This window comes from Artibeus jamaicensis, unplaced genomic scaffold, assembly GCF_021234435.1.
Source record: "Artibeus jamaicensis isolate MK-2021 breed Jamaican fruit bat unplaced genomic scaffold, CSHL_Jam_final scaffold_461, whole genome shotgun sequence".
NCBI classification, from domain to species: domain Eukaryota; kingdom Metazoa; phylum Chordata; class Mammalia; order Chiroptera; family Phyllostomidae; genus Artibeus; species Artibeus jamaicensis.
This window is the reverse complement of record NW_026522045.1, coordinates 7,974,304-8,118,482: the sequence shown is the minus strand read 5'-3', so window position 1 is coordinate 8,118,482 and position 144,179 is coordinate 7,974,304. Positions and strand designations below refer to the sequence as shown.

The window sequence follows — 144,179 nt, the reverse complement described above, 5'->3', positions numbered from 1 at the left end:
TAATTAAAAAGTATACATTCAACACAATTCCTATTAAAATACCAATGGTATACTTCACAGAACTAGAATAAATATTCCAAAAATTTACATGGAACCAATAAAGACCAAGTAGCCTCTGAAATCTTGCAAAAGAAGAACAAACCTGGAGGTATCACAACTCCTGATATCAAACTATACTATAATGCCACTGTAATAAAAACAGCCTGGTATTGGTACAAGAACAGACACATGGATCAGTGGAACAGAGCAGAGAGCCCAGAAATAAAGCCATGCCTGTATAAGCCATTAATATTTAACAAAGGTGGCAAGAGCATACAATGGAACAAAGACAGTCTCTTTAATAAATGGTGTTGGGAAAACTGGACTGGTACAGCAAAAAAAATGAAACTAGACCACCAACTTACACCATACACAAAAATAAACTCAATATGGATAAAAGACTTAAATGTAAGTCACAAAACTATAAAAATCCTAGAAGAAAACATAGGTAGTAAAATCTCAGATATTCAGCATAGGAATATTTTTTGCCAATATATGTCTTAAAGCACTGGAAATGAAGCATAAAATAAATGACTGGTACTACATCGAATTAAAAAGCTTTTGTACAGCGTAAAGAAAGTATCAGCAAGACAAATATGGAACCCACTGTATGGGAGAACATTTTCACCATTGATAATCTTACAAGTGTTTAATCTCCAAAATAAAAAGAACTAATACAACTCAATGCTAGAAAGAAAAACACCCTAATTAAGAAATGGGCAAAAGACCTGAATAGACACATCTCCAAAGAGGACATACAGAGGTCTCAGAGACATACAAAAAGATACTCAAAATCACTAACCATCAGAAACATGCAAATTAAAACCTTGATGAGATATCATTTTACACCTGTCAGAATGGCCATCATTAACACATTAAAAAACAAGTGCTGGACAGATTGTGGAGAAAAGGGAACCCTAGTGCACTGTTGGTGGGAATGCAGTCTGGTGCAGCCACTGTGGGAAACAGTATGGAGTACCTTTCAAAAATTAAAAATGTAACTCCCTTTGACCCAGAGATTCCACTTCTGGGAATGTACTCCAAGGATCCCAAAACATGAACACAAAAAATATATACATCTCCTATTTTTATAGCAGTGCTATTTATAATAGCCAAGATCTGGAAACAGCCTAAGTTCCCATCAATCAGTGGATGAAAAAGATGTGGTGTATTTACATAATGGATTACACAGCAGTAAAAGTAAAGAAAGTCTTACATTTTGCAACAGAGTGAGTGGACCTGGAGAAAATTATGCTAAGTAAATTAAGGCAATCATTGAAAGAAAAATACCACATGATCTCACTTATAAGTGCAACCTAATGAACACAATAAACTAATGAACAAAATAGTAACAGAAACTTTAATACATTAAACAGACTGACAGATGCTGGGAAGGAGGTGGTGGGGGATGTGGTGAAAAATTGTGAAGGGATTAACCAAAGAACATTATGCACCATCCATGGGCACGAACAACAATATGGGGATTGGTGTGGGGAGGGGTAGGTGGAGCTGGAAGGAGGTGGGGAAAGCAAGAAAAAGCATGAACAATTGTAACAGAATAAACAATAAAAAATTAAAAGCAGTATATGAAATTATATGCCCACAATGAGCTCAGCTATGTAAAAGATACACAGAAACAAACTTGGAAAGAAATAATGCTACAAATGCTATAAGGTTGACAGTAGTTGTTGTCTCTGAGTAGTAGAGATATGAGTGATTCTTTTGTTTCTTTTATGCTTTTTTGTCTTTTTAAAATTTCCTATAGTGAACATGTAATTACTTGTAAAATCAGAAAAAAATCTAAATAAAAAGAACAAGCAAGTCTCAAAGGCCCTGTGCCTAGAAGCAGACCTCAATGTGTTTTGAATGTTTCCAAGGCAGTGAGTGAATCAGGCAAAAGTAAAAAGGATGATTTCAGAGTCTCCAGGGGAGATTTGTATAGTTAGTTCCTAAGGAAACCAGAAGTTTTAGCCACTCAAAACACATGTAAATGTTTTTGGTGTGAATCAAAACCTTCCATTAGACATAATTGCAATGGCAGCTGTTACTCAACCTGTATAAACTATTTTTGGTGTGAATCAAAAATTTTGAAAACGTAGAAACTCTATTAACTATTTCATGGTCATGTAGGTATAAACCACACCCACCACTGGCCAGGTTTAGCTACTCTAATGGGAAATTTCTGATGCTGTGCTGGAGCTTGCAAGGAAAGCTTAGCCAAGAATTACGACAACTCTTCTGAATGCTTCTTTTTCTTCTTCATCTTATTCCTTTAACAGAAGAATAAGGCAATTTGAAAATGGCTTTAAAATTTGCCAGATTTCTTAAAATGTCAAAAGTGATTCATGCCCATTGTAATAAGAATAACAGAAGTATATAAAGAAATACATAATTTCTTCATTTCTTCTGGCTCTATCCACTTGGAAAAACCATATTAATTTTGTGTATCCTTACATACTTTTCTCTATGACTATATACTATATATAGGCATGCGCACACACATAGAAGCTTTCTCATTCCCTTACTTTTTTTTTACAAAAATGGGGTGATATTTTACACCCAGAAGAATATGATCATAGAATCATCTTGAGTGTTTGTTTTTAAAATACATATTCCTTGCCCCATACTAAGCTTATTGAATCTGAATTTTCAAAGAACTTTAGTGAGTCCTAAGTCAGAAAAGTTCATTAAATGCTGCTTCATATATTATTCTGCAACTTGCTTTTATCTCTTAAAAATATACGATGGTTATCTTTTCAAGCTTATACCTATACACCAGGGATATCAAACTCATTTTCACCAGGGGCCACATCAGCCTCGAGGTTGCTTCAAAGGGCCAAATGGAATTTCAACTCCTTAACAGTTAAGAAGTAGTTACATTTATACAGTACTAAAATTATTGCAGCCCTCTGGCTGGTGTAGCTCAGTGGATTGAGTGTGGGCCTGTGAACCAACAGATCGCAGTTTGATTCCCAGTCAGGGCACATGCCTGGGTTGCAGGCCAGTTCCCAGCAGGGGACACACGAGAGGCAACCATACATTGATATTTCTCTCCTTCTCTCCTTCCCTTCCCCTCTTCTAAAGATAAATAAATATTGCTTTTAAAAAAATTATTGCAGCAACTTGTTGTACACACCTTTTGGTATATAGTATACACCAAAGTGGTTATCTTTTGGTTAGATGTAAGGAAGGATAAACAGATTCAATTACAAAAAACCAAATTATTTGTTGTGCAAATGAAACTATAAGCAAAGCTAAGGTAAAAGAGAGACTAGGACAAAATATCTGCATCATATATAACAGAAGGTTAATATTCCTAATATACAAAGATGTCTTGCAAAAGAAGAAATGAGAAAAGAAAAATGGTGAAGAAATTAAAAAGTGGGCACTTTTGTGGTAAGATGCAGACTCTTCAGACGGTGTTAGTAAGCATCACACTAATTAATTAACCTTTGGATCACCACCTAGGGAAGGAAGAGGAAGAAAGCAGGAGTGGGCAGAGGGAGAAGTAGAGCTGTCATGCAGGCCCAAAGATACCCTTAACTAGAATGGCCCTTCAGAGTTATCCCTCATCGCTTTCTTTCAAGGCAATCATAAATGAGACTGTAGTGCAGCTATCATTCATTTTCATCTTACACCCATGCACCATGGCAATCCACCCATGTGACAAGCTCAGGCTATTTCCTTCTTTGTCAGCTGGTCATAAAGTCAGCTCTCTTGTACCATAAATGTAAGCAAAGAATAAATGCTGGTGAAATAGTGGTGGATGACATGGGAGTCTGGGAAAACCTGCTCATATAGCTACTTGTGTCCTCTGGTCTTATTTGCGTTGTATTTATCAGTTCCTTATGAGAGCTTATTGTTATGCCCATTTGACCTTAAGATTTGGTGGGTCTGACAGAACCCAGATCATGATGAGCAGTTTTGGCCTCCTGTTCACCTGGAGTCCCACAAGCAGCTTGCTCCATTTCTACTAAGAGGAAGAGGAAGTAGCATGATGGGAGTTATTTTTCAAAGATATATAATTCCCCTCTGAAGATGGCATGGCCTGGCTCCAAAGTACCAGGTATCTGCATTTTGATTATCCTATGGGATTTGCCAAACACTCCAGAGCATGTTTTTTCATCATTACTACTTTTAATACCATAGGGTATTACGTCTATATGGCCCAAGTATCAGGGTTGCACTGTACTATACACCTGCTGCAGTGCACTCCCTGCTTTGATTCTCACTCAAAGCATCAGTTTTTACATCATCCAGTATATAAGTCAGAGCAGTATCCCCAAGTGGAGAATATACTGCCTCTAGAACCAGAACAGGCCTACCAGAAGTTGCACTTTCCTTCTTTGTGGTGAGAGGTGCCAGGTGAAATAGTTTGTCCTTTACCTTGGATGAAATTAGTGTGCCCCTAAGCAATAGATACTTGAGATATGAATTGATGTAAAAAGCCCCTGGATCATTATAGGGTTTATCTCACATGCTGTGGGTGATCATATATCACCAAGGTCATCAATGTGCAAGTCACTTTTTGTTCATCCAGTCTTATTAGCATGATTTCTTTCATATAATGGATTAACATGATTTTCTGTGGGATATTAAGATCTCTCCAGACTATATTATGACAAGGATTAAGAGAGATATAATAGCCCTGAAACAAAACTAAAAATGAATATGTTTGTGTGTCCCATATAGATCTGAAAATTTTCTGATGCTCTTTTCTGAATAGTATGGAAAAGAACACATTCACCAAATTAATGGAAGTATACCATATACCTGAGCCTGTGTCAACTTGCTCTAGCAAATATACCACCTCTAGCATAATGACAGAAGTTAGGACCACTACTTGGTTGAGTTTACAATACTCTGTCATTTACCAAGATCTATCTGCTTTTTTCCCAGGGGTCAGACTAATGAATTAAATATAGATACAGAAGGATCTAACACCCCTGCATGCTTAGATCATTAAGAATGACACTAATTTCCACACTTTCTTGCCAAATACAATATTATTTTTCCCACTATTCCATTATGGAAAAGTTTTCTAATTTACAAAAAAATTGAAAGTATAATACAGCTAAACCTCATATAGACACTGACTATATTCTAAATTTTATAGTTTACTATGTTTGCTTTATCACACATTTATCCATCCTTCTACCTGTGTGCCACACCACCTAATTTTTTATGCATTTCAAAGTAAGTTGTTGACCTCATTGAAATAATTCAGTATGCATATTGTTAGAGATAAGTACTTGTTTACAGTTATTATTTTAGGCAAATTTCTCAAATAACAAAATGAAAAATCTTAAGAGTACCATTTGGTGATTTTGACAAATGCATGTAACCCGTGTATCATGCCATTCAAGTAGCTCTACCCCAAAACAAATATACACATCTGGACTACCCCACCTGGGTAAGCTAACAAGCTACTCATTAGTTCTTTGTGACTAGGTGTTTTCATCCCTCTGAACTCCCTGTACCCAGGAAACACACCTTCTTGACTCACAGCTGAAGAATGACCCTGTGGCCAGTTAGTACCAAGAGCAATCTCTGGGAGAGTCAGCTTTTGGTAAGCTAACAGCACACTCCTGCCTGGTCTGGAGCTCACCTGCCATAGGTTCTCCACTTTCTGCCTCCCTAGGTATCTGTAGCTTCCTCCTCTTCCCCATGAGATGCTCTGGAATTCTTGTCAAGTAGTAACCAGGAGAAAGTCAGCTGCTCAGAGTCACAGTGGAAAAATGGAAATCACGGATCACACATACTCTGTGCTGACCAACATACCAATCCTGGGCAGGTTCACTCAGACCCCTAGTAATACCCTAAGAACAGAAAGAAGGAGGAAGTTCATTTAAAAGCCAGCAAAGCCCAGAGGGGAGAGTTGCTTTCTGTAGGGAGTCCTCATGTCTGGCATTGAGCTGGAGGCAAGTTGGGTAAAGAAAGCGAGCTGCATGCAGGCCTGGTTGGGGTACTGGGAATAAGATTAGGAGGTTCATTTAACACTTTGTTCCTGCCATCTATCTCACACAGGGTGAGGGCCATCTCCTCTGCCTACAAACTTTTCATGGAACCATCACTCTGGCTAGGAAGTCCTTTAGTTGTACATGTGACCATGGACCTTAGGCCTTAGCCCTGGCTATGCTGTCTGGGCTTCTCCCACAGAACTCCCCTGCATCCCTGGTCTCCTATCCAGACCCTCAGCCAGAATGCTGGTCCCCAGTCCCCTCTTGTCCTGGCGAGGGCTCCACAGATTAATTATGCTTCTGGCATTCCCCTATTCCCCTTGCTGTGAAACTGCCTGGCTAGTTTAGATCTCTAAATCTGTTTAGAAATCTAATTGGCCTGCAGTTGGAGAGTATATCTCCCCAACCTCTGCTCTTTATTTTATTTATTTATTTTCTGAAATCTGTTTGCATTCCCCAAGTCTTTACAACTGTAATTAAAATCAGAGCTGTAAAACATAGCATGTCAATGACTGTAATGAAACTAAATCTCTGTTCAAGGTGCTTATTAATATTGTATTCCAAATGTTCTGTGTGTGTGTGTGTTGAAGCTTTTCCCAGTAGCAACAAGCCATTGGAAAAATAAGTAACAAATGCAAATCAAGTTAGATCAACCATGGATCCTATTCAAAATGGCTAGAAAGAACAGATAATCCAGAGTAAAGTGGAAAGGAGTTCCTTCAAATTAGGAAACAGTTTTATATGTCCTCTCTATCAATATGTTTTTGTCTTCCTTTTTATCTTCTCTGTTAGAGGAAGAAATAACCAGAGAATGAGGAGGTTCAAAAAACAAATTAAGTTAAAGTAGTTTGTAAAGTATAAGTCAGTTGTTTTCAAACTTGAACCACAGTCAAAATCACCTATCAGTGATTGGGGCCTGAGAATTTTTATTTCTAACATGATGAGCTGATGCTATTGTTCTGGGGGCCATACTTTGAAAACCACTGCTTTAGGGGCTGTGCCAAGCATGCTTGAAGGTCAGGAGCCTCTGGTCCTGGGAGAACTTGCCCAGAGGCAAGGAGTGTACCTTGTCACCTAAGTGAAACTGAGCCTTGGGAATAAATCAACAACACAATCCTGGGGTTCTTACTGTGGCTGAAGAGATAAGTTACACCCTGGATCTTCTGTCAAAGGCTCCAATGGAGTAGTCAAACTCCTGATGTCATACCTCCCACTTCCTGGGTGATAGAGGGAACTGAGGTACCAATAAACCTTGGGGCACTAGGCACATGGCCCAAATGCTATAGTCCCATTCTGTAGAGCAGGAGTAGTTCTCAAACTAAGCTTTCATCAGAGCCACCCGGGGCAGGGGTGCTTGGTAAAACCCATACTGCTGAGCCCACCCCCACAGCTTCTGTTCAGTAGATCTGGGATGATGGCGGCTAAGAATGTGCATCCCCGATAAGTTCCCTGGTAATACTGACTGATACCCCTTGGTCAAGGAAATAAAAAAACTTCTGTGTTCTTAAGTTCTTATGACTGAGTCAGAGAGGCCTTGGATGCCAAGAAAGACACAGACCAGGAAGCAGCCTGAATGGAGACTGGAAATTTATGTGACAACAGGCTAAAAATTCTGTCACTAGATTTCTGTTGACTTCAGGGTTGGTGAGAAAACTACCAAATTATATACAGCATTTATTCATTTTAAATATATGTGAAACTAATCATTGGATGCTATTATTTAGTTTCAGCTATTTCAACAAAGGAAAGAGGGAAGAGAACCAACATTTACTGAGGACTGAACTCTGTTAAACTTCACACTAGGCCCTTTATATATGTTATCTTATTTGCTTCTCACAACAGCCATATGAAAAATACATCAATGAAAAAGAACATCCCCGTTTTTTAAAATAAGGTAAATGAGCCTCAGAGAGTTTAACTGATCTGGTTAAAGTAACAAACAAAGCCGCACCTGGGATATATATCATTTCAGGTGATAGATATCACCTCTGAAGCCCTTCCCACTATACCCTGCTCATGAATGCCTAAAGGATATACATCCTATTGAAAGAGCAGATGAAATGAGCGACAGTATTTTCAGGGAAACGAATAGTAACCAAATTTTCACCATGGAGAGTGAAGTAATGAGGAAGGAGGCTGAAGGGTTACATCACAGCTCCATTGCGCAGGGCCTTGAAAGTCACCTAAGGAATTTGTACTTTATGATAGTCAGTGAGGAGTTGCTACAAAATGTTAAGAAGGGGCAGGGAGATACATAAGGTGTAGCCTAAGAAAAAATGAGGTGGTTGTAAGAGGAGAGAGATAGGCTGGTGAAATCATAGAGCCTCTGAGCTGGAAGGGATCATATGGCTCATAGTTTTCTCTCTTCTAATAGATGAGAAAGCTGGGGACAGGAGAGGGCAAGAAGAATGCTAAAAGGATGCTGTGGGGCACTGCCCAGCTCCACCCCTCCTCTTTAGTGCTAAAGCCCTCATTTTCCCTCCTGTAGGGTGTGTTGATGATGGAAAGTGTACAGCTCAGCCCCTCTGCAGGAATGGCCTTATGTTGAAGAGAACCACCAAACCCAAGGTTGTGTACCCACCTCAGGGGACTGGTCGGTGCAGGGGCATAAAGCCCTGGCCCCTTCACAACAGTTTAGGACAACTCTGAGGGGTCACACTGGCCCCAGAACTCCCTGTGGGAGCCTTTGTTGTGGCTGTATCACAGTTCAATTTCTTCCTCTGCCCAGGCGTGCTTTCTTCACTTTGCACAGGTGTTGACTCTAAGAATGCTCCCCCCAAATCATCTGGCTCACAAAGCTCTGTCTCACACTGTTTTCCTGGAAAGATGGCTTTTGACACTTCCCCAAGGTCACAGGCAAATTTAATGAAGTCAGGACAGGAACTCATTTATTCTAACTCTTGACCTTTCTGCCATACTTGGCTGACCTCTCATACTGATTGATTCCTTTTAGGCTCTCTCTCTCTGCCACGTCTATCTGGAAACTTGGAACCAGTGACCTTAGAGACTGCTAGAAGAAATATCCCTCCTACGCTGGGGAGTGCCTTGCATGTTAATGAGTGTTTAAGTGTGTTGAAAAATGGAGCTTCCTGTTACAAGAGGAAATGTCAGGTGCCTCTGTGGCTCCGCCCAGCTTCTCCATTTGCATGGAACAGAGCCTAGAGGAACTCAACCTGGACCTCAGGCTGAAATGAAAAAGATTATATAGATGGCCCAGGCTAGGGACCCGAAGACATGGATCAGAATGAAGCTGGCCTGCCCAAAAGACAGAGGGCATTCCTAGGGATTCTAAAAGACACCTTTTCTTTGGCACACACATGTGTGCACACATACACAAATCTCCACCACCACAACCACCACTACCCCACACCCTGCTGAAATACTTTCCTGCTCCTCATTTTAAAATAAGACCCAGGGTGTCACAATTGGCACCTGTATTATGCCCACTGACAGGCTCTGTTCACTGGAGTCCTCCTTCACAACATTCCAGCTGCTGCTGCTGCCCTATTTGGTGGTGAAGTATGTAATCTTCATCATATTGACTTTTTATGGCCCTATGTATCCACAGAGATGGAGTGTGTATGCAATCATTTCCCACCTTTTTTATGGGTGCACAGTGGCTGCAAGGAGTGGAGAAGGCAAAACCCTAGCTTTTCAGCCACTCCCTTGGCCCCTCAGGATAGCTTTTCTGTCTTGGGGAGCTGGAGAGGGGCTGAAATGAGGCCTCTGATCCTAGATTCCAATCAGGAGGCCAAATACTTGGAAGGAAACAAAGCTTTTGTTTATACTCCAAAATCCCTTAGTGGTAAACATGCCAATACTTAGTGTAGCATTCACAGTGCCCCAGTGTGTGTGAGACAGATGGACCACACACCTTACAAGAAGAGAGTAAAAGGGTAATTTTAGAAGTTCTACGTCTTGAGTCAAATAAGAGCAAAAGCCAGGCAAGGCTCTCAAAATGTGCTATGCTGAGGAGAATTTGCTTTGGTTCACTCTGCTGGGAAGATTATGCATGCTTGATCCAGACATAAGGCTTCTGTTTAAAACATCATTGAATGGACATTTATTTTCCTTGCACATCTATTTGTCCCCTAGGAATGCCATGTTCTATTTTCCATTTCCGCAATTGCATCTATGCCACTCCTTACAATAATTACAATAATTAATGAATATGAATGGAACTGGAAAGCATTATGCTGAGTGAAATAGGCCAGGTGTTGAAAGGCAAATACCATATGATCTCATCTTTAACAGGAAGCTAAACAACAAAACAAACAAGCAAGCAAAAAAAAAACAAACAAAGACACTGAAATAGAGAACAACGGGACAGCGACCAGAGGGGAGAGGGAAGGGAAGTTAAGGGGAAAAAGGGGGAGGGATTTGGAGGAACAAATAGGAAGGACACAGGGATGAAAACTAAGGGGGGTGGAAATGGGAGGGAGGTGGGGAGCAAGGGGCGGGGCAGACTGGGATTGGAGAAATAAACAAAAAAGTGTACTTGAAAAATAAAATAAAATAAAATTAAAAAAATTAAAATTAAAAAAAATTACATCTACCTGAGTTTTGATGGTTATACTTAGCCATACAAGCTCTATCTTTTCAGAACCCTAAAATTTCTACTGCTATCATGAGCCTAGTTCTGTAATGGCCTTTCCCACTGTTTGGCCTAATCTACAGAGGAAAGCCACTGCTGAATTTTTAGTTGTGCTGGTGTCTCTCTTACCACCTTGTTTCTCATTCTTGGTGAATGGAGTATTCTGTGATTTCCTGCTTGAGTTTTCCAGTTTTGTTCAGTATATCCACTCTAATATGTTCACAACTGAATATTTTTACTCCTTTCACTGCTGGCATTTTATCCTCATTTGGAATGGATCATCACTTTTTCTATACTAATAGGAGCCATCCTAGTAATGAGTTTGCACTATTTTTTGTGGTCCTTGCAAGGGTGTTAAAACTTATATTCTGGCGAAGTGTTCACACAGTGACAAACTCCCCTTTATCCAAATTTATAATCCAGCTCCCTTGATCAAGTACTTTCAGAACCCAATTTCATGTGAACTCTTGAAGTTCCTGCCAATCCATGCTGGCTCAGTCTTGCAATTTCTTGGGGTAGAATAATTTTTCCCTCTTCTCAGGCCTAGCATGTTCATGCTGTGCCTTAACCCTTGTTATAGGCCTAATGGCCAGGAGGGGTAGTGAGCACACATATTATCTTGTGGGGGAGAAGCCCTGCATCATCTCCAAGTAAGAGGTGTGGAGATGACTAGCCTTTTTTTTTGGCTAGTCACTGTTTACTGCCCCAGAAAACTTGGTGACTTTGAGTGAGGCAACTCTCTGTACCCGAGGCAATCCCTGAAGGAAGCTTGCCAATAGTCTCTCAGTAGCTCAGCCAAAAAGTTCTTCATTGAAATGGAAGATGGGGGACTTCCGCCAAGATGGAGGCATAGGTGGAGTGCCCGGCTTCCTCACACAACCAAGTTTAGAGACGACTAAATATTAGCAACAGAAAACACAGCCAAAACACAGAAAATTGAACTTTTCGGAAGTCTGATAACAACAAATTCTTCAGCCTGACCGGTAAGAGGGGCAAAACCAGCAGCTGGAGGAGCGGGGTTGCACAGGAAAACTCGGTCAGACGGACGCAGGCACGCAGAATCCAGGCGCAGGGTTGTACCTGGTGGGCAACTCAGGGAGCGACCTCCGGGAAACAGCAAGGGAGCAGGGCTGCGGGTTGACTGTGGTCTCGCATCCGTGTGTGGATAGAAAAGCGAGGGAGTAGGCGATTGGATGGGACCCAGCAGGCCCCAGTGGCAAGCGGCAACAGAGGGCGCTGCCATTTCCCCGCTCTGACCCCGCCTCCATATACAGCATCATAACCCAGTGACCTAAGTGGCCCTGCCCTGGTGAACCACCTGAGGCTCTGCTCCTCACCCAGCAGCAAGAAACAGCAGAGGGGGTCGCCATTTCCCTGCTTTGACCACGCCCCCACATGCAGCATCACAACCCAGCAACCTGGGAGTCCAAGGCTCGCCTCCTCGTACTTAATGGGCATGAACAGAATAAAAATGGCTCAAGAAGATATCAAAGCCCCAGAGCCTATAAATCTAAGCGATGAAGAAATAGCAAAACTCTCAGATGCACAGTTTAAAACATTGGTGATCAGGATCCTCACAGAACTGGTTGATTATAGCCACAAATTAGATATACATATGAAGGCAAAATTAATTGAAATGAATGGAATTACACAGGAAATCGATAGCGATGAAAAGGAAACTGGGTCTCAAATCAATGGAGTGCACCAGAAGAAAGCAAATAATGGCCAAACAGAAAAGAGTGAAGAAGCAAGAATTCAAAAAAATGAGGAGAGTCTTAGGACCCTCAGGATATCTTTAAACGTTCCAACATCCAAATTATAGGGGTACCAGAAGGGGGAAAGGAACAGCCACCAGTGGAAAACTTATTTGAACAAATAATAAAGGAGAATTTCCCCAATCTGACAAAGGAAATAGACTTCCAGGAAATCCAGGAAGCTCAGAGAGTCCCAAAGAAGTTGGACCCAAGAAGAAACACACCAAGGCACATCATCATTATATTAGCCAAGATTAAAATGAAGGAGAGAATCCTAGAAGCAGCAAGAGATAAGGGGACAGTCACCTACAAAGGAGTTCCCATCAGACTGTCAGCTGATTTCTCAAAAGAGACCTTACAGGCAAGAAGGGGCTGGAAAGAGGTATTCCAAGTCATGAAATCCAAAGACCTACATCCAAGATTGCTCTATCCAGCAAAACTTTCATTTAGAATGGAAGGACAGATAAAGTACTTCTCAGATAAGATTAAATTCAAGGAGTTCATCATCACCAAGCCCTTATTATATGAAATGTTAAAGGGACTTATCTAAGAAAAAGAAGTTAAAAAAACACGAACAGTGAAAGGACAGCAAACTCACAGTTATTAACAACCACACCTAAAACAAAAGCAAATTAAGAGGACAGCTATATCAGGAGTGGAAACATAGAAATGAAGATCTCAAGGAGGGTTAGCAACAGGGGAGTGAGAGGAGGAGAAGGGGGAAGAAGGTACAGAAAATAAGTAGCATAGACAGTAGATAGAAAATAGATGGGGGGGCAAGAATAGTATGGGAAATATAGAATCTGAAGAACTTGAGACACATGGTCATAAACTGAAGGGGGTAATGGTGGGGATGGGGGAGTAAGGTGGAGGGGAATGAAGGGGGGAATAGAACAACTGTAATGGCATAATCAATAAAATATATATATTTAAAAAATAAATTACATTTCATCCTCTAAAGGCAACCACAAGGCTGATGTGGTCCCCAATGAAAATGAGTTTGACACTCCTGAACTGTAGACAAAACAGCCTTAGGTTGAAAGAAGATACCATCTATGACTTTTGTAACTAGAGAGTAGTCAATGCCTGGCTTCAAAGCTTCAAAGGACAGGCTGACTCTGTTGTTAGGGACTAGTGCAGCTGGTAATTGTAAGTTGAAGCTAATGCTCATTTCCCATTCCAAAAACCCAGGGCCCTTAAGAATGATCCTAAATCTACTATGCCTATGCTCTATAAATGGAACAACAAAGCCTGGGTGACAACACATTGCATATAACATGGTTTACTGAATATTTTAAGCTCATTTTTTCAGAAACAAATGCCTTCCAAAATATTACTGCTCATTGATAATGCAGCTGGTCGCCCAAGAGCTCCAATGTTGATGCACGATGAGAATAATGTTTTCATGTCTACTAACACTACATCCATTCTGCATCCTGTGGATCAAGAGTAAATTTGACTTTCAAGTCTTATTGCTTAAGAAATATTTTATAAGGCTATAGCTTCCATAGATGGTAATTCCTCTGGTTGATGTGATCAAAGTAAAATGGAAACCTTCTGTAGAGGGTTCACCATTCTACATGCCATCAAGAACAACTGTGATTCGTGGAGAAGAGGTCCAAATATCAACATTCACTGGAGTTCATAAGAAGTTGCTTGCAGTCCTCATGGATGACTTTGAGGGGTTCAAACTTTACTGGAGGAGTTAACTGCATATGTGGTGGAAATGGCAGGAGAACTAGAATTAGAAGTGGAGCCTGAAAATGTGACTGAATTGCTGCAACCTTAAGATAAACTTTAACAGATGAGTTGCTTCTCATGGGTGAGTAAAGACAATGGTTTCTTGAGATGGAATCTAGTCCTGGACAAGATTGTTGAAATGATAGTACAGAATTTAGAATATTACATAAAATTAGTTGATAAAGCAGCTCCAGGGTTGAGAGGCTAAACCCCAAATTCGAGAAATGTTTTACTGTGGGTAGAATGCTGTCAAAGAGTATCTAATGCCAATGAGAAATCATTCTAGAAAGGAAGAGTTAATTGACGCAACAAACTTAGTGTTGTTTTAAGAAATTGCCATGGCCACCCCAGCCTTCGGCAACTACCACCCTGATCAGTCAGTAGCTATTAACATCAAGGCAAGATCCTTTACCAGCAAAAGATTATGACTTAGATGATTAAGTCACAGATGATGGTTAACATATTTTAGCAGTAAACTACTTAAAAATATTTTATTTATTTATTTTTAGAAATGGGGAAGGGAAAAAGAAAGAGAGGGAGAGAAACATCAATGTGTGGTTCCCTCTTGTGCACCCCCTACTGGGGACCTGGCCTGCAACACAGGCATGTGCCCTGATAGGTGACTCTTTGGTTCACAGCCTATGCTCAGTCCACTGAGCTACATGAGCCAGGGCAGGAAACTACTTTTAAATGAAAGAAGGTACATTGTTTTTAAAATACATAAGTGTGTTATGGCATACTTAACAGACTATGGTATAGTGTAAACATAACTTGTGCATGCATGCACTGGGAAACCAATAAATTCATGTAACTCAATTTATTGCAATATTCACTTTATTGGGGTTGCTGGAACTAAACTCACAATATCTCTGAGGTATCCCTGTAGTAGAACATTCAGGCTACCTCAACCAGAACCAATTGATCAATCTGAACATCACTAAGTGTTGAACAGTATGCAACTCCTGACGTGATGCAATAGGAAATATACAGCACCATCTACAAGCACTCCTGCTTTTAAAAAATGCACTGGGAATTAATGAAGTCTTTATAATTTATAGTTAAGTTACATTTATTCCACTAACAAGAAGTACAAGCTAAGTGACAACACAAAGGCTCAGACAAATAAGAATGCAGGCATTCAACAGTACAAGTGACTAGGTTTCTTCAATAACTCAATAGTTTGAAAAAAAGTGACTGTTTAGATTAAAGTAAATTGAAGACACATAACCAAGTGCAATGGGTGCATCATGGTTGGATCTAGATTTAAATAAACAAATGTAAAAATATATTTTTGAGATAATTGTGGAAATCAAAATATGGACTGGGTATTAGAGGACATCAAATCATTTTTATGAATTTTGTTTACTGTGAAAGTGGCAATGTGGTTACATTTTAAGATAATTTTCATATTTTCACAAGATACTGAAGTGTATAGGGTAATGACATGACACATGAGATTTGGTTTAAAATTTGCTTACAGAAATAAAAAAGAACATATAAAGCAGGTATGGTAAAGTCTTGACGGTTTTTGAATCTAAGTAATAAGTATTTGAAGATTTGCTATATCATTATCTGTGCATTAAAAAAATTTAAAGATATCCCCCAAAATGATAAATGGAAAGGACCCATGAGGGGGGGTTATACTCAAAGGATATAAACAGGTGCTTACAGAAGAAGTACAAATATACAGAAGGATGGGAAGATGGTGGCAAGATAGGTGGGAGTGGAGCCCAGTTCTCCTTGTGCCCAGCTGGAACACCTAGCTGATCTTCCGGGGAGCGGAGTGAACAGCCAGTGGAATCCTGGCTTATATGAAGTTTTGGGGCAAAAAAATTGCAGAGGACATTGAAAAACAAGGGTCTAACTTCCAGTCGGCAGTGGCATGAGCCAGGGCCACGGCTGCATGGAGACCCAGATCCTCACTTCCTGTGTTGCCTGCCATTCCACCCTTGTGCTCTCCAACCTGAGCATGACTGTCTGTGTGCAAGAGCAATTTTATGGCAGCCAGTGCTTTCTAGCTCTCTAAATAAAAATAATCAAGTTCAGGTGATAAGGAGGGAAGATGGCGATAGAGTAGGACAGAGCGAATTCTACTTTCCCTTACACATGGGAGAAAATTCTGGCTAATCTATGGAGGAGCAGAGCCCCAGCATATATGAAAATAAGAGACTCGAAATTGTAGTGGACACAGAAAGACCATACAGTAAGTAGACGGCTGCAGGACAATAAGGTCCAAGGGAGCAGCACAGGGACAAGCCAAAGCCTTGCCCACTGCCCACCGCCACCCCCCCCCCCGCACTGGGTACACCACAGACTCTTTGGGAGCCAAGGGCTGGCTTCAGGGTCCTTGGGAGAGAGCGGGGTAATCAACTCCCTCCTTCCCCAGCCAAGCATGGTTTGCACAACACCGGGAGAGACCTGTTTGCTTGAAGTTTCAGATAGAGGAATAAGAAAGGCAAACACAAGGTCCATAATCACCCCGGAGCCTGTGGTCGCCGGCTTGGGAAAGTTGAGAGTCCAAGTGTGAGGCTCTGAACCCGATGGTCACCAGTCTGGCTGGAGAATTGGGACTAATTTCTCAAAAAGTAAACTGTTTGGGGGATCCTCCTCCTGTGACAGCCGCTTGGCCTACTTCCCAACCAGCCTGGCAGATATCACGAGTATGGGTGGAAGGCATTGCGTTCCCCCATAGCGCTGGGAAGGGTTTGCACCCAAACTTGTGGGACCCAGGCAGCTGGCTCCCCCAGCTCAGCCCACTGTGATGACTCCAGGGAAAGGAGTGCTGTGAAGAAGACCTGATCCCCTGAGTGAGGCGCTGGGTAGACGCGACAGACTAGCTCTTGGGAGAGTGCTCCCCATACTGGCTGAGTACACATTGGGAAGGGGGAAGGACCACACCAATCACCCCTAAACCTGCTGCAGCAAGCAAGACCAGAAAAACAGCTTTGGCCAGCTAGAAAGCAACAAGAGGTATTTTTTAAAGTAATCTTTCAGTTTTTTAATTTTATTATTGTTTTATCTTTCAATACCTTTTTCTTCTATTTCCTTCCTTCTTGTTTTATTCCTTCTTCCTTTCTTTCCAAAGTTATCACTTCTTCCTCTCTTCTCCTGCCCTTTTTTTCCTCCCACAAGTGAGACAAAAAACTTGGAACTGTGAAAAGGTTGGAGTTGGACCCAAAGAGGGGGCATCCCAACAGTAGAAACAGAGAGACAAATTTTATTTTGCTATAGCAGAGAAGCTACAAATTACTGCATATTTCTACTATTATTTTTCATTATTCTTATATCTTTTATTTTAATAGAATCTTTGTATTCCTCCTCTTTCTGTATAGTCTTCTTTGCCTTGGCTGGTTATATTGTATTATTTGACAGGTTTCCCCTCTTCTCCCCTCCATAGCGTATTGCTAATTTTCTACTTCATGCCCCGTGTTTTGCTTTAGCACACTAACCAAAGTTCTATACCCCCTATTCAGAGAGATCACATAGAGTCTGTCATATGATTGTTGTTCTAATATTATTGTAAATAATAGATGTTCTATAAAACTGTAAATACTTCACAACACACTTCCCAGATCTTAGTCCAATTCAGTTTCCTGAACTCTATTACTGTGGTGGTTAACTTTATTTGCTCACACAGTACACCTATTTACTATCCTTTACTCTCACCATACCTCAGAATCTGACCTCCCTCAACCTCTCAGCTTTCTAGATCCAACTCACAATCCTTCCTTCATCAACAAGAGTCTTATCTTCTTTCCATCCTTTCTAAAAAGTGGCTACTTGGGTTGAAGATTACAGTTAAAACTACACATAGCCTAAAGATCACCTATCTCTTCTCTCCTGGATGCTACTGTAAATATCATAAAATACTTTCCTGCTGTCATAAACCATTTTCCCTTCCGCTTCAACTGATCACAAAAAAAGAGTAGGTGGAAGTGGTGAACACCAGGATACACACTGGAAGTGGGAACCCCAAACAAAGGAAGCACTAATAGATAACAACAGAAGAAGATGAAAGAGGGAGTGGAAACCACATAAACCTCAATCCAACACCTATCTGGAAATACAACTAAACAGTGAAGAAACTACCCAGTGTGAACAATCGAACAAGAGCAAAGAGAATCCTCAAATTTGTACACATGAAAGAACTAGCTTGAAAACAACCTGCCATCACCAGCACAACAAATTACAAGAGGTGGTGGAAAGAAGGACAGTCAGTTAACCACCTGGTGGGAAGGACCCACAAAAGAAAGACCCCAAACATCCAAAACCCAAAGACAAAAACAGAGCCAACTTAAAGAACAGCCCAAGACCAGTGACCTGGGGAGGGAGATAAAGGGGACTACATCCCTGAATCTCACAGGTATTTTACCAAAGAAGTTCACACCATAAGGCCAGGAAGCCAGGACAAATCAATTTAAGAAGATGAAGATAAAAAGAAGAGCCTCACAAACAATGGGAAAACAAAGACACAATCCCCAAACAAAACGAAAGGAGGAAGCCTCAGAAAGAATGCTAGATGAAAGAGAGGCAAGTCAGCTGTCAGATATTGAACTCAAAGCACTGGTTATCAGGAAGTTCAAAGAGCTCACAATGAGCTACCAGAAACTACAGGGGAGCTACAGTGAAGTCACTGCAAAGTATATAAACATGAAAAAGGAAATAGAAACTATCAGCAAAGGCCAAGAGAAAATGAAGAATACAATTTCTGAACTGAAGAACACAGTAGAAGGAATCAAAAGCAGGATCCGTGAAGGTGAAGATTGGATCAATGACTTAGAGGACAAAGTAGAAAAACTCCCAGAAACAGCATGAAAAGAAAAGAGGCTCAGAAAAATAAAGAGGGATTAAGAAAAATGCAAGAAAATATGAAATGTAGTAATATCCAAATAATAAGGATACCAGAAGGAGAAGGAGAGAAAGAAGAACAAGGAATAGAAAACAACTTGAAAAAATAATGATGGAAAACTTCCCTAATTTGATGAAAGAAAAAGTCACAAAAATCCAGGAAACAGAGAGTCCCAATCAAGAGGAACCAAAGAAGTCTCATATTTAATACAACATAGGAGCACACAAATATATAAGACACATCATAATTAAAATGGCAAAATTCCAAAACAAACAGAGAATCTTAAGGGCAGCAAGGGAGAAAAAGGAAGTAACATACCAGGGAGCCCCAACGAGGTTAGCTGCTGACTTATCAAAGGAAAAGTTCCAAGCAAGAAGGGAATGGCAAGAAATATTCCAAGTACTGAGAACCATAGGCCTGCAACCAAGGCTACTTTGCCCAGCAAGGCTATCAGTCAAGATAGAAGGCCAAGTAAAGAGCTTCCAAGACAAAAGGAGTCTAAAAGCATACACCTCCACCAAACCAGCTCTGAAAGACATTCTAAAGGGACTGCTTTAAGGAATGAAAGGAAAACAGAGAGACAGAAATAAACACAGGTACAAAAATGGCAATGAATAAGTACCTATCAATAATAACCTTAAATGTAAATGGATTAAATTCTCCAATCAAAAGACACAGAATAGCTGAATGAATAAGAAAGCATGACCCACACATATGCTGCCTGCAAGAGACCCACCTCAGAACAAAAGACCATCACAGATTAAAAGTGAAGGGCTGTAAAGAAATTTTCCAAGCAAATGGACAGAAAAAAAAAGAGGCAGGGTAACAATTCTCACAGCACACAAAACAGAGTTAAAAAAAAAAAGGACCATAAAGAGAGACCCAGAAAGTAACTTCATAATACTCAAGGGAAGAATCCACCAAGATTATATTAATATTGTAAATATATATGAACCCAACATAGGAACATGCAAATATATAAAGAAAACTATAGAGGACTTCAAGAAAGATATTGACAGCAACACAATTATAGTAGGGGATTTTAACACCCCACTGTCAAAAATGGACAAATCTTCAAAACAAAATATCAACAAAGATATTGTGGCATTGAACAATGCCCTAAATGAAATGCACTTAACTGATATATATATATAGAGCTCTTCATCCCAAAGAAGCTAAATACACATTATTTTCAATTGCACATGGAATATTTTCATAGATAGACCACATGATAGAACACACAATAAACCTCAACATATTTAAGCAAATTGAAATCATCCCAAGCATTTTCTCCAACCACAAAGGACTAAAACTGCAAACCAACCCCAAGGAAAAGACCTAAAACACTCAAAATCATGGAGATTGAATAGCATGCTATTGAACAATGAATGTGTCAAGAATGAAATTAGAGAAGGAATCAAAAAGTTTCTGGAAACAAATGAAAATGAACTCAGGAAACCCAAAACTTATGGGACACAGCCAAGGCAGCCCTGAGAGGGAAGTTCATAGCAAAACAAGCCTACCTAAAAAGGATAGAAACATTTCAAACAAAAAACTTAACCCTACACATACAAGAACAACAAAGAAAACAGCCCACAGCAAGTAGAAAGAAGGAAATAGTCAAGATCAGAGCAGAATTAAATGACATAGACTAAAAACACTATTCTAAGGGTCAGTGAATCCAAGGAGCTGGTTCTTTGAAAACATACAAAAAAATCATCAAGCCTTTAAGCAGGCTCTTCAAGAAAAGAAGAGAGAGGACACAAATAAACACAATAAGAAACGAAAGAGGACAGATTACAACTGATACCACAGAAATACAAAGGATTATAAGAAATTACTATAAATAACTGTATGCCAAGAAATTTGAAAATCTAGGTAAAATGGACAAATTTCTGGAAAAATATAATCTTCGAAAACTCAATGAAGAAGAAACAGAAACAAAAAACTGTACTTGAAAAATAACTAAATAAAATTAATTATATTAAAAAAAAGAAACAAAAAAGAAACAGAAAGCCTGAACAGACCAATAACAGCAGAAGACATTGAAGCAGTAATCAAAAAAACTCCCGACCCACAAAAGCCCTGGACCAGATGGTTTCATAAGAGAATTCTAAAAAGCATTTAAGAAAGAGCTAACCACTATTCTTCACAAACTATTCAAAAAAAATTAAAATGATGAAAGACTCCCAAACTCTTTTTATGAATCCAGCATCATCCTAATTTCAAAACCAGATGAAGGCACGACAAAGAAAGAAACCTTCAGGCCAATATCACTGATGAACATAGATGCTAAAATCCTCAACAAAATATTGGCACACCACATCCAACAATACATTAAAAGGATCATTCACCATGACCAAGTGGGATTCATCCCAGGGATGCAAGAATGGTACAACATTCAGCAAATCAGTAAATGTAATACATACATAAACAAAAGCAGAGACAAAAATCACATGATCATATCAATAGATGCAGAAGAAGCTTTTGATAAGGTACAACACCCATTTTTGATTTAAAAAAATCAGCATAGTGGGAATAGAAGGAGCATTCCTCAATATAATAAAGGCCATATATTAGAGACCTGAAGCCAACATCATATTCAGTGGGCAAAAATGAAAATCTTTTCTAATAAGATCAGGAACAAGACAAGGTTGCCCACTTTCACCACTTCTATTCAATATAATATTGGAAGTTTTACCCACAGTGATCAGACAAGAAAAGGAAATAAAAGGCATCCAAATCAGAAAGGAGGAAACAAAACTGTCACTGTTTGCAGATGACATGATAGTGTACATGGAAAACCCTATAGAATCTACCAAAAAACTGCTCGAACTAACTAATGAATTTGGCAAGACAGCGGGTTACAAAGTCAATATCCAGAAATCAAAGGCATTTTTGTATGCTAACAATGAAACAGCAGAAACAAAAATCAAGGAAAAAATCCCATTCGATATAGCAAAAATAAAATATCTGGGAATAAACCTAACTAAGGAGGTAAAAGACCTGTATGCAGAAACCTACACAACACTGAAGAAAGAAATCAAGGAAGACACAAACAAATGGAAACATATACCTTGTTCATTGATTGGAACAATTAACATCATCAAAATGTCCATAATACCCAAAGCAATTTACAGATTCAATGCACTACCTATTAAAGTACCAATGAAATATTTCACAGACATAGAACAAACACTTCAAAACTTTATATAAAATCATATATAACCCCAAATAGCAGCTGCAATTTTAAGAAAGAAGAACAAAGTAGGAGGGATCACAATACCTCATATCAAAATGTATTACAAGGCCACGGTAATCAAAACAGCCTGGTACTGGCATTAAAACAGGCACATAGACCAATGGAACAGAACAGAGAGCCCAGAAATAAACCCAAGTCTCTGCGATCAATTGTCATTTGACAAAGGGGGCAGCAACATAAAATGGAGTAATGATAGTCTCCTCAACAAATGGTGTTGGGAGAACTGGACAGCTTTATGCAAAAAAGTGAAACTCCAGAACTAGCTTACGCCATATACAAACATAAATTCAAGGTGGATAAAAGATGTAAACATAAGCTGTGACATCATTAACGTCCTAGAGGAGAACACTGGCAGGAAAATCTCAGATTTTCACGCAGCAACATTTTAACTGATATGTCCCCTAGAGCAAGGAATATAAAGGAAAGAATAAACAAATGGGATTTCGTCAAAATAAAAAGCTTCTGTACGGCTAAAGAAAACAGTATTACAACAAAAAGAAAAACAACTGTATCGGAAAACATATTTGCCAATAATACTTCAGACAAGGGTTTAATCTCCAAAACATGCAAGGAACTTATACTACTCCACTCTAATAAGACAAGCAAGTCAATTAAATAGTGGCTGAACGACTTGAACAGACATTTCTCCAAGGAGGACATGCAGAGGTTCCAGAGACACATGAAAAAATGCTCAATATCACTAGCTATCAGAGAGATGCAGATGAAAACCACAATGAGATACCACTTCACACCAGTCAGAATGGCCATCATAAACAAAGCAACAAACAAGTGTTGACGAGGTTGTGGAGAAAAGGGGACCCTAGTTCACTGTTGGTGGGTTTGCAGACTGGTACAACCACTATGGGAAACAGTATGGAATTTTCTCCGAAAACTAAAAATGAATCTGCCTTTTGACCTGGCAATTCCACTGCTAGGATTGTATCCTAAGAACCCTGAAACACCAATCCAAAAGAACCTATGCACTCCAATGTTCATAGCAGCACAATTTACAATAGCCAAGAGTTGGAAGCATCCTAGGTGCCCATTCGTAAATGAATGGATCCAAAATCTACAGAACATTTACACAATGGAATTCTATGCAGCAGAAAGAAAGAAGGAGCTCCTACCCATTGCAACAGCATGGATGGAACTAGAAAGCATTATGCTGAGTGAAATAAGCCAAGCGGTGAAAGACAAATACCATATGCTCTCACCTTTAACAGGAAGCTAAACAACAAAACAAACAAGCAAGCAAAATATAACCACAGACACTAAAATAGAGAATAGGCTGACAGTGACCAGAGGGGAGAGGGGAGGGAGTTTCAGGGGGAAAGTGGAAGGACTTACAGAAACTATTATAAAGGACATATGGACAACAACTAAGGGGGGTGGAAATGGGATGATATGGGGAGCACTGGGGGGGGGCTGGGATGCGAGTAAAAGACACAAAACTGTACTTGAACAACAACTGGGGGGGGGCTGGGATGGGAGTAAAAGAATACTGTACTTGAACAATAATTAAATTAAAAAATTGAAATAAATTAAGTAAATTAAAAATAAACAGAGAGTGAGAAGAGTGTGCTGGGATGGTAAGGTACCTGGGATCTGCACCATAATCAAGGCTGCTGTGTCTCCCTTCCCAGAGCCTGCTGCAGGATATGGGGAGGAAAGTTAGAGTACCAGCTACCTCCCCTACCAGAGCAGGGAGGGCAGCCCAGCACTAGGAGGGACCTGGGTGCTTTAAGTCACTGGGCGAAGTAGAGATGAAGTGGGAGACACACAGAGGCGGTACACATATGCTGGGACTGTGGACACTGGCACCAGAGAAATTGGGGTGCCGGGAAACACCTAGAGAAGGGAGGAGTTGGGCCATGTTGGACCCTGACTTGGATAGTCTCCAGAATAGTTGAAAAGCGGGGCTATGTGACAAGCTATGAGCTTGTTAAGAACAGAGGGCAGCTGCTTTGTAAGGAACTCTCCAGCAGCGGCTGGAGGGCCCTGAGGGAGATTTCAGAGTGGCAGAGGGGAACCATGCTCCTTACCTGTCTGGCACTGAGCTCCCAGAGACAGTAGCTGAGCTGAACCATGTACCCTGCCTGTCTCATACTGCACGCACCCAGAGTGAATGGCAGAAGGTAACTGTGCATCCCACAGTCATTCACTGCATACCCAGAGACAGTAGTATAGGGGAACCATGTGCTGCACTTGTCTTGGGCTCCACGCTGGAGATTGACTCACACCATAAGCAGCTGAGTGGCTGATTTGAGCCTGGCAGATCACAGAAGACCTGGGCCAGAGGAGGCTGGGAAACTGTGAATAGTGCCACCCAAACCTGGTCCTCATCCTCTCAGAACCAAAGGAAGGGAGAAAAGCAAAGCCCAGCCCCATCTTCCTGTAGCATCTAGGAAGACCAGCAGAACTCGCTGAACAGGTTTCAGGTTAGCAGGAGGCTTATTATTATGTTTTTTCCCCTTTTCTGTTTGGATCTTCTCTTTTCCCACCCTCCACCCTTTTTTTTCTTCTTCCAAGTGAGGTGATAAGACACGGAGTTATAAAGGTCCAGAGACAGATTGAAAAGGGGGGCAAAAGGCTAACCCCCAAAACTGAGAAACTGAGACAAATGTCACTTTGCTATCCTACAGAGCTGGCATTTTATTGTGTATGTGTATTATTATTATCTTTTAATTATTTTTACCACTTTTATTTTATTAGTATTTTTTATTTCTCTTCCATATGTTTAGTTTTTTTGTTTGTTTGTTTTATTTCCCTGTTTAGTTACATGACTTGACTGGTTTTCTTTATTCTCTCTGTATTGTATTTTAGTTTTCCTTCTTCACTCATGTTCCAATAACACACAACTCTTGTTTAGCTACTTTCTATTCTGGTTATCCAAATCATATATTTCTTGTCTTATTATTGTTGTTCCAATACTATTGTAAATAATTGTTCTATACAGTTGTACATACTACACAGCAACTCTCCATGATCTTAGCCCACTTCACTTTAATCCTGAGCCTTAGGATTGTTGTGGTTAACTCTATTCTCTCTCACACTACATCTACTTTCCACACATTCATCTTACCATATCTCATCATCTAACCTTGCGCAAGCACTCTGTTTTCTGGATTCAGCTCACAATCATCTTCCCCTCTAACAAGAAGCTTATCTCTCTTTCACCTTTTATAAAAAGTCTCTAATTGGGTGAAATATCATAGTTAACGCTACACTTATCCAAAGAATCTCCTATCTTATCTCTACTTGTTGGTATTTTAAATCCCATAAAATACTCTCTTGCTGTCTTAATCCATTTTGCCTACCCCCTGCCACTGATCACATACCAGAATAGGTGGGAGCTATGAACATCAGAATACTAGATGGAGGATAAAAAACCACCAATAAAGGAACCACCAAAAGGTATAAACCCAAGTACAACAAGAGAGCCCACACAAATAGAAGAAAGGACAAACCTAAAGTGTCCAGTCAAGGAGATCAGAGACCACACCACTGAACCTCAGAGAATTCCTACCATAGAAGTTCACCCTACAAAGACAGCTAACAAAGCAAAACATCAGAAAGCTCAGAAACAAAGAGTCAACTAAAATGGTTAGACAAAAAAAGAACATGCAGTCAAAAGGAATGGAAGACTCCCCACTAAAAGAGCTAAACAAAATGGAGGTAACCAAACTATAAGATATAGAATTCAAATTAATGGTTATAAAGATGCTCCAGGAGCTCACAGACAACTACAAGGAACTGAGTAAGACCTACATCAGCATGAAAAAGGAAATAAAAATGGCAAAATTCAAAGAGAAAGAGATAATTTTAAAGGCAGCAAGGGAAGAAAAAGGAGGTAGCATACAAAAGAGCCCCAATAAGGCTAGCAGCTGATTTCTCAATGGAAATGCTCCAAACCACAAGAGAATGGTAAGAAATATTCCAAGTAATGAAAGCCAGAGGTCTGCAAACAAGATTACTCTACCCAGACAGAGAGGGAGAGAGAGAGAGAGAGAGAGAGAGAGAGAGAGAGAGAGAGAGAGAGAGAGCTAGAGGACCCCAGTCCCTGCCTCGACAGGCTTTTATCGCTTTTCTGGGTACATTACATGGAGGGTAGTCCTCATTTACTATGCACAGGTTCACTTCAGGGGACTACCTTTTACAAACAACAAAGGAAAAAATGCTCCTAATTATTTCAAAGAGAAAGGTGTTGCAGATCAGAGGGAAAAGTGGTTGAACTGGTCACAATTCACAACTGGTCACAGTCCATACTTCGGAGTTTACACAGACTTTAGGAAGTTACAGTAAGCACTCTGCTGCCATTTAGGGTGAGGGAGTTTTAGCAAAAGCAAGTCTCATAGCAGTCTAGGTACAATGCAGGCCTGATTCCCCACGGGAAAACCTCTCCATGGGCATGGTCCTGCATGCCACTCACTCTCCACTGGTTTTACATGTGAGTGCTGAATTACATTTCCACATCACACAAAGCAGTTTTCTACACTCAAGGGAAGAATCAATCAGGAAGACATAAACATTGTCAATATATATGCACCCAACATAGGAGCACCCAAATACATAAAGAAAATGTTGGTGGACTTCAAGAAAGATATTGGCAGCAACACAATTATAGTAGGGGATTTTAACACCCCATTGTCAAAAAAGGACAGATCTTCCAAACATAACATCAACAAAGATATTGTGACATTGAACAATTTCCTAGATCAAATGAATTTAACTGATATGGAGCCTTTCATCCCAAATAAGCAAAATATACATTCTTTTAACATGCACAAGGAACATTTTCAAAGATAGACCACATAATAGGTCAGAAAACAAGCCTCAACAAATTCAAGAAATTTGAAGTCATATCAAGCATTTTCTCTGAGCACAAGGGACTGAAACTAGAAACCAACCTCAAGGAAAAAACTCAAAAACACTTAAAATCATGAATATTGAATACCATGCTATGAAACAATGAATGGGTAAAGAAAGAGATTGAGGAGGAAATCAAAAAGTACCCAGAAACAGGTGCCTCTCAGTAAATGAATATATCAAAAAATTATGGTACATATACACAATGGAATTCTATGCAGCAGAAAGAAGGAGCTCTTACCCTTTGCAACAGCATGGATGAAACTGGAAAGCATTATGCTGAGTGAAATAAGCCAGGCAGTGGAAGACAAATACCATATGATCTCACCTTTAACAGGAAGCTAGACAACAAAACAAACAAGTGAGCAAAATAAAAACAATGACACTGAAATTGAGAACAGGGGGAGAGTGACAAGAGGGGAGAGGAGAGGGAATTTCAAGAGAAAAAGAAGAAGAGTTTACAGGAACTAGTATAAAGAACACATGGATAACAACTAAGGGGGGTGGAAATGGGAGGGAGGTGGGGAGCATGGAAGAGGGGGTGGGCTGGGATGGGAGTAAAAGACAGAAAACTGTACTTGAAAAATAATTAAATTTAAAAATTTAAAAAAAAGTTTCCGGAAACAAATGAAAATGAACTCACAACTATCCAAAACATATGGAACACAGAAAAGGCAGACCTGAGAGGGAAGTTCATAGCAATACAGGCCTATCTAAAACATACAAAAACATTTCAAATAAACAACTTAACCCTACAGCTACAAGAACTCAAAGAACAACAATGAAAACAGCCCAGAGCAAGTAGAAGGAAAGAAATGACCAAGATCATGACAGAATTAAATGACATAGAGACTAAAAGCAAAATTCTAAGTGTCAATGAATCCAGGAGCTGGTTCTTTGAAAAGACAAACAAAATTGACAAGCCTTTAAGCAGGCCCATCAAGAAAAAAGAGAGAGGACCCAAATAAACACAATCAGAAATGAAAGCGGAGAGATTACAACTGACACCACAGAAATACAAAGGATTGTGAGAAATTACTATGAAGAAAGTATATGCTAAGAAATTTGAAAACCTAGGTGAAATGGACAAACTTCTAGAAACAATTTTCCAAAACTGAATGAAGAAGAAGCAGAAAGCCTGAGTACATGAGTAACAACTGACAAAATTGAAGCTATAAAACAAACAAACAAAAAAAACTCCTGACACACAAAATATTCCTGGACGGGAGTATTTTACAAAACATTTAAGGAAGAGAGCTAACCCATGTCCTTCACAGACTATTCTAAAAAATCCAAGAATATGGAAGACTCCCAAATTCTTTTTATGAGGCCAGTATCATCCTAATCCCCAAAACAGCTAAAGACACAACAAAGAAAGAAACCTTTAGGCCAATATCCCTGATGAACATAGATGCTAACAACTTCAACAAAATATTGGCAAACCACATTTAACAATACATTAAAAAGATCATACACCATGATCAAGTGGGATTTATCTCAGGGATGCAAGGATGGTACAACATTCAGCAAATCAATAAATGTAATACATCACATAAACAAAAGCAAAACTAAAAATCACATGATCATAGCAATAGATGCAGAAAAAGCATTTGATAAGGTACAGCACCCATTTATGATAAAAACATTCACCAAAGTGGGAATAGAGGGAGCATTCCTCAACATAACATAGGCCATATATGAGAGACCTACAGCCAACATCATACTCAATGGGCAAAAAGAGATTTTCCACTATTATCACGAAAAAGACAAGGTTGTCCACTTTCAGCACTTCTATTCAACACAGTATTGGAAGTCCTAGCAACAGCAATCAGAGAAAAAAAAAGGAAATAAAAGGAATCCAAATTGGAAAAGAGGAAATGAAACTGTCATTGTTTGCAGATGGCATGATAGTTTATACAGAAAACCATATAGACTCCACCAAAAAATTGCTGGACCTAATACATGAATTTGGCAAAGCGGCAGGACACAAAGTGAATATCCAGAAATCAAAGGCATTTTCGTATATCAACAATGAAATATCAGAAACAGAAATCAGGAAAAAAATTCTATTTAATGTAGCAACAAGAAAAATAATATACCTAGGAATATACCTAACCAAGGAGGCAAAAGACCTATACTCAGAAAACTATACAACACTGAAGAAAAAAATCAAGGAAGACACAAACAAATGGAAACATATACCATGTTCATGATTACAAGAATTGACATCATCAAAATGTTCATACTACTCAAAGCAATTTATAGATTCAATGCAATCCCTATTAAAGTAACAATGGCATACTTCACAAATATAGAACAAACACTTGAAAATTTTATATGGAACCATAAATGACCCCCAATAGGTGCAGCAATTTTGAGAAAGAAGAGCAAAGTAGGAGGAATCATAATACCTGATATCAAAATGTATTACAAGGCAACTGTAATCAAAACAGCCTGGTACTGGCATAAGAAGAGACACATGGACCAATTGAATAGAACAGAGAGCCCGAAAATAAACCCAAGCCTCTATAGTCAATTAATATTAAAAAAGTGGGCAGCAGCATAAAATGGAGCAATGATAGCCTCTTCAACAAATGGTGTTGAGAGAGCTGGACAGCTAGCTGCAAAAAGTGAAACTGGAGCACCAACTTACCCCCATATACAAAAATAAATTCAAGGTGGATAAAAGATTTAAATATAAGATTTAAATATAAGTGACACCATTAAATTCCTAGAGAATAACATAGGCAGGAAAATTTCAGATATTCCACACACCAATATTTTCACTGATATTATTTATGTCACTAGAGCAAGGGACATAAAGGAAAGAATAAACAAATGAGGTTTCATCAAAATAAAAATCTTCTACATTGCTAAAGAAAACAGTATTAAAATTAAAAAGAGAACCAACCATATGGGAAAACATATTTGCCAATGATACCTGAGACAAGGGTTTGATCTCCATAATATATAAAGAACTCATACGACTCCACTCTAAGAGGACAAGCAACCCAATTAAAAAATTGTCAAAGCAGTAGAATAGACATTTCTCCAAGGAAGACATCCAGAAACATATGAAAGTATGCTTAGTAACACTGGCAATCTGAGAGATGCAAATTAAAACCACAATGAGATACCACTTTACACTGCTCTGAATGGCCACCATAAACAAAACAACAAAAAAGTGTTGGAGAGGTTGTGGGGAAAAGGGAACCCTAGTGCACTGTTGGTGGGTTTGCAGACTGGTATAACCACTATGGAAAACAGTATGGGATTTCCTCAGAAAACTAAAAATGGAACTGTCTTTTGACCCAGCAATCCTGCTACTGGGATTATACTCCAAGAACCTTGAAACACCAATCCAAAAGAAGCTGTGCACCCCGATGTTCATAGCAGCACAATTTACAATAGCCAAGTGCTGGAAGCAACTCAAGTGCCCATCAGTAAATGAATGGATCAAAAAACTATGGTACATTTACACAATGGAATACCACACAGCGGAAAGAAAGAAGGAGCTCCTACCCTTTGCAACAGCATGAATGAAACTGGAGAACATAATGCTAAGTGACATCAGCCGTGGGAGGAAAAACAAACACCATATGATCTCACTATTAACAGGAACCTAATCAACAAAACAAACAAGCAGACAAAGTATAGCCAAAGACTTTGAAATTGAGAACAGGCTGACCCTGGCTAGAGGAGAGAGGGGAGAGAATTTCAGGGGAAAAGGGTGAAGGGTTTTCAGAAGCAAGTATAAAGGACACATGGGCAATAACAAGGGGAGATGGAAATGGGGGAGGGAGGCAGCGAGTGCTGGGGTGATGGGGAGGGTGGTGGGAAAAGGCAGAAAACTGTACTTGAACAACAATAAAAAAATTTTAAAAAGAAGAGATACAAATATACAATCAAAGTTTGAGAAATATTCAGCTTTACTGGTAGTTGGAGAAATGCAAATTAAATAATAAGGAAACACTCTTTTCATTCAAAACACTGGCAAAATGAGATTGGTTGGATTAGATCAATACCATCTAATTCTGACCATTTCTGGGGAGAAGGGCGAATCTTCTCCTAGAATTTATTAAGTTTAGAATTAAGCATTTTTTAAAGAGAAAACATGATATTAGACACAGTAATACTCTGTAGAAATAATAGTACCAGTAATTAATGATCTGTACATGAGGATGTCTGAAGGAATGCTTTTTGTATTATCAAATGAAAGTTGAAAACAACCAGAATTATCATAAAGAAATGGTCAAATTATGGTTCATCCATATCAGGGGACATTATATTTTTTAAAAATTAAGAAAAACTTTTTTTGTAAAATCAAACAGTGTGTGTTTAATAGTATAAAATTTAGAAAGTACAAATAAAAATAAGGGGGAAAAATCAGAATTCCAGATCTGGAGAGGTTATCTTGGAGTACATCATTTGGAGTGTTTCTCAGTGTGCGTGACTCTGTGTGTGTGTATGTGTGTGTGTACGTAGGCATATGTATGTATTCCTGCTTTTCCAATACTTTAGTTACAAATAAAAAGGTATCACGTTACACACTATGTTGTAACCTCTTGTTTTCTTCATTCTCTTATGAAAATTTTCCACATCAATATTCACTCTCTAACTTAAACAATTGCTATGTTGGGGTATTTAAGTGCACTGCATCTTCTTATCTTATGAACAGCCTATCCCCAGGCTTGCAAACTTTTAAGATGATTTGCCAATTGCTTTCTACAAAGTTCTGGGTGTTTCCAGAAGCATTTGAGCCAGACTAGTCAGAATGCTTTCCCATAGCGTAAGCCTGCTATCTACCTAGATCGCTCAGGGGTCTGTGGTCTTTAGAACTTGTAAAACCTGTTTTATCCTGCAGCCCAACTGAGACTCGGTTCCAGAAATCCCTACACGGTTTCCCTACCCTCGCCTCATTTTCCACCCCCCCTTCCCGCCCCGCCCCACGCACTCGCCCTCCTCCCCCAACGCTTTCCCGCTGGGCGTTCTGGCCTATGGCAAACGCCAAGAATTAATTAGGGGCGGGGATCAAGGAGCTGCTGTCAGGAGGTCGCCATATTTCTGTACAGCCCAGAGGACTTTGGGCTAACCCTGGGTCTGGAAAGGTGCTAACTGGGCGGGGCCGGGGCTTAGCTTTGCCCGCCTCACCCCTTCCGGCCTGGGACAGGTGGCTGGAGCACGCCCAGGTGGGAGTTGTGGGGGGGGGGGGGTCCTGGACTGTGGCCACCAGCTGCGAGTGCGAGAGAGTGAGCTCCAGCCCCGGATCACCCAGCGAGTAGTCCCGAGGCAGCAACCGAGTATCGTGGCGGCCAAAAAAATGCTCCTGTACCGAAGGGCTCCCGCGGGCCCTGGCGCGCCAGGCAGCGGGCTGGCTCGTCCAGGCAGCGGCCCTCAGGCGTTTGGGATCCGTCTGAGCACGGTATGTCGGGGTCCCTAGGGGCCCGATACACGCACGAGCCCCGGGGATGCGGGGGTTGCGCGGCGAGGGCCCAGTGGTCCGAGGCCTCACGCGGGACGGGACCTTCTCTCGCCCCCAGATGAGCCCCCGCTACCTGCAGAGCAACTCCAGCAGCCACACGAGACCCTTCAGTGCCATCGCGGAGTTGCTAGGTGAGTGGCGAGGGCGGGCCTGGCCGCGATCGCCCAAGGCAGTGGTGCCAACGTGGGACGTAGTGCCGCAGATGCGAGAGGAATGTGCGGAGCGGCGCTGGGTGGGCCAGGGCTGGAGTGGGGGCGTCAGAACTGGCCCCTGTTCCGAAGGCAGTAGAGGGGGATGGCTCTCTATCCTGGGACAAAGTTCCTGTAGTAAAGTTGAAATAACAAGGTGTGTCCAAAGAGTTAGGACTCCTGGGAAGTTTTTCTCTGTCTCATGATGTCCAAGTCATTTTAGGATAGCTTAGTTAATAATCGAAAGGACATGGTGCCCCTAGGCAGCTGGTCTCCACAGAGACTGGCTACTGACAAAAGACGCCAAGCTACCAAAGAGTAATTGTAGTAAACACAGTAGGGTCATGAGGAAAGGTCTGAAAAACGGAGTTCTTTAACTTTGGGGACCAGAGAATCTGGGAATGATGGGACATCTCTTAAGAGATGACGCGAGTGCACTGGGCTCCCTGTGACAGCGGAGGACTGGGTACGTGGTCCATGAGCGCCCTCACACCACTGGAATGAATACTGAGCACTTAACCTCTCCTCTCGTTCCGCGGATGTTTGCTTTTAAAACATTTCCAGTTGATTCCTTGAAAGCAAATACACCAGATTTTATAGTAATGAGCTTAAATACTGTGTGGAAAGCAAAGCATTCCTGGATAAAATGCAGCAGCATACAGAGCACACTATAAATCTTACAAAATATTTAAAGGAGGGAGATATATTTGTGGGGCAAGGTTTGGTTTCAGAGCTCCCCAAATGAGCCTCAGTTCCTAGTTAAACAATCGCTGTGGCCATGCAGTGTGAGTTGTCTTGGGCAAGAGGTCAGTGGACAGCAGGAGGAGATAGGTGGTCATGAGAGTAATTTGGAAGGGTGACAGGGAACTTTGATGATGACAATAAAACAGAATGCCTACAGCAGAATGCTTACAAGTAAAGAGGAAAAAATGACAGTAACACATTCTGAATCCTAGAGAACAAAAACTGTATCTTTAAAGTTGTGCACCATGTGTTGAGTAAACTGCACAGTGGAAAGAGATCTATGTGCATGTAACTAAAAAAAAAAGAAAAAGGACAGGAGAAAGTAACAGTTTGCTTAGTGGAGAATGGGAGACAAATGTGTTTTTCACTCAGCTCACAGTGAAGCTGTGCAGAGCCATTTGTATCTACTATGTACTAAACTTTATGGGTGATTTGTAATTTTGTATGTATATGATTTTTTAAAAATCATTAACCTAAGCCTGGCCTAAGATGTCTCATGTGAATACAAATTTTTATTAGTATTATATATATATATATATATATATATATATATATGTATATACATATATATATATATATATATATACACACATACACATACCTACACACATATATAAAAACAGAGATATTAAAACAAAATCACAACTATTTGTGGTCATACTAATAACAGGGAAAAGGAAGACCAAAGTGTTAACTGGTAATCCAAAATTTCATTGTAGGTTTTCTTTCAACAGTTTTTTCCACCTGTGCATTAATTTTCTAGTGTATCACCCATTAGATACTTATTGAGTACTCACTGTAGGCAAGGCCACCATGGTAGGTAGAAAAACGTATTCCTCTAGTAAGGGAGATAAAATATGTACAAAAGGTTTATGATTTGTGTAACAACAAAATAAAAAGTGACGTATCAGTAAAGATATATACATTGATTGCTCTGGGAGTTCAGTTCAGAGAGGGATGACTTTCAGCTTACCATGAAGAGGAGGGTTAGGAAGAGCTTTGTAAGCATGACATTTGAGCTGATAATTTGAAGGATTAGGACATGTGGATATGGATGTGGGGAGGGGAGGGCATCCCAGGCAAAAGTAACAACTGTATGAACAAAGGCATGAAGAACACTGAGTAGTTGAGTTTAACAATAGCGTGAAGTTAAAAAATAGTCTAAACTCTAGATTCTTTGAAAGTTTACAAAGAACTTTCACAAATACATTTTTAACTTTACTCTTTGAGGTAAATAGTATTATTGTTGTTGTTGTTGTTGTTCTCATCCTGCAGATGAGGATACAGAGGTTCAGAGCATTTAATTGACTTTTCCAAGGTTACATGAGTTACATGTGTAGTAGGTGGCAGATCCAGGTCTTTTTTACTCCAAGTACCAAGTAGAAGATGAGGTTAGAATGGCCCGGTGGGACCAGGAGGTGACTGGGAGGCTTGGATATTTGGCCTTTTAGTCTGAAGTTTTTGGAGCAGGAGAATGTCATGATGTGAGTTGTGCTTCAGGAGTTAATATTGCAGCAGTGTATAAGATAGATTGGTGAGGAAAGAGACATGACTTTAAAACATGGCCTACCTGGCTGGTGTAGCTCAGTGGATTGAGCGCAGGCCTGTGGAGCAAAGGATTGAGGTTTGATTCCCAGTCAGGGCACATGCCTGGGTTGCAGGCCAGTTCCCAATGGGGAATACATGAGAGGCAACCACACATTGATATTTCTCTCCCTCTCTCCTTCCCTTCCCCTCTCTCTGAAAATAAATAAATAAAATATTTTTTAAAACCATGGTTGAGTAGTTCATCACAATAATCCAGATAAGAAGGGATAAACTCTGTAAACTAAGAAAATGACAATGGAAATAGAAGTAGCAAGATCTGAGAGAGCTTAGGGATATATAGGATAAGAGAGAGGGGGGATAAAAAATGACTTCTGAATTTCAAACTTTTGGTCATTTGAATTCTGATACTCTGTGTGTCTTTGTGTGTGTGTGTGTGTGTGTGTGTGTGTGTGTGTGTATGGTTGGAAGAGGAAGAATAGTTTATGTCAGAAGATGATGACCTTAATTTTAGATGAGAGAATACTTTTAGGTACTTGCAGGATTTCTGTAGGGCAGCAGCTTAGCCCTGATAATTTTAGAAATCCATGTAGGCTATCCTTCTGGGACAGGAGAAGATGGAAGACTTGTGAAGCACTACCTCAAAGCCGTCTCCCCAGGGGGGATAAGTGGAGGTAGAAGGAGACTTGACTTGGGCTAGTCAACACACAGTATAGTGTACAGATGATGTGTTACAGAATCATATATCTAAAACCAATATAATTTTATTAACCAATGTCACCCCAATCAAGTCAGTTCTTTTTAAGGATTTTATTTATTTAATTTTAGAGAAAGGGAGGGAGAAAAATATCAATGTGTGGTTGCCTCTTGTTTTCTCTCTACTGGGGACCCAGCCCACAGCCCAGGCATGTGCCCGGACTGGGAATCGAACCAGTGACCCCGTGGTTTGCAGGCTGGTGCTCAATCCACTGAGCCACACCAGCCAGGGCCAATTCAATTTTTTTTAAAGCTATCTCCCCACTCACCAGCCTGTCTCATGAGGGAGGCTGTCATGGGACAATTTCTCATTGTCTTCCAGATTCTGATGAGGAATGAGGCTTTAGTTACAATGCTTTTTTTAGAATATCAGGGAACACATGGACCAGGTTAGGGAATAAGGTAGATGGTCTACAATCTGTTTTTTCATGCTCTTGCCTACCTGGTAGGTAAGGAGAGGTAAAGATACCATCCCCCCACTAAGGGTAGAATGGGCCAGGTTAGAAGAGATGAGACTCCTTGGGATCTGGTAGCACATGAGATTGTGTGGGCCAGATTAAAGGATAAAGACATCTCAGGATCTGCTAGTGCAGCTCTTGCCCAAGCAGTGGGAGAGGAGTAGGAATTCTCTCGTCCTACCTGTTCATAAGCCTGGGTGGGTTGGGCCATGGGAGAAAATAGATTTCCTGGTATCTGGCAGCCTAAATTTTGGAAGGTTAAGCAGCAAGATATAGGATTGATATCAGCCATAAGATCGGTGCTTTATTATTATTATTTCATTTGTTGAGACCAGGTGAAAGGCCACTTAAAACTGAAAGTAAGTGCAAAGCTGAATTTAACCGCTGTGACTGCCTCACTGATCTCTTCCCTGATGCTCCAAATTGACTCTAGTCTCTTGCATGCTCCTTCCTCTTCTACTCCATCAGCTTCTAGCCAAGGAGATAAAATATGTAGCTGCTCTTGGTAGCTACCTTGTAACTCTTAAAGTGCCTCTATTGAAAACTCTTTGGTGTGTTCCTGTAAAGAAGCACCTAGTAAAGTTTGGGCAAATTTTTCAGTAAAGAGGGGAAAAGTAAAAGTGATTTTAGAAAGGGCTGCAAGCTGATTTATTGAATGCACTGCTGTGTGAATACCGAATTGGAATTGATATGTTACATGTTTGAATCATGAATATTCAGGTGTTAGAAAAACAATTCTCTACAGGCAAAGTTTTAAAATAGACATAATGTCCTGTTGGTTGACAAGTTAAAGGTATCATTTTCAATGGCTCTGGCTTTCTGCCAGCAGGAGTGAATGATAGGTCCTAAAGCAATTCAAGGCCTGCTTGCCAAGAAGTTTCTTGAAACAATGTAGGCAACTTCAAAATGCTTAATACTTCTGTCAGTGAAAAAAAAACCCTGCTGCCTCTTATACAGAGTAAAACATGTATTTCTAATAAAGCCACTTTTGCACATCAAATTTATAATTCCTGCCAAAGTTGGCCGACTTGATCTGCCACATAACACAGGGTTTTGGAGCCATTGAGTCCTTAAAGATTGACTCCATCAGACCCTTTAACCCCCTTCTGAGACTATCAGTGATGCTGTACTGCTGTTATGACTCTTTCAGGGTACAGTCAGTGACAGTTTTATCACTGATTCTGGCAACATCATTGTGGCTCTCGATATTAATCCATGTCTTGTTTTATTTGATGGACATTTTACACATCCAAGTGGTTATAACCTATACTGTTAATTGTATTGTAAAAATTGATATTTTGAATATGTGTAATACTTTTCTTGCTTGTTAGGGATGTTCCCAGTGGAGAAATCCCACAATTTGAATAGTGGTAATGGGACCAGTATACAGCCAGCCCCACACTGGATTGCTCAGTCCAGCCAGCATGGTATCAGTAAAGCAGTATAGGCTGCTAAGGAAAGGGAAATGGGTAGAAGGGAAGATCTCACTCAGTCTTGATTAAAGAACTAGTAGAGACAGGAGTGCTTAAGGAACCTATCCAACAGATTGCACGAATTGCCTTCCCACTCAGGCCACTAAGTCATAATGAGACAGTTGCACCACATGTATCAGCGACTGACAATTGTGTGAACTGGCACCTGTGGCAAAAATATGTGGCCAGTAGACAAAGGCTCCCCCTAGGGTTATGAACATGGTACATATGTTAGAATATGGTTATATATGCCATATTTAGGGTCTTAAATAATTAACCTATTATGAAAAACTAACTCAGGAGGAACTGTGAAACATTCTCTTTATATTTTTTCTACTTTAGTTCTATGTTCTCCATTTAATGAGGGTTGGACAGCCTCAACTTTAAGACTATTGCAGAATACCTAGGCAGAATCACTCTTTCTAAGCAAGCTTGTTACCATCACTGGGGTCTAAACAGGCAATTAAGTGTTCTGATTTTAACTTCTAACTCTTTTAATGCCTTCTAGGCTATAAACAGGGATGGCGATAGTACCTGTGTTCTTTAAAAAAAATTTTTTTAGAGGGTAAGGGAGGGAGAGAGAGAGACAAACATCCATGTGTGAGAAAAACATCAGTTGGTTGCCTTTCATGCACCCCCAAATGGGGACCTGGCCCGCCATCCATGCATATACCCCAATTGGGAATCAAACCAGCAATCCTTTGGTTTGTAGGCCAGTGCCCAATCCACTGAACCTCACCAGCCAAGGTACTGTGTTCTTTAACAGAGGAGGATGTAAAAAAAAGTAGAAAATAGCCCTGGCTGGTGTAACTCAGTGGATTGAGTGCGAACCAAACAACCACAGTTTGATTTCCAGTCAGGGCACGTGCCTGGGTTGCAGGTCAGTTCCCAGCAGGGGACACATAAGAGGCAACCACACATTGATGTTTCTCTCCCACTCTCTGTTCCTTCCCCTCTAAAGATAAAAAATAAATAAAATCTTTAAAAAAAAAGTAGAAGATAAATTTTTCACAAGCAAACTAATGTGTGTAATATGCATCTATTTGTACCAAAATTGTGATTTAGCTCTTCTCTAGAGCCACCATTTACTTGTGTGTATTCATGAGCATTAAAATGGCTAAAAGACAGGGAGTAGTAAGATGAAAACAGAGCAAAATGCTTTCATACAGGAAGAGTTATTTTTCTCACACAGCTTGAAGATTGAAGGGAGAAAAGCAGTTTGCAGATCAGGCATTAAAATCAGCTTGTAACTGCATCTGCCATTATGTTTATTGTGCCCTATATCCTAGTATGTGCACTACCATTAAGGCTTCCTGATCACCTTGTGGGACATCTGTGTGAAGGGAATAAGGGACATTTTCTATGTCTTAGGGGCACTGAACTAGAGATTTTGATAGAATATTAGAAAAAGAGATGTAATACCACAGATTTCTACATTTTGCAGATAATGCTGTAGATCCAGATGTGTCTGCCAGGACGGTCTTTATAGATGTGGAGGAGGTCAAGGATAAATTTTGTTTGACCTTTACTGATGATGGATGTGGAATGACACCTCATAAATTACACCGAATGCTCAGGTAAAAATGTCTTCATTTTTTGTCTCTTCTCTTGAGTTTATGAACAGTAGTTAAGGCTTAATGATTTTCTTTAATATTTTGCTTTCCCTTTATTCATTCAACAAATATTTATCAAGCATCTATTATGTGCCAGGGTACTGGTTACAAAATAGACACTTTTTGCTTTCACAGAATGTACAGCCTAGCTGGCAATTCAGACAGTTAGGTAGTAATCATAATAAAATGGTAAATATAATGATAGGAAAGTATAGAATGCAATGGGCCAAGTTAGCAGGGGAACCCAATCTAATCCAGGAGGTCAGGAAAAGCATCATAGATAAAGTGATATTTAAACTGAGATCTAAGGGTAAGTAGTAGAATTTAGGTAAAGGACAGGGGGGGCATGGGATGAGGGTTCAGGCAAAGAGAAGGGCAAGTGTAAAGATGTGAAGGCCATCACTGGTCTGAGACCTTCTATAATTTATATTCACCTAAATTTACTCTTAGATTAGAAGTATTGGAATTGGGATGATCTTTGGATTAAAACTATGAATGTGCCTTGGTATAATCAAGGCCCATGAAAGATAAATAGAAGGCATTTATACAAGCAGTCTTTGGAGGCTTTGCAGTAGAATTTCAAAGTCAGGAAATTATCTTTTCCAGCAGCTGAGGCTGGTGATATAGTAGTTCATCTAATTACTTGAAAAGGTTTGCAATTGAGAATGTAAATTTGTACTTTACTGTATTCACGTGTCACTCAGTGAAAGATGAGTATTCTCTTAACTCTTTCCTTCTCTCTTCCTTTTTTAGCAGATGAGATTGATTGCTTTCCATGTGGCTTCCTGAGCTAGTGTGTGAAGGATGAGTAACAATGGAGGGTTTCAATGGAGGAGGGAAAGGGCTTCAAACTATCGAAATAGAAAACATTCATTTTGTTGTATTTCTCTTTGTAGGTTCTCTAATTCTGTAACCCTGTTTGTAGAAAAATCCCTTTGATCCATCAAAGAAATGAAATGAAATTTGGGTGCGACCAATTATAAATTTGGTTGTTTTATCACTCAGTGGTCTATGTACCTTGTGTATCTTCATAATTGTTTAGAAGTGATAGAATGTGTCTAGAAGTGACAGAATGTGGCCAGTATGTCAGTGAAGTTATGGAGCTGACCCTACCTTTTAACTTTTATCTCCTAAAATTAATATCTTATATTAATGTAAATACAACTTTGGATGGGATGGAACCTAAATATGTGTATGTCTAATTCTGTATGTACTAGTTTTTTTCTAAATCACTTACCTTCTTACTGACTCCTTCTAGTCACACCTTATACCAATGATGTGGGTGTCAAATAGTGGGCTCAGCAGATGTTACCACTTTCCATTTTGCCTGTGGAAGTACATCTGTGAAAATTGGTCCTTATAGTTAGTTACAAGGCAGGAGAAAGAAGGATGGTTTCAAAATAATTGCAACAATTTTTGTTACAGATTCATTCAACATATTTTTACTGAACACCTATGTGAAAGTCACTGGAGATAAAGTGGTGAACCAAACAGACACGGTTCTTGCTCTCAAGTGGCTGATAGTTTAGAGAAAAATATAGAAAAGTATTGACTAGTACTAATACAGCTAAATAGGCTATCCCGCCCAGTGGTAACTGCCATGAAGGAAAAGTACAGTTTCTATGAGAGAATATAACAGTGTGATCTGCTCTAATTTATGGACTCCAAGAAGGCTTCCCTGAAGAAATGATATTTGGGTTGAAATATGGAGGATATGCATCATTCATGTAAAATTTCATTTCTTCCCTAAGGAACAAAACAGAGCTAAATAGGCAGAAGCCTCTTTAGACATAGCAGGTCTTTTTTTGGTATTATCATGTCAAATATGTCTCCCACTAATCTGGGTTGGGAAATTGTTCCTCATATTTAAAAGCCCTTATTATATGAAATGTTAAAGGGACTTATCTAAGAAAAAGAAGTTAAAGAAACATGAACAGTGAAAGAACAACAAGCTCACAGTTATTAACAACCACACCTAAAACGAAAGCAAACTAAAAGAACAGCTAGATCAGGAGTGGAAACATAGAAATGAAGATCTCAAGGAGGGTTAGCAACAGGGGAGTGGGAGGAGGAGATGGGGGGAGAAGGTACAGAAAATAAGTAGCATAGACAGTAGATAGAAAATAGATGGGGGGGCAAGAATAGCATGGGAAATATAGAACCTAAAGGACTTGAGACACATGGACATAAACTAAAGGGGGGGTAATGGTGGGGATGGGGGGCAGGGTGGAGGGGAATGAAGGGGGGAATAGAACAACTGTAACAGCATAATCAATTAAAAATAAATTTAAAAAAAAATAAAAAAATAAAAGTTAAATTTAGAGAATTTTTAATGACCCCTGGTTTATGTATATGTGCTGGATTTTGTTTCTGATTTTATCTTAAAACAAACTTGAATCTGTTAGAGGGTCCCATTTATTTAGAAGAGATAATTTAATCCCATCATAACGTCTACCCAAGGATTCCACTTACCACATTTTCTTTTTTTATTTATTTAAAAAAATTTATTTATTTTTAGAGGGGGAAGAGAGGGAGAAAAAGAGGGAGAGAAACATCAATGTGTGGTTGCCTCTGGTGTGCCCCATACTGGGGACCTGGCCCGCAACCCAGGCATGTGACCTGAGAATTGAACTGGCAACCCTTTGGTTCACAGGCCCATACTCAGTCCACAGAGATGCACTAGCCAAGGTTCTTTTTTAAATAATTGAATTTTAGAGGTACCTTTGCAAATTATTGTTAAGTATGTTAGTTTTTCTTTTATTGGTTTGGGGGCATACTACTTTTATATTTGGAAAAATAATAGAGGTGGTTATGCAAAATTATTAAGCCTACAGAAGTTCAATTTGATTTGTAACATTTTTATTCTTTTTTAAATTGTATTTTTCATTGATATTATTTTGTGTTAGTTTTGGGGATACATAGTGGTTAGACAATCATATACTTTACAAAGTGTTCCCACCAAATTGCAGCACCCAGCATACACAGTTGTTTGAATGTTATAGACTATATTTTCTATGCTGAAGTTTATAACCCTGTGACTACCAATTTGTATTTCTTAATCCCTTCACCCTTTTCACTTCCCCCATCCTCCCTGTGTTCTCTGTTTCTATGAGTGTTTCAATTTTCTTTGTTTATTTTGTTCTTTAGATTCCAGATATAAGTGAAATCATATGGTATTTGTCTTGCTCTGATTGGCTTATGTCGCTAGCATAACAAAAAGGAGCATTTCTATACCTGGAAAAGGATTTTGGGGAGCAAATCCAAGAAAATCTCACATCCATCTCAGTACCATCTTTATTCAGGTACCATTCAATTTCCTTAATGTCACTGCTCCTACCAGCTCTCTCACTATGCCCTGCCCCATTACTAACCTCTGTTCTGGGCACACCCTTTGCAGCTTTTTTTTTCCTTTTAAATATATTTTATTGATTATGCTATTACAGTTGTCCCATTTCCCCCCTTTATTCCCCTCCACCCTGTAATGCCCATTCCCACCTGCCTTACCCCCCTTAGTTCATGTCCGTGGGTTGTACATATATGTTCTTCGGTTTCGACATTTCTTTTACTATTCTTAACCTCCCGCTGTCTACTGTATACTGTCGTTATGCTTCTTATTCCCTGTACCTTTTACCCATTATCCCCACTCCATCCCACTGATAACCCTCCATGTGATCTCCATTTCTCTGGCTCTATTCCTGTTCTAGTTCTTTGCTTAGTTTTTTTTTTTTTAGGTTGTATTATTGATAGTTGTGAGTTTGTTGTCGTTTTACTGTTCATATTTTGATCTTCTTTTTCTTAGATAATTCCCTTTAACATTTCATAAAATATGGGCTTGGTGATGATGAACTCCTTTAACTTGACCTTGTCTGGGAAGCACTTTATCTGCCCTTCCATTCTAAATGATAGCTTTGCTGGACAGAGCAATCTTGGATGCAGGTCCTTGCTTTTCATGACTTGGAATACTTCTTTGCAGCCCCTTCTTGCCTGTAAGGTTTCTTTTAATAAATCAGCTGCTGGTTTTATGGGAACTCCTTTGTAGGTAACTGTCTCCTTTCCTCTTGCTGCTTTTAAGATTCTCTCCTTAACTTTAATCTTGGCTAATGTAATTATGATGTGCCTTGGTGTGTGCTTCCTTGGGTCCAAGTTCTTTGGGATTCTATGAGCTTCCTGGATTTCTTGGAAGTCTATTTCCTTCACCAGATTGGGTAAGTTTTCCTTCATATTTGTTCAAATAAGTTTTCAACTTTTTGCTCTTGTTCCTCTCCTTCTGACACCTCTATGATTCAGATGTTGAAACTTTTACAGTTGTCTTGGAGGTTCCTAAGCCTCTCCTCATTTTTTTGAATTCTTGTTTCTTCATTCTTCATGGTTGAGTGTTGACTTCTTCCTTCTGGTCCAAAGGTTTCCTTCCCTTCACTGTCGGTTCCCTATACATTTTCTTTACTTCATTTTTCATAAGCTTCACTTTTTTCCTCTATTTTGTGACCATACTCAACCAATTCTGTGAGCATCCTGATTACCATGTTTTGAACTGTGTATCTGGTAGGTTGGCTATCTTTTCATTGCTTAGTTGTATTTTTTCTGGAGTTTTGATCTCTTCTTTCATTTGGGCCATATATTTTTATGTTGGTACACCTGTTACAATGTAAGGGGCAGAGCCTTACATGTTTACCAGGGCAGGGCAACCTACTTTGCTGTGTATTGGCACTGTATGTAGGGGAGGGGTCCAAGAGGGAACAATGCAGCTTGCTCAGTTCTTGCCAGTTTTCAGTCACTTCCCTGGCTACCCACAATCAAATTGGGCCCTTCTGGTAATTCTCAGGTGGGTGAGTTTGCATACATTCTAGGACCCTATGGGTCTAACAGACTCTCCTGTGAGGCGGGAGTTTCTCCCACTTCTGCTATACCCAAAGGTTTTTTTCAGTCAGAGGTTTTGAGGCATTATTTCCCCATGCTGGAACCCTGGGTTGTGCACTGTGTCTTGCTTCCCAGTTGTTCATCCTGGCTTATCCACACACAAATATTTGACCTCCCATCTGCCAGCTGTAGCTTTGCCAGGAGTCCTTTCCATCCCACCTCCCTGTCTCCGCCCCTTCTACCAGCCTGGATGAATGTTTCTTCTTTAACTCCCTGGTTATTGGACTTTCATAAAGTTCAATTTTCTGGCAGTTATGGTTGTTTTATGTTTGTAAATTTGTTGTCCTTTTGGTTGTATGAGGAGGCACAATGTGTCTGCCTATGCCTCCGTCTTGGCTAGAAGTTCACTGATTTGTAATATTTCTTATAATCCTTTCCACATTTCTACCTCTTTATGCTAATCTTCCTATTTTCTGGCTAATAAAACTGTTATGTAATTGCAGCAACAGTCTTTCCCATAAATGAAGAATCTCATGAAAATTGAATTAAAAAGGATAAGCTAATCATCGACTTTCTTTATGGTTCACAATTGATTCTCTTTAGCTTCTACAGGTTAGTGTGTGAACCAACTAGTCTATATATTCAGCTGCCTTTTTTCAGCAAGGTGGAAAAGGGTTAGCCACAGATCCATATTTGCAAACTCTACTTAGAAGTGTGTATCTTAGTAGGTCTTTTCTAAAAGAAAAACCAGAGAAGAGCAGTATGTGTAGCAGTCTTTCATTTTTTCATATTGTATATTACATCACCAATATATATAGGAAACAGCGCCCACCCTTGTATGTCCATGGATTTGCTAAGCTTTGTTTCATTGGTCGGAGTCCCAATTTAAATTCACCTCTCTATAGTCTAGAATCTTGATATTTTATTAGTCAGGAGAAAGTTGCTGTCTTCCTGGATTCCACCAAAATAACTGGTATCCAAACAAACCCCTTTGATGTGTAAACACTGTTGTCTCTTACATGAGAGGATATAATAGGGCTTACTGAAGAGAAACCACCTATCTAAGCCCAGCTATCTCTATGGGAAATGAGTGAACTATACTGAACTATATAAAATTAATCCTACAATTGTATTATTTATTGTGAGGGCTTTTATCTTAAATAGTTATTTGATTTGTATCTAGCATCCATTCTGCAATTTTCAGTTAAGTAGAATACCTAACATGGAACTATTAAGTGCAGATTGGTTCAGCCACTATGGAAAACAGTGTGAAATTTCCTCAGAAAACTAAAAATGGAACTGCCTTTTGACCCATCAATTCCACTGCTGGGATTATACCCTAAGAGCCTGGAAACACCAATCCAAAAGAACCTATGCACCCCAATGCTCATCGCAGCACAATTTACGATAGCCAAGTGCTGGAAGCAGCCTAAGTGCCCATCAGTAAATGAGTAGCTGAAAAAACTGTGGTACATTTACACAATGGAATACTACACAGCAGAAGGAAAGAAGAGCTCCTACCTTTTGTGACAGTATGAATGGATCTGGAGAGCATTATGCTAAGTGAAATAAGCCAGATAGTGAAAGACAAATACCATATGATCTCACCTATGTCGATTAGTGGAACCTAATCAACAAAACAAACAAACAAGCAAAATATAACCAGAGACATTGAAATAAAGAGCAAATTGACAGTAACCAGAGGGGTGGGGGGAAAGGGGTAATGGGGTATAATAGGTGAAGGTCCATCAAGGAACATGTATAAAGGACATATGGACAAAGTCAATGGGGGTAAGATCAAGGGTGGGATGTGGAGATGGGTGGGGTGGAGGGGCATGGTGGGGTGAAAATGGAGACAACTGTATTTGAACAACAATAAAGAAAATTTTTAGAAAAGAACAAACACATAGAAAAAATTAAGTTGAACATAACAGCGATATCCAGAAGCTTCCAGATTCTGTCTTCTCATTATTCTTATCCTTTTCTATTTCTGGTTCTGTCCCTCCCCTACTACTTACTTTCTCAACCTTATATAGTCATTTGGTCTTCTAAAACTAAGTAACACAATCAGGGTTTATACTCACAAAGGGGGAAAAAGATGATAGGTGGCAGAAAAGGCAGGAATGTCTAGGAAATTAAGAGAGTACTCTATAGTCTTTCTACTTTCACCACTTGCCCTTGACCTCTTAATTAAAGCTTTTTGTAGCATAAGGGAAGGTTTAAGTTCCAATAACCATACAGATTCACTTAACACAGTACGTTACTATTTATAAAGAGCCCTGAGTTTTAGATGTGATATTAAATCTGAGGTAGAGCTAGGGGATAGCACCTGACGATTCTCAGTTACTTCTAGAGTTAGTTTAAAATTCAAGTTTGAATACTATTTTATAATATATTGTACATACAATATATAATTTAATCCTCATAATGACTGCATCTTTTCTAGCCATTTTTTCATAAGAGGAATAGAAATGTTTGACTCTTACCAACTTCTCTAAGTTTGTTTCCTGGAATACTAAGGGCCATAGTCAGCAGAAATGAAACATTCTTTGGGGATTTTCATAGGTACTTCTGCCCTAGAAATTACTTTTCTCTGTGGTTAGATTTACTTGTAGGATGCACAAAGCTCTTGTAACTTCGTCTACTCTAAAAAGATTTAATGGTATTATTGTATAACACTTTGAAATAGAAAATCGAAAGGTAGTATTCCTTCTTAGGAAATAAACACAGGCCACAGCCTTCCAGAAGTGGAAACCAGGCAACTGAATCCCACTCAGACGTGTAAGAGCCAAGGCTACACTGTTCAGACATGCCATACAGAATGTCTATTTCATTGATGTTGGAGAAGCATTTAATTGGTAATATATGAAAACTTTCCTTAGACTGTAAATCACGAGGGCAAGAATCATACCTTTTTTATCAACAGTTTTGTCTTCAGTATTTAGTACAATGCATGGCACATAGTAGGTACTTAGTAAATATTCATTGAATGAATGGTATATAACATTGTAAACTTAGTCAATCTGGACAGAAGCAATCCTTAAAATTAGTTTTATTTGTGTGAGGGAAGGTATATGAGGTAGATAATCATCGTTTGCTCAATTTAATATCTTTAATTTTTTGGTTTTATTATTTTGTTGCATGTCTAAATGGAGTATATGTTGAAGGGAAAGGATCTGGCTCCCAGATTAAGCTGACCACAAGGGGCTATAGAGATTGTTGGGGTGACTCAGTGAAATGCCTTTAACAGAATAAGAGAGACTTTATACTGCAGCTGTTTGCTGATATTCAGAGGCAGAACTACCTATTTTTATCCCTTGGCCACATTCCAATGAACTGTTCCAGCAGATGGAGCAGAGGGTAAGAATTGAAAGGTTATCTTTCAAGTGGGTAGTTGAAGTTGCTAAGATATATAACCTCTGACTCATTTCTCGAAGGTGATACAACCAGGTTTGGAGATGCCTAGTCTGGTGCCTCTGATCAGTGCAGTTATCTGGTACTTTTATTACCCTCTGTACGGTGTACTCAGATAGCCATCCTTTTCAACATACCCTAATCTTACTATTAGCAATCAGAGCCATTTTCTCCAGAAAAAAGGTGACTACCCATGGTCTTCAGCTGTTTGTGTTAGTGAAAAGAAGCCACCTTTACATTTATAAAATGTGAGTCTATTATATTGGAAGTGTATATCTACACACAAACCACACAGGAAAATTAGTTCCACTACACTATAGTAATTTCCTGTGTTTTTAACTTAATATTTTGGCCAGAAATAATCAAAAGAGAAAAAAGGAGGGACTTTTTACAAGTGTTAATTCATTTGTAGCTAAACATTCTGCCTGCCACGTATCTTAGTATGCTTTATACCTTTCTGGTTTTGTTTTTTCTGATATCCTCTTCCTTGTGTAATTACAGCTTTGGATTTACAGATAAAGTAATAAAGAAGAGCCAGTGTCCGATTGGGGTCTTTGGTAATGGTTTCAAGTCAGGGTCCATGCGACTAGGAAAGGACACTCTTGTCTTCACCAAGAATGGGGGTACCCTCACTGTTGGACTCCTGTCACAGACTTACCTGGAATATGTCCAGGCCCAGGCAGTTATTGTACCAATTGTTCCATTCAACCAGCAAAATAATATCCTTTCTGGAAATGGGGAATGTTGGCTAAAAATTAGTCTAATTTGATGTTTTGATAGAAACCTTTTCAGGTCAAATCCACCTATCAATGTAACTGTCTGAAATTTAATTTGAATTTTCCCTATTAAATATTTTTAAAAATATAAGTGGACTATTGACAGAAACTTATAAATATTTTTGTTGTATAAAAATGTCATTTTTATATTATTGATCTGTATTCTCCCCCTTCACCACTCCCTTGGTAAAGTACCTCCTCTTTTATTTTTCCCTAAAGGGTAGCTACATGTATATCACACTCCGAGAAACATACTATTTATCAGTTGATCTGATTGCAGAATCATTCATTTTCCCATTCCTGGACAAGCCATTATTTCTGTTAAATAACAAACAGGTCATCTTGACCCACAGAGTATATCGATAAAGTTTGAACTTATTGCTTCCAAAGAGTCTAAAAGTTCAGCCTTTGATCTATTTTTTAAATATAGAACTGTCTTTTTTTTTTTTTTACATTGTATCTTTGAAGCTGTATTCTGCAGGGGTAAGTGATTTTTGTGTTTGTTTCTATAACCTTTTTTTCATTTTGCCTTTTTCTTCTGTAGCAGTAATGCCCATGTTTTATATCTCTATGTCTATTTTTATCTAAACATACAACTCAAAAGGCAGATCTTCCTAACTAATAGCATTTTCTTAAAGTATTATTTTTTTCTTTGACTATATTTGATTTTACAAAAAATGATTATTACTGAGGATTCCTTGCCAAGCCTAGAAGCCATCTTGAACTATTCAATTTTCAACAGTGAAAATGACCTCCTGTCTCAGTTTGATGCCATCCCAGGCAAAAAAGGCACTCGTGTTATTATTTGGAATATCCGCAGGTAAAGTACTTCATGGGAAATAGATTCTGTTAAGCAAAGGTAGTATGATAAAGCATACTTTAATAAATCTTTAGAGATGCAGAGTAGTTAAATTTTGTTAGATATTTATATCTCATTGCATATTTTTTAACTTTCTTACAGCCACAGCTCTGTTTGAGATAGTGGTTCTTTTTTTAAAAAGTTTTTTTAATCCTCACCCAAGGATATTTTTATTGATTTTAGAGAGAGAGGAAGGGAGAAAAAAGAGAGAACCATCGATGTGAGAGAGAAACATCGATCGGTTGTTTCCCATACGCGCCCCGACTGGGGATCGAACCCGCAACCTAGGTATGTGCCCTGACCGGGGATCGAACCCACAACCTTTTAGTGTATGGGATGACACTCCAACCAACTGAGCCATCCAGCCAGGGCGAGATAGTGGTTCTTATTAGCAAAATGTGGAGCTTGATAAGATGGAAACATGAATATCCTGAGGCTATTGCCATAAATAATGAAGACATTTCAATGTTATTCTAAAATCTTTAGAATCCATTATAAATATCTATTTTATATTCATGGACACTGTTTTGAGATAGGTAAATGATAGTTATTTAACTTATTTGACAATGAAAATAAAGTATGAAAAAGAGACATTAGGGTAACAAAGCATGGCATGATCTTTAAAACTAAGGACCTCTGTGTAAGTGCTTTAGAGTATCTGAGTTAGAAGTAGAAAAAACTTTGGAGTAGATAAATTTGAACTGTGATGAGGCCAGCTTCAGGTCACAAACAAAACGATCTAGAAATACTCTAGAATACATGATTTGTTTAATCTAGTTATGTCAAATGGAATATATTTAAGTGTCCACTAAAACCTAAAAGCCTTTCATATAAAACAGAGGTGTTGTTTTGTTATGTTTAATAGAAAAGAGTATGAGGTATATTTATTCTTTTTTCTCTTTAAGTTAAGAATTTCACCTCTCTTCTTAGCTGGGCTAATCTTATATAAAAACCATGCTGGTTTGTATAGAAAGTACTTTCAACTAAAAACAAAAAAAAGGAGGTTTTTCACACATTGATAATTTAGATCTTCCTTTGTCCTATTGGGGAAAACCTCAAATATTATTTATCTTATAAAGGATTATTTTTCTGAGGTATTTTCAGTGATTTAAATACATTAAGTAGGCTTTTTTCTTTGTACGTTGTTTCTCAATTACATAGTAGTAAGTGTTATGTAAATAAAGAATTTCATATTCACATAACTTCAAGAAAAGCTGGCTTGAACAAAGTTTGCCATGTTGCTTTATTGCAGCACTTCTCAGGCTTTAATATGCTAATATTATTTCAATATGCATGAAAATATGCAAGAGCAATATAATATGCAGTATTACTCAATTTCAAAAAAAAATTTTTTAATCCTCTTTTCTTTGGATAGTGAATGGTGGGGGCCAAAGATAGAAAACCTCCCCAGTGTGTTTTTGAGTGGGGTTGGGTAGTAAGAATCAGGATTATCCCGGAAAATCCAGAATATACTATTATAATGACATGGCCTTTATAAAAGCTACATATCATAATGGCCCTGGTTCAGCCTTGAAGAAGGAGCTACATTTCCATCACAGCAGCTCTGATCTTGCAAAGCCTGGAGTATGAGAAAGGTATTAGATCTTTGAGGTGGCTCTGTGGGCCTGGAATTGTTTTTCAATTGTATTCACTCATGCAACCAAGCTACCTTTCCTCCCTCTGTCCCTCCCTCTCTCCCTCCCTTCCTTCCTTGATTACTTCCTTCCTTCCTCCCTTCTTTCCTATTTAAGAGTATTTTGGGGGATTACTGTTCCACAGGACAAATTTTGGAAACTATTGTTCTGATACATGTTTTCTCCATAACCCATCAGGAAACAAAGATGGGTCTTGGCTTTTTTTCCTGGCTGTTGTTAGTGGTATAACCCAGGATCTGGAAATAGACCACAGCTAAGTGACCCAAAAGGATTATGAGAAGAAAATTTCTTATGAAAAGAATATGATTACTATAATATTTAAATGATAATTCCATAAATAATACTCTATAAAACTAGCAAATATATGCTATTTCTTTTTAAAAATTTTTAAAAATTTTATTTATTTATCTTTAGAGAGGAAGGGAAGAGGAGAGGGAGAGAAATATCAATGTATGGTTGCCTCTTGTGTATCCCCTGCTGGGAACTGGCCTATAACCCAGGTGTGTGCTCTGACTGGGAATCGAACTGTGATCCTTTGGTTCACAGGTCCATGTTCAATCCACAGAGCTACACCAGCCAGGGCTTCTATTTTTATAATAACCTTTTTTCCCTTCTAAGAAATAAGATCTGGGGAAATCTCAGTATCTCATTAGTCCTTCCATAATTGCTGAAATTGGAAGAAGTCGGTTTTGATTAATCTATTTATTCAGTTAGGGAAAATGACCTATCCAACAATACCCAAAAGTTGGGATCTATTATAAGGTCCTGCTTCAAGGATAGCTGACAACCATTGGATTTATCAGATCACTTATACACACTACACACACCATCCTTTTTTTTCCTTTTGTACTTGACATTACCACCTCTGTGAAACAGCAGATTTGTTTAGGCTTGAAATACCCTTAATATTGTGTGGTCTTCAAACTGACTGATTTGTAGTTTAGTACTGGTAGTCAGGGAAAGAAATAGATATGTGAGTTTTGGCTCATATTGTTACTTTTCTCTTGGGTTCCTAGTGCATTTTTGTCCTTTGGAACCAGTTTTTGTTAGATTGGTACTTGTCTCTTTTACCCAGAAATAAAGATGGGAAGTCTGAGTTGGACTTTGATACAGATCAATATGACATCCTGGTATCAGACTTTGGCACAGAAGAAAAAGAGACTGGTGGTGTTACCTCTGAACTGCCAGAAACAGAGTATTCCTTACGGGTGAGTAAAAGTGGTTTTTCTTCAACAATGAGAGGTAAGAATTCCTGTAACATGAAAATCTATATAGTAATATCTCATTTTAGTTATATAAAAATGGCCACCTTTCTGCCCTATGTTAGGTTTCTTTTTCACTGTCTCTGCTAAAACAGTTTAGCAAATAGATTTAGTATCATTTTAGTATGGTAGTTGACAGTATAACATAGTATGGAAACTGAGCCAAATCTTTGTCCAGAATGTTTTAAGGAGATGTCAATAGAATTCGCGATATTGTATAATAACTTTCCCTTCACTGTTCCATAGGCATTTTGTGGTATTCTGTATATGAAGCCACGAATGAAAATTTTTCTGCGTCAAAAGAAGGTGACTACCCAGATGATTGCCAAGAGCCTGGCTAATGTAGCATATGATATATATACACCTACTTTTACAGTATCCTTACAACTACATGAAGTTTACCTCTTCATTTCGGGATCAGATTTCAACATTGGCACAGAAAAACAAAAACCTTTCCTTTGCATTTCTTAAATGCTGATCTATGTACTATTATTTATTCATTTATTTATTAGAGACCACCTGGAAATGATTAAAATAATATGGCCCTGAGACTTTGGAGATTCTGGTTCAGTAGATTCTGAAATCTCTTTTTTTAAAAAATAAGAAATATTATTTATTTTTAAATTCTCAGCTGATTCTAATGGGTAGCCAGGTTTGAGACTCTGCTTTAAGGTCCACACCATTTAGTTTGTATTGGAATTTATTATATATTACATTGAAATAAGCAAAATGTTGTCTAGAAATTGATAATCTTTTGGACATAGCATGATTTTCCTCATGACAAGTCCACACTTATGTTGATAGAACTTAGGAAAGTGGAAATTAAATCTTCAACAGGTTTGATGTGGATTTCCTGGTACTTCTCATAGTGGCAGCCACTCAGAGAAGTAAGTACTCATTTTCACTTCTATGTGCCATTGCACTAGGAATAGATTCCAGATACTTGAGAAAATCTTAAGATTATGGAAATTAGGTCTATATTTGTTAATAGTTTTAGGACCAAGAAAAGCCTTTGAACAGCTGAGAACTCATAAGCAATTATGAAGAATTGCTGTTGTAATTTATTTTCTAGTATATAAGCACAGCTCTTGGACTAAGGAACACTGTTTATCAAAGGTATTATTTATCTTGCTTTGTCTTTCTTCCCCTGACCAAAAATTAGAAATTGTTTCCTTTAATAAAAAGCTACGTAATTGTTACTATAAGCATATTTATTTTCTCCTTTTGGAAAGAATACAGTATCTATTAGGAAAGTTTTTTTTTTTTTAAGCCTTAAACAAGCCCAGCTTAACAAAGCCAAAGATAGTACTGTTAGTATCTGTAGGTAAATTAGTTATATCACTGTATGTAGGTTAGGATATTGGTGCCATAGGTTTAACAGAGCCAGTCTAAAGAATTGTTTTCCAACTGCATATTTTTCAAATATGCCACATTTCTGTCACCAGCTTCCATTTTTTATGGGTTTCTGGGTTTGTATTCAGGGTGACTCCTATACACACACTCTATATGTACCTTAACTCTTTTTAGCTGTCCTTCTAATTAAACTAGTTACCTTCTCTAATAGAATTTGGGCTAAACAAATTCACTGTGGAGATGAGTAAAATGAAACTCCTAATAACATTTCCTCCAAGGTCACTGAGGGACAAGATCACTAACGCTGATTTATTTATTCCCCAGCTATCAAAGGCCTCTTCTTTCTTCCTGTGCTTTCTAATTTGAGGAACCTCCTACCCCAAGGTACTCTCTCCCCATAATTAAGAATTATAAAAATATACCATAGAAATAAAGTACTTAACAATCTTTATATTAAAAATGTTAATTTTTTTACAGTGGCTGGTGTGGCTCAGTGGACTGAGCACTGGCCTGCAAACCAAGGGTCACCAGTTTGATTCCCAGTCAAGGCATATGCCTGGGTTGCAGCCTGGTCCCTGGTGCCGGGCACACAAGAGGCCACCACACATTGATGTTTCTTTCTCTCTCTCTCTCCTTTTCCTTCTCTCTAAAAATAAATAAAAAAAATCTTTTTTAAAAAAGAATATTTGTGAAGCTATTACTACAGACTTTTCAAATGCCCTCTAGAAAGGTTGTTCCAATTTATATTAGATATTCTTTGGTATAATAGAATGCAAATTTTTTTCTGAGAAAGCTATGGGCATTTGTCTCCTTAATGATTTTCTTCTCAGAATAAGCAGGTGAAAATAACTTTTGGCTTCTCTTGCAAGAATAATAACCAATTTGGAGTAATGATGTATCACAACAACCGTCTCATAAAGTCCTTTGAGAAGGTGGGATGCCAGGTGAAGGTGAGTGATTAATGTGTTTTTTTTTTTTTGTCTCAGAAGGCTGAAAACAGTAGGAAGAGGATTTAAAATTTGCAAAGGGGATTAAGTCATTAATGACTTTTTCTCCTATCTTATGTTGGTGGTTAAATCTTACCCTAGAAGTTTATGTTACCAGTGAACCATCTTGTGTTGAAGAACTCTACTTGTCATTCTCCATAGATATCAGTCAACATGGAAACTTTACTGCATGCATTTTCTAGGTAGCTGTTAATAAGAGAATCAAAACACCAGCAACTCTGTCACGTGTAAGTTTATTGGTGGTGGCTCTTTATATTTTCTTAAGGAGACAATAAAGCATAGTGAAAAATGCATAAAATTTAGTGGTTGATAGCCAGGATTTGATTCCTGGCTTCTGTACTTAAAAGCTGTGCCACCTAGGCTAAATCACTTAATTTCTCTGAGGTTCAATTTCTTACCTGTAAAGTGGGAACAGCAGTAATAATTTTACCTGCTCTTCCTACCTTAGAGCTTACACAGTTGAGAGATTTAAATTGGATAAATTATGTAAAAATACTTTATAAACTGAACCATACAAATATTATCATCTTTAATGTTTTTAATATATTTTATTGATCATGCTATTATAGTTATCTCATTCTCCCCCTTCATTCCCCTCCACCCTGCACACCCTCTCCCACCCACATTCCCCCCCTTTAGTTCATGTCCATGTGTCACAAGTTCTTTAGCTTCTACATTTCCCGTACTATTCTTGCCCTCCCCCTATTTTCTTTCTATTGTCTATGCTACTTATCCTCTGTACCTTTTCCCCCTCTCTCCTCCTCCCACTCCCCTGTTGGTAACCCTCCATGTGATCTCCATTTCTGTGGTTCTGTTCCTGTTCTAGTTGTTTGCTTAGTTTGCTTTCGTTTTAGGTGTGGTTATTAATAACCGTGAGTTTGCTGTCTTTTTACTGTTCATATTTATTGTTTTAATGACAATTTAAATTGGAAATATCCACAAGTATTCCATTCATTGCTATTTTACAGATAAGATTGCTGAAGCACAAAAATGATAAAGTGCTTTATATTACACAGTAGGACAAACTTATATTAGACCCAGAATATCTAGTGTTCAGCCTATGTTGATTTTCCTTGTTATATCATCTCTACACAACTCATGTTTGTGTGCTAGTCTAATTATACTTAGTTCCTTTCATTAAAGAATTTTTAAAAAAGATTTTTAACCCAACGTATCTTGTATCAACTTGTAATTAATAACCCTTCACATGTGACTCACTTTAGTAGATTGGTGGCCTACATATATAAAATTATTTATTTTATTAGAGTGTGATGGTTATGTAGCATCCTTAAAATATTGTGAGGTGAAGTTTGGTTTCAGTACTCTAAAACAGTAGTATATAACTTTGATTGTTTTTAGCTGTATCATTTTTTGTTCAAATGAAATCATATGGCAATCCCAGAATACAAAACAGTTGAAAATGGAGATAGTGTGAAAGAAGTAGAGATGGTTATTAATACTTGGAAAATCCTAGTATATCTTTAGATCATAGTTTGAAAATCTTGTCCTAGAATTTGCCAGAGGTTTCAGTTCAACCTAATATTTGCAGTCTATTGAAGTATATTCTGAGTGTTTCTCTAGACCTTGCTGGTCTTACTTTGCCCATGAATGTTATATAACCTTTCTGTTATTGTTTGGAATCAAAAGGAAATACCTACAGGTAGTCAACAGTAATTTGAGTGTTTAAATTAATATTTTTCTAAGCCAACTCATGGAGAAGGTGTTGGAGTAATTGGAGTCATTGAGTGCAATTTCTTAAAACCTGCGTACAACAAACAAGACTTTGAGTATACCAAGGAGTACCGGTGAGTCATTCATAACCTGAGGGATTTCTGATAGTTTGTTCAGATATGATTCTGTTCTATGAAACCTCTAAAAGCATCTCTATAACCCAGATAGATAAATTAACTGAGAATTCCTTCAAATCTATTTTCCAGGATGAGAGAAAAAATGTTTTGATTTTTATATTAAACCTTAATGATACTTGATATATGGAGCTCAATTGAGATAAACCTTACCTTTAAAAATTATATAAAGAGCATAGGAGTCATTTAGTAAAATACTTCTGGTGAAACAAAGAGCCTTGAAATTATCTTTCTTAAAAAATACATCATATATACTGTATTGTGTGTTCACCACCCAAAGTCAAGTTGATAAGGTTTTTCTTTTTTTGCTTAATGCTTTCCACCCAGCCCCAATGCTCCTCCCCTCTGACAGCTTTCAGTCTGTTCTCTATCTATGAGTCTGTTTCTATTTTGTTTTAGTTTATTTTGTTCATTAGATTTTTATTTTATGTTTTTAAATTGTATTTTATTATTTATGGTATTACAGTTGTCCCAGTTGCCCCCTCTACCCTTTTCCCTCTCTCCCCACTCCCTCAGGCAATCCCAACACCATTGTCCATGTCCATGGATCATGTGTATATATTCTTTGGCTACTCTATTCCCTATGCTGTACTTTATATCTGCATTACTACTGTATAACTACCAATCTATTCTTCTTAATCACTTCACCTTTTTTCACTCATCCCTCTGACCCCCTCCCATCTGGCAACCATTAAAACATTCTCTGTATCTGTGACTGTGTTTCTGTTCTGCTTATTTTACTGAAAAGAGATGAGTGGATCTGAAGTTATTGAATATATTCAGGGGAAAAGCAGCAGTTTGAAGTTTGTTCTAAAACATTGTCTTGAAGCCAGTGAGTGGATTGAGAGGAAACTATTGAAGCAGCAGGAAAGACATGTGTGTTTTTGTGGAAGCATCTAGATTTAGTAGGTAACACAAATAGGTAAGAATGAGAAAGGGCTGGGCATTGAGGCCAAACCAGCAAGCGTATTTTTGGGAGACCAAGAAAGGAGTAGTTGAAGCCAGGATATAATAGTTTGTTTTAAAACTTTGGGGAAGGAATGAGTCATTCATCTGTTCAAAGTTCATTCATCATATAGTATGAGATATCTCCTGTGTGCCATGTACTAGGGACATATTAATGAAAGAAGAATCCTTGATGTCTATGAACAAATGGGATGAAGTATATGCAAATAAGAAAGTTAAATACCTATAAAATAATTGCTTTAATGGGGGAATATGCAAAATGGGAAGAACCTTTAAATATTTCTATAGGAGTTGAAGAAAGCTTCAAAAAGCAGATTATATTTGAGCTTAAATTTTAGGGAAAAATTGGAGTTTTCTAGGTGGACAAATAGGGGAAGGGCATTCTAGGCAAAGGGAAGTATATACAAGGACATGAAAGAGCATGTGATATTCTAGGAGTATGGAGAAATAAGGTATGAGGTGCCATGTTTGTTTTCCTTGAAGTCTCAGTAGCAGTTTTTTTTTAATGTGGGAAAAGTAATTCCCCAAATCTCTTTTTGTGTGTGTGTGTGCGTGCCCCAAACTGTTAAAAATTAGATAAGTCTCGTACCTTAATTTATGTGGAACCATAAGAATTTCAAGATTAGTGCTAGACTAACAGACAACTATTTGGATGGCAAACCGAATTAATTTTAGGGTAATTGGTTCTTGGTCAGTAGGGCTACTCAGTGGTTATGGTGACTGTCTGTCATCAGTTTTAAGTAAAATGGTATTTTATATATAAGTCTGGTACATCATGGAGATCTTTGACTAGGACTTGACTCTTAAGAGTGAAAGTTTAGAAATGACATCAGTTTGATAGGTGTCTCAGAGCCAAAGTCATTGTATTTTTTTTCAGTAAAAGGAATAGTGACTTTCTGGTGATTAAGCAAGTAGTTACGATTTTTGAACTCTAACTGTTAAGATATCAAAACTTAACATCTTCCTTTAAAAATTTTTTTAATCCTCATCCAAGGACATATTTATTGATTTTAGAAAGAGAGAGAGAGAGAGAGAGAGAAACATTGATGTGAGAAACATCAATCAGTTCATTGCTTCCTGTGTGTGGCCAGACCAGGGATTGAACCCACAACCTAGGTACGTGCCCTGATCAGGAATCAAACGCGCACAGCCTTTTGGTATATGCGATGATGCTCCAACAACTGAGCAACCCAGCCAGGGCACTACTCTTATTTCTTATATCATCTGTGTCAAACCCAATGTACCTTTTAAATTTTAGAGGTTTTAGACCCTTGGTTTGTGATGTTTAGTTTCAGTATGAGTTTGGAGTGATTGTAGGGGATCCAGATGTAGTTCATCCCCAGTAGGTTTATTTAGTTAAACATAAAATTTCTGGCTTAAGTAGCTTAATAATCTGCTACACATTTTATTAAAAACAGAAAACTAGTATACTGTTCCGCATATAGAATCTTTTGAGGATAAAAATTTATGTAACTCCTATTTCTTGCATCAATTTCCTTTTTTACTTAATATATTTTATATAAAATGAGAAGATGTTCATTTTAAAAATAAGGAAATTTGACTGGAGCATTGAAGAAGGTTGTCTGCTATCACAAATTCATCCTAAGAGTATGATAGTTGTGAGAACTGAAAATAATAACAGAGATAACAACCATCATACTGCCGGAATGTCTTCAAATAAATCAACTATAATATCAGTTTTAATAGTTGTGGATATCAGATTTCAACAGCAACTATCAGGACTCAAACTTACAACACTATTAGAGTAAATTTTAGCTTCAAAAGTACAATCACCCCTGGCCGGGTGGATAACTGATCCAACCAACTGGTTGGAGCATCATCCTGTGCACCAAAAGGTTGCAGGTTCGCTCCCTGGTTGAGATGTGTTCAGGAGGCAACCGATCAATGTATGCCTGTCTCTCTCTGTCCCCTCTCTCTCCCCACTCTCCCTCACCCCTATCCTTTCTCTCTAAAATCAACAAACATATCCTCAGGTGAAGATATGTTTCAACTATCCTCAGCTGAACTTTAAAAAGTTCAGTCAACACATATTGAGTACCCCAGTTTTGCATGGCACAGTGACTGGGCTTTGTGGAATTTTCTGAAGAATTAAGGGAAAGTCCATCAAAGAACATGTACAAAGGACACATGGACAAAACCATAGGGAGTAGGTTTGACAGAGGAGGGGATGGGTGGGGAGCAGGGCTGTGGTGGGGTGAAAATGGAGATAACTGTACTCGAACAATTAAAAAAAGAAAGAACTACTATAAAAGACACACGGACAAAACCGAGGGGGTAGGTGGGAGCAAGGGATGGAGGTGGGTTTGGCTGGCGTGGGGGGGAGTGAGGGGAGAAAATGCAGACAAATTTAACTGAACAACAATAAAGTAATTAAAAAAAGAAAAAGGTATGGTTTCTGTCTTTGAGGAGTTATAGTCTATATGTAATAGTGGATTATCACATACATGAAACAATTTAGAGAGTAATAAAATGGTTGTTTGATCAATCAAAACCTAAGTGGTATGGTGTAGGAAAAATGTCCTGAGAAAAGAGATAGGGAAGGTTTTGGGTAGAAAGTGTGACTTAAGATTTGCTTTAAAGGACACAGGATTTAGAAGAGGGAGGGAAGGGAACTCCAGGATGGAATTATAGCATGAGCTAAGGTAGTGACATGAATTCAGAATGGTAAAAATATGGGGAGTAAGGGTAAAGGGATATAACTGGGAGTGAGGGAAATAAAGGCAAATGGATAGAGTAGGGCCATATTTTAGAGCATGCATTAGTAAACTTTTTCTGTGAAGGGAGAGGAGGTAAATATTTTAGGCTTTGTAGGGTATGTGGTCTCTGTCACAACTACTCAATTCTGCTGCAGTATGAAAGCACCTATAGGCGAAAACAGGCAGTGGCCTGGATTGGGGCCACAGGCTGTAGTTTGCTGAACCCTGTGCTAGAGCCAGTTTCTAAACTATGTGCTGAGCTGTACCTAATGAACTCACAGTGGAACCATAAGATATTTTAATTTTTTGAGGGAAATGCAGTGATATTTGACTTCTGTTTATAAACAATAGAAATTGCTTTCTATTGCTGTCATAACAAATTACTATAAACGTAGTGGCTTAAGACAACAGTGATTTTATCTTAGAGTTCTGTATGTTAGAAGTCCAACACAGATCCAATTATGCTAAAATCAAGGTGTTGGCAAGGCTGCATTCCATTCTGGAGGGTTAGGAGATAATGTATATCTTTGCCTTTTTCAGCTTCTTGAGGCTGCCGGTATTTTTTAACCCATAGCCCTAATCCTCCATCTGCGAAGCCTGCAATGGTGGGCTGAGTTCTTCTCACATCGCATGACTCCAGTGACCTTGCTTCTATCATCATATCTGTGATTCTGACTCTCTACCACACTCTTCCACTTTTAAGGACCCTTGTGATTACATGACAGTTCTATATAATCTTTCTATTTTAAGGCCAACTGATGAGTAACCTTGATTTCATCAGCAATCTTAATTTCCTCTTTCTGTGTAACCTAATATATTCATACGTTTCAGGGCTTAAATGTCATTGCAGGACCCTTATTCTGCCTATCATATTTCACTCTCTGCCCCCTAATATCTCACATGCAAAATACACCCCATACCAACATTCCCCAAAGTTTCAACTACTACAACTCAAAGCCTAAACTCTCATCTTAATGTCATCTGTTCAAAATTCCAAAATCTCATCATCTAAATCAGGTATGGGTGATTCTCTGAATCTGATGCATCATGGAGTAATATCCCTTTCCATCTATAAGTGTGTCTTTTTTATTTTCATATTTTGCTCCCAAAATACAATAGAGGGACAGGCATAGGATACCAGTTATAGGTATTCTTGTTCAAATGGGGAGAAAATTGAAAGAAAAAGGAATCTCTGGTCCCAGGCAATTTCAAAATCTAGCCAAGTTAACTCCATTAAATTTCAAGACCTTGAAGGAATCTTCTGGAGCTTTCACCTCCACCCTCTTGATTTTTGGGCTGATGGCTCCACCCTCAGCATTATCTTTCATTTTTCTTGAAGGATAGCTTGTATTTACAGCCGATACGTTTCATCAGCCTGTTTCCTGACTATAGCCTTCTTTCATTTTATACTCTCTTCATCCCTTTCAGTCAAATCTAGCAGCTTTTGTGCTAGTATGCCATTCTCCAGAACCTTGTGGGTCTCATAGGTATCTTGTATATGTTCACTCCATCAAACAAGGGGCTTCTGATAGGTTTTTCCTAAATAATCCTATTTTTATTCCTAGTTGCACTGGGGTTGCTCTGGATATTTGAGTTACATGCTTAATCTTTTTTAAAAAGAGCTTTTTGCCCTGGCTGGTGTAGCTCAGTGGATTGAGCGTGGGCCTGTGAAGCAAAGGGTCGCCGGTTCGATTCCCAGTCAGGGCACAACCCAGGACCTGGGTTGCTGGCCAGGTCCCCAGTGGGGAACACATGAAAGGCAACCCCACATTGATGTTTTTCTCCCTCTCTTTCTCCTTCCTGTCCCCTCTGTCTAGAAATAAATAAATAAAGTATTAAAAAAAAAGCTTTTTGTGTGACTGAATACTCTGGCCCTTTGATCTTTCTGGGGTATTAGAAAAAAGCTGTCCAGTCACAGCCTCGTCTTTTTCTCTAGAGTATGTTTTCCTGATAGTGAATATCAAAATTTTAGCTTCTTTTACAGTTTGGATAGACTGGAAATTTCCACACTGATTAAGTCCTGGTTCCTTTTTGTTGAGTACCATATTTTGCTGTGTATAATGCACTCCCCTGTATAATGAGTACCCACAGTTTTGGCCCACACTTTCATGGAAAAAATGTTATAATTTTTTCATTCAGTTATTTACTTATTTATATTTAGAAATGAAACAATTTTATTCTACACTATTATTTTGCATACAGATATTGTTATTGCTTTCTAGAGTTGTGCTTTTAATGCATAAGCATAAATATAAAGATTAAAAGCATTTATATAGATACAGAATTATTACTATCCATGTATAAATGCACATCCTTATTTTTCCCTCAAAAATTTGGGCAAAAATAGTACTCATTATGGCAAAATATGGCAGTTGTTCCCTAAGTTTATTTCTTTCATCTCACACTTTACATAAGCAGCAAGAAGACACCAGGCCATACTTTGAAGACTTTGCTTGGAAATCTCAGCCAAATGATACATCACTTATAAATTCTGCTTTCTGTATAACTCTAGGATATAACTCTGCTAAGCTTTCTGCCACTGTATAACAAGGATCACCTTTCCTCAAGATTTCCATCAACACGTTCCTCATTTCCTTCTGAGCCTTGACAAGCAACACCTTTAACATATGTAATTGTACTAACAGTCTGTTCACAATAATTCTGATATTATCTAAGAGGATTTGTGTTTTTTCTATGATGATCCTTACTTTCTTCAGAGCCCTCAAATTCTTCCACCCTCTGCCCACTGCCCATTTCTAAAGTAACTCCCACATTTTTAGATATTTGCTATAGCAGTACTCCAGCTTCCAAGTACCAAAATCTGCCGTATTTCTTTTGATTACACCATATGTTTGTGAATCTGGGCTTTCAGCAGTTGCTGTGAGACAAAGCAAGTACCGTATTTTCCAGACCATAAGGTACACCTAGGTTTTAGAGGAGGAAAATAGGGGAAAAAATTGAAGCAAAAAATGTGGTACAATATTTAATAACAACATAATATTTTACCAATGTAGATGTAAACAGAACTCAACATAAGCATTAACAACCATTATTCCTCCAAAATCTGGGGAGAAGGTGCATCTTATAGTCTGAAAAATACAATAATACATGACAATACATGACTACGAAATGAGGAAAGCTTTGTCCAATTTGATCCCAAGGTTTGAGAAGTACATAACCCAATGGGCATACACATCCCATTAGTAGATAATTGTGGTTAAGAATAAAAGAGAAATCTTTTTCTAACTTATATGTATTTTTTTCAAATGGGTTCTAAATTTTAATTGATAAATACTTACTAAATTGTTTATACCTGACTATGTAATAAATTGAAATAGTACAAATTTATTTTTACTTGAGAGTGCCATGGAAAACTTGAGACATTAAGGGTGCCATGAACCTAGAAGGTTTGAGTATTTCTGTTTTAGAGGGACAGAAGGTAGAGTGGTTGATGCCTTAGGCAATAAGAATTCATTGTGTGTTCTTAAATAGGGGAATGGATGAAATGCTATCTTAAGAATCTAGGAGGACTTCCGCCAAGATGGAGGCATAGGTGGAAACACTGTGCCTTCTCGCACAACCAAATTAAAAGGCGAAAGATTTATGTGATCTGAAGAGAAACCAGAGTATACAACCAAATTAAAAAAACAAAGTTTTAGCAACAAAAATGCAGCCAAACCACAGACAATTGAACTATATACAAGTTCTACAACAATGAACCATTCAGCCAGACCAGTAAGAGGGGCGGAGCCAGTAGCGGAGCAGGTTGGCAAAAAAGATCCCCCAACCCAGGCACGTTGGCAGCTGAGGGCGGATCCCAGGTGTGGGGTAACAACAGACGGACCCAGTGAAGGCGCAAGGCAGCAGGCTGACCGAGGTCACACATTTGTGCGCAGATAAACCAGCGAAGGAGCAATCAGTGAGACAGACCGCACAGGCCACAGTGGCAGGCAGCAGCAGAGGGGACTGCCATTGCTCCCTCTCCACCCCCGCCCCCACATACAGCATCACAACCCAGGAACATGGGTTGCCCTACCCTGGTGAACACCTAAGGCTCTGCACCTCATACGTAACAGGCATGAATAGACCAAAACATTATGGCTCAAGAAGAAAAACAGCTCAAAGCCCCAGAGCCAATACTTCTAAGCAACCAAGAGATAGCCAACCTATCAGATGCACAGTTCAAAACACTGATGATCAGGATGCCCACAGAACTGGTTGATTTTAGTCACAAATTAGAGGAACATATGAAGGCAAAACTAAGTGAAATGAAGGGAAATGCACAGGGAACCAATAGTGATGGAAAGGAAACTGGGACTCAAATCAAGGGAGTGGACCAGAAGGAAGAAAAAAAATGACCAAACAGAAACCAATGAAGAAACAAGAATTCACAAAAATGAGGAGAGGCTTAGGAACCTTCAGGATATCTTTAAACATTCCAACATCTGAATTATAGGCGTACCAGAGGGGAAGAGAAAGAGCAAGTGGAAAACTTATTTGAACAAATAATAAAAGAGAACTTCCCCAATCTGGCAAAGGAAATAGACTTCCAGGAAATCCAAGAAGCTCAGAGAGTCCTACAGAAGGTGAACCCAAGAAGGAACACACCAAGGCACATCATCATTACATTAGCCAAGATTCAAATGAAGGAGAGAATCCTAGAAGCAGCAAGACATAAGGGGACAGTTACCTACAAAGGAGTTCCCATCAGACTGTCAGCTGATTTCTCAAAAGAGACCTTACAGGCAAGAAGGGGCTGGAAAGGAGTATTCCAAGTCCTGAAAACCAAAGACCTACAACCAAGATTACTCTATCCAGCAAAGCTTTCACTTAGAATGGAAGGACAGATAAAGTGCTTTTCAGATAAGGTCAAATTCAAGGAGTTCATCATCACCAAGCCCTTATTATATTAAATGTTATAGGGACTTATCTAAGAAAAAGAAGATAAAAAAGATGAACAGTGAAAGGACAGCAAACTCACAGTTATTAACAACCACACCTAAAACAAAAGCAATCTAAGAGGACAGCTAGATCAGGAGTGATCCAGAGAAATGACGATCACATGTAGGGTTAGCAACAAGGGAGTGGGAGAAGGAGAAGGGTGGAGAAGACACAGAAAATAAGTAGCATAGACAGTAGGTAGAAAATAGGGTAGAGGGCAAGAATAGTATGGGAAATATAGAATCTAAAGAACTTGAGACACGTGGTCATAAACTAAAGGGGGAAATGTTGGGGGAGGGGGTGTGCATGGTGGAGGGGAATGAAGGGGGCAAATAGAACAACTGTAATGGCATAATCAATAAAATATATTTTAAAAAGAATCTAATACAGTCAACACTTAAACTATGAGGGGGTTAGCGGCTCAGACCACCCATGGAGTTGAGAACCTACATACAACTTAAGTTGGCCCTCCAGATATACAAATTCCCACCTACAAATCAAAGATATAGTTGACCCTTGAACAACGCAGGTTTGAACTTTGCAGGTCCATTTAATATATAAATGTGGATTTTGAACAATGTGGATTTGAGGTGGACCTTCACAGTTGAAGTCCACATTGTTCAAGGGTCAAGTGTATATTATACTTATGTACAGCTTTATAGTTTATACAGTGCTTTCCACAGACTACATCAGTTGATAAATCTGACAATGGTGTAAGGTGTATTGAAGGTTACTAGAGTAATCTAGGTGTGAGGTGAATGTCTGAAATAAAAGTAGCTGTGTAAAATGAAATATATGGAACATTCTGTAAAAAAGATCAGAAATTTTTGGAAATTGATTGATAATGGGGTATGGGAAATGGCAAAACATTTTAATAACCTTCCAAATAAATCCCTTGCTCATTAGCAGTCACTCCACATTTCTCCTCTCAAACCTCTGGCAAGCACACATCTACTTCCTTCTTTTCAATTTTTTTTTTGGTTGTGGCAAAATACACATAACATGACCATCTTAAACATCACTTTAAAAAAAACATTTTATTTATTTTTAGAAGGGAAGGGAGGGAGAAAGAAGGAGAGAAACATTGATTGGTTGCCTTTCATATACACCCTGTCTAGAGACCAAAATCACAACCCAGGCATTTACCCTGACTGGAAAGTGAACTGGCAACCCTTTGCTTTGCAGGACAACACCCAACCAACTGAGCCACACCAGTCAGGGCTTAACTATTCATAAGTATACAGTTCAGTAGTATTCTGTACATTCATATTGTTAAGCAACCATCACCACCATCCATCTCCAGGATTCTTTTCATCTTTCAAAGTGAAACTTTATACCCATTCAACAATAATTACCCATGCCTCACCACTAGTTCCTGGCAACCACCACTCTACTTTCTGTTTCTGTGAGTTTGACTATTCTGAATACCTCACATAAGTTAAATCATACAATAGTTGCCTTGTTGTGATGGCTTATTTCACTGAGCAAAATGTCCTCAAGTTTCATCCATGTTGAAGCATGTATCAGAATTTACATCCCTTTTTAAGACTGAATAATATTTCATTGTGTGTGTGTGTGTGTATATATATATATATATATATATATATATATACACACATACATACATAAACACTACATTTTGCTTTTCCATTCAACCATCAATGGACATTTGGGTTGCTTCCATGTTTTAGCTATCATGGTATACTGTCTACAGTAGTTCCCCATTAACCATGGAGTATATGTTCCAAAACACCCAATGGATGCCTGAAACCATGAATGGTACAGAACCCTATAAATACTGTTTTTTTCCTATACACACATACCTATGATAAAGTTTATAAATTAGGCACAGAAACAGATTAACAATAATAAAATAGAACAATTAATGCAGTATACTGTAATAAAAGTTATATGGATGTGGTCTCTCTCAAAATATCTTATTGTACTATACATACAGTATAGATATACTGATTGCTGGACAAAGGGAAGATTCATGTTCTTGATAGGATGGAGCTGGACAGTGCATGATTTCATCCCACTACTCAGATCAGTACACAATTTAAAACTTATAAATTGTTTATTTCTTGAGTTTTTTTGTTCTTTGGACCACATTTGACTGTGAGTAACTAAAACTGGAAAGCAAAACCACAAAGGGAGGTACTACTTCCTTTTGTTTAATATGTATCAGTATAGCCATCCTTGCTGTCTTTGGGTTACTATTTACATGGAATATTCTTTTTCATCCTTTCACTTTCTACCTATTTATGTCTTTGCATCTAAAATTAGTCTGTTGTATCCCTGGCTGGTGTGGCTCAGTTGGTTGGGCATCAGCCCACAAACTGAAAGGTTAGGGGGTTTGATTCCAGGTCAGGGCACATGCGTAGGTTACAGGATCATTCCTCATTTGGGATGCATGCACAAGTCAACCACTCGATGTTTCTCTCTCATATCAATGTTTCTCTCCTCTTTCTCCCTCCTTTCCCCTTTCTCTGGAATCAATACAAGAAAAAATAATAATAAAATTAGTCTCCTGTAGATAGCATATATTTGTATCATGTTTTTATATTCATTCTACCAATCTCTGTGTTTTGTTTGGAGACTTTAATCTATTTACATGTAAAGTAATTACCGATAATGAGGTACTTCTGTTATTTTACTTTTTGTTTTCTATACACTTTATAGATGTGATCCTCGTTTCCTGCATTACTATCTCCTTCTGTGTTCAGTTGATTTTTTATGATTAAACATTTAAATCTTCTCATTTCCTTTTGTGCATGTTTTATAGCTCCTTTCTTTGTGGTTACCATGGGGATTACAGGAGCCTGTGATCAGAAACAGCACACAGCTATCAGATCTCAGATCTCTGGTATTTGAAGGGCAGAGTTCTTTTTGCCCCACCCTGGATCCTGTAAGCTGCTCTTAGGACAGCTGCCTGTCATGGGGTTGGGGTAAGGGATGGTGTGCTACGAGCTAAAATTTTCCAATTTACCATCCAAGCCTTCCCTTGGAAGTTTCAATCCTTCAATAGACTCCACAGTTCCAAATAATTACATCAGATGGATTCAGGCAGTGCAGTTGTCCAGCTGGAGATTAAAATTCTTGGTCTTTTGACTTCACCATCTTCCCAGAATCTTGTCTAATTTATTTTTAAAGTAGATTTAAAGTAGAATATTAATATAAAACAAGGAATGGTTCTTTATCTGTGGCTTGAGGGAAAGTTATAAACATAGAGGTAGAATATTATTTCATTGGAGGGGAAAAGGGGAGCTCATGTATAATAACCTTAACCTTCTCTGTGTAGTCAGAATCTAATTTAATATAAGTAAGGAGTTGGGGGGTAAGGAAGAATTCCCCTTATGGAAAGAAGAGGTCTATAAAAACCTTGGGAAACAATCCAGAGAGTCAGGAGATTTTAAATATACTAATTCAGTAGTATTTCATGTGTGTACAGTTGTACATGGAAGTTTTAATCCTGGGTTGTAGAATTAAATAAGAGTTAGTCATTAGAAAAATTGACAGTTTGTAGAAGTAAAGTTCTGGTTTTGACTTTATATACATTATATTTTTGACCTTGAGTCTACTGTTATTAATTTGGGAAGAGAGATAAAGGAGAAACAGTAACAGCCAAAACTGGGGTATAGCTTCCACTAACAGCTGTGTAGTAGAAGATTGAAGAGGACTTTGTTGCCCATTGGTGCTATAACTGCTCTAATCAGCATTTGCATGAAGAGGAACTATATGGACATTTTAAAATTAATATTTGATTTACTTGTAATAGATAAGATGTAGTCTTTGATCCTCTGACTTTCAACTTGATTCTGAATAGTTTACATGTAGTCACATAACAATCAAATAACATATCAGTGTTTGGCTCTCTCCTGTCTCTGAAAAATAGTCCTTTATTTCTCTAATGTCAACTCCTCACTCCCCTATAATTTCAAAACCCTCAAAAATTTGGAGAACACAGTACTTTTTAGGACTTTTGACCATTTTACCTTTTTAATCAAAGTGACTATTCAGCATTCTGACTGTCATTTTGGCATGTAATTTGAACGGTAGTGGATTCCCATCCTAGTTGCTATAAGTGTAGTTGTTTAAACCTAAATTGTTGGCTTCTTTTAGATGGGAGTATCTCATAGGTCACAAATTTGTTCAATAAATTCTCATCATTGACATGCTTCTTCTTGCTTTTTCTTTCAGATTGACCATAAATGCCCTTGCCCAGAAGCTCAATGCTTATTGGAAGGAAAAGACTTCCAAAGAGAATTTTGAGACCTCAGCCATAGCTAGGGCAATACCGTGAGTAGTAATTATAGAATATAAAAGTATTAAGGGTAATGTCCATAGAGCAAATGGAAAGAACAAGAGTAAGATGGTGCTCTTCACATAAGGAAGTTTAACTAACTAAAACTGGGAAATCACAGGTACTAATTTTATCATTCTCTGGACCTCTTCATTCTGGTTTAAGACTTGTGTGGTTTGGATTATAAATATGAAGAATTTAGTATGTTCAGTTTATGCTATAGACAATATGATATAGACCATGATGGCCGTTTAAATCAGGTACTCCTAGGTTGGAAATCTGGTTCTGCTTCTTAATAGTTGGGCAAGTTTGGGTAACTCACTTCACCTCTCTGAGTACAATAAATTAGATGTTAAAACATTTTTAGCACAGCACCTGGCATATAGTAGGTATTCAGAAATGTTAGCAAACTTTCCTTCTCTTTATTCCTAGAGGACATTGTTGGAACTGTACCATGGAATTTGACAGCAGAAGTAGAGAATCCGGCATAGCAGAAAAAAGGTAGAATTTATTAAATCTAAGATAGGGAATAACACACAGAACTGTGCATCAAGATGAACTGCCTCAGTAGGCCAGGAAAAGAACATAAAGAGAGGATTAATATAGAATGTGTAATACACATATGTAGTCAGTTACACCATCATTAAGGCAGAGATTTGGGTGTTAAAAGTTCATTTTGATGTAGGTACCCACCCATGTTTATTTTTAATGAAAATGATCAGGAAAAGCTATGATATAAAATTTTGTTTCAAATGCAACCTAATTACTTTATAAATATCACCATCTTATTCTAAATATCTTATTCATATCCAACTTCCATGGTTTTCAAAGACACGAAAATTAAGATGATATTTTTTGCTCTTTCAAATAAGCAATTATTAATTCAATAAAACAGATGTTTGCATATTGCTAGAATGTATATATGTATGTTATGAAATTTTTCTGGAAGCCAAATTGTAATAATTATTATTCTTTATTGACTACTTACTTATGTACCAGGCACTGTTCTAAATTCTTTACTTGTATTTACATGTATTGGCTCATCAAACAACTGTGTGAGATAGAGATTATTTCTTCTTTACAAATGTAGACAGTGATACACTGAGAGTTTAAGTAAGTTGCTGAGGATTAGACAGGTGTAAAGGGGTAGAGCTAAGGTTCAAATATAGGCAATTCAGCTCCAAAACCCACTATCCATGATGGTTTTCTGAAACAGTGCAATGAGGGTAATATGGTGTAACCCCTTTAACTACCTATTTATTGCTAGCTCAAGCTAAAAAGCCTTTCTTGTCTGCGAGATAGAAGTATCTACTATGGTCTGCATGTAATCTGAGGCAGGGACTTTCTGACTTTAATATTTGTCCTCAAGTGTGTAATATTGACATGCTTCTGCCAAAGACTACTCTGTGCATGTGCATGTAAAACCAAAGTTAATATGACCTTTCCTCTCGCCTCCCACTACTGCTGAAACTGCTTTTTGCTGCTCTGGCTTTGAACAAAACAGTGGCTTTACAGAAATATATAGACACCAGAAGTTAGGCCTGAGCTTAGAGTTTAGCAGTTGCAAGGCTGGAGCAGCCTGGAGCTATGAGATAGGAAGGTGTATACCTTAAAATATGTATGAATTCTCTGTTAAAACAGTTTTAAACAAGGAGAGGATATTGTATTTGAGTGGTAGAATTATGAGTGTCTTTTCTTTTTATACCTTTGTGTATTTTCTAGCTTTTTTCTATAGTGAGCTGATACTACTATTAAAATTAGGAAAAAACATTATTTATAAAGATAAGAAACATATTGAATAAGACATAAAAAATCACATCACTCTATTGATATGTCTAGTATAAGAGTAATATAAATGTAACACACAAAACCAGCCCTAGGCTAAATTATGTTTTTCAAATTGGTCCTAGGTTCCCTGCTACCCTCTTTCTGTGTCTTTTCTCCAGCCTTCCCCCTTTCCACTCCTTTCACACCTTAGATGCTGACTGTTTCTATTATACATGAACCACCTTCTTTCACAGAGAAACGAATTTTCTTTAAGGTGAAGGTGACTGGATACGCTTCCTAGGCAAGGGTGGGAAGTGGGAGAGGGTATGTGTATTAAGAGTAGAACTCTGGAAGAATTTATTTTAATAATTTAACCCAATTGTTGGACTGGAGCCATCATTTCTAGTTATAAAATTTAATCACATTTATATTACTTTTTAAAATTAACTTTGAGAATATCAACATAATAAAATTTTTATTAGAGTCTTCACAAAGACTAATTTTGAAAAGGAAAAAAGAAGGGATTCTGTAGGGAAATGGAGAGGGAAAAGTTTTGATGATGATTCTTCCATGACTCCCACAAATGCATTTTAAACTTGTCACAGGATTGCATAGAATCAAATAAAATGATTCTGTGGGTTTTACTTCTTAGAGATATATATTATACACACACACACACACACACACACACACATAAAATTTTTGTTAATTAATTTTAGAGTTAAAATTATCTTCTTGCTTGCTTACTTAGATCAAGAGATACTAGGATAAATGTCATTGAGCTCCATAAATAATGGTAGCTAACCATATTAATATTTTTACTACTTTTTGTATTCATATTGGCATAGTTCTATCTTTTTTTTCTTTGAAGTTCAAGATAGATACATTTTAGACACCTAGACTGTAATACTTATAACACATTTCATATATAAAATAGTGTTATTTCACTTTGGGGTGTGCATTTCTAATGTAAGACACAGTACAAAGCTAGGACACACATATTGATACTTCTGTTTTCCTTTATTCAGGAAGATTCCTGACCAGACGTGGGTACAGTGTGATGAGTGTCTTAAATGGAGAAAGCTTCCTGGCAAGGTTGATCCATCTACATTACCTGCAAGATGGTTTTGCTACTATAATTCCCATCCAAAGTACAGGTAAGCATAGGACTCAATATTGTGCCAGAAATAACTCCTGATTTCTCTCAACATTCTAAAACATTTTTCATCTCAAGTCCACATTCTTCAGCTTGGAATTCCAGCCTCTGTGCCAACTGGTCCCACCCTCCCAATCCAGCTTTATTTTTCATTTATCATAACACAAACCCTGTGCTTTAGCCAAGCCTTTGGCTTCACTATTCCCCACATATGCCATACTTATTTCCTCCTCTATGGCTTGATAATGTCATTCCACTTCTTTATAATGATTTTATGAATTCCATCTGTCTATCTAAATTGTATCCATCTGGGATGCTTAAGTATTTAGTGTGATACGTCTCCTGTTGACAATAGTTTACAGTATTTTACTCTGGGTTCCTGTGGTATTTTAATTCTTGACATTTGTTCACATAATGTGTTGTAATTTTTTTAAATTTTATTTAGTTATTTTTCAAGTATAGTTTTTTTGTCTATTTCCCCCATCCCAGCCTCCCCCGCCCCTTGCTCCCCACCTCCCTCCCATTTCCACCCCCCTTAGTTCTCGTCCCTGTGTCCTTCCTATTTGTTTCTCCAAATCCCTCCCCCTTTTTCCCCTTAACTTCCCTTCTCTCTCCCCTCTGGTCACTGTCCCCTTGTTCTCTATTTCAGTGTCCTTGTGCCTTTGTTTTTTTTTTCCTGCTTGCTTGTTTGTTTTGTTGTTTAGCTTCCTGTTAAAGGTGAGATCATATGGTATCAAAGAACCTATGCACCACAATGTTCATAGCAGCACAATTTACAATAGCCAAGAGTTGGAAGCAACCTAGGTGCTCATCAGTAAGTGAATGGATCCAAAAATTGTGGTACATATACACAATGGAATTCTATGCAGCAGAGAGAAAGAAGGAGCTACTACCCTTTGCAACAACATGGATGGAACTGGAAAGCATTATGCTGAGTGAAATAGGCCTGGTGTTAATGTGTTTTAATTTTGCGATGTTTTTCATATGTATGTACTTGGACTCTTCAAGAGATTATAAGCTATTTGAGAACAAGGGCTTTACCCTTTGATCAAGTTGATGGATTTCTTTATATGCTTCCTATACCTGAATCTCTTCTAGTACCTATTATACATAAAATGTTGTTTGTTTAAATGTCTCTTTTTTCCCATTTTGACCAGAGCACACCCCACCCACTACCCATCCTTGCCTCCTACCCTCAAACCCACCCCCTTTGGCTTTTCCATGTGTCATTTATACATGTTCCTTCATGGCCCTTCCCATATTATCCCTTACTACCCATCTCCCCCGCCTCTCTGGTTACTATCACTTTGTTCTTATTTCAATGCCTCTAGTTATATTTTGCTTACTTGTTTGTTTTGTTGATTAGGTTCCACTTATAGGTGAGATCATATGGTATTTTTCTTTCACCACCTGGAATACTTCACTTAGCATAAGGCTCCCCCAGTTCCATCCATGCTGTTGTGAAGGATAGGAGCTCCTTCTTTCTTTCTTCCGTGTAGTATTCCATTGTGTAAATGTACGACACTTGTTTGATCCACTCATTTACTGATGGGCACTGGGCTTGCTTCCGGCACTTGGCTATTGTAAATTGTGCTGATATAAACTTTGGGGAACATACATTCATTTGAATTGGTGTTTCAGGATCCTTAGGGTATAATCCCAACTGTGGTATTGCTGGGTCAAAAGGCAGTTCCATTTTTAGTTTTATGAGGAAATTCCACACTGTTTTCACAATGGCTGAACAAGCCTGCTTTCCCACCAACAGTGCACTAGGGTTACCTTTTCTCCAAATCCTCTTCAATACTAGTCGTTTGTTGATTTGTTTATGATAGCCATTCTCACTGGTGTAAAGTGGTATCTCACTGTGGTTTTAATTTGCATCTCTCTAATAGCTAGCGACATTGAGCATCTTTTCATGTGTCTCTGGATGCTCCATATGTCCTCCTTGGAGAAGTACCTGTTCAAGTCCTTTGCCTATTTTTAATTTTTAATTTTATTTAGTTATTTTTCAAGTATAGTTTTTTGTCTATTTCTCCCATCCCAGCCCCCCCTCGCCCCTTCCCTCCACTTGCCTCCAATTTCCTCACCCCCTAGTCCTCATCCCTGTGTCCTTCATACATGTTCCTCCAAATCCCTCCCCTTTTTCCCCCTTAAATTCCCTTCCCTCTCCCCTCTGGTCACTGTCCCCATGTTCTCTATTTCAGTGTCTTTGTTTTTATTCTGCTTGCTTGTTTGTGTTGTTGTTTAGATTCCTGTTAAAGGTGAGATCATGTGGTGTCTGTCTTTTCACCTGGCCTATTTCACTCAGCATAATGCTTTACAGTTCCATCCATGTTGTTGCAAAGGGCAGTAGCTCCTTCCTTCTCTCTGCTGCACAGAATTCCGTTGTGTATATGTACCACAAAATTTTGATCCATTCATTCACTGACGGGCACCTAGGTTGCTTCCAACTCTTGGCTATTGTGAACTGTGCTGCTATGAACATTGTGGTGCATAGGTTCTTTGAAATTTATGTTTTAGGATTCTTAGGATATAATCCTAGCAGTGGAATTGCTGGGTCAAAAGGCAGGTCGATTTTTATTTTCCTGAGAAAATTCCATACTGTTTTCCATAATGGTTGTACCAGTCTGCAATCCCACCAACAGTGAACTAAGGACCGCTTTTCCCCATACCCTCTGCAACACTTGTTGTTTGTTGCTTTGTTTATGATAGCCATCCTGACTGGTGTAAAGTGGTATCTCACTGTGGTTTTAATTTGCACCTCTCTGATAGCTAACCATATTGAGCATCTCTTCATGTGTCTCTGGATATTCTGTATGTCCTCCTTGGAGAAGAGTCTGTTCAAGTCCTTTCCCCATTTTTTAATTGGGTTGGTTGTCTTCTTAGAGTGGAGTCGTGTAAGTTCTTTGTATATTTTGGAGATTAAACCTTTGTCTGAGGTATCATTGGCAAATATGTTTTTCCATACAGTTGGTTGTCTTTTTAATTTACTACTGTTTTCTTTAGCCACACAGAAGATTTTATTTTGATAAGATCCCATTTGTTTATTCTTTCCTTTATATTCCTTCCTCTAGGGGAACATATCAGTAAAAATGTTGCTGCGTGGAATATCTGAGATTTTCTTGCCAATGTTCTCCTCTAGGACTTTAATGGTGTCACAGCTTATATTTAAGTCTTTTATCCACCTTGAGTTTATTTTGGTGTATGGTGTAAGTTTGTGCTCAAGTTTCATTTTTTTGCACATAGCTGTCCAGTTCTCCAAACACCATTTGTTGAAGAGGCTATCTTTACTGCATTTTATGTTACTGCTCCCTTTGTAGAATATTAATTGACTGTAGAGAGTTGGGTAGATTTCTTGGCTCTCTGTTCTGTTCCATTGGTCTATGTGCCTTTTTTTTTATGCTAGTACCAGGCTGTTTTGATTACAGTGGCCTTGTAATATAGTTTGATATCAGGTAATGTGATCCCTCCTACTTTGTTCTTCTTTCTCAAAAGAGCAGCTGCTATTTGGGGTCGTTTATGGTTCCATATAAATTTTTGAAGTGTTTGTTTTATGTCTGTGAAATATGCCATTGGTAGTTTAATAGGTATTGCATTGAATCTGTAAATTGCTTTGGGTAGTATGGACATTTTGATGATGTTAATTCTTCCAATCCATGAACAAGTTATATGTTTCCATTTGTTTATGTCTTCCTTGATTTCTTTCTTCAGGGCTGTGTAGTTTTCTGCATACAGGTCTTTCACCTCCTTGGTTAGGTTTATTCCCAGATATTTTATTTTTCTTTTGGCTATATCGAATGGGATTTTTTCCTTGATTTCTGCTTCTGCTGTTTCATTGTTGGTATACAAAAGTGCCTTCGATTTCTGGATATTGACTTTGTAACCCGCTGTTTTGCTGAATTAATTCATTAGTTTGAGCAGTTTTTGGGTAGAGTCTATAGGATTTTCCATGTACACTATCATGTCATCTGCAAACAGTGACAGTTTTGTTTCCTCCTTTCTTATTTGGATGCCTTTTATTTCCTTTTCCTGCCTGATCGCTGTGTCTAAAACTTCCAAAACTATATTGAATAGAAGTGGTGAAAGTGGACATCCTTGTCTTGTTCCTGATCTTAGTGGAAAAGCTTTTAGTTTTTGCCCATTGAGTATGATATTGGCTGTAGGTCTCTTATATATGGCCTTTATTATATTGAGGAATGCTCCCTCTATTCCCACTTTGCTGAGTGTTTTTATCATAAATGGGTGTTGTACCTTATCAAAACCTTTTTCCCCATCTATTGATATGATCACATGGTTTTTGTCTTTTCTTTTGATTATGTGATGTATTACATTTACTGATTTGTGAATATTGAACCATCCTTGCATCCCTGAGATGAATCCGACTTGGTCATGGTGTATAATCTTTTAGATATATTGTTGGATGCGATTTGCCAATATTTTGTTGAGGATTTTAGTGTCTATGTTCATCAGCGATATTGGCCTGAAGTTTTCTTTCTTTGTTGTATCTCTATCTGGTTTTGGAATTAGGATGATGCTGGCTTCATAAAAGGCGTTTGGGAGTTTTCCATCATTTTGGATTTTTTGGAATAGTCTGTGAAGAATAGGGGTTAGCTCTTCCTTAAATGCTTTGTAGAATTCTCCTGTGAAACCATCTGGTCCAGGGATTTTGTGTGATGGGAGTTTTTTGATTACTGCTTCAATTTCTTTTGCTGTTATTGGTCTATTCAGGTTTTCTACTTTTTTTTCATTGAGTTTTGGGAGATTATATTTTTCTAGAAATGTGTCCATTTCCCCTAGGTTTTCAAATTTCTTGGCATACAATTCTTCATAGTGATTTCTTACAATCCTTTCTTTTTCTGTGGTATCAGTTGTAATCTCTCCTCTTTCATTTCTGATTGTGTTTATTTGTGTCCGTTCCCTTCTTTTCTTGATGAGCCTACTTAAAGGTTTGTCTATTTTGTTTATCTTCTCAAAGAACCAACTCTTGGATTCATTGATCCTTAGAATTGTGCTTTTAGTCTCTATTTCGTTTAGTTCTGCTCTGATCTTAGTTATTTCCTTTCTTCTTCTTGCTTTGGGCTGTTTTTGTTGTTGTTCCTCGTGTTCTTGCAGATGTAGAGTAAGGTTGTTTGTATGAGATGTTTCTATCTTCTTTAGGTAGGCCTGTATTGCTATAAACTTCCCTCTCAGAACTGCCTTCACTGGGACCCATAAGTTTTGGGCTGTTGTGAGATCGTTTTCATTTGTTTTCAGAAACTTTGATTTCTTCCCTAATTTCCTACTTGACCCATTCGTTGTTAGTAGCATACCATTCAGTCTCCATGATTTTGGGTGTTTTGGGTTTTTTCCTTTGGGGTTGGTTTGCAGTTTCAGTCTCTTGTTGTCAGAGAAAATGCTTGGTATAATTTCAATATTCTTGAATTTGTTGAGGCTCATTTTGTGTCCTGTCATGTGGTCTATCTTTGAGAATGTTCCATGTGCATTTGGAAAGAATTCTTATTTAGCTTCTTTGGGATGAAGGGCTCTGTATATATCAGTTAGGTCCATTTCATCAAGGGTGTTGTTTAATGCCGCAATGTCTTTGTTGATATTTTGTTTGGAAGATCTGTCCATTTTTGATAGTGGGGTGTTAAAGTCCCCTACTATAATTGTGTTGCTGTCTATATCTTTCTTGAATTCCTCTAAGATTTTCTCTATATATTTGGGTGCTCCTATGTTGGGTGCATATATATTTATGATGTTAATATCTTCTTGGTGGATTCTTCCCTTGAGTATTATGAAGTGACCTTCTGGGTCTCTCTTTATGGCCCTGTTTTTGAAGTCTATTTTGTCTGATATGAGAATTGCTATCCCATCTTTTTTTTCTTGTCCATTTGCTTGGAAAATTTGTTTTCAGCCTTTCACTTTTAGTCTGTGATGGTCTTTTATTCTGAGGCGGGTCTCTTGTAGGCAGCATATGTGTGGGTCATGCTTTGTTATCCATCAGCTATTCTGTGTCTTTTGATTGGAGCATTTAATTCATTTACATTTCAGGTTATTTTTGATAGGTACTTATTCATTTCCATTTTTGTACCTGTGTTCCTCTCTGTCTCCCTCTTTTCCTTCCTTTCCTTAAAGCAGTCCTTTTAGTATTTCTTGTAGAGCTGGTTTTGTGGAGGTGTATTCTTTTAAACTTCTTTTTTCTTGGAAGCTCTTTATTTGTCCTTCATTCTTGATTGAGAGCCTTGCTGGGTCAGGTATCCTTGGTTGTAGGCCTCTGGTTCTCGTTACTTGGAATATATCTTGCCATTCTCTTCTTGCTTGGAGTGTTTCCATTGAGAAGTCAGTAGCTAGCCTTATTGGGACTCCCTTGTATGTTACTTTATTTTTTTCCCTTGCTGCCTTTAAGATTCTCTCTTTGTGTTGGAATTATGCTATTTTCATGATGATGTGTCTTGAGGTGGGCCTCCTTGGGTTCCTCTTCATTGGGACTCTGTGTGATTCCTAGATTTGTGTGACTTTTTCTCTCATCCAATTAGGGACATTTTCTATCATAACTCTTTCAAATACGTTTTCTATCCCTTATTCTTCTTCTCCTGGTATTCCTATTATTTGGATACTATTACGTTTCATATTGTCTTGCATTTCTCTTAATCCCTCTTCATTCTTTCTAAGCCTCTTTTCCCTTTCCTGTTCTTTCTGTGAGATGCTTTCTACTTTGCCCTGCAGCTCACTAATCCGATCTTCTGTCTCATGTACCCTATTTTTAATGCTTTCTACTATGTTTTTCAATTAAGAAATTGGATTCTTCATTTCCTTTTGCCCCTTGCTAATAGTTTCCATTTCCTTTCTCCTGTTGATATAGTTCACGGTGAGATCGTTATAACTCCCCTGTAGTTTCTCGTAGCTCATCGTGAGCTCTTTGAACTTCCTGATAACCAGTACTTTGAATTCAGTATCTGATAGTAGACTTGCCTCTATTTCATCTAACATTCTTTCTGAGGGTTCCTCGTTTCCTTTCATTTGGAGATTGTGTCTTTGTCTTCCCTTTTTTTGTGATACTCTTCTTGTGAGCCTCAGCTTCTTAGATTGATCTGTTTTGACTCCCTGGGTTTATGGTGTGAATTTCTGTGGTGGAATGCCTGTGAATTTCAGTGGTGCAGTCTCTTTCAGTTATCCTGTCATTCTCTGCCTCCACCTACTCAAATATGCAGCAACTTTTGCCTTATCTCCTACTGCAAAGTGCAATTTGTCTCTCTGACTCTACTATTGGGAGGCCTTTTCTTTGGGTCCAGCTCTGGTCTTTTCGTGTTTTCAAGTTGATTGTGACTCTTGTGGGTAAAAGAAAGAAAAGACAAGGAAAGAAATGAAAGGAAGAAAAAAGCTTAGGGGAATGGAAGAAAGAGCAATAGATAAAGTGTAGAAAGAAAAGAAGAAGGAATAAAACAGAAAATCCGAGAAAAGAGGACAAAACTATCGAAAGATGAAACAGTAATATGTTTTAAAAGAAATATCAGATTACTTTATTTTTTGAAAAGGTTTTACTTATTTATCTTTTTTAAAAAATATTTTTTATTCTATTGATTATGCCTTTACATTTGTTCTATTTACCCCCCTCCGTTCCCCTCCACCCTGCACACCCCTCCACCATCATTCCCCCCTTTTAGTTCATGAACACGTGTCTCAAGTTCTTTAGATTCTATATTCCCCTACTATTCTTATCCTCCCCCTATCTATTTTCTATCTACTGTCTATGCTACTTATTTTCTGTACCTTCTCCCTCCTTCTCCTTCTCCTACTCCCCTGTTGCTAACCCTCCATGTGATCTTCATTTCTATGTTTCACTCCTGATCTAGCTGTCCTCTTAATTTGCTTTTGTTTTAGGTGTGGTTGTTAATAACTGTGAGTTTGCTGTCCTTTCACTGTTCATATTTTTTATCTTATTTTTCTTAGGTAAGTCCCTTTAACATTTCATATAATAAGGGCTTGGTGATGATGAACTCCTTGAATTTGATCTTATCTGAAGATCAAATTGGAAGGACACTTTATCTGTCCTTCCATTCTAAATGAAAACTTTGCTGGATAGAGCAGTCTTGATTGTAGGTCCTTGGCTTTCATGACTTGGAATACTTCTTTTCAACCCCTTCTTGTCTGTAAGGTCTCTTTTGAGAAATCCGCTTGACAGTCTGATGGGAACTCCTTTGTAGGTGACTGTCCCCTTATGTCTCGCTGCTTCTAGAATTCTCTCCTTCATTTGAATCTTGGCTAATGTAATGATGATGTGCCTTGGTGTGTTCCTTCTTGGGTCCAACTTCTTTGGGACTCTCTGAGGTTCCTGGATTTCCTGGAAGTCTATTTCCTTTGCCAGATTGGGGAAGTTCTCTTTTATTATTTGTTCAAATAAGGTTTCCACCTGTAACTGTTCCTTTTCCCCTTCTGGTACCCCTATAATTTGGATGTTGGAGTGTTTAAAGATGTCCTGGAGGTTCCTAAGCCTGTCCTCATACTTGTGAATTCTTGTTTCTTCATTCTGTTCTGTTTGGTCATTTTTTCCTTCTTTCTGGTCCACTCCCTTGATTTGAGTCTCAGTTTCCTTTCCATTACTATTGCTTTCCTGTGCATTACCATTCATTTCAATTAGTTTAGCCTTCATATGTTCTTCTAATTTGTGACTAAAATGGACCAGTTCTGTGAGCATCCTGATCACCAATGTTTTGAACTGTGCATCTGAAAATTTGGCTATTTCTTTTTCTTTTTTTAAAGATTTTATTTATTTATCTTTAGAGGGGAAGGGAAGGAGAGAGGGAGAGAAACATCAATGTATGGTTGCCTTTCGTGCATCCCCTGCTGGGAAGTGACCTGCAGGGAACCGGCCTGCAACGCCAGCATGTGCCCTGACTGGGAATCAAACCGCAATTGTCTGGTTTGCAGTCCCGCGCTCAATCCACTGAGCTACACCAGCCAGGTGTTGGCTATTTCTTCATTGCTTAGATTTATTGGCTCTGGGGCTCTGAGTTGTTCTTGAGCCATGTTTTGATATGTCCGTGCCTGTTACGTATGAAGAAAAGCACCTGGGGCATTCACCAGGGCCAGGCCACCCAGGTCACTGCTTTGTGACGTTGTATATGGGGGTGGGGTCAGAGAGGGAGCGATGGCGGTCCTCTCCGCTCCCCCAGTCCCCCTCACCACTAGCCCCCGCCTGCTTATCCTAGCGCAAATGTGTGAGCCCACACCCTGCGCCAGCCTCCAGGGCCTATGCAGTGTGTCTCAATGCTCCCCTCTTTACTGGTTTATCTGCGTGCAGATGCACGACCGACTGCAGACAGCCAGCTGTGCCTCTTCCCTGGGTTCTGCCCGTACCTAGCCTGTGCCTGGAATTTGTGCCCTCGGCTGCCTGTGCACTGCCCGAGGGATCTTTTTTGCTCGACCCACTCCACTACTGGCTTCACCCCTGTCACCGGTTTAGCTGAGCAGTTCGCTGTTTTGGGACTCTGTATTCGATTTTCTGTGCAGTTTGATTGTATTTATTGTTGTTAAAACTTTGTTGTTTTTAGATTTGGTTGTGGGAGGATGCAAAGTGTTCCCACCTACAACTCCATCTTGGTGGAAGTCCTCCAGATTACTTTAAAAGAGCAAAAAGATAAAGAAAAGGAATGGAAAAAGAAAGAAAAGTAAAAAAAAAAGAATAAAACTAAACTAAACTAAACTAAAATAAAGTAGAAAAAATAAATAAATAAAGAGAAAAATAAATAAAGAGAAAAAACCCAAAAACAACAACAAAAAGGAAATGTCACTTGGTGGTTTCAAACTAGCCGAACCGATTTTTCTGGCTACAGTTGGCTGAGGGTAGATTGTTGTGATTTTTCTGCCAGCCCCTGTCAGGAGCCAGATACTTGGTGCCTCTCCCCAGCTCCCTACAATGGGGAACTAGGAATTCCTCACATCGCCCCCTTCCCAAGGGTTACCATCATGGGCTGGTTTGTGTGCTTGCACGCGCCTGCGCTGGTCTAGTTGCCTGGTTCCCTCGGGATTGAGCACAGACCTGCCCCGATTCTGTGGGGAAGCTCTAGGCCCTCTACCCAATCTCGGGTTCACTGCCAAGCTGGGTGTGGAGCAGACCAGGCTGTTGTGTCTATTGGATTCAGAGCCCCAGGCTGTACCTATCAGTTCTCCTGGGCTGGCAATCACAGAGTCCTCGGTTGGGGCCCTTTGTCCTCAGCACCCTCTCCACAAACTCTATCAAACAAGTCTCTCCTGGCACCCCACCTTTCTTGGCCAGAAAGGGAGGGGGTTGAGGGTCTCAGCTCTTTCCCCAGGACCCCTCAGTGCCCGGGGCTTCCATATAGTCCGAGGGGGAGGGACTGGAAGCTGAGAGCTGATCTGAGGACTGGGCGCCAACCTAGAAACTCTGTGCGCACGTCATGGCACGCTGCATGGTGTGTACTGATCCCCCGAACTGTGCGAGGGCTGAACTCCCTTCTGCTCCTGTGTTTGTCTGGGTCCCCTGGCCAACCTACCCTGAAAAACCCTAGGGAGGGAGCCGCTCGAAGAACTCGTCTGGGCACTGAATGCTGTCCCAGGTGCCGTCAGGCACTTGCCCAGACACACTGTGTGCCAGGTGCTGGACCCCTGAAATGTGCACAGGCTGAAATCCCCTCTGCTCCTCTCTGGTTGGGCCACTTGGCAGGTCCCCGCTGAAAAATCCTAGGGAGGGAGCCGTCAGGGCAATGAACGTTGGCCCAGGCGCCGTCAGGCACTCACCCAGATACACTGCTCGTGGGGCGCTCAGTCCCCCGATCTGTGGGCAGGCTGAAATCCCTTCTGCTCCTCTTTGCCTGGGCCACTTGGCCACCGGGGCCAAAAAATCCCAGGGAGGGAGCTGTCCAGGCGCTGAACGTTGGCCCAGGCGCCATTGGGCACTTGCCACTGGGTGCTGGTCCCCCAACCATGCAGCTGCAGAGATCCCTGCTGTTCCTCTTTGTTCCATCCCCGAGACTACTGTACCACTGCTGTCTCCCTACCATCTGGTTCCTCCATGACCCTAGAGGTTTCTGGTCCCTTATTTTCATATATGCTTGGCAACTGCTGGCTTGTTGGCTTCTCCTCCTCTGATCAGACAGGTTTCTCTCCCTTTTGTTCTAGGAACTGGTATCTGCTCCATTCTGCTCCATTGCCATCTTGAAAGCCCCCTGCCTATTTTTTAATTGGGTTGTCTTCCTGGAGAAGTTGTGTGAGTTCTTTGTATATTTTGGAGATCAAACCCGTCTGAGGTATCATTTGCATATATGTTTTCCCATATGGTTGGTTCTCTTTTCATTTTAATGCTGTTTTCTTTAGCCATGCAGAAGCTTTTTGCATGAGGTCCTTTTTGTCTATTCTTTCCTTTATGTCCCTTGCTCTAGGGGACATATGAATGAAAATATTGCTGTGTGGAATATCTTAGATTTCCCTGCCAGTGTTCTCCTCTAGGGCTTTAATGGTGTCATGACATATTTAAGTCTTTATCCACAGATAAAGACTTTATTTTTTGTATGGTGTAAATTGGTGGTTGAGTTTCATTTCTTTTTTGTATGGTGTAAATTGGTGGTTGAGTTTCATTTCTTTGCATGTAGCTGTCCAGATTTCCCAACACCATTTGTTGAAGAGGATATTTTTACTCTATTATATACTTCTACCCCACTTTGTTGAATATTAATTGACCATAGAGACTTGGGTTTACTGTTGGGCTCTCTATTCTCTTCCATTGGTCTATGTGTCTGTTCTTATGCCAGTACCATACTCTTTTGATTACAGTGGGCTTATAATATAGTTTGGTGTCATATATTGTCATCCCTCTTATTTTGTTCTTCTTTCTCAAAATTGTTACAGCTATTCAGGGTCATTTACAGTTCAATACAAATTTTTGAAATGTTTGATCTGTGTCTTTGAAATATGTCATTGGTATTTTTTTTAAAGATTTTATTTTTATTTATTTTTGGAGAGGAAGGGAAGGAGAGAAACATCAATGTGTGGTTGCCTCTTGTGTGTCCCCTGCTGGGAACTGGCCTGCAACCCAGGCATGTACCCTGACTGTAAATTGAACCGCGATTGTGTGGTTCGCAGGCCTATGCTCAATCCACTGAGCTATGCCAGCCAAGGCCTCATTGGTATTTTAATAGGGATTGTGTGGAATCTGTAAATTGCTTTGGGTAGTATAATCATTTTCATGATGTTAATTCTTGCAATCCATGAATGCAGTAAATGCTGCCATTTATTTGTGTCTTCCCTAATTCCTCTCTTTACTGTTATATAGTTTTCTGAGTACAGGTATTTCACCCCTTGGTTAGGTTTATTTCTAGGTACTTTATTTTTTATGGTGGAATAGCAAATGTGTCATTTCTTGTGACTTCTAATTCTGATCTTTTGTTTTTGTTGTATAAAAAGGCCTTTCATTTCTGAATATTGAGTTTAAACCCTGCTGTTTTGGCAAGTTTACTTATTTGGTCGAGTAGTTTTTTGGTGGAGTCTGTAGGATTTCCTCTGTACTCTATCATATCATCTGCAAACAATGACAGTTTTGTTTTGTTCCTTTTTTTCAATTTGGATGCCTTTTATTTCCTTCTTTTGTCTGATTGCTGTGGCTAGGACTTCCAATATTATGTTGAATGGAAGTGGTGAAAGTGGACAACCTTGTCTTGTTACTGATCTTACTGGGAAAGTTTTTTAATTTTTGCCTGTTGAGTATGATATTGGCTGTAGGTCTCTCATATGTGGCCTTTATTATATTGAGGAATGCTCCCTAGGGCTATTCCCACTTTGCTGAGTGTTTTTATCATAAATGGTTGCTGTACCTTACCAAATGCTTTTTCCACATCTACTGATATGATTATATGATTTGTGCCTTTGCTTTTGTTTATGTGATGTATTATGTTTATTGATTTGCAAATGTTCTACCATCTTAGCATCCTGGGAATGAATCCCACCTGGTCATGGTATATGATCTTTTTAATGTATTGTTGGATGCGGTTTGCCAATATTTTGTTGAAGATTTTAGCATCTATGTTCATCAGCAATATTGACCTGTAGTTTCCTTTCTTTGTTGTGTCTTTATCTGGGTTTTGGGATTCAGATGATGCTGGCTTCATAAGAAGAGTTTGGTAGTCTTCCCTCTTCTTGGACTTTTTGGATTAGTCTGAGAAGGATAGGGGTTAGCTCTTCCTTAAATGTCTTGTAAAATACTCCTGGGATACTGTCCAGTCCAGGGATTTTGTGTGCCTAGAATTTTCTGTTCACTGCTTCAATTTCATCAGGTATTATTGGTTTGTTAAGGCTTTTTGCTTCTTCTTCATTCAGTTCTATAAGATTATATTTTTCTATAAATGTGCTCATTTCACTGAAGTTTTAAAATTTCTTGCCTTACATTTGTATGTAGTAATTTCTTACAATCCATTGTATCTCCATGATATCAGTTGTAATTATTCCTCTTTCATTTCTTATTTTGTTTATTTGGGTCCCCTCTCTCTTTTTTTCTTGATGAGTCTGCTTAAGGGCTTGTGAATTTTGTTTATCTTTTGAAAGAATCACCTCCTGGATTTATTGATCTTTTGGATTGTTCTTTTATTCTCTATGTCATTTAATTCTTCTTTGATATTCGTTATTTCCTTCCTTTTACTTGTTCTGAGCTTTGTTCTTGTTTTTACTCCAGTTCTTGTAGATATAGGGTTAGGTTATTTATTTGAAATATTTCTATCTATTTTAGGTAGGCCTGTATAGCTATGAACTTTTCTCTCAGGACTGTCTTTGCCTGTGTCCCCAAAGTTTTGGATTGGTTGTGTGTTCATTTTCATTTTTCCAGGTAAATTTTGATTTCTTCCTTGATGTCATTCATAACCCATTCATTGTTTAATAGCATGATATTCAATCTCTATGAATTTGAGTGTTTTTGAGTTTTATCTTTGAGGTTGGTTTCCAGTTTTAGGCCCTTGTGGTCCCAAAAGATGCTTGATAGGATTTCAATTTCCTTGAATTTGCTGAGGCTTGTTTTGTGTCCTATTAAGTGGTCTATTTTGAAAATGTCCCATGTGCATGGAAAAGAATGTGTATTTTCCTTCTTTGGGATGAAAGGCTCTATATATATCAGTGAAGTCCATTTGATGTAAGGCATCATTCAGTGCTGCAGCATCCTCGTTGATATTTTGTTTGAAAAAACTATCCATTTTTGACAGTGGGGTGTTAAAATCCTTTACTATAAGGGTGTTGGTGCCTATATCTTTCCCTAAGTCCTCCAAGATTCCCTTTACATATTTGGGTGCACCTATGTTGGATGCATATATGTTTACAATGTTTATGTCTTCTTGATGGATCCTTCCCTTGAGTATTATGAAATGTACTTTAATGTCTCTTTTTATAGCTTTTGTTTGAAGTCTATTTTTTCTGATATAACTATTGCTCCTCTGGCTTTTTTCCCCTGTCCATTTTCTTGAACTATTTTTTCCAACCCTTCACTTTAAGTCTGTGAAGGTCTTTTGTCCTGAAGTGTGTGTCTTGTAGGCAGGATATATATTGCTCATGTTTTCTTTCTTTTTAAAAAAATAATTTATTTAGTTGTTGTTCAAGTACCATTTTCTGTCTTTTATACCCATCCCAGCTCACAGCCCCAGTGCTCCCCACCTCCCTCCCATTTCCACCCCCCTTAGTTGTTGTCCATGTGTCCTTTATACTACTTACTATAAATCCTTCCGCTTTTCCCCTGAAATTTCCTCTCCTTTCCCCTCTGGTCACTGTCAGCCTGTTCTCTATTTCAGTGTATTTGGTAATATTTTGCTTGCTTGTTTTTGTTGTTTAGGTTTCTGTTAACAGTAAGATTATGTGATATTTGTCTTTCACCACCTGACTTATTTCATTCAGCATAATGCTTTCAAGTTCCATCTATGCTGTTGCAAAGGGTAGGAGCTCCTTTCTTCCTGCTGCATAGAAATCCATTGTGTAAATGTTTCATAATTTTTCCATCTATTTATTTACTGATGCGCAGCTAGGTTGCTTCCAACTCTTGGCTATTGTAAATTGTGCTGCTATGAATATTGGTGTGCATAGGTTCTTTTGGATTGCTGTTTCGGGGTCCTTAGGATATAATCCTAGCAGTGGAATTGCTGGGTCAAAAAGAAGATTCATTTTTAGTTTTCTTAGAAAATTCCATACTGTTTTCCATAGTGGTTGTAGCAGTCTGCAATCCCACCAACAGTGAACTAGGGTCCCCTTTTGCCCACAACCTCTGCAACATTTGTTGTTTGTTGCTTTGTTTATTATGTCCATCCAGACTGGTGTAAAGTGGTATCTCATTGTGGTTTTAATATGCATCTCTCTGATAGCTAACGATATTGAGCATCTCTTCATGTGTCTCTGGATATTCTGTATGTCCTCCTTGGAGAAGTGTCTGTTCAAGTCTTTTGCCCACTTTTTTTAATTGGGTTAGTTGTCTTCTTAGAGTGAAATCGAGTAAATTCTTTGTATATTTTGGAGATTAAACCTTTGTATTAGGTATAATTGGCAAATATGTTTTTCCATACAGTTAGTTCACTTTTTATTTTAATACTGTTTTCTTTAGCCTGGCAGAAGCTTTTTATTTTGATGAGATTCTATTTGTTTATTCTTTCCTTTATGTCCCTTGCTCTAGGGGACATACTGGAAAAAATGTTGCTGTGTGAAATATCTGAGATTTGCCAGCCAATGTTCTCCTCTAGGACTTTAATGGTGTCACGGCTTATATTTAAGTCTTTTATCCACCTTGAATTTATTTTGGTGTATGGTGTAAGTTGGTGCTCAAGTTTCATTTTTTTGTACATAGCTGTCCAGTTCTCCCAACACCATTTGTTGAAGAGGCTATTTTTCCTCCATTTTATGTTACTGCCGCCTTTGTAGAATATTAATTGACTGTAGAGAGTTGGGTTGATTTCTGGGCTCTCTGTTCTGTTCCATTGGTCTATGTGCCTGTTTTTATGCCAGTACCAGGCTGTTTTGATTACAGTGGCCTTGTAATTCAGTGTGATATCAGGTATAGTGATCCCTCCTACTTTGTTCTTCTTTCTCAAAATTGCAGCTGCTATTCGGGGTCATTTATGTTCCAAATTTTTGAAGTGTTTGTTCTATGTTTGTGAAATATGCCATTGGTACTTTAATAGGTATTGCATTAAATGTGTAAATTGCTTTGGGTAGTATGGACATTTTGATGATGTTAATTCTTCTAATCCATGAACACGGTATATGTTTCCATTTGTTTGTGTCTTCCTTGATTTTTTTCTTCAGTGCTGTGTAGTTTCCTGGATACAGGTCTTTTACCTCCTTGGTTAGGTTTATTCCCAGATATTTGATTTTTCTTTTTCCTATATCGATTGGGATTTTTTTTTTGATTTCAGCTTCTGCTGTTTCATTGTTAGTATACAAAAATGCCTTTGATTTCTGGATATTGACTTTGTAACCCACTGTTTTGCCAAATTCATTTATTAGTTTGAGCAGTTTTGGGGTAGAGTCTCTAGGATTTTCCATGTATACTGTCATGTCATGTGCAAACAGTGACAGTTTTGTTTCCTCCTTTCCTGTTTGGATGCCTTTTATTTTCTTTTCTTGTCTGATCACTGTGGCTAAATCTTTCAATACTATATTGAATAGAACTGGTGTAAGTAGGCAACCTTGTCTTGTTCCTGATCTTAGTACAAAAGATTTTCATTTTTGCCTGTTGAGTATGACATTGGCTGTAGGTCTCTCATATATGGCCTTTATTATATTGAGGAATGCTCCATCTCTTCCCACTTTCCTGAGTGACCTTATCATAAATGGGTGTTGTACTTTATCAAAATCTTCTTCTGCATCTGTTGATAATGATCATGTAATTTCTGTTTTTGCTTTTGTTTGTGTGATGTATTACATTTACTGATTTGCTAATATCAATCCATCCTTGCATCCCTGGCATGACTCCAACTCGGTCATGGTGTATGATTTTTTTAATATATTGTTGGATTTGGTTTGCCAATATTTTGTTGAGGATTTTAGCGTCTATGTTCATCAGCGATATTGGCCTGAAGTTTACTTTTTTGTTGTATCTTTATCTGGTTTTGTATTACAATGATGCCGGGTTCATAAAAATGGTTTTGAAAGTCTTCCATCATTTTAGATATTTTGGAATAGTCTGTGAGGAATAGGGGTTAGCTCTTCTTTAAATGCATTGTAGAATTCTCTTGTGAAACCATCTGGTCCAGGGCTTTGGTGTGTTGTAAAATTTTTATTACTGCTTCAATTTCATCTGCTGTTATTTGTGTGTTGAGATTTTCTGCTTCTTCTTCACTGAGTTTAGGAAGAGCATATTTTTCTAGAAATTTGTCCATTTCACCTAAGTTTTCAAATTTCTTGGCATATGGTTTCTTGTAGAAATTTCTAATGAGCCTTTGTATTTCTGTGTCATTAGTGGTAATTATTCCTCTTCCATTTCTGATTATGGTTATTTGGGTTCTCTCTCTTGTTTTCTTGATGATCCTCATTAAAGGCTTATCTATTTTATTTATCTTTTCAAAGAACAAGCTTCTGGGTTAATCGATCCTTAGAATTGTGCTCTTAGTCCCCATGTCATTTATTTTTGCCCTGATGTTGGTTATTTTCTTCATTCTACTTGCTCTGACCTGTCTTTGTTTTTGTTCCTCAAGTTCTTGTAGGTGTAGTTTTAGGTTGTGTGTTTGAAATGTTTGTATTGTTTTTAGGTTTTGCTATGAACTTCCCTCTCAGGACTGCCTTTGCTTTGTCCCATAAATTTTGGGTTGTCATGAATTCATGTTTGTTTGTTTCTGGAAACGTTTTGATTTCTTCCCTAATTTCATTCTCGACCCATTCATTGTATAATAACATGCTATTCAGTCTCCATGATTTTGAATGTTTTGGGTCTTTTCCTTGGGGTTGGATTCCAGTTTCAGTCCCTTGTCGTTGGAGAAAATGCTTGGTATGATTTCAATTTTCTTGAATTTGTTGAGGCTCATTTTGTGTCCTATCACGTGGTCTATCTTTTAAAATGTTCCATGTGCATTTGAAAAGAATGTGTATTTTGCTTTTTGGGGATGAATGGCTCTATATATATCAGTTAAGTCCATTTCATCTAGGGCATTGTTCAATGCCACAATATCTTTTTTGATATTTTGTTTGGAAGATCTGTCTATTTTTGACAGTGGGGTGTTAAAATCCCCTATTATAATTGTTTTTCTATCAATATCTTTCTTGAAGTTTTCTAAGGTTTTCTTTATATATTTGGGTACTTCTGTGTTGGGTGCATGTATATTTACCATGTTTATGTCTTCTTGGTGGATTCTTCACTCGAGTATTATGAAATGATCTTCTGGGTCTCTCTTTATGGCCCTTTTTTTGAAGTGTATTTTGTGTGATATGAGTATTGCTACCCCGGCTTTTTTTTCCTATCTATTTTCTGGAAAATTTGTTTTCAGCCCTTCACTTTTAATCTGTGTAGGTCTTTTGTCCAGAAGTGGGTCTCTCGTAGGCAGCATATGTGTGGGTCATGCTTTCTTACCCATTCAGCTATTCTATGTCTTTACATTGGAGCATTTAATCCATTTATGTTTAAGGTTATTATTGATTGATACTTATTAATTGCCTTTTTTGTACCTGTGTTCCTCTTTGACTCACACTTTTACTTCCTTTCCTTAAAGCAGTCCTTTTAGCATTTCATGCAGAGCTGATTTGGTGGAGGTGTATTCTTTTATACTTCATTTGTCTGGAAAGCTTCTTATTTGGCCTTCTATCTTGGTTGAAAGATTTGCTGGATAAAGTAGTATTGGTTGCAGGCCTGTGGTTCTCATTACTTGGAATATTTCTTGCCATTCTCCTTTTGCTTAGAGCGTTTCCATTCAGAAGTCAGCAGCTAACCATATTGGGGCTCCCTTGTATGTTACTTGTTTTTCTCCCTTGCTGCTTGGAATTTTGACATTTTAATGATGATGTGTCTTGAAGTAGGCCTCTTTGGGTTATTCTTGATTGGGACTCTCTGTGTTTCCTTTGATTTGTGTGAATTTTTCTCTCATCAATTAGGGAAGTTCTTCACCATTACTTTTTCAAATACATTTTCTATCCCTGTTCTTCTTCTTCTTCCAGTATCCCTGTTATTTGGATATTATATGTTTCATAGTGCCTTGCATTTCTCTTAATCCCTGTTCATTCTTTCTGAGCCTCTCTCCCTTTTCTTGTTATTTCTGAGACTTTTTTTCTACTTTGTCCTCCAACTCACTGATCTGATCTTCTACTTCATCGATCCTCCTTTTGATTCCTTCCACTGTGTTCTTCAGTTTAGAAATTGTATTCTTCATTCCCTCTTGTCCCTTGCTGATAGTTTCTATTTCCTTTTTCATGTTGATATAGTTTGCAGTGAGTTCATTGTTGCTCCCCTGTAGTTTCTGGTAGCTCATTGTGAGCTCTTTGAATTTCCTGATAACCAGTGCTTTGAATTCAGTATCTGACAGCTGACTTGCCTCTATTTCATCTAGCATTCTTTCTGAGGCTTCCTCCTTTCCTTTCATTGGGGGGTTGTTTCTTTGTTTTCCCATTGCTTGTGAGACTCTTCTTGTTAGCCTCAACTTCTTAAATCGATTTGTTCTGGCTTCCTGGATTTATGGTGTGAACTTCTGTGGTATAATACCTGTGAGATTCAGTGGTGTCATCTCCTTGATATCCCCAGGTCACTGGTCTTGAGCTGTCCTTTTAGTTGGCTCTGTTTTTGTGTTTGGGTTTTGGTTTTTTGGGGGTCTTTCTTTTGTAGTTCCTTCCCACCAGTTGGTTAACTGACTGCCCCCCTTTCCACCACCTCTTGTAATTTGTTGTGCTGGTGATGGCAGGTTGTGTTGAAGCTAGTTCTTCTATGTGTACAAGATTTGAGGATTCTCTTTCGCTCTTGTTCCGTTGTTTGCACTGGGTAGTTTCTTCTTTAGTTGTATTTCCAGATAGGTCTTGGATTGAGGTTTGTGTGGTTTCCACTTCCTCCGTCACCTTCTTCTGTTGTTATCTGTTGGTGCTTCCTTTGTTTTTAGGTTTCCACTTCCAGTGGGTATCCTGGTGTTCTCTGCTTCTCCTTACTCTTTTTTTTTTGTGATCAGTTGGAAGGGAAGGGAAAATGGTTTATTACAGCAATAGAGTATTCTATGATATTTACAGTAGCAGCCAGCAGAGAAGAGATAGGAGATCCTTTGGCTGTGTATAGTGATGACCGTAATCTTCAACCTAAGTAGCCAGTTCTTAGAAAGAATGGAAAGAAGATTAAGACTCGTATTGAGGAGGGAAGGTTTGTGAATTGGATCTAGAAAGCAGTGAGGTTGTGGGAGGTCAGATTCTGAGGTAAGGTAAGAATAAAGAATAGTAAATAGGAATAGTGTATGAAAGAATGGAGTTAACCACTACAGTAATATAGTTGAGAAAACAATGAAGTGGGCTAAGATCTGGGAGGGTTGTTGTATATTATTTAGAATAATATGGAACAGCTATTATTTAAAATAATATTAGAGCAACAATCATATGACTGATTCTATGAGATACCAAGAATAAGGAGTATTGGACCTTCAATAATGTGCTAATGGATCACAGGTGAAGTGAGGGACAGTAAATTAGCAATATACTATGAATGAGAGGACAGGGGAAACCTGTCAAATGGTACGATATAACCAGCTAAGGTAAAGAAGATACAGAAAGAGGGGGAGAAAAAAGATACTATTAAAATAAAAGATGTAAGAATAGTGAAAAATAATACAAATATGCAGTAGCTTATAGTTTCTGCTATATCAAAGTGCAATTTGTCTCTCTGTCTTTACTGTTGGGTAGAGAGATATCCCTACTGTTGGGTAGATGCCCCCTCTTTGGGTCCAACTCTGGTCTTTTCACAGTTCCAAGTTTTTTTGTCTTACTTGTGGGTTTAAAAAAAAAGGGGAGGAGAAGGGAGGAAAAACATAAGTTTGGAAAGAAAGGAAGACGGAATAGAACATGAAAGAAGGAAAGAGAGCAAAAAGGTATTGAAAGATAAAACAATAATTAAGTTAAAATAACAGATTAGTTTAAAAAAAAAACACAATACCTCTTGTGGTTTCCAGCTGGCCAAACCGGGTTTTCTGGTCTCACTGGCTGCAGCAAGCTGAGGGGTGATTGGTGTGGCCTTTCTTCCTTCTCGTTGTACTCAGCCAGTCTCGTGAGCACTCTCCCAAGATCCAGTCTGGCCCCTCTCCCCAGCAACCCACCCAGGGATTCCAGGTCCTCTTCGGAGCACTGTTTCCCCAGAGTGATTGCAGTGGGCTGGGTGTGGGCGCACGCCTGGCTGGCTTCCCTGGTCCCATAGGCCTGGGCGTGAACCTTTCCCTGTGTTGCAGGGAATGCCTAGGATCGCTGCCAGGCTGGATGGGGAGCAGGCTGAGCAGCTGTCGCAGTTGGATCCCCCAAGCAGTTTACTTTTCAAGACATTTCTCCCACTCAATCCTGCTACACAGCTCATTCCCTAGCTGGCTGGGGAGGGAGGGAGCTGATGATCCAGCTCTCTCTCAAGGACTCTGCTGCTGGCCCTCAGCTCCCAAAGAGTACATGGCAGACCCGAGCCAGCCGAGGCTGCTGCACTGGTCCCTTGGACCTTACTGTCCTGCAGCCGTCTCCTCACTGTCTGGTCTTTCAGTGTCCGCTACAATTTCTGGTCTATTTTCTTATATGCTGGGGCACTGCTGGCTATTTGCTGTGTTCCTCCACAGATTGGCCAGGTTTTTCTCCCATGTGTGGGGGGAAGCAGAATCCTCTCTGTCCTACTTCCCCTCCATCTTCCAGTCTCTCTAGGTCATGTTTTCTTATCCATTCAGCTACTCTATGTCTTTTGATTGGAACATTTAATTTATTATCATTTAAGGTTATTGTTGATAGGTATTTATTCATTTTCCCTCTTTGTATCTGTGTCCCTCTCTTTCTCATTCTGTTTCTTTCTCTTCTTATAGTAGTCCCTTTGGCATGTCTTTCAGCGCTGGTTTGGAGGAGGTGTATTCTTGCACCCTTCTTTTGTCTGGAAAACTTCTTATTTCACCTTCCATTTTAATCCAGAGCCTCAGTGGGTAGAGTAATCTTTGTTGCAGGCCTGTGGTTTTCATGACTGGGAATATTTTTGCCATTTTCTCCTGGCCTGTAGTGTGTGTGTTGAAAAAACTTCTACTAGCCTTATTGGAGCTCCACTGTATGTTGCTTCCTGTTTCTTCCTTGCTGCTTTTAAGATTCTCTTTTCATCTTTTAACATCGCATTTTATTATGATACATCTTGCAGTAGACCTCTTTGGATTCACCTTGATTGGGACCTGCTGTGCTTCCTGAACTTGCATGTTTTTTCCCCTCTCCAAATTTGGAAAGTTTTCCATCTTTATTCTTTTAAAAGGTTTTCCTATCCCTTGCTCCTTTTCATCTTTTTCTGGCATTCCTATGATTCAAATGTTGTTGCATTTTGTGTTGTCTTGCCATTCCCTTAAGTCATCTTTATATTTTTTTAGTCTTTTTTTCTTGCAGCTGCTCTACCTGCATGGTTTTTCTACCTTGTCTTCCAGCTCACTAATTCATTCCTCTGCTTCATCCAGTCAGCTTGTAATTTCTTCTAGTGTGTTTTTTTTAATTTCAGAAATTACATTCTTCATTTCTTCCTGGGTCTTTCTCTTTTTTTGAAATATTTTATTTATTTTTGGGCAGGAGGGAGGGAGGGAGAAAGAAATGGAGAGAAACATCAATGTGTGGTTGCCTATTGAACATCCCCTACTGGGGAGCTGGCCCACAACTGAGGCATATACCCTGACTGGGAATTGAGCCAGCAACCCTTTTGTTTTCAGGTTGGACTTCAATCCACTGAGCAACACCAGTTGGTTCTTGTTTATAGTTTCTATTTCCTTTTTCTTTTTCTTTTTATTTTTATTGTTGTTCAATTATAGTTGTCTGCATTTTCTCCCCACCATTCCCCGCCATTCCAGACAAACCCACCTCCCTCCCTTCCTTCCACTCTTCCCCTTGGTTTTGTCCATGTGTCCCTTATAGTAGTTCCTGAAAACCCTTCTCCCCACTGTCCCCTTCCCACTCCCCTCTGGCTATTGTTAGATTGTTCTTAATTTCAATTTTTCTGGTTATATTTTGTTTGTTTTTTTCTTTGTTGATTATGTTCCAGTTAAAGGTGAGATCATATGGTACTTTCCCTCACCACCTGGCTTATTTCACTTAGCATAGTGCTCTGTTTCTTTTTTCATACTATTATAGTTCTTACTCAGTTCCTTGTAGTTGTATGTGACTTTTTTGAGCATCTTTATAACCATTCTTTTGAATTTTATCTGATACTTTGCTTGCCTCCATCGTATTTACCTCTTTTAGTGAGGAGTCTTCCACTCATTTTGATTGCAAGTTCTTCCTTTGTCTCCCCATTTTAGGTGACTGTTTTTGTTTGTTTCTGTGCTTCCTGATGCTCTGCTTTGCTAGCTGTTTTAGTAGGGCAAACTTCTGTGGTAGTATTTCTATGGGATTCAGTGGTATGGTTTGTTTGATCTCATGGTCTGGATACTCTAGGGTTATCCTTTCTTTTCTTTGTGTGGGCTGTCTTGCTGTACTTGGGTTTTACCTGTTGGTGGTTCCTTTGTCGGGGGGTTCTCACCTCCAGCAGGTTTACTAGTGTTCACAATCCTCACCTTATCTTGTGTGTGATCAGTGGCAGGGGGAGGTGAAATGGAATAAGATAGCAGGAGAGTGTTCTATGGAATTTACAGTACCCACAAGTAGAAAACAGATAAGAGATCCTTTGGAGAAGTACAGTGATTACTGTGATATTTCACCCTCCTACCTATTCTTTTTTTTTTTTAAGATTTTATTTATTTGTCTTTAGAGGGGAACGGAAGGAGAGAGGGAGAGAAACATCAATGTATGGTTGCCTTTCGTGCATCCCCTGCTGGGAACTGGCCTGCAGGGAACCAGCCTGCAACCTAGGCATGTGCCCTGACTGGGAATCAAACCACAACTGTCTGGTTTGCAGGCCCGTGCTCAATCCACTGAGCTACCTATTCTTTATAAAAAGTGAAAAAGAGGCCCAGGCTAGCATTGCTCAGTAGATTGAGTGCCATCCTGCAAATTAAAGGTTCACCATTTTGATTTCCAATCTAGGACACATGCCTGGGTTGTGGGCCTGGTCTCCCAGTAGGGGACCAGTAGGCAACCCTAGTGGGGTCTCTAGTAGGGGACCACACACTGATGTTTCTCTCCATCTTTCTCTCCCTCCCTTCCCCTCTCTCAAAAATACATAAATAAAATATTTTTAAAAGGTGAAAAAGAGATAAGACTCTTATTAGAAGGGAGAAAGAATATGAGCTGAATCCAGAAAACAGGGAACTTGTGTGTGGTTAGATGGTGAGATATAGTGAGAGTAAGGGATAGTAACTAGGCATAATGTACAAGAGAATAAAGTTATCCACAACAGTAGTAAAGTTCAAGAAGACAGTGAAATGGGCCAAGACAGAAGGGTGCTGTGTAGGATTTACAATAATATGGAACAACAATTATTTATAAAATTATAGAAACAACGATAATAGGACAAGAACTATATGATCTGAATAGAAAGTAGAAGACCAAGAGTAGTATGTTATTGGAATATAAGTGAAGTGAGAGAAGAAAAATTAAAATGCAATGTGAAAGGGAGAACAAAGAATACCAAACAATGCAATTAAACAGATTGAAGAAAATTAAACCAAATGAAGAGAAACAAAAAAATAATAAAAGAAATAAAAATAACTAAAAATAATAAAAATAAAAAATAAAATGCAACTTCTGTAGGATAGGAAAGTGAAATTTGTCTGTTTCCCATTTGGCATTAGACTTCTGATCTCTCTCTGGTTCTGTCTTTAGTTCTTTGGTCCTTTCACAGCTCCCGGTCTATTGTCTCATACTTAGAGGGGGAGAAAGCCTCCTGCTGACATTAAACCTGCCAAGCAAGTTCTGTGTCTTCCTTTTTTTTCTATGGGCAGTCAGAGGGTGGCTGGGCTTTGCTTTTTTCTTTTCCTGTGGTTTTTCAAGGATGGGTGCTCAGTCTGGACTGAAATATTCCCAGGTGCCCAGCCTCCAGCCCAAGCCCTCAGAGTGCTGCACTGCACCCACTGTCCATCTGAACCAGGCTGGCACCTTTAAGCCACCCTGTTGTGCCAGCTGTGAGGTTCACTGCTTAGGACCAACCTGAACCTCTCCTCCTTCCTCTTTGCTGGCTTAGGTGCTGCACACTCTCAAAGTCCTTTCAGGGCAGTTTGGTTCTCTATTAAATTGAGTCTCTATGGGGAATGCTAAGTCTCTGAGCCCTTGCTGCCCTCCTCTGATCAGTCCATGTGGGCAGCCCTCCTCCTCCCTCTTTGCTGGCCCAGCTACTGAGCAGGAGAGATCCTTGCACAGCATCTTCATGCCATTTTTTCTGAGCAAATTTTGCAGGGTTGCGGTTTGTGTTCTTAACAAGCACCTGACTTTTCACATAGCCCAACTCTCTGACCAATCCTGAGATTCTCTGGGTCACAGTCAGTCATAGCCCAACCCTTCTCCCATCCCTAGGTGTCTGCCTGCTTCCTGATTTCTCTGGTACTGTCCCAGCCAGCGACCAGAGTCCAAGGTGGGGAACGCCCCTGGCTGTGTGTCTTGCACTGCATCTTTATCCTCACAGTGACTTCAAGCATCCAGGTCTTTCCTAGGCAGGACTGGCTTCCTTGCTGTGAGGAGGGAGCTGAAAAGTTAGTATTACTGACCTGGCTCTCCTCCAAAAGTCATATAGCAGCAGGGACGGGAGCCACAGCCACCAAACTGCAGTCCTAGGTACAGAGCCTGGTGACTTTCCCATCTGCCTACAAACTTTCCTTACCCTCAGTTTTTTAATGTCCTCTTCAGTTTTTGGCCTCCAAATTTCATATAAGCTGGGATTCCATTTGCTGTTCACTCTGTTCTTCAGAAGATCAGCTAGGGGTCAGTTGGATGCATGAGCAAGTGGGTTAAGCTCCCACCTACCTTGCCGCCATCTTCCAATTCCTCCTACATGTTTGTTTTCTTAACGCTCTATATGTTCCTTGTAGCATTGAACATCTAGATAGTACCTGACATATCCATAGGCATTCATATGGATATATCAGGTACAGAAATTCATTTCAACTTAACAGATACTTTTTATTTGATTCAGTAGTCACATAGGTGTAAAACAATAACTCAATTTGCTTCATTTTAGCTGAGATGCGATTCCTTTTCTCCTCAGGACAAATGCTGATAGAAAAAAAATACTAGGTGCTCTCATTCCCAGGAACACATCCAAGGCCATTCTTCCCTGTCAGGAGTGCACCCCATAAACTCTAAGGGTTCCCATGAAACTTGTAACCAGGGGAGCAATGGGCAGTGGCAGCTCATCCTGAGCTAAGCCCCTGAACCTGTTTCCAGGGCTCTCTTTTTCTCTGACTTTCCATTGAGTCAAAGCAGCCCCACCTAGGATATCTCCTGTTGCTTCTTCTATCCCAAGTCCTTCCTTTGTTTCACTGTTCCCAGCTTTAATAAGAGTACTCCCAAGATTAAAAAAGAAAGAAAGAAAAACAGAGTATATTTTTTAGAAAAAAAATGTTTTAAATGGAGGAAATTAAGAAAATCTAGGTCTGTGATGAGTAAGCATTCCTTCATATTCTCCAGCTGTGTCTAAGCATTTGTCCATGGAGAGCAACTGGGATCGTGATTAGAATATGGGACTGAGTGCTTAGAAGTTTCATTTCTTGAATCCTGTCTCTCCTATGGGTTTACTCTTAGTTCAGGAAACATAGCCTTCCAGGAAACTTTGCCACTCTATAAAATGGGTATAGGATAGGTTTTCCAGTTATTAGTAATTTTTATTTATTTCTAGGATTTCTTTTGACCATTTAATGCTTTTTCTAGTACTGCTTTGTTTTTACTCCTCTAAAATTCTCTTCCTCATGCTTTACATATAGGAAATATATGTATATCTTTTCATTTATAGAATCCTCCTTTTTCTTCTCTTTGCTAGTTTCCCTCTGTTCTTTTTATGATATAAGCTCTTATTTCCTTATTGCTGCTTTTTTCTTTTTAAAAAATTTTATTGATTATCCCATTACATTTGTTCTATTCCCCCCATTCCCCTCCACCCTGCACACCTCTCCCCCACCATTTGCCCCCCTTTTAGTTCATGAACACGTGTCTCAAGTTCTTTAGATTCTATATTTCCCATACTATTCTTGCCCTCTCCCCTATTTTCTACCTACTGTCTATGCTACTTATTTTCTGTGTCTTCTCCACCCTTCTCCTTCTCCCACTCCCTTGTTGCTAACCCTACATGTGATCGTCATTTCTCTGGATCACTCCTGATCTAGCTGTCCTCTTAGATTGCTTTTGTTTTAGGTGTGGTTGTTAATAACTGTGTGTTTGCTGTCCTTTCACTGTTCATATTTTTATCTTCTTTTTCTTAGGTAAGTCCCTTTAACATTTCATATAATAAGGGCTTGGTGATGATGAACTCCTTGAGTTTGATCTTATCTGAGAAGCACTTTATCTGTCCTTCCATTCTAAATGAAAGTTTTGCTGGATAGACCAATCTTGGTTGTAGGTCTTTGGATTTCATGACTTGGAATACCTCTTTCCAGCCCCTTCTTGCCTGTAAGGTCTCTTTTGAGAAATCAGCTGACAGTCTGATGGGAACTCCTTTGTAGGTGACTGTCCCCTTAGCTCTTGCTGCTTCTAGGATTCTCTCCTTCATTTGAATCTTGGCTAATGTAATGATGATGTGCCTTGGTGTGTTCCTTCTTGGGTCCAACTTCTTTGGGACTCTCTGAGTTTCCTGGATTTCCTGGAAGTCTATTTTCTTTGCCAGATTGGGGAAGTTCTATTTTATTATTTGTTCAAATAAGTGTTCCACTTGTGGCTGTTCCTCTTCCCCTTCTGGTACTCCTATAATAAGGATGTTGGAGTGTTTAAACATGTCCTGGAGGTTCCTAAGCCTGTCCTCATACTTGTGAATTCTTGTTTCTTCATTCTGTTCTGTTTGGTCATTTTTTCCTTCCTTCTGGTCTGCTCCCTTGATTTGAATCCCAGTTTCCTTCCCATTACTATTGGTTTCCTGTGCATTTCCATTCATTTCAAATAGTTTAGCCTTCATATGTTCCTCTAATTTGTGACTAAAATGAACCAGTTCTGTGAGCATCCTGATCACCAGTGTTTTTGAACTGTGCATCTGAAAGTTTGGCTATTTCTTCATTGCTTAGATTTATTGGCTCTGGAGTTCTGAGTTGTTCTTGAGCCATGTTTTGATCTGTGTATGCCTGTTACATATGAGGAGAGGCGCCTTAGATATTCACCAGGGCAGAGCCACCCAGGTCGCTGGTTTGTGACGCTGTGTGTGGGGGAGGGGTCAGAGAGGGAGCAATGGTGGTCCTCTCCGCTTGCCCAGTCCGCCTCACTGCTCACCCCCACCTGTTTATCTGAGCCCAAATGTGCGAGCCCGTTGCCCTGCACCACATGGTCTCAATGCTCGCCTCTTCAGTGGTTTAACTGCGTGCAAATGAGCGACCGACCGCAGACAGCCATCGAGCCTCATCCCTGTGTCCGCCCATAGCTAGCTGGCACCTGGGATCCATGCCCTCCGCTACCTGTGCACCACCCGCGTCCCGGGGATCTTTTTTGCCCAACCTGCTCCAGTGCTGGCTTTGCCCCTCTCACTGGTCTAGCTGAGCATTTCATTGTTTTCAGACTTGGTATTGTCGATTTTCTGTGTGGTTTGGTTGCATTTATTGTTGTTTTTAGATTTGGTTGTGGGAGGATGCAAAGTGTTTCCACCTACACCTCCATCTTGGCGGAAGTCCCTTATTGCTGCTTTCTATTATAGCCTTTTATTTTCTTCTTCAGGCATCTTTACCTGATTTAGGAGTCCTCATGCTTCTAGACCGAATCTTGGGAATTACTTCCTTAGTACATGAGAGGCAAGAGCAACGTTCTCTCTGTATGGAATCTCAAGCAAATCTGTCATGTGCTTGGACTTCACTGTGTAGGAATAGAAATTATGCTTTGTGCTATCCGCTATAATATGAATGTTGTAGCTGTCAAATGCTTTGAATGTCTTGGGAGGCAAGTGATATATAGCCCCCCAAATAATTAGATGGTGCTGTGCCTTGAAATAAAAATTGCTACACATTAACCTACCCACAGGTTTTATAATGTGGTTGGATCTGAGCTTTATAAGGTTAGAGGGTAATTAAGCTGCTTGTCACAATTGTGAGAAAGGAAAGGGTAAAAGCAAAGGACACGTTTTGTTTCCAAAAGATGATTTCTTCTCTGTACTGCAGGAGATGCTCTGTTCCAGAAGAACAAGAACTCACTGATGAAGATCTGTACTTGAACAAAGTTAAGAAACAGTTGAGTATACCTAAAGTGGTATTCTATGTCATACAGTAGAGGAGGCTGACCCTTCCTAATAGAGCATGAAAGTTTGAAAAAGGATGATTTTTTTCTTTTTTGGTTTGTAATTATTTCCTTCCTCACCTCTTTGTTCTCCAAATTGTTTATTCCTTTTAATATTCTCCTTAGTTTCTCAACTAGTAATTGTCTTTAGTCTCTCTTCCTCCCCTCCCCCTCTCTTTTTCAATGGGGCAACTGAAATTTCTTTTTAGTAGCAGAGTTTATGAAGGCAACATTAGCTTGAACTCAATGAAACTCACACTATTTCTAATTTGGAAAGAACATTAAAACCTAAATCTACAATTGGTTTCGCAACCAATTGTAGGTTCTACAACCTAATCCATATTAGACTGATAAATTTCACGAGTAAACTAAATAGCAATTTTATCTTCTAGAGATCAAACTGTTGAGAAGAAGGTGCCAATGGAAAATGAGAATCACCAGGTGAGAAACAGTCCTCTCTCTTCCTTTTCTCACACAAAATTTTCCCTAACAGACCATATAGGTTGAAGGAAGCAGCAGTCTTGAAAGCTGCATAGAAATAATGAACCATTTATTCTGGTGGTATTTTTTTCATTTGATCTTTTGATTTTTCTTTGATCTATTGTTGCTGATGTTTAGTTCACCAAAAATAGAAGAGCCAAATCATTTATTTCCCAGATTTGGATTCAGTCCTGATTCTGAACAGTGTTCATGTCACCTTCAGTGTAACAGAATGTTCAGGGTTATGTTCCATCCTCATACAGGCTGCTCCTGTTGAGTGTCTGGTTTTCCTCAGTTTTCTTTCTGCCAGGAGTAGGCAGGGGTGATTATTCCTCCTTCTTTTTGGGAGAAGGGGTGGTTCTTTGTACCTTTCCCCATCCCTGCTTTCAGGCTGGCTGGCTTTATAAAGACTCTGCTGTTTTGAATTTTCAGGAGCACTGTCTCTCGGACATGGTTGCCCAGCTCCGGACGCTGAAGGGTGCAATAAGGTTGGCCGTCCTTTCAGGGACACTTCTTTCCTGACAGCCACCATAGCACCCATATCTTTCTCCCCCACAACCTTGCCTTTCTGCATGATTTTACTGTTAATCTGCTTTCTCTATCTGCTAGTCGCATGTTAAATTTACCTTCCATCCACTCAATCAGGTTAGGTCAGACTGGTGAGGATAGAGGCAATTTAATAGTAATTCTTCTTTTGGCAGTGTACTGAGACCCAGGTATATGAATATTCAGGTTTTATGTCCTACTGGCTTGGTTTAATAGTCTGATCTAGAGATTGGAAGATGTCCTGGTACTGCTCTGTCCTCATTCAGTTTGCCTATCCTTTATATTCCTTCATCTTCATCTTCGTCATTCATACTGTTTTCATAAGCTGGCTCTCCCACAAGATCCCAGATGCATGTCTCTCTGTGTGTGCACTATGAATAAGTGTTAATGTCTTGCATGCATTTTTCCAAAACCGACACCAACACATGCTACAATGCTTCTTCCTTCCATCCGTACCCTTGTCACAGATCTAAGAAGAGTGAAAATCCAGCGTTAAACTGGATCACAAGAGAGAATTAGACACTGACTAGAAGGCCTGGGTTTATGTTGTGGGTGGGATGACTCTAGAGGCCAATAAGTGAGTTGGGAAGGTGTGTTGGCTTCCAACTGATAAGGTTATAATTGAATGTTCCTGGATTCACTTTTCTAGTGTACATTACTGTGTGCTAATTGTTCTGTGTATGAAACAGTTTCTTTTTATTTGGCCAAGTGTTCTTTCCTAGCATCAGAAGGATAACTCATCCTCTGGTATTTAGTTTGAAATTGGGATTTTTATACATGATATTTTTCTTTATTAGGTATTCACTAACCCACTCAATAGCCCTACTATTCAAGATATGGATGAATTAAATAATAAAACAATTGGCTATGAGGAAATTGATAGCCCTAGCCGACTTCCATCTGTTGGAGAAGAAAGCAAAACACCTGTTTTTCAACTTAAGCCTCTGGACTCCAGTGTTTTTCAGTTTCCCAGGTGAGTAAGATACATAGTTTCTCTTCAATAATAAGCCTCAGGGCTTGTTTTCCTGTAAAGTAAGTTGGTATGGTTATCATGTTTATGTTTTTACTAAGGCATAGCATGAAATTCAGAAGGATACATATTATTTTGGGTTGATAGAATTCTGTGTTGCATGTACCCCCAGTTATTCAACATTATAAATGCTATTTGAAATCTGTATATCATTTTAATTTACTTTTTTGGAGTGATCATTTGATAAATGCTTTTTTATGTATTATATATTCATATTATGTAGGGGATTGTGTAAATGAAATAATAGACATGAACACTCTTTGAGCAGCATAATGTGCTATTCAAATGTAAGCTAAAGTTATGTAGATAAGCATTGTTTCTTTCCTCAAGTGTAAGAATATTGAAGTTTTGTGGGTCTCCACAGGTCTAGCACATTTAGTTCACATATAAAAATAACCATTACAAGTTTATGCATTTAGGACTATGCTAAGATGGAGGCATAGGTAAATACACTTTGACTCATTGCACAACCAAAATAAGGGCAACAACAAATTTGACAACAAATAGCCAGAAAATTGAACTCTATGGAAGTCTGATAGCCAAGGAGTTAAAGAAGAAACATTCATTCAGATTGATATAAGGGGCAGAGACAGGCAGCTGGAGCAGAGAGGCTGCAGCAGGTGGACCAGGTGGTCCAACATTTGCATGTGGATAAACCAGTAGGAACAACTGGTGAGTGAGACAGACTGCCCAATGTAGGTTCCAGCATGGGAAAATAAAACCTTAAAGCCTCTGACTATAAAAATCTGTGGGGATTGTGGTGGTGGGAGAAACTCCCAGCCTCATAGAAGAGTTTGTTGGAGAGACCCACAGGGTACTAGAAGGTACACAAACCCACCCACCTGGGAATTAGCACCAGAAAGGCTCAATTTACTTATGGGTAGCAAGGGAAGTGACGGAAAGCTGGCGAGCTGAGCAAGTAGCAGTGTTCCTGCTTGGACCCCTCCCCCACATACAGCACTACAAGACAGCAATGTTGGTTACCCCACCCTGGTGAATACCTAAGGCTCTGCCCCTTACAACATAATAGACGTGCCAAGACAAAAATATGGCTCAAATGAAAGAACAAATCAAAGCTCCAAAAATAGAACTAAGTGATAAAGAGAGAGCCAACCTATCAGATGCAGATTTCAAAACACTCTGATCAGTATGCTCACAGAAATGGTCAAGTGTGGTCACAAAACATAGGGAATGAAAAGTGAAATAAAGGAAAATAAAAGAGGACCAACAGTACAGGGAAGGAAGTTGGGACTCAAATCATAAATTTGGAGCAGGAGGAAGAAATACATCCAACCAGAGCAAAGTGAAGAAACAAGAATTCAAAAAAATGAGAAGAGGCTTAGGAAATTCCAGGACAACTTTAAACATTCCAACATCCAAATCATAGGGGTGCTAGAAGGAGAATAGGAAGACTAAGAAGTTGAAATCTTATTTGAAAAAATAATGCAGGAGAAATTCTCCAATCTGGCAAAGGAAATAGACTTCCAGGAAGTCCAGGAAGCTCAGAAAGTCCCAAAGAATTTGGACCCAAGGAAGCACACACCAAGGCACATCATAATTACATTTGCCAAGATTAAAGAGAAGGAGAGAATCTTAAAATCAGCAAGAGAAAAGGAGAGAGTTACCTACAAAGGAGTTCCCATAAGACTATCAGCTGATTTCTCAAAAGAAACCTTACAGGCAAGAAGGAGCTGGAAATAAGTATTTGAAGTCATGACAGGCAAGGACCTACATCCAAGGTTAATCTATCCAGCAAAGCTATCATTTAGAATGGAAGGGCAGATAAAGTGCTTCCCAGATAAGGTCAAGTTAAAGGAGTCCATCACCAAGCCCTTATTATATGAAATGTTAAAGGGACATATCTAAGAAGAAGAAGATAAAAAAGATGTGCAGTAAATGACAGCAAATTCACAATTATTAACAACCACTCCTAAAACAAGACAAAAACAAAAGTAAACTAAGCAAGCAACTTGAACAGGAACAGAATCACAGAAATGGAGATTACATGGAGGGTTATCAGTGGGGAGGCAGAGTGGGGAGAATGACGGATAAGGTACAGAGAATAAGATGCATAAATGGTAGGTACAAAATAGACAGGAGAGGTTAAGAATAGTGTAGGAAATGGAGAAGCCAAAGAACTTATATGTACGACCTATGGACATGAATAAGTGGAGTGGGTGGGGTGCAGGGCAGAGGGGAATAAAGGGGAGAAAAAATGAGACAGCTGCAATAGTGTAATGAATACAATACATATTTTTTTAAAAGTTCATGTCTTACCCCAGAGCAAGAAGAAGGAAGGAAATAACCAAGATCAGAGCAGAGCTAAATTACATAGAGATTAAAAGCACAATCCTAAGGATCAATGAATCCAGGAGTTGGTTCTTTGAAAAGATAAACAAAAATAGACAAGCCTTTAAGTAGGCTCATCAAGAAAAGAAGAGAGAGGACTCAAATAAACACAATCAGAAATGAAAGAGGAGAGATTACAACTGATACCACAGAAATAGAAGGGACTGTAAAAAATTACTATGAAGAACTGTATGCCAAGAAATTTGAAAACCTAGGGGAAATGGACACATTTCTAGAAAAATACAATCTTCCAAAATTTAATGAAAAAGAATCAGAAAATCTGAACGCACCAATAACAGCAAAAGAAATTGAAACAGTAGTCAAAAAAAACTCCCATCACACAAAAGCCCTGGACCAGCTGGGTTCACAGGAGAATTCTACAAAGCATTTAAGAAAGAGCTAACCCCTACTCTTCACAGACTATTCCAAAAAATCCAGAAGGGTGGAAAACTCCCAAACTCCTTTTATGAAGCCAGCATCATCCTAGTTCCAAAACCAGATAGAGACGCAACAAAGAAAGAGAACTTCAGGCCAATATCACTGATGGACATAGACACTAAAATCCTCAACAAAATATTGGCAAATCGCATCCAACAATATATTCAAAAGATCATACACCATGACCAAGTGGGATTCATCTCAGGGATGCAAGGATGGTTCAATATTCACAAATCAGTAAATGTAATACATCACATAAACAAAAGCAAAGACAAAAACCACATGATCATATCAATAGATGCGGAAAAAGCTTTTGATAAGGTACAACACCTATTTATGATAAAAAACACTCAACAAAGTGGGAATAGAGGGAGCATTCCTCAACATAATAAAGGCCATATATGAGAGACCTACAGCCACGTCATACTCAATGGGAAAAAACTAAAAGCTTTTCTACTAAGATCAGGAACAAGACAAGGATGTCCACTTTCACCAGTTCTATTCAATATAGTTTTGAAAGTTTTCGCCACAGCAATCAGGCAAGAAAAGGAAATAAAAGGCATCCAAATAGGAAAGGAGGAAACAAAACTATCACTGTTTGCAGATGACATGATAGTGTACATGGAAAATCCTATAGACTCTACCCAAAAACTGCTCAAACTAATGAATTAATTTGGCAAAACAGCGGGTTACAAAGTCAATATCCAGAAATCGAAGGCACTTTTGTATACCAACAATGAAACAGCAGAAGCAGAAATCAAGGAAAAAATCCCATTCGATATAGCAAAAAGAAAAATAATATATCTGGGAATAAACCTAACCAAGGAGGTAGAAGACCTGTAAGCAGAAAACTACACAGCCCTGAAGAAAGAAATCAAGGCAGACATAAACAAATGGAAACATATACCGTGTTTATGGATTGGAAGAATTAACATCATCAAAATGTCCATACTACCCAAAGCAATATACAGATTCAATGCAATACCTATTAAACTACCAATGACATATTTCACAGACATAGAACAAACACTTCAAAAATTTATATGGAACCATAAACGACTCCGAATAGCTGCTGCAATTTTAAGAAATAAGAACAAAGTTGGAGGGATCACAATACCTGATACCAAACTGTGTTACAAGGCCACTGTAATCAAAACAGCCTGGTACTAGCATAAAAAAAGGCACATAGACCAATGGAACAGAACAGAGAGCCAAGAAATAAACCTAACTCTCTACAGTCAATTAATATTCGACAAAGGGGGCAGTAGCATAAAATGCAGTAAAGATAGCCTCTGCAACAAATGGTTTTGGGAGAACTGGACAGCTACGTGCAAAAAAAATGAAACTTGAGCACAAACTTACACCATACACCAAAATAAATTCAAGGTGGATGAAAGACTTAAATATAAGCTGTGACACCATTAAAGTCCTGGAGGAGAACATTGGCAAGAAAATCTCAGATATTTCATGCAGCAACTTTTTTACCGATATGTCCCCTAGAGCAAGGAATATAAAGCAAAGAATAAACAAATAGGATCTCATCAAAATAAAAAGCTTCTCTGTGGCTAAAGAAAACAGTATTAAATTAGCAAGACAACCAACTGTATGGGAAAACATATTTGCCAATGATACCTGAGACAAAGGTTTAATCTCCAAAATATACAAAGAACTTACACGATTCCACTCTAAGAAGAGAACTAACCCAATTTAAAAATGTGAAAAGGACTTGAATAGACACTTCTCCAAGGAGGACATACAGAAGATCCAGAGACACATGAAGAGATGCTCAATATCGTTAGCTATCAGAGAGATGCAAATTAAAACCACAATGAGATACCACTTTACACCAGTCAGGATGGCTATCATAAACAAAGCAACAAACAACAAGTGTTGCAGAGGGTATGGGGAAAAGCGGTCCTTAGTTCGCTGTTGGTGGGATTGCAGACTTGTACAACCATTATGGAAAACAGTATGGAATTTTCTCAGAAAAATAAAAATTGACCTGCCTTTTGACCCAGCAATTCCACTGCTAGGATTATATCCCATGAATCCTAAAACATCAATTTCAAAGAACCTATGCACCACAATGTTCATAGCAGCACAGTTCACAATAGCCAAGAGTTGGAAGCAACCTAGGTGCCCATCAGTAAATGAATGGATCAAAAAATTATGGTACATGTACACAATGGAATTCTATGCAGCAGAGAGAAAGAAGGAGCTACTACCCTTTCCAACCACGTGGATGGAACTGGAAAGCATTATGCTGAGTGAAATAGGCCAGGCATTGAAGGACAAATACCATATGATCTCACCTTTAACAGGAAGCTAAACAACAAAGCAAACAAGCAAGCAGAATAAATACAAAATACTGAAATAGAGAACAAGTGGGCAGTGACCAGAGGGGAGAGGGAAGAGAATTTAAGGGGAAAAAAGGGGAGCGATTTTGAGGAACAAGTATGAAAGACACAGGGATGAGGACTGGGGGAGAGGAAATGGGAGGGAGGTGGGGAGCATGGGGTGGGGGGGCTGGGATGGGAGAAACAGACAAAAAAACTGTATTTGAAAAATAACTAAATAAAATTTTTAAAAGTTTAATAAAAAAAAAGAAAACCATTCTATTTGTAATAACCTTGGAAAAAATAAAGTACTTAGGAATAAACCTGACCAAGAAAAAAACTACACTAAAAACAACAAAATACTGCTGAAAGTAATTAAAGAAGTCACAAATATATGGAAACACATCCTGTATTCATTGATCAGAAGATATTGTTTAGATGTCCATACTACCCAAAGTGATCTACAGTTTCAGTACACTGCCTATTGAAATCCCAAAGACATTTTTTTCAGATATTGAAAGTTTTATTATAAAGCTCATATGGAATCTCATGGATACTCACTCAATAGCTAAAACAATTTTGAAAAAGAAGGACAAAGTTGAAGGACTCATATGTCCTGATTTCAAAACACTTTACAAAGTTATAATAAAAATAGTGTGGTATTGGCATAAACACAGAAAAATTGAATGGAGTTCTGACTAACATGGAGGCTTAGGTAGAAGCCCTTCACTTCCTCACACAACCAATAGGAGGATAACAATCTAAAATCAATAAATAATCAAAAGAGCCAGAAAATCAAATTGAATGGAATACTGACAATCAGTCAATTAAAGAAAAAATCAACCAGAACAACCAGAACTGAAGGCAGTGGATCAAATGAGCTAACTCAGAAAAACTGCAGACAGGTGGCAAATCATGCCAGCAGGGCTGGCTGAAGGTGAAACTAAAACTCAGAATTGACGATGGACTATGGCAGTTGCTGCGGTGGGAGAGAGTCCCAGTCTCACACGAGAGTCCACTGAAAAGTAAGCTAGAGCCCTGGCTGATGTGGCTCAGTGGATTGAGCACGGGCCTGTAAACCAGAGGATCATGGTGCAATTTCCAGTCAGGGCACATGCCTGGGTTGCAGGCCAGTTCCTGGCAGGGGATACATGAGAGGCAACCATGCATTGATATTTCTCTCCCTCTCTCCTTCCCTTCCCCTCTAAAGATAAATAAATAAATAAAAACATTAAAAAGAAAAGAAAAGTAAGCTAGAGATGAGTAGGCAAGCTGCACTGTTCTCTCTCTGGCCCCTCTCCCACAGGCAGCACCGCAGCACAACAAACAGGGTTGCCCTGCCCAGGTGCATACCTAAGGCCCTGTCTGCTTACAACCTAACGGCTGCACCAAGAAAAACAAATAGGGCCCGAATGAAAGAACACAGCAAAAAGAGAACTAAGCAATGAGGAGACAGCCAACCTATCTGATGGAGAGTTCAAAGCCCTGGTAATCAAAATGCTCGCAAAACTGATTGAGCTCAGTCAAAAAATGAAAAAAACAAATGAAGGATACCCAAAGTGAAATAAAGCAAAATATTCAAAGAACCAGCAGAGACAGGAAGGAAAATAGGAATCAAATCAACAATTTGAAACAAAAGGAAGAAATAAACATCCAACTGGAACAGAATGAAGAAACAAGAATTCAAAAAAGTGAGGAGAGTTTTACACACCTCCGGGGCAACCTAAAATGGTTCAATATCCAAATCATAGGGGTGCCAGAAGGAGAAAAACAACAGCAAGAAATTGAAAACTTATTTGAACAAGTAATGAAGGAAAACTTTCCCAGTCTGGTAAAGAAAGTAGACTTTTAGGAAGTCCAGGAAGCCCAGAGAGTCCCAAAGAAGTTGGACCCAAAGAGGAACACACCAAGGCACATCATTAAGTTACCTGAGATTAAAGATAAAGAGAGAATCCTAAAAGAAGCAAGAGGAAAGGAGAGAGTAACCCACAAAGGAGATCCCATATGACTATCAGCTGATTTCTCAAAAGAAACTTTTCAGGCAAGAAGGGGATGGAAAGAAGTATCTGAAGTCATAAAAAGCAAGGACCTACATTCAAGATTACTCTATCCAGCAAAGCTTTAATTTAGAATGGAAGGGCAGATAAAGTGCTTCCCAGATAAGGTCTAGTAAAGGAGTTTATCATCACAAAGCCCTTATTATATGAAATATTAAAGAGACTTATCTAAGAAAAGGAAGATAAAAATATGAACAGTAAAATGATGACAAACTCACAACTATCAACAACTTAACCTAAATGAAAAACGACAAAATCAAACTAAGTAAACAACCAGAACAGGAATAGAATTAGAGAAATGGGCATCACACAGAGATATTTCAGTGGGGAGGGGGAAGGGGGGAATGGGGGGAAAGGGTACAGGGAAGAAGAAGCATAATTAGTAGGTATAAAATACATGGGGAAAGATAAAAATGGTACAAGGAACAGAGGACCCAAAGAACTTATATGTACAACCCATGGACACAAACTAAGGTGGGGGGGGGATGCTGGAGGGCTGGGGTGACAGGGCAGAGGGGGGATAAAGGAGAAAAAATTGGAAAAACTGTAATAGCATAATCAATTGAAATACTTTAAAAAAGGAAAAATTGAATAATAGAATATGACAGAGCCCAGAAATATGTGTGTATATGTATATATTTGAATGATGTTCGATCAGTATATTACTCAGTGCATAAAAGTTAAGGTGTTGGGAAAATTGGATGTCCATGTGGAAAAGAATGAAGCTGGGCCTTTATTATCAACATAAAAATTTATCTCATAATTGTTTAAAGACCATCCTGGATGGTTTGGTTCACTGGATTGAGTGCTGACCGGCAAACTGAAAGGTGGTCTGTTTGGTTCCCAGTCACAGTGTATGCCTGGGTTGCAGGCCAGGTCCCCAGCTAGGGGCATGTGAGAGGCAACCAATCAATGTATCTCTCACACATCAATGTTTCTTTTCTTCTTTCTCCTTTCTGTCCCCTCTCTCTAAAAATAAATAAATGGAATCTTTGAAAAATAAAATAAAAACAAAGCAACAAAAAACAAATGTTGGAGAGGTTGTGGGGGAAAAGGGACCTTAGTTCACTGTTGGTGGGATTGTAGACTGGTACAACCATTATGGAAAACAGTATGGAATTTTCTCAGAAAAATAAAAATCGGCCTGCCTTTTGACCCAGAAATTCCACTGCTAGGATTATATCCTAAGAATCCTATAACAGCAATTTCAAAGAACCTATGCACCACAATGTTTATAGCACCACAATTTACAATAGCCAAGAGTTGGAAGCAACCTAGGTGCCTGTCAGTAAATGAATGAATCAAAAAATTGTGGTACATATATATAATGGAATTCTATGCAGCAGAGAGAAAGAAGGAGCTCCTACCCTTTGCAACAACATGGATGGAACTGGAAAGCATTATGCTGAGTGAAATAGGCCAGGCATTGAAAGACAAATACCATATGCTCTCACCTTTGACAGGAAGCTAAACAACAAAACAAACAAGCAAGCAGAAATAAAACAAAGACACTGAAATAGAGAACAAGAGGACAGTGACCAGAGGGGAGAAGGGAGGGCATTTAAGGGGAAAAAAAGGGGAGGGACTTGGAGGAACAAGTATGAAGGACACAGGGACAAGAACTAAGGGGGAGTGGAAATGGGAGAGAGGTGGGGAGCATGGGGTGGGGTGGACTGGGATGGGAGAAATAGACAGAAAACTGTACTTGAAAAATAACTAAATAAAAAAAGTATCTACAAAAGTGAAAAAGTGAACACAATTAAATGTTAAAAATGAGGGAAAAAGTTAATGTCTTTAAATAAGCTTTTTAATTCATTTTTTCCTAGAGTAAATTATTAGTATAACTCTATTTTGTAGGTTTATTTGTTCGTCTTCTAGTTCCTCATCAATATTATTTTGTTAGTCTTTATAACAGAAAGCACATACCTTTTCTTTTTTTAAGATTTTATTTATTTATTTTTAGAGACAGGGGGAGGAAGAGATAAAGAGAGGGAGAGAAACATCAATTGGTTGCCTCTTGTATGCCCCCAGTCAGGAACTAGGCCTACATCCCAGGCATGGGCCCTGACCAGGAACCTAACTGATGACCTCTCCTTCCACAGGCCACACTCAATCCACTAAGCCACACTAGCCAGGGTCGTAATTTGTTTTTCTTAAATGTCAGGAATATTTGAACCACTGAAAGATATGACTGGTCCTGTAATGACATGAGACTGATTGGAGCTCAGGACTCTTGAATAGAACTTGGTTTCTCCTCTCTGTTATGCTTCTCACTTCTTGCAGAACTAAGCCTTAGGGCAGGTAGAGATGTTCTCTAATAATAGAAACTTATACAATTATCAATACTGTGACTATTACATAGTGGGTTGTGAATTTTCAATTGACCCTCTTCACTTTGGATATCTTCTTAACTAAGGATAGATGCAATGGAATACATAATATGGTGAAAAGGACTTCTGTTTTTTCCCCCAATGTTACTAATATTTTTCCTTGTTTCTTCCTTAGGTGGGTCTTTTTGGCTCCTCATCTAGACTAACATCTCTACATGTGTGCAAATTCCCTATTTAGTGATTCTTCCAAATTAAGCCCTGTAGATATTGGAAGAACTTTATGACACCCCTGAACATAAACAAAAAGTCTCAAGAGGAAGTAAACCATTAGGAGCAAAATTAATTAAGCTCTAAAAGAATTAAATGAGAAATTGTATGAAAATATTTAGAGGTACTCAATAACTAATGATTGAATTTGAGTTATGTTAAAGGAGCAATTTCTAAGATTGAACCATATAGCAAGGGGGTAAGAAAAATAGTCTAGTCTGTATTGGGGGCTTGAATATAATTCTTCTGTTTCCATCTATAGTTTTCCAGCTCCCATTGTAAGTTGGGAAGTAGTATAATAAAGTGCTGTGTGTTTTTTTTAATTTTTGTTCAATTACAGTTGTCCCTATTATCCCCCCTATTACTCTTCTCTGCCCTACCCATTCCCACCTCCCTAGTCCTGTATGTTTTTGAAGCACATTATTACTTTTCTACCTTAGTCTCCTTGAGATGGTCATGTGTCAGAATTGCCACTGGAGTACCAAGGTATCATTGCTCTTGAAGGCTGTACTTTCCCCTGTGTGACCAGTTTTTCTTTTTCATCAGTGTTTTTTTCATTACTCTATACTAACTTTTGGTAACCTGAAGGAGATTAAAAATGCTAACCTATGCATGTGTGTATTTTATGAGTGTAGTATGTCAATACATCCATTGGGTGGCATACTTTATCAGTCTTTATTGAGATTTCTTTCTTCTTTGGTGGTTTTAAAAATATATTATTTCTTTATTTTTTTGTTCTTGCTTATGCTATTACAGTTGTCCCATTTTCTCCCTTTACCCCTCCCACCCAGCCTGCCCCCATATCCATAGTCAATCCCCATACCATTGTCCATGCCCATGGGTCTTTCATGTATGTTCTTTGACCAATCTCTTCCCCATCTATCTAAGATTCCCCCTGCCCCCTTTCCTCTCACAGCTCTGTTTGTTCCCTGTTGCCAGGTCTCTGGTTCTGTTTTTCTCAATTTATCTTGTTCATTAGATTCCTCTTATAAATGAGATCATATGGTATTTGTCTTTCACCAACTGGCTTATTTCACTTAGTATAATAGTCTCCAGTTCCATTTGCGCTGTTACGAAAGGTAGGAGTTTCTTCTTTCTTTCTGCTGTGTAAAATTCCATTGTGTAAATGTACCAGAGTTTTTTTTTTTTATCTACTCATTTGCTGATGGGCACTTAGGTTGGTTGCAGCACTTGGCTATTGTGAATTGTGCTGCACAGGTTCATTGGGGTGCACAGGTTCTTTTGGATTGGTGTTTCAGGGCTCTTAGGGCATAATCCCAGCAGTGGAATTGCCAAGTCAAAAGGCAGTTCCATTTTCATTCTCCAATTTCTATATGAGTTTTTGTGGAACTGCTGTGCCAAGAGTTGGGTTTGTCTATAGAGGACAGGTAAAGTACTTTGACTCTGCATTTGTAGTTTGAATTTGAGAATAATTTTCTGTCAAGAGAAAGAAATACCTGCTCAATGATGTTGCTACTGATGTCATATGTTTTATGTAAGGTCAGTAAATGATGATTATGTAATTTCAAACTACATATATAGAAGGATTCATATTGATTGGAAGGGAAAATGAAAGTGCTCAAGAGTTCAGTGAAATACACAGGGTTTTCTGATAAAACAATGTTAATGTAATTATCAGTTTAGTCAAGAGTTACAAAGGTTTCATTTGTTATTATAAAACCCTGAAGGTGATAAAAGGGGCTTGGGGTCATGTAGTACAATTCTATAACTCTAGATAAAATAAAGCCTACACTATCCAAGAAAGGTTTTACAATTTCTAGTATGGTAAGTTATACGGCCTAATAAGGCCTCCTGAGGTGTCATGGGAAACAGTTTTATGAGTCTCATAAATCTAACATGGGCAGGGGAGCACTTGAAATAGATAATAGATTCAATCAGTATGAAACAGACATAACCATTTAGGGAAAAACAACTTATTTCTTTTAAAGGAAACCATTCTACATCTTTTTGACTACTTTATGAAAGACAGCATTCTGAGACAGTGATGGAATGAAAGTAAAGGAGCTTATGGTAGTCAAAGTTTTATATGTGAATATCCCCAATATGTGCTAGGTTTCATATAAGTAGTACAAACTAAGGTCTAAAGTAGGCATAAACATATGGACAAAGGAGAGGATTGGTGGTTGTAATTTATTTAGATATTTAGAGAGACTTTGAGTAAGTTATATGTAAAAGTCTAGTTAGTTCATGTTTAAGAGGATAACCAAAAAAAAAAATCCAAAATTATATTGTAATGGTGGAAGAAAAGCAGAGCCATTCTAGTGTGTTCAAAGGAATACTGAAGCAAGAAATATGAGGTAGAAATAAAAGGACAATTTTTCTAATGAATAAGTTGATTCAGGGGCCAGTATTAACATTTTAAAATATATTCTTTGGGAGAGATTTCCCAAATGGAGAAATGAAAAGTGTAGTACACACCTTTACCAACAAATAGCCATTTAACTGGGAAAAGTTATTAAACCAAAACAAACTAATCATTCTGAGTTCTTGGAAATTGTGCTAGGGGCATGCAGAAAATGAAGAAACATTTATTAAATCTCAGAAAGAACAGCAAGAGCCTTTGGCAGTTAGCCCACTCTTATCCTCCTCCAAATTGTTTTATGAAAAACACTCAGGAACCTCTAATCCAGGTAGGTGTGATCAAGAAGTTGGGCTTCCTTCTTCTTCTAGTTCCTAGTTTACAGTTATGGTTTCATCCGAGAAGGGCAGGCCTCTAATGTTTATCATATCCCCTATTTCCATCTTGTAGAAGCTCTATTCCAGACAGACTCAAGAAGACTGGGTCTCTCTTCTCTTAATCCAGCTTTTTCTTTCTCCCTATCCAGCCCCAAGTCAGGGTGAAAGCACTCACTTAGGAAGGCATGGTGACAATACTGGAGTCCTTTTGCTCTAGCCCCAGCTTGTTTGTATGCCATAGGTTCATGCCAGAAGTAGAAAACCAAAAAACATCTGAGCACCTATTCATAAAAAAAAGGTTTCACTCTTGCCCTAGCCAGGTAGCACAGTTGGTTAGAGTCATCCCGATACACCAAGGTTGAGGGTTTGATTCCTGGTAAGGCCACATACGAGAATCAACCAGTGAGTAAGTGGAACAGCAAATTGATGTTTCTCTCCTTCCTTTTTCCCTTTCTCTCTCTCATTAAAATCAATAAATGTTTTTTAAGTTTTTACTCTTAGAGAAGTGGGCCAATTTCCTTGCCCCCACCTCTTCCTTAGTGTGAGAGGCAGGCCTTAAAGATGAGCTCCTTAGCTCTACCTGAAAGAACTAACTTTATGTGTAACAGATCATGGAGAATTCTATTCCTAAAGGCATTGTCCAGAATAAGGAAAATCTGCCCTGGCTGGTGTAGCTCAGTGGATTGAGCATAGGCCTGTGACCCAAACAACCACAGTTCAATTCCCAGTCAGGGCGCATGTCTGGGTTGCAGGCCAGTTCCAAGCAGAGGAATGCATGAGAGGCAAGCATACATTGATATTTCTCTCCCTCTCTCCTTCCCTTCCCCTCTAAAGATAAATAAAATCTTAAAAAAAAAAAAGAATAAGGGAAATCTTGGTGGGGAACAATTAAGGGGTTACTCAGCTCCATAATACAAGTTACAACAAACAAAATAGCCAAGTAATCAGATGTTTAGTAACAGAGAGAATGAAGGAAATAATATAGTCATAGTCAAGAAGAGCTCTCTTGGTCATAGTCAACAACCCTGGGGGTTAGGAAGGCCATGCATAAGCATAAGGCTACACTCTCTCAGACCAGGGAATATAGTGGACTTGAAAGCAGTCCGCAGTCCCCAAACCTCACACAGATCAAACAACAAAGAGCAGAAGCCTCAATGGCAGTAGGGCCTTAAGCACAACCTCTAAACAACCACTGGCTAAACAGTAAGGTATTCTGACCCAGGGGTAACTCCTGGCAAGCCACGCTAAAAAATAAAATTACACATACCCTTGGTAGTCTGGAAAACTGTGTGCATGCTGAAAGTTGTGCCTTCTTGGCAGTGATTGCAGAGGAAAAAGCCAAACTACTACTACTAAATGGCTGAATGTGGGATAGAAACACACATTTCTGTAACTGCATTAGCAGCCTCTAAGCCACACACACATACAGTGATAAGGGTGAAACTCTAACTAGCTAATAGAGATTACACTAAACCTTTAACCAATAAGTGGCCTATGCTGACCCAGGGATGATTCCTAGGTTTCCAGGTAAAAGATAAAAATCAAGAAAAAATCTGAGCAGGATACTGAAGGAGAAATAGATTTTATGGACTCAATTTGACCAAGTCAGTAAATAAACAAACAAGGAAATCAACCATTTAGGGAAGTGGAATCAATGTCCAGGGTTGCTATACTATATCATCTAAAATATCTAGTTGTCAACAAAAAATCGGGAGACATACAAAGAAACAGGAAAATGTGACCTGTACATAGGGATAAAAAAAAAAAAGCAGTCAATGGAAACTGCTGTTGAAGAGACCCTGATGTTGCTTTTAGCAGGCAAAGGACTTCAAAGCAGCCATTATACGTATGTTCAAAGAATTAAAGGAGATCATGTCTCATCAAGTGGATAATATCAATAAAGGGACAGAAGTTATTTTTTGAAAAATGAAATGGAATTCTGGAGGTGAAAATTACAATAACCAAAATGAAAACTTTACTAAAAGGACTCAACAGCACATTAAAGTTGACAGAAAGATGAATCAGCAAACTTTAAGATATAGCAATTATAGATTATGTTAAGAATGGAGAGCTCTGGCTGGTGTGGCTCAGTGGATTGAGTGCTGGCCTGTGAACTGAAGGGTCACTGGTTCAATTCCCAGTCAGGGTGTGTGCTGAGTTGTGGGCCATGTCCCCAGTTGAGGGCATACAAGAGGCAATCACACATTGATGTTTCTCTCCCTCTCTTTCTTCCTCCCTTCTATTCTCTCTAAAAATAAAATAAAGTATTAAAATTTTTTAAGAGAGAAAAAAGAATGAAAAAGATGGACAGAATCTCAAACAAATGTGGGACATCACTAAGTGCTCCAACATATACAAATTAGGAATACAAAAAGGAGAAGAAAAGAGGGAAAGGAGTAGAGAAATATTCAAAGACATAATGGCAGAACAACCCCAAATTTGATTTAAAAACAATCTACACATTCAATAAGCTCAAACACTTAAAACAGGGCTTACAAAGAGATTCACAGCCAGATATGTACGTCATCATAGTGAAAATAATGAAGGCTGAAGGCAAAGAGAAAGTCTTAAAAGCAGAGAGAAAAACAAATACCCATCATATACAAGAGAAACCTACTAAGGATAACACCACACTTCTCATCAGAAGCAATGGGGACCAGAAGGCAGTAAGATGACATTCAAAGTACTGAAAGAAACATTGTCAACCAAGAGTCTTTTATTAATTTTTATTTATTTTTACTTTTTATTGTATTATTTCCATTACCATTTATTCCCTTTATGCCCTCTTCCCCCTGCAATCACCATGCTGCTGTCCTTGTCCTTGAGTCCTTTTCCTTTTTTGCTTGACCACTTCACCCCCTAACTGCCCCACCAGAACTGTCAGCCTGTTCTCCATCTATGAGTCTGCCTCTATTTTGCTTATTAGTTCAGTTTGTTTCATTAGATTCTACATATAAGTGAAATCATATGGTATTTGTCTTTCTCTGACTGGCTTATATCACTTAAAATAACATTTTCCAGGTCCATCCATCCTGTCACAAAGGGTAAAATTTTCTTCTTTTTCATAACTGAATAGTATTCCATTGTGTAAATGTTCCATAGTTGTTTTATGCACTCATCTACTGATGGATACTGGGGCTGCTTCCAAATCTTGGCTATTGTAAATAACACTGCAATGAATATAGGGCTACTTGTATTCCTTCAAATTAGTATTTCAGATTTCTTCAAATTCCCAGAAGTAGATTGCTGAGTCATAAGCCAATTCATTTTTAATTTTTTGCAGTAACTCAGTACTGTTTTCCACAGTGGCTGTACCAATCTGTATTCCCACCAACAGAGCAAAAATGGTTCCCCTTTCTTCACATCCTCACCACAACTTGTTTGTTGATTTATTGGTGATAGTCATTCTGACTGGTGTCAGGTGATATCTCATTGTGGTTTTACTTTCCATTTCTCTGATGATTAGTGACATTGAGCACCTTTTCCAATGTCTGTTGTCCATCTGTATACCCTCTTTGGAGAAGTGTCCGTAAGGCCCTTTGCCCATTTTTAACTGGATTGTTTATTTTTGGAGTGTTGAGTTTTGTAAGTACTTTATAAAGTTTGGATATTAACCACTTTACAGGTATATTGGCAAATATGTTCTCCCATTCCGTGGGTTGTCTTTTTATTTTGTTGATTTTTTTTTGCTGTACAAAAAGTTTAGTTTAATTTAGTCTCATTTATTTTTTCTTTTGTTTCCCTTGCCCAAGGAGATATATCAGAAAAAATATTGCTACAAACAGTGCCCAAAATTTTATTGCCTCTGTTTTCTTCCAGGATTTTTATGGTTTTCAATCCGATATGTAAGTCTTTAATCCATTTTGAGTTTATTCTTGTGCATGGTGGAGGAAGGTGGTTTAGTTTTTTTTTTTTTCCATGCATATACTGTCCAATTTTCCCAACACCATTTATTGAATAAACTATCTTTATCCCATTGTATGTGCTTGTTTTTTTCTGTCAAATATTAATTGACTGCAAAGGCATGGGTTTATTTCTGGGCTCTCTGTTCTGACCATTGAACTGTATATCTGTTTTTATGCCAGTACCATAGTGTTTCGATTACTATGGCTTTATAGTATAGTTTGATACTAGATAGTGATTCCTCCAACTTTTTCTTCTTTCTCAAAATTGCTGTTAATAATTTGAGACTTTTTTGGTTCCACAAAGATTTTTGAAATATTTGTTCTAGTCTTGTGAAATACATCATTGAATCTTGATAGGAATTGTATTGAATCTATAGATTGCTTTGGGTAGTATGGACATTTCAATGATGTTAATTCTTCCTATCCATGAACATGGCATGTGCTTCCACTTATTTGTATCTTCTTCAATTTCTCTCTTCAGTGTGTTATAATTTTCCAAGTACATTCTTATATCCTTGGTTAGATTTATTCCTAGGTATTTTATTATTTTTGAAACAATTGTGATTGGCATTGTTTTCTTAATTTCCCTTTCTGATAGTTCCATTATTGGTATATAAAAATGCACAGATTTCTGGATATTAATTTTGTACCCTGCTATTTTACTGAATTCACTTATCAGTAGTAGTAGACACTTGGTAGAATATTTAGGGTTTTCTATGTATAGTATCATGTCATGTCAATAATGACAGTTTTATTTCTTTCTTTCCAATTTGGATGCCTTTTAGTTCTTATTCTTGTCTTATTGCTGTGGCCATGGCTTCCAGTATATTGTTGAGTAGGATGGGTGAAAGCAGACATTACTTTCTTGTTCCCAGTATTAAGGAGAACACTTGTAGTTTTTGCCTGTTAAGTATCATGCTGGCAGAAGGTTTTTCATATATGGCCTTTATTATGTTTAGGTATGTTCCCTGTCTTCCCACTTTGCTGAGCATTTTTATCATAAATGGGTACTAGATTATATCAAATATTTTTTCTACATCTATTGATATGATCATGTATTTTTTATCCTTCATTTTGTTTATGTGGTATACTACATTACATTTATTGATTTCAACCAAGAATCTTAAATCCAGTAAAAGTAGCTTCAGAAAATGAAGATGACATATACAGGATATTTCAGCCTCAAGTAGTAAAATATATATTTTTTCAAGTGCACATGGAATATTCTCCAGTATAGAGCATAGTTACACCATAAAACAAGTCTAAGTACATTTGAAAGAGTTGATTGATATTATGCAAAGAATTTTCTCCAAATGTAATGGAATTAAATTAGAAATCAATGACAGAAGAAAATTTGAAAATTCACAAATACATAGAAACTAAACAACACACTCCAAAATAACAAGTAAGTAAAGGATGAAAACACAAGGGAAATTTTAAAATATCTTGAGAAGATCAAAATGAAAACCAAATATCCAAAAATCTGATAGTAACCAGAGGGGAGGTAGGAGGGCATAATGTGGGGAAGGGTTTTCAGGAACAACTGTAAAGGACACATGTACAAATCCAAAGGGAAAAGGAAGCAAGGGAGGGATTGGGGATGGCTGGGGTGGGAGGAACGGTGGGGGGTAAATGCAGACAACTATAATTGAACAATAAAATAATTTTTAAAACTTATAGGATGAAGCTAAAGAAATACTCAGAGGGAAAATTATATTTGTAAAGGCTTATATTAAAATTAAAGAAAGATTTTCACAAAATTTGGAAGGCAGTCTTTTTTTAAATTTTATTTTATTTTCCTTTAAATTCTTTTTTTAAATTTTATTTAGTTATTTTTCAAGTACAGTTTTTTTGTCTATTTCTCCCATCCCAGCCTCCCCTGCCCCTTGCTCCCCACCTCCCTCCCATTTCCACCCCCCTTAGTTCTCGTCCCTGTGTCCTTCCTATTTGTTCCTCCAAATCCCTCCCCTTTGTTCCCCTTAAATTCCCTTTCTTCTCCCCTCTGCTCACTGTCCCCTTGTTCTCTATTTCAATGTCTTTTTTTTTTCTGCTTGCTTGTTTGTTTTGTTGTTTAGCTTCCTGTTAAAGATGAGATCATATGGTATTTTTCTTTCAACACCTGGCCTACTTCATTCGGCATAATGCTTTCCAGTTCCATCCATGTTGTTGCAAAGGGTAGGAGCTCCTTCTTTCTCTCTGCTGCAGAGAATCCCATTGTGTATATGTACCACAATTTTTTGATCCATTCATTTACTGACGGGCACCTAGGTTGCTTCCAACTCTTAGCTATTGTAAATTGTGCTGCTATGAACATTGTGGTGCATAGGTTCTGGAAGGCAGTCTTTACCTCGGAATTTCTTGGGTTTCTACAGAGATGGCAGAATAGTTATAATGAAAAAAATGAGGGTCCCATCCTACTGAGTGATAAAGAAATACCTATGGATTTAACTGGTGACAATTGTTTTGTTTGTTCCTTCAAACTTTTGTGCATACAGCAGCCAGAAACTGAAGGTGATTGAGGTCATTATCCTGGACTTTCCCTTAAAACTGAGGGAGTGCCTATTTATCCCAATAGAGGGTTTTGTTTTTTTTTTTTTGGTTTTTGTTTTGCCACAGCGGGAAATGACTTGAATTGGCTGTTTTAGTTTCTTTGTTTATGACCAGGGCCCTGTGTTTTAATTATCTTTACAAGTGAATAATGGGCAATAGCCACAATCTAGTTGACTGGTAAAAGAATTGTGTGGTGTTTACTACAGTATAAAAAATGTGCATGTCTTTGATACTGGAAAGTTTTGGTGACACTTTAAAATTAACCAGCTGACTCAGTTCTCCTCCACATATTCTGCTAGGCTTTTTATGACCCCCTTTCCTCCCATTCTCATATTATGGGATTTTGTATGTATATATATATTTTTTGTTTTTCTTCCTTGACTTGAATTTCTGAAACTCAAAGTCAGGCTGATTTCAATCCTATTTTGAGAATTCTGACCAAGATCAACCTGTTCCTGTTATATCCAGATGCTGACTCTTTATACCTTTTGGTTTCCTTTCTAAACCCTTAAGACCAATTGCTGCCTCAGCCAACTACATAAGTGAAAGAGTAGGGGTTTCGGGGTAAAGTTATATTCCTCACTTGAAATGAGCTATGGATAACAGCTAAAGTCAGTTTTAGTATGGGAAATTTGAAGAGAGGCTGTATAGGAGAAGATTATAGGTGGTCTATATTTTGACAGCTAAAATTTAATTTTCTCTTCTTCTTACAGTAAGTACAAATGGATTCTTGGTGAGGAACCTATGGAGAAACGAAGAAGGCTCCAGAATGAAATGACAACACCTCCTCTTGATTATTCCATGTCTGGCTCTTACAGGAGGGTAGAGGCAGCTGTTGCTTACCCAGAAGGGGAGAATAGCCATGATAAATCCAGTTCTGAGAGAAGCACACCACCATACCTTTCTCCAGAGTACCCAGAAGCAAACAAGAATACGAGTCAAAGTAGGGGGGGTTCAGTTCTGTATTCAGGGGCCCAAGAACAACACCAGGGATCCATGCTCCCTGAAGAATTAGAAGATCAGATGCCAAGATTGGTAGCAGAAGAATCTAACAGAGGCAACACAAATATAAGCAAAGAGGAAGTAAACAAGGGACTTTTTGTAGCTGTTGTTGGTGTTGCAAAAGGTGTTCGAGATTCAGGAGCTCCCATTCAGCTGATCCCTTTTAACCGAGAGGAGCTTGCTGAGAGAAGAAAAGCAGTGGAATCCTGGAACCCAGTGCCTTATCCTTCTGTGACCTCTTCTATAATTCCTGCTGTAGCCACTAGGGAGAAAGGAAGAAGCTATGAGGAGAGTGGAAGTTGTCATATGCCAAAGATGAAGAACCAAAGACAGCTAGAAGAACTGAAAAGAACCACAGAAAAATTGGAACGTGTTCTGGCTGAAAGGAATTTGTTCCAGCAAAAGGTTAGGGCAGCACCTTACCACTAGGAGTAAGTGGTTATGGTAACCAAGGGACCAGAGAATTAGAATTCTGATGATTTCGTGTTCTGAAGCCTTTAAACAAGATTAAGTCACTGAATCATTCTGTGGTATATTTCAAATTAGGTGACCCCTAGTGGGCTTCCCTCCCATACATTGGAATAAGAAAAGTCCAAAGTCAAGGAATATTTGTAGGGGAATCGCTGAGTGAATATATTAGTGACAATTTTTGCCACTTGGAAATATTAGGAATAATTTTGCCACTTTCATAGCATGTACTCATTGAATTTATATTTCTTGGAATGCAGGTGGAGGAGCTGGAACAGGAGAGGAATCACTGGCATTCTGAATTCAAGAAAGTCCAACATGAATTGGTGACCTACAGTACGCAGGAAACGGAAGGCTTGTATTGGAGCAAGAAACACATGGGCTATCGTCAAGCTGAATTCCAGATTCTGAAAGCTGAGCTGGAAAGAACCAAAGAAGAAAAGCAAGAATTAAAAGAGAAACTAAAGGAGACAGAGATGCACCTGGAAGTGCTGCAGAAGGCTCAGGTCTCCTACAGGACCCCAGAGGGAGATGACCTAGAAAGGTTAATTACTAGGGTTTAGTTATCAGCTTGTGAGTGCTAATGGGAAGCATCTCTTACGGCCCCAGTTACTGGTCATAGATAAGGGAGGAAGTCTGAATCAATTCATAAGCCACCAAGGATTGAGGAATTACCTCTTAGAGAGCTGCAGCGAATCTCCCTCTGCTTGGTGGCATTGTGCTTCTTTCTTTGTAGCTAATGGAAACATAATTGTTGAGAATTGTAGGCCCATTTTTAAGGACTTTCATTTTGTTCTGTTGGCTAATGACTTCATGTCATCTCTTCTCCTGCCCCCTCACTCCATCATACAGGGCTTTGGCAAAGCTTGCGAGGCTGCGTATCCACGTCAGCTATCTCCTTACTTCTGTCCTCCCTCACTTGGAGCTTCGTGAGATCGGGTTTGACTCAGAACAAGTGGATGGGATCCTGTATACGGTGCTGGAGGCAAATCACATACTGGATTGAGCACTAGACCATATACTCTATCTACCCTTCTCTTTTCTCCCTTTCTCTTCTCCCCTCTTCTCCCCTCTTCTCTCTTATCTCCCTCCTTTCGTCCCTCCCTCCCCCACTTTCCTCATATTCTCTCTTGCCTTTATGCCTTATATAGAGAATCTTTGAGTAAATCCTGGCTCTTAATCAGTCTGCTTCTTATTCAGTTTGGCGTGAGGAAAGAGACTAGTTCAATAGGCTTTTAAGAGTTCTAGCAACAGAAATGCAATAGTCACAAAACCAGGTGACCTGAAATCTTTAGCTTTCATGACTTAGATACTTGGCCTTTTTTATATCCTTTCTGAAATGGTTTGTATTCATTTAGGTTAAATCAGTCAATAAATATCGGATTCAAAGTATTGGGTTGGCCAAAAAGTTTGTTTGTTTTTCTGTAAGATGTCTCTAGTAGCATTTAGTTGACTTTAACTTCATTTCAAACCATTTTGTTAGATTGTATTGTGACAGCTATCATATCAGCATTCTTAAAAAAATAAAACCTTACCAAAATTGGTGAATTTTTGTTGCCATTTTAATATTGAAAATAGAAGAAAGTACACAACATTTTTGGCATATTATGCCTTATTATTTCAAGAAAAGTAAAAATATAACTGAATGCAAAAAATGATTTGTCTAGTGTATGGAGAAGGTGCTATGACTGATTGAACAAACATATCAGAAGTGGTTTGTGAAGTTATGTGCTGGAGGTTTTTTGCTGGATGTTGCTTCATGGTCGGGTAGACTAGTTGGAGACCAGCCATCAAATCAAGACATTAATTGAGGACAATCAACATTATACCATGGAGGAGATAGCTGACATACTAAAAATACCCAAATGAATAAAGTTATTGGTGAATGAGAAATGTGTCTTTTATTTTACAGGAAAAGCTAAATGGACTTTTTGGCCAACTGAATACTAAGTGTTCTGGGATAAATTAAGAAGTATAACTCAAGGGTTCAGCCTTCAAGGATTGAATAATATAGTTGGAAACACAAGATATGCACCAAATTAACTTGTACAAGAGAGAGTAGTACAAGCATGGTAGGGAAGGTCTGGAGGAGGAAGTTCAAGGAAGGCATCACATCAGAAATGGAACCTAAACTAAGGTTTGTTTAAAGAACAAGCAAGACCACACTTCAAAACAGTTGTTATTTAGGTGGTAGGACTATGGTTGATTTTTTTCTTCTTGCTATCTTCTTGCCTTTTTCAAATTTTCTATAAAAACCTGTCATTCCTACATTGGAAAAAATAAATCATTTTTAAAAGAATGAGTAGGTTTGGATTTAGATATCAAATGAGAGACTGTGAAACTATAAGTTGATTTTATATTTGTAATTTGTTTATTTTGCATTCTGGAAGAATAGCATGAGCAAAGGCATGGAAAAAGCTGGAATGTAAAAAATGTGTTTAATAAGAATGATGGGTTAATGTAAAGAGAACTAAGGTTAAATCATGACCCATCTACCCACCTCCCTCTGTGTTTTTTTGCATTTTAATGAAGAATTCTTGGAAAAGAAATCTTTAAAGCCCAAATTAAAAAAAAATAAGGTATCACCAAACTGCCAAAAGAGAAAAGGAATATGGATTTTCTTTCCCACAGATATTCTTTTTTTATTGAATTTATTGGGGTGACACTAGTTAACAAAATTATACAGGTTCTAGGTGCACAATTCTACAATACTTCATCTGTACACTGTATTGTACCACAGACACTCTGAATATCATCAAAAGGAAGCTCTTTTTAAAAAAGATTTTATTTATTTATTTATAGAGAGAGAAGAAGGGAGGGAGAGAAACATCAATATGTGGTTGCCTCTGGCACACCCCCTACTGGGGACCTAGCCTGCAACCCACACATGTGCCATTACTGGGAATTGAGCCAGCAACTCTGCTTCACAGGCTGGCACTCAATCCACTGAGCCACACCAGCTAGCCACTGCAAAAGGAAGCTCTTTAACATACAATGTTGAAATGTTGTTAATTACAGAATATAATCAGAAGAAGCCTATAAAGACCAGGTCTTGACAGTTAACAGGAACCTAAACAACAAAACAAACAAGCAAGCAAAATATAACCAAAGACACTGAAATAGAGAATAGGCTGACAGGGACCAGAGGGGAGAGGGGAGGGAATTTCAGGGGAAAAGGGGAAGGGTTTACAGGAACAAGTATAAAGGACACATGGACAAAAACTAAGAGGGGTGGAAGTGGGAGGGAGGTCGGGAGCACTGGGGGGTTGGGCTGTGATGGGAGTAAAAGACAGAAAACTGTACTTGAACAATAATTAAATAGAGAAATTATTATGAAAAAAAGTAAAAGGAGAAAAAATTTCTGAGGAGTCTTGTTAATTTTTTCCAAGAGCAAAACAGTTCATCTCAAGAGAAGAAAGAACTATCCATAGGGAGAGAACAGATAGAACAAGCTTCAAGGAAATAAGTTCCTGGCACATGTTAGGAAGGCAGAACATGCTTGTTAGATGAACAAACTGGCACCTAGTAGAGGACTAGGTCAGAGACTTTGGATCAAGGGAACAGGAAGATTTGTCCATGTCTAGAGATTGCAAATAATCTGGGTAACAATTAGAGGCAGAGGCTTAATTGTCAGGCTCTCAGTTTCCAAGGGCCATGTCCAGATAGAATGTGTTTCAGAGTTTTGTGCTATGAATTAGTACAGTATTTAAGTATGGAGGTGTGCTCAGGAAAGCTTCAGGGGGTGAGCTTAGGTTTAAGTCAAAAGAAAAACGTGTGTTTGTTGACAAGGACATTCCTAACTCAGGACTTATTTTAGGCAGAGAGGACATTCAGGAACCATCCTTACTGAATCAAAAGTTAGGGCAGATGTTTAGTTTATAAACTAGATAATTTGAAAGAACTTCCTTAAATAGTTTGAGTGTATATTAAAGCTTTAGTCATTCATTGAAATTAAGAACAAACATAATAACTAGAGGGGAGGTGGGAGGGGATAATGAAGGGAAAAGGGGGAAGGGTTTTCAGGAACATCTATAAAGGACACAAAAAAACAAAAGGCAGTAGGATCAAGGGTGCGAAGTGGGGATGGGAAAATGAAGATAACTATATTTGAACAACAATTTTAAAAAGCTAAAAAATAAATAAAGCCAGAAAAACATTTTTGAAAAAGCTTTAGTCCTTAAAGTTTTTATGCTTTTGTAATAAAAAATAAAATCTGCAGGAGAAATGTGTTTTCTTACTTGCCTCCACCCCAAGCCCAAAGTTTTCATGTGTATCACCAGAAATCTCAAACCCACTTTTATATAATGACAGTTCAACTGTTTTTGATGCCTTCTATGTGCCAACACATTCCATTCATCTGCCCATTGAGTCCACAGAGGCATGCAAAATGACTTTAGGAAGGAGGTCAGAAAGTGTTCCCCAAAGGCCTGATCTTCCAGTTGGGCTGTAGAAACTTGTAAGGACTGAGAAGATAGAGCTGTGTGGGGGAAGATTGTTCTATGTATAGGCAATAGTGTAAGCAAAGTCACAAGACTAGTTGGAGGGGAAAGGTATGAGTAATAGTGAATTATTTAAGTTGGAGCATAAGGAACAGAGTAGACCAAGGGGGAATGCCAGCAAGAGGGAGGTTATGCTAAATTTGCTGAACAATGGAGATTTGTAGGCTGTGAATTAGGAAGTGGCTGTTGAAATCTCCCCAGTTGTCTCCAAGTTTAGGAAATTAATCCTATTTTGCAGTTTCCTTGGGCTAAGCTTTTTTCTAGTATTGGGATCTCATTATTGATCATGGTTCTTTTTCACCTCAGATTTTCACAGATCTGAACAAGAGTCAAAGAGCCTTGACTATCCCTTTCCTCTCTAGAGTCGGCTCTTCTCTTGGCTTTGTTTTTAAGATTTTATTTATCTTTAGAGGGGAAGGGAAGGAGAGAGGGAGAGAAATATCAGTGTATGGTTGCCTCTCGTACGTCCCCTGCTGGGAACTGGCCTGCAACCCAGGCATGTGCCCTAACTGGGAATTGAACCTTGATCCTTTGGTTTGCAGGCCTGTGCTCAATCCACTGAGCTACACCAGTCAGGGCTTGGTTTTTCTGTTAATGGAATCTGAAAAATAGAAGCCTACTCAATGTCTTCAAAGTATTTGGACTTTTGGGAAGAATATTGAGAAGTTTTGGCCTGGGAATGAATATCCCCTTGCTTGTGTAGATTTAGATCTGTTGGTAGAAAATATACTTCATCATTTGCCCTCATTCTTTAAAGACACAAATTTTGGAATCACTTTGACAATACCCTTTAGGTCACCAATATGCTTAGAACAGTTAACCAGGGCCTACTATCTCCCGTGACCACACTGAGAAGCAGGTGTCATCATTATTTTACAGATGAGCAAACTAAAGTGTAAAGAATTGAAGTGATACTCTCAAGTTTATACAGTTAGAGAATGGAGAGCCAAAACCAAATCCTTGTCTGGCTCCAAAGCCCAGTTTTTTTTCTTGCCACACCAAACTGCCTATCTTGGAGCTGATTAGTCTTGACTCCTTCCTTTTGATAAGAAAATGCTAAATGTACCACAGCTTTTTTTTTTTTATTCACTCATTTACTAATGGGCACTTGGGCTGTTTCCACACTTGGCTATTGTAAATTGTGCTACTATGATCAATGCATATATTCTTTGGAATTGGTGTTTTGGGGTTCTTAGGGTATATGCCCCTAAATGGGAATCACTGGGTCAAAAGGCAGTTCCATTTTTAATTTTTTGAGGAAACTCCATTGTGTTTTCCACAGAGGCTGTACCAGTCTGCATTCCCAGGGACAGTGCACGAGGGTTGCCTTTTCTCCACACTCAGTTTCCAAGGAAGAAATTTCCACAATTGCATACAATGTTTAAATGCCCTCATAATCAGGACATTGTCCACTTATGTAATAAATATCTCTCCACACAACATAGACATTTGTTTCTTCTTGACTGGATTTTTCACTCAGGGCTGTCACTTGGCAGCTTTCCTGATATCAAAACAGCCATCAGGAGGTCTTGGACTTGTTGGCCTCTGCCTTGTAGTTTTCTCACTGGCTTCTTTTCACCCACCCAAAGAATGCTGAGTTAAGCAAGTCTCTTGGGGAGTGACACTTGAGAACATACTGGTTTATTATTACATGCAGATGAGTAAAATTAACCACATCAGCTGCCTCTGGAATTGCCAGGAGGAAGATGGCACCACCTTTCTTGTCTGCCTTTTGTTTTTTAGTTTTTGTTTTGCTTTGTTTTTTGGTTTCTACTTTGTCTCTATTCATAGAGGTGTTGAATCATTTAAAGAGTGCATGTGTTACTCATGGAAGTCTCCTGCTCCCCCAAATTCCAGTAACCATTGTTTCTGAATCAGTGTTCTTTATTTTAAACACATTGATCTCATCTTTTTATTATGGCTGCTTTTAAGGCTAAACCAAGAAACTAGAGCAAATTCTGGTTCTGATGGCTAGTTTGTCTGAATCTATTTCTCTTCCCATAAAAAATACTTACTTTTTCACCAAGGCATTCAGTGCCTTTAACTCAAGGGGGTAAGGTCTTTTTTTATTTTTATTTTATTAAATTGTTCAAGTACAGTTTTCTGCCTTCCCCCCCCTCCCCAGCCCAACCCCCCCAGCCCTTTTCACTTCCTTCCCATTTCCACACCCCCCACATCATTGTCCATGTGTCCTTTATATTTGTTCCTACAAACCCTTCACCCTTTTCCCCTGAAATTCCCTCCCCTCTGGTCACTGTCAGCTTGTTATCAATTTCAGTGTTTTTGGTTATGTTTTCCTTATATTTTGCTTGTTTGTTTTATTGATTAGGTTCCTATTAAAGGTGAGATCATATGGTATTTGTCTTTGACCGCCTGGCTTATTTTGCGTAGCATAATGCTTTCCAGTCCCATACATGCTGTTGCAAAGGGTAGGAGCTCCTTTATTTCTGCTGCATAGAAATCCATTAATGTAAATGTACCATAGTGTTTTGATCCATTCATTTACTGATGGACACTTAGATTGCTTCCAGCACTTGGCTATTGTAAATTGTGCTACTATGAACATTGGGGTACATAGGTTCTTTTGGATTGGTGTTTCAGGGTTCTTAGGATATAACCCTAGCAGTGGAATTGCTGGTTCAGAAGGCAGATCCATTTTTATTTTTCTGAGAAAATTCCATACTGTTTTTCATAGAAAGAGCAAAAAAAAGGAAAAGAGGCCCAGAAAGAATGAAGAGTGATTAAGGGAAATACAAAACAATATGAAATGTAATAATATCCAAATAATAGGAATACCAGAAGGAGAAGAAGAAGAGCAAGTGATAGAAAACCTGATTGAAAAAGTAATGATGTAAAACTTCCCTAATTTGATGAGAGAAAAATCACACAAATCCAGGAAACACAGAGTCCCAATAAAGAGGAACACAAAGAGGCCCACTTCAGAACACATCATAATTAAAATGGCAAGATTCCAAGACAAAGAGAGAATCTTAGAGGCAGGAAGGGAGAAACAGGAAGTAACATAAAAGGTAGCTCCAATAAGGTTAGCTGACTTCTCAGTGGAAACCCTCAAAACCAGAAGAGAATGACCAGAAATATTCCAAATAATGAGAACCAGAGGCTTGCAGCCTAGGCTACTTTCTTTACCCAGCAAGGGTCTCAATCAAGATAGAAGGCCTAATAAGGAGCTTTCCAGACAAAAGAAGTCTAAAAGAATACACCTCTACCAAAGCAGCTCTGCAAGAGACGCTAAAGGGGCTGCTTTAAGTAAAGGAAGGAAAAGAGAGAGAGAGAGAGGAATACAGGGAGTAAGGTCTTAACAATATCATCAGATATCCTTTGTGGGGGATTCTGATACACCCTCTTGCATCCCATTATATAATTTTAGAAATAAATTCAAATGAAAGGATGCAAGAAGCATTCCTTCTCTCTCTCTCTCTCTCTCTCTCTTTCTCTCTCTCTCTCTCTCTCTCTCTCGTGTTTGACTGGCCTTTCTCCTGAGCAACACAACAGAACTTCATCAACTATTACAGACTCTGAAAGTGCTGCTGGAGAAAAGGAGTTAACCACTGAAATGCTGGGTAGCTTGCCACAGTACTCATACTTTTTAGCCATCTAATTTTACATCCCATTATACTTTCTAATATCTCTTTGAAAGCATTTGGTTTTCTCACTGTTATCTATCTGTACAAGTCCATGTTTGTAAATAGAGAATTCTTCAAATTTCTCCTAGGAATTGACTTTGACAAGTGGTGAAGGTGCTATTGTAGAGGAATGGTACCTTATGGATGACAGGAAAGCAGTACTTGATGATTTGCCCTTGTATGGTGACTTTCTGCTTTGTCCAGCCCTAAGACTTGTTTTGTGGAGCAATTTAGCACAGAGCAGGGAATGGTAGTCAAGAGTTAAAGAATAATCCCTGAGCTGCAATTCCAAGAAAAGTGGTAGGTTGTGTGAGTGGAGGGGGGTGGTCAGATTACACATTCTGTATTGCTGTGCCTGATAACAGCCTGTTAATATTTTATCAGCGATCACCTAATAGCAAGCAGTGAGCCACCACTTCAGGCAAAAGAGAGAGATAATTTGCTGAACTTTCTGTTTAAAGATCCCCACATCCCTCCCTCACCCCTGTTGAGATAACAGAATTTCTCATTGAAGCTAGAAGCCACCTGGGCAGAGAGACAAGGCTGGGTGTAGGTCAGACTTCAGCCAGCTGAGAAGGAACACAGGCACTTTAGAGCCTGGGACCTCTATGTCCCAGGGTGGACAGCTGAAGGCACAAAAAATCACCTGTCCATGGCCCAGGACCGAGTGGGAGGGAACTGTTGACTCTCTAAGTCCTCATTTGCCTTCCTTTGCCACTGGGCCCCTTTTCCCACACCTGTGTTTCTCCTCTGGTCCAGAGCCAAAATGTCTCAGCTTATTTGAATGGACACTACCTCTGCTGCCTCCAGGAATTTCCATAGACCTGGCCCAGAAAAGGAAATAAAGGGGAAAAGGCTGAGCCTCAGGGTCACTCTCTCCATTAGAGCCATTTAAGGGTTTTGTGAGGTAAATACAAAGGTGTTCTGGGTTAGCTGAGTAGTGTCTCCATATTTCTTCCTTAGCACTGCTGTCTACCCTATTTCACTATTTCCTATAGTACTTAATTTGGAAAAGCATTTTCTTTTGATCATTCTTCCCTTAGAAGCTCAAATAGTGCTTCAGAGTCATTTTTCATGAATTGGGCTTTGAGGGGACTTACATACCTTTTAAAACTAGCCCCTGACACCCCCATTTATAGCACTTTTCACTTCTTACAAGACAGCCTATATTGTTCCTTAGACTGCACTTAGGTGTGCATGTCTTATCTTCTCTAGATCAACTATCAGCTCCTGTAAGGCACAGACTACCCTTGTTCACCCATGTAGCCTTCAAAGCACACACTGCCTGACACAGACTAACAGTCCAGTTGGTGGGGGCTGGCTGGCTAGAGAGCTGGTTGAATGGATGTTTAACTGGCTGGGTAAAGGTCTCACAAAAAGTTGAAACTTACCTTTCCACCAAGAAGCCAGTTTCAGCCTCCACCTCTTCATTAATGATCACATAGCCATGGGTCACCAGAGCCCCAAGGAGGAAAAAACATGAATCACCCTATTATCAAAGGAATAAAGGAGTGCAGAAACATCTCTCCTTGTGCAAGGGTCACAGCCATTAGGCTGAAGCATAAACAATTGCCTTCACTATTCTCTTGGTCTATGGCTAATCTAAATTATTTTATGATGCAAGGCAATGGGGTTAAGCTGAAAGCTGTTCAACATGGACACAAATTCAAGGATATTTCTAAAAAATTATTTAGATCAAGGCTTTTTTTGCTCAACAAGCCAAAGGGAAAACCAGTCAAAGGTTTCTGTTGCTCAACCAGTTGCTCTTTGTTGGATCTATACTAGTTTCTCTAGTTGATGAATTTCTAACTCCTTCCATAGAATCCTCCCAGGTTAAAAGGAAGGAGGAAGCTTCTTTTTGGCTAGAACCACCATCTTCTAGTAGTTCAACAAAATGACTAACACAAAGGGAAACAGGAGAAACACCTGTAATATATTTTTTAGGCCTTTGAGAAAATATGGTGTTGTCCCTTTGGCTGCATACATATAAATCTAGAAGAAATGTGGCAGTATACATGGCTAAAGAAAACAGCATTAAAATGAAAAGAGAACCAACTATATGGGAAAACATATTTGCCAATGATACCTCAAAAAAGGGTTTGATCTCCAAAATCTATAAAGAATTCACATGTCTCCACTCCAGGGAAACAAAAAACCCAATTAAAAAATGAACAAAAGACTTGAACAGACACTTCTACAGGGAAGACATACAGAGGGCCCCAAGACATATAAAAAGATGCTCAGCAACGCTAGCCAGCAGAGATATGCAAATTAAAACCACAATGAGATATAACTTCACATCGTTCAGAATGGCCATCATAAACAAATCAACAAACAAGTGTTGGACAGGATGTGGAGAAAAAGAAACCCTAGTACACTGTTGGTGGGAATGCAGACTGGTGCAGCCACTGTGGAAAACAGTATGGAATTTCCTCAGAAAACTAAAAATGGATCTGCCTTTTGACCCGGCAATTCCACTGCTGGGATTATACCCTAAGAACTCTGAAACACCAATCCAAAAGAACCTATGCATTCCAATAGCAGCACAATTTACAATAGGCAAGTGCTGGAAGCAACCTAAGTGCCCATAAGTAAATGAGTGGATCAGAAAACTATGTTACATTTACACAATGGAAGTCTATGCAGCAGAAAGAAAGAAGGAACTCCTACCTTTTGCGACAGCACGGATAGAATGGGAGAGCATTATGCTAAGTGAAAGAAGCCGGCCATGAAAGAGAAATGCCATATGACCTCACTTTTAATTGGACCCTAATCAGCATAACTAACAAGTGAAATATAACCAGGGACATTGAAATTAAGAACAATCTAACAGTAGCCAGAGGGGAGGGGGCAGTGGGGAGAAGGGTTTTCAAGAATTACTATAAAGGACACAAGGACAAAACCAAGGGGGAGTGTGGAAACAAAGAAGGGAGGTGGATTTGGCTGGAGTGGGGGGAGTTATGGGGGGAAATGCAGAGAACTGTAATTGAACAACAATGAAGTAATTTTTAAAAAATGAAATGCAGCAGTATAGACATCAAGGGAATGGGCACTGTTCAAAAAGGAATGCCCCACAATGTTATCATGGCAAAACTGGAAGATTCTACAATGTCAACCAGCATGCAGTGGGCACTGCTCTGAATAAACAAGTTAATGGCCAGAGCTGAGATAGCTTCCTGAAATGTGTGAAATAAAATGATCAGAAAAAGAAGGAAGCCAAAAAGAAATGTACCTAGGTTTAACTGAACAGTTAGCCTGCTCCACCCAGAAAAGCATACTTTGTGAGAACCAATGGAAGGGAGCCTAAGTGGGGAACCCATTCCTTATGAATTTGTGGCATGATAAGTGAAAAAAACAAACAAAAAACAACACAGAAAAGCTTTGTACTGATTTTTTTTAAAGAAAGGAAAGAGGAACAGTACTTGATATCTTGCTCCTAGCATATCTCATCAGTTTAGCTCTAATATACTCTTATTTTAAAAAAGCAGGGCGGGGGCTGGCTGGTGTGGCTCAGTGGATTGAGTGTCAGCCTGCAAACCAAAGAGCTGCCTGTTTGATTCCCAGTCAGGGCATTTGCCTGGGTTGCAGGTCAGGTTCTTAGCAGAGGGCGCGCAAGAGGCAACCACACATTGGTGTTTCTCTCCCTCTTTTTCTCCCTTTTCGTCCCTCTGTCTAAAAATAAAATAAATAAATCTTAAAAAGAAAAAAAAGAAAGGAGGTCCTCCTAGGTCAGCCTCTTCTTAAGATGAAGGGAAGGTCTGTGCCCTGTTTCCTTCAAAGATCCTTAGATTCCAGTAGCAGACAGAGGCAGAGGGCTGTAGGAACCTAAAAAACATTAGGTGCTCTTATACCTTCTGAAGAGAATCTCAGACCCTGAGGGAGGTTTCCAAGTTTATGTTCAGCCTCTGACACTCTGTGACTTTAAGGAAGTTACCTCTCTGGGCTTAGAGTTTGTTTCCTGTAAAAGATCTGTTTCATTGGGGTATTTGGAGCATGCAATAAAATTGGTGGACCTGAAAGTGCTTTGGGTGCAGGTGGTGAGTCATCACAGCCCATACTGGACTGCTGCCCACTCAAGCATAGCAGAGTCAGTTAGGTAACCCCATCTTCTAACCTCCAGTGGCCCCCAATCAAGGGCACATAGGTTCTTGGTGCCAGACCAGAGACCTGAGCTCTTATTAAACTTGTATTCATAGACCCCTCTCTCTCTATGCTTCTTCCTACCTGCAGCCATTCCTTCTAAATATACTTGGATATTGGGGTCTTAGCCTCTGCACTGAAGAAGGCCCACTTCAGGAGTGCAATGATAGTAGTGCCTGTATTACAGGCTACTGCGTGCTGAGGCCCACTAGTTTCAGGGGCTGGGTAAGGTAAATCCTGTGAGGCCCCATTCTGGTCAGTGTTGACACAATATCTTCATGAATTGGGCTTTGTTAATTCCAAGTGAATTTGGAACAGGGCCAAATCATTGGTTTCCCAAACCCCCAAACCTCTAGAGTTAGGGAAATTGGAATTGAGGTGTTGTGACTTATTCAAATATAAACTTCACATCTCCCCTGATGGGACAGTTAGCTGGGTCCAGGCCAGCATGGCAGGAGGGGCAGTACCATGAGGTATACTAAGATTCCCCTCACAAGAAACCGGAAGAACCTACATGTCCCCAGTGTTACCTTGCTGGCTATAAGTTGTTTCTCTTGGGCAGCTTGGGATCCTGTGGTAGGTTCTTCCAACTGTCTAAATATTGTTGGACCATCAGCGTCCTATTTTGGGAGTCAGGAGACTGGTGCACTAACACCAGCTGCATGATTCTGGGAAAATCTCATTAAGTATGTGGGCCTTGGATTTCCCATCTGCCAAATGGAGACTATTAGATCTATTTCACCTTTCTTACAACAATGATTCAGAGAATTAAAGGAATAAACATATAGCAAATTTAGTAAATAACTTAAATGAAACAATTATTGTGAAAAGAAGGATCTTTGGGCAAGACGAACAGATTAAAGTTTCACTGGGGAGGAAGGGGTCTTACTTCCTTAATATCTTCAGAAAAGTCTAGACTTTTCTATTCACCCAGTGGGTAGAAAGACCAGTTTCCATCTTTATCCTATCCTTAGCCCAATTCTCTCCCTCACACCTGCCTTGTATGAGCCCCTTTGAATAAATAAAAACAGTTATTCAATCAACAAATGTTTATTGATCATCTACCATATGTCAAGCACTCTTACAGAATGTCTTTATTGGTAAGTCTTGAGGATACATGGAGGTTTAAGACATGGCCCCTACCCCTCAAAAGTTTACAATGTACTTGTAAAATCAGATATTCACACATGAAAATAAAACTGCATCAAAATTGTGAATGATAAGCATTAAAGAAGTGATTTGTACATTAAGGGGGGAGTAGGAGGGGGACAAAGTGGCCATAGGAGGTTCATTGAGGGAGGTGGTACTCAACAATTTGTTCAAACATGAGGAAAACTTGGCATAAGGGATAAGGCTTTCCAGTCTGGAAGAACACTTTAAATACAGGCAAGGAAGTAGAAAACATGCGAGTATACTGGAGACAACCAGTGGGCCCCTTCTGTTGACACTGAGGTTTGAGGACATGTTTTGGTGTTTGTTAGAAGTTGGTCATGCTTAGGCTGGTGAGGGAAAAATATCTTTGGTTTGTTATGACTCTAACCCCCATCCCCACCCCAGAGGAAATGGAGCATTTTCAAGTCTTGGAGCTGGAACCATCTGGCTGGGGACCAGTCTGTACTTTCCCAATTCACCTGTAATCCCAGAAAGCTGCTCAGCTATCACTCAGATCATGGCCAAAACACTCTGGGCCTGATTACTGCATTCAGAAGCCCTTGGATAACTTTTGGCAACTTTGGAATGTCTAGTGAAAGATGTAGGGGAATATGAAGGGTGACAGGAGGCCAACCTTGTGCTGTGGTCTTTCAGCGGCTATGTAGTGTGCTCTGTGGTAGACCCCTGGGGGTCTAATCTCAGACTTTGGGCTGATTTTCTATTATGCTTGAAGACTCTCTGGGGGTCTGACTTTCTGGCCCAATAGAAACACATGCTGAAGCACCTCACACATCCACTCAGCTTCTTAGATACAAAGCCTTTTATTCTTTCTTGGGCAGCAGCATCAAGGAGTGATATCTTTTGCAGTCCCCCACAGCTCCCACAATGTCATCTCCCAGCCAAGGGCCATCTCTTGAGAAGTTAGTTTCCCATTCCTAAGGAAACCATTGTGTAGGGCCCTTAGCCTTGTTGTTTAGCAGAAGGCCAGGTCAAGTGCGCCAGAGGGAGGCAAGAACTTTAGTGAAAGTTGGAGCTGCAGCTTCTGAGGTGGTTCCTCAATGGAGTAAGAGTCTGCTGCTGCCTGGAGCTTTCCACCATATCTTCTTCCCTTGTGCTTTTTTCTACCTGTGGGATAGATCCTTAATCCACAAGTGTGAGGAAATTCTGAGAATTGCTCTAGCCGGTGGTTCTAGTATTTTTGGGTCCTCAGCTACCTTCCCTCCTTCTCCTCCTACATCCAGTTGCTCTCTGTTCCCTCAGTACAGTGTGATGGCTCTATTTCTTTTTACACACAAATCAGTCTGGACACTGTGGAATCATAACAAGAGTGGGATGGAAGCTTCAGGGCCCATTAGTGGCCAATCATTTTATTTGGAGGGAAGTTTGAGAAGGAGGTTAGAGTTGTCTTCATAAAAGCCACCACTACTCCTTCTGCCAACTCCCAGCAATGAGCTGAGAGCCAACCTCAGTCAGAGGGAGGGTCTTTGATCACAGAAAGGGTTCAGCCTGTGGGATGTAATTAGTAAGTTTATAGATGCATTGGCAGGTAAAGCAAAGGGCAGATGGGAGTTTGTGGAGTCTGGCCAAGAGTAGGGGAATGGGGAGTTGAGGGTTGGGGGACTCAGAGTCTGGGGTGGGGGATCAAGGTGAAGGAAATGGAAAAGGGTAGTTGGCATGCCTCTTAACAGTTCAACCTGGATACTGTCTCACCAGCACCCATTTTTGCCTTTTCTTGATCCCATGGCCAAAGTCAGTCTATCCCCAGCAGCACCTTCTGACATGATCCAGTAGGAATGTTCCTCACCTGTGGCCCTGGCAGAGCTGTCCACTGGTTCTCACAGACCTAGCCACCCCCCCCCAGCTCTGGCCCCTCGTTCTTCACACATACCCTGTCAGGTTGTAGGAGTTAAACTCATTCTTGATTTTTGGCAGTTGATCAGGTCGTGGAGAGTTCCTAGTAGTAGTGAGGGGCTGAGCCTGGTAGGCATCAAAGTAGCTGGAGCGATTTCCCTGGGGTGAGCAAGAAAAGCAGAGGATGACTCCAGCTACCAGGGAGAACAGGGAGGAAATAATGCCCAGGTAAAGAGCCTCTCCAATTTCAAATTTCATACTGTCAGGCACCAGTGGAGAGTAGAATTCCCGTAGGATCCCATGAAGATTCCAGGCAACAGGAATGAAACTCAGGAGACCTCCAAGGATGAAGAAAACTCCACCCACTATCGCCACTCTGTTCTTGGCTCTGGAATCCTGGCAGAAGACTGTGCATCTCATGCCCACCACAGAGATAATGCAAGCCAATGAAGAGATTGCACTGGATGTCACCATCATGGCCTGTGCAGCTTGGATATCAGGGGGCAGGCCTAGAAGGGTGCTGTAGATGTCACACTGGGTGATGCCTGTGCTGTGTGTGGCACACTCCATCCAGAGTCCTTTCGAGAATCCAACTGCAGTCACAATGCTGGCACCAACATAAGAACTTGTTCGCCAGCTGGGAAGCAGCATGGCCACGAAGGTGCCCAACAGCCCCAGAAGGCCCAGGATATAGCCTATAAGTTGGATGCCAAGAGAGGCCATGTCAGACCTCTCGGTACAAACAATTCTCAGTAGGATTGTCTTCAGGGCTTGCTCTCTTGTGTTCCAGCTGCAGCTCTTGCTCCTTGAATCCCAGTCTCTATTTCCTTGTTTCAGAGTGTCTCTGATACACTGACTTCTCTTCTCCTTACAAGTGACTGTGAATGGCCACAGGCAGGCTCAAGGAGGCATCTAGAAGACCTAAAAAATCCATAAACCAGATTAAATATTGACTAGAAGGTTATGAGAAACCAGAAAATGCTGGGTGCCTTTTGACCTTTGTTATCTTTAGAAATAACACACGAAAAAGGGGAAAAAAAACTTTGAAAGTGGAGCCAAAACTTCATCACCTCCCACATAGGCACATGACTTAGACTGGCAGCCAGACAAAATCAGGGACCAGACAGGTGGTTGCTTTCTGAGAAGGTAGTGATGGCAGTGGCAGTTGTGGTGGTCATGTTAATTCCAGGTTGGAGTTAGTTGGAGCAGTTCCATATCCAAGGCCTTATGTTTAACACATTGCCCAGCAACAGTGTCACAGGGCCCCTCAGTTGCAGACTGAGGCCAAACTCCATGAGATTGACCAGGAGGAACACGTCCTAGGATATAGCCTTAGACTACGGGTTATTAGAGGACCCTTGAATTTTCAAGGGCCTAGAAAGCATTGGTTTAGCTTTGGATCTCTGCTCATGGTGAAAATCTACTCCAGGGCAGGTTGGGGCAGGCAACAGGTTCTGTCTATACTCTAAGAGTTCAGGACCTCCAGGACCTCCCCAAACCCCCTTCCACAGGCTAACATCAAGCTTCCTGCATATAAAATACACCCAGACATTTCCCATCTGTTCTCCTAATAGATGGCCACAACAGCCCCTGACATCTCAGATGATGTGGGAGGACTCTGGAGCAAAGGTTATTCTAGGGCGTGGATGGAGACCTGATATTCCCTGTTAGGGTAGACAGAGGAAATAGAAGCTGAATAGAGGACTTCTGTAAGTGGAAGACATCTAAGTAAATCCTTTAGAATCTCAGAGCCGTCCATGATTTTGCAGTGTTCAAGGAGCCCCTACTCTTGCCAGGGTTCAAGACACTAAAGGTCAAAGACACATCCTTCCTCCCATCCTCTGCAAGACCCTCCTGCCCACTGACTTTTCAACTCACCATAATCTGGCTATTTCATTTTAGCCATCTTCAAAATTTCTTCTTACCTTACCCATCTCTCAAATGTGATTTTTCTTCAGACGTCCATTCTTTTTCTCAATCAACACTTTGTCCCTGAGCACACTTATGCACCCCCCTGATTTAATCTCACACTTATTTACTGGCATTCCCCAATCTGTATTTCCAGCATAAACTTTCCCTCTGAGCTTCAAGACTGCCAAAAACTACCTATTTAAAGTGTCCATTTGGAAATCTCACAGGCACCTCAAATTCAATGTGTTTATTTTTTTAAATGTATTTTTAAGATTTTATTTTTTCTATTTTTAGAGGAAGGGGAAGGGAAGGAGAAAGAGAGGGAGAGAAACACCAGTGTGTGGTTGTCTCTCCCATGCCTCCTACTGGGAACCTAGCCTGCAACCCAGGCATGTTCCCTGACTGGGAATTGAACAAGTGACCCTTTGGTTGGCAGGCCAGCATTCCGTTCCCTGAGCCACATCATCCAAGGCTCAAATTTAATGTTTAAAAGAGAAATCATCATCTCTTCCATTGCACCCCTACAAAAATAGTTCTTTCCTGGGTTCCCCATGGACAGAGAATGATATCTCTATCCATCTCCTTGTGCTGGACCAAAATTGTGGGAGTCATTCTTTACACCTCTCTCACACTTATCCCTCACTCTGTATTGTCACTGTCTCACCAGTTCTACCTCTTGACTATACCTCAAATCTGAGGATCTACCTCACCATCCTCATTGCTTCTTCCCCAGTTCAGGACTTCTTCATGCTCTCTCCCCTGGACTTCCTAACTAGTTTTATTTTTAATCTTTACTCCTCCAATTCATTCTTTATGCTGTTGCTAAGGTTATCTTTCAACACTTTAATGTGATAAAGTCAATACTCTACATAAAACATTCTAGTAGCTTCCCACCATGTAAAGAATAATGTTTAGACTTATTTGTATTGTATGACCTCTCAAGCTTTATCTCTTGTCATTCTCCTCCTCTTACTCTATGCTCTGGCTGAACTAAATTACTTTCAGTTCTTCAATCAGATCATGTTGTACTTTGTTTACAAACCTGAACCTAGGATGTTCCTTCTATGCAGCATTCCTGGCATTCTTCTCCCTCTGTTTAGCGCCTTCCATGCTTTAGCGTTCAGCTGAGGTGTCTCTTACTTTAACCAGGGTCAAGTGTCCCTCTTCCATGCTCTTACACTATCATGTGTTTACTTACTTCTATCATAGCAATAAGCATAATAGAAGCACTTATGTAGTGTTTCCTGTGTGACCATTATAAGCACTTCACAAGTCTTAACTCAATTAATATCACAATAACGTTTTGTGGTACAAAAATCCCTATTATACAGATGAGAAACTTGTTTAAATTTCACGTTGAAATCCTTATTCTCCCCTACTACTCCATGAGCTACTTAAAGCCAAAAACTATATCTTATTTGTCTCTGTATGTCAGGTGCCTTAGAACACCCAGAGCGGTGGCAGAGGGATAAAGAAAGAGATACAGACAGAGAGACAGAGAAAAACAAAAAGTTTCACCATTTTATGTGCTGTATATACATTTGTTGAATATCTTGTCTCTTCAACCAAACTCTAAACAATTTGAGGGAGGAAGCCATGTATTAAACTTGTTGTGCCTCTGCAATACTGGGTACACAGTTGATAGTTAATGGTATTCATCCATGGTGGATATGACAATGCCAATGTTGATACACAGTAGTACAGAGCAGGGGCCAAGAAACATTTGATAGGAGGTGGGAAGGGAAATTTAGTTTGAATCTCAGCTCTGTCACTTACCAGCTATGACCCTGTGCAAGTCCTTTCCTAGTATTGGTTTTCTTACTGCTAAATGGGGCACAATTCCCGATCTTGACTGTGCATCCCACTGGGCCTTCAATGCTGCCTGGAAATCCTTCTGCATCTCCCTGGTGAGCATCTCCAGGTGACTACTTCAGAAATTCACTCTTTCTGAGCAACTCTAAATTTACCCCTTGCAGATATTACCCTATCCAGAGCATTCTCTTTGCAGCCAAGATTCTTAAGCAATCTGGTTAATATTGATGTCTCTACTTCTTCTTTCTCCAACTCACTTCTCAACCCTCTGTGGTCTTGCTTTTGCCATTAGCCCTGCATCAAAATTATTCTCACTAAGATTACCAACAATTTCCTTATCCAAAAATCCAATGGTCATATCTCTGTCATCTCACCTTGTCTCTTTCCTTCATAAAGCTGTCTTCTCCCTTGCTTTCTGTAACACCACTCCCAGTTTTCCCTGTCCCTCAAAATGATTCTCCTTTATAAGTTCTTCTTCTTCGGCCTATTTTATAAATCTGAATATCCCACCCAATGTTTCATTGAGACTTCTAGATTTTTCATCATTTGCATTCTCCATGGGTGACCTTATCCACTCTATCTCTATGGCAATGACTTCTAAGTCTAGACTTCTAGCACAGATCTCACTCCTGAACTCAAGATTTGTATATTAATCTGCACTTAGAATGGAATGACCCCAACTGATGTTTTAATGGCACTTAAAACTCAATAATTGCAAAGCTGAAATCATCTGCCCTCTTCTCTGTGTACCCCCAAACCTTCACATAGTGTTCTCTATTTCATTGAGACTATCACTCATTCAATAACTCAAGCCACCCTTGATTTCTGACTTCTTTTTGACATAGAGTCATTTATGAAGTCCTACCATATCTTCTGTCAAAATACATCCTGAATAATCCACTTTTTCCCCATTTCCATTGCCTAAATTCTAGTTCAAATTATGCAACTATTATCTCTTGTCCATTTGGAAATCTTGTAGGCACCTCAAATTGGTCTCCGTAATTGCACTTTTGCCCTGCTTCTGTAATCAACTACCCACCCACTAGTCAA

General features: G+C 39.0%; 2 protein-coding genes across 10 annotated transcripts; one reads left to right on the top strand and one right to left on the bottom strand.

Moving 5' to 3' along the window:
• The first annotated feature begins 32,106 nt into the window (after positions 1 to 32,106).
• MORC4 (MORC family CW-type zinc finger 4) lies at positions 32,107 to 127,255 on the top strand. Of its 9 annotated transcripts, none has more exons than XM_053657486.1 (19): positions 32,107 to 32,486; positions 32,605 to 32,677; positions 39,154 to 39,286; positions 48,095 to 48,313; positions 49,043 to 49,189; positions 49,412 to 49,516; positions 51,959 to 52,091; positions 52,392 to 52,520; positions 54,329 to 54,448; positions 56,210 to 56,310; positions 69,195 to 69,293; positions 69,730 to 69,798; positions 72,093 to 72,221; positions 101,551 to 101,619; positions 102,058 to 102,106; positions 103,489 to 103,664; positions 123,364 to 124,057; positions 124,381 to 124,664; positions 124,973 to 127,255. In XM_053657486.1, exons 1-19 carry the CDS (start codon positions 32,385 to 32,387, stop codon positions 125,124 to 125,126), a joined length of 2,985 nt encoding a protein of 994 aa, XP_053513461.1. In that variant the 5' UTR covers positions 32,107 to 32,384; the 3' UTR covers positions 125,127 to 127,255. The 9 variants fall into 9 exon arrangements, with proteins under 9 accessions (XP_053513461.1, XP_053513465.1, XP_053513464.1 ...); XM_053657490.1 differs by having other exon boundaries at positions 124,381 to 124,626; positions 124,973 to 125,136; XM_053657489.1 differs by lacking the exon at positions 49,412 to 49,516.
• Positions 127,256 to 137,446: 10,191 nt separating this feature from the next.
• On the bottom strand, positions 137,447 to 140,311 carry CLDN2 (claudin 2). The gene has a single exon (XM_037137624.2). The coding sequence runs from the start codon at positions 140,127 to 140,129 to the stop codon at positions 139,434 to 139,436; it is 696 nt and encodes a 231-aa protein (XP_036993519.1). The 5' UTR covers positions 140,130 to 140,311; the 3' UTR covers positions 137,447 to 139,433.
• Positions 140,312 to 144,179: the final 3,868 nt, after the last annotated feature.

Coding starts and splice junctions, on each gene's coding strand:
- MORC4 (XM_053657486.1), top strand. CDS start 32,385: ATGCTCCTGTACCGAAGGGCTCCCGCGGGCCCTGGCGCGCCAGGCAGC. Junction 49,190..49,411: donor ATTATTTGGAATATCCGCAG/GTAAAGTACTTC, acceptor TATTGATTTTAG/AGAGAGAGGAAGGGAGAAAA. Junction 49,517..51,958: donor GGATCGAACCCGCAACCTAG/GTATGTGCCCTG, acceptor TCTTTTACCCAG/AAATAAAGATGGGAAGTCTG.
- CLDN2 (XM_037137624.2), bottom strand. CDS start 140,129: ATGGCCTCTCTTGGCATCCAACTTATAGGCTATATCCTGGGCCTTCTG.